The sequence below is a fragment of the Harpegnathos saltator genome, unplaced genomic scaffold (assembly GCF_003227715.2).
Source record: "Harpegnathos saltator strain DR-91 unplaced genomic scaffold, Hsal_v8.6 scaffold410, whole genome shotgun sequence".
In the NCBI taxonomy this organism is placed as follows: Eukaryota; Metazoa; Arthropoda; class Insecta; order Hymenoptera; family Formicidae; genus Harpegnathos; species Harpegnathos saltator.
Window position 1 is genome coordinate 37501 of NW_020230218.1, and position 112860 is coordinate 150360.

The window sequence follows — 112860 nt, forward strand, 5'->3', positions numbered from 1 at the left end:
TATATTTCTAAGATCACAATTATAGTTCGATGCGTCACTACGTATTATACAGACTTGCATCATCGTGATCGAGCAGATCGAAAGCCATAAGATTTGTTGGAAATCGAAGATTTGTTTAAATCTCCGGCCATTTCCCGCCGAAAGTATCGCCGAGTTCACGTCGGATTGACGCAATGTCACCGAATCGTTGACCGAAGACGAGACAAGCGTAAGCGAGGAGAGGACGATATGAAGAGAGCGAGATGAAGGAAGAGCACGTAGCTCGCGTATTGCACAAACGACACGGACACATACATATATACCGATATATGCAGGAAGGATCGCGAGAAGAGCGCGGGAAGTCTCGCGTATTGACCTCACTTTCTAGAACGCTTCGAGAGACGCTACATGGCGCCTTCGATTCGCGAGTTTCATTCAACTTATTCGCGCATTATCGATGAACGAGCGCCGCTTTGCCGTGCTTGGGCGAGCACGCGACGTCGTGTCTCTCCGCTAACCGAGATACCCCGAGTGGTCTGCGAGCGAGTTGTTCACGAATAACAGATGGGTTTACCGTCAAACGAGTTCACCGGATCTCCTAAAGTAGCACACTGTCTCTCGCGATTCGTACTCACGGAAGCTGTCGACTAAATTTGCGTTTCGTCTGTTGATTCTCACATTTACAAATGCACACACATTTCTCAGACTTATAAAATTAAAAACGGACGAGGAAGAAACGGGCTGCGCGCTTTCTTTTCATAAATTATAAATCGGAAGATGAAAATATAACGACTGATGTTTTCTTGACGTAGATCTGGCGCAGATACGAGCGTTGGTCGAGTCGACGGGGATGCTGGGCGGTTCCACTTGTCCGTCATGCGAGATGCCGTTCGACAAGGGCAAGAAACGTCGTCTGATCGACTCCTGCGGACACGAACGTTGCTACTCCTGCCTCTTTCGCAGCGAAGCCTGTCCGCTCTGTCTGCGCGGTACTGATTTCAACAACGACGACGACGACGACGACGACGACGGACTTGAGGAGCCTCTCGGGGACGAGTTCGCTGCTTCCACGGCTCCTCCGTTGTCCATTTTTGCGCCTACGGATGGCTGGCTTGACGAGTCATCAACGGTCAACTCTCTCTGCGGCAGCCCCAGGCCACGCACTAAAGTCACCACTAGGGCTAATCTGCCATTGCGAATTACACACGTAAGTATATTTTATTGCAACCGTCAGGGAAGGAAACGACACGACACGAATCTTTGATTTTTTTTCTCCTAAACACTTGCCAAAGCTTGTTATTGTTACGACAAGATATGATGTTACTTTTTTTTCTTTGAAACGCGTCAATCTGACATTGAATGTTTTTTAAACGTTGACAATCATTTAAAAATATAAACTTTTTCCTCAACCGCATAAGTAATAGTTTGCAACTATGACCATTAGATGTATTCCTAACTTTACTGGAAAATTGTGTCTAAACTGTTCTGAAGCTGAGTATGTATTTGGTTTCAAAACGGATTCAACACTTTTCCTTTGAATGCAATTTGGAATGCAGTCGACAATCCAATGAGAGGATTTATTATTCTTGATTAATTTTCAAAAGTTGAATTCTCTCATTGGATAGCTGCGTTCCAAACAGCATCGAAAAAAGGTATACAAATTATTGGAACTAAATATATCATTATTATTCGATGATTCTCTCTCTCTCTCTCTCTCTCTCTCTCATCTCTAGAGAGAGAGAGAGAGAGAGAGAGAGAGAGAGAGAGAGAGAGCGTGTGTGTGTATGTGTGGTAGAAAAAGAGCGGGAAGGCGAAGGTAGAAAAAAGTAAGCAAATTTTCAGCCATTATTTTTGAGTTTGTTTGAATAAATAATCATTTATCTCTTATTTGCTATTTTATTTTCAGCAATTGGACGGGGAAGAAAATCTTTCATCGACGGCAATGGCTAAGAGCACGAAATACAAACAACCAACATTTTTAGATTCTTCCATCTTTCAAGCTCGGCAGAAACTTCAAATGACACAAAGTATGTCGAAGGGTGTAACTAATTCTTAACCCATTTTTCGTTGCCGCTTGCTCACTATATCATTAAAATACATGCTTGTGTGTGTCGATTGCTTCAAAGCATGTCTATTTTATTATTTTGAAGAAAATATTTGTTGTAAATAACGTAAAAAATCAATGCTGCGCAGGTTGCCCTACACCACCGAATCAACGGAAAAGATTCTTTCTCAATGCAAAAGTGCTGAAAAGTTCCTTCGCTCCACAGAGATCTTCAAGACGTACGACCTCGCCCGAACCAATTACAAATGATATGAATCCTTCCGCATTATCAGGTACAAATTGTTTTTATTGAATGCCGACGCTTCCATATTTTTCTTTTTAAATTAACTTATAAAATCACGCTTGACTCCGCTAAAAAATTATGTCCTCGGCTCGAGTCGCGTGAAATATTTTTATAACGCCAAAACCAGCTACACACAGTTTTGGACATACAGTTTGGATGACTACTTCGTGGGAGGGAAAAGCGAGATGGCCTGGCGTTGTCTTAGGGAAAATCAAGTCCCTGTGGAACAGCAGTCAAGGCACAGCTAACGACGGGCTGAATCAGCTTATCGGCTCGTCGAGTAAAGTTACAGGCAGGGAGACTCCTTAGAATTTAATGTGTATTACGAGATTTATGAGCTATTACGAGATGTATGAAACGCTTGATTTTATATATTTACGAATGAATGCAAGGGAGTCTTAAATAAGATATAACCTTTAAGGTTTAAACCTTTCGACTCGCTGCATTCACTCATGCGAGAGAATACCTTTCCTTTCGATAACATTTCTCGTAGCATCTTAGAGTATTTTAGAGCATGACAAACATACACCTATATTCTGCCCATCGATTGTCCATCATTACGACTGCCACCTATGTCACCACTTGTGCTAAAATCAATGTATAACTTTATTTTCTTTTCATTAAGTTTAACGATGCTGACTGATATATTCCATGCACGCGCGCGTGTGTGTGTACACATATATCTCTTAAATTTATTCTACTTAGTCAGTCCTAATTTTTCGTATATGCAAAATCCTTTCAGTAACTCTTACAAACAATATTATGCACACCTGCATCGCACACATTCAAATATACATTTGATTCAAACAGCAGTTGCGAAAACCCACTGAACGATTCGTTCACATTACATGCATTCAAATATGCACATGTATGAATGCTGCGAGTGCGACCTGAGAGACAAAGGCGCTTTGAGTATGTGCGTGTATATATGTGTGTGAGAACTGGAAAAAACTGGAGAATCAACTTTTTCTTTCAACGATTTCGATGGATAACATCTAAAAGACCTTTGACTCTGCACCACAATTTTAATATAAATCGTCTCAGTCTCAATCAAATTTACATCGATATTACATGATGAAAATGTTGTTATTTTTTCATGTTACGCCTTCAATTTGTGAAGCACCTTAAGCTAAAGTTTGACTAACGTGAAAACTCGGAATAAGTCGGTTAAGGTGGTACCGTGAAATTTATCATCACAAACGTAATCACATTCTATTCATCATCAGTCTGTCAATCTGTCAGTTTTTCATATACTTGATGTCGTGGCACTACCGTGTCGCTTGATCCATAATCGCATGTTCAAACGCCTGAGTGTAGAGTAGTACATTTCGATTGCCACATATGTCGTGGCGTATGTCGCATCGTCGCATCGAAATATTTAGACCAATGACGTTTGAATGGACGAAATTGGTCAATTTGGACGAAATAACCAAGGATAAGTGTGAAGTGTGTGATTTTCATTTTCTTTTTTTTAGTTTACTTAAATTTTCAATCTTTGAATGTAGCATAAAGTATTTGTCGAAGCAGCATACAGCATCTTTTTTGAATTTTTGGATTTCTCCTTAGATTGGATTTTAGTTTAGTGGCCGAGTTAGTTTGTTTGTCCTTTCTCCCTCTTTGTTCTTTTGGATTCACTTGTCTTATATACGCTGCACGTTTTCCGACTTATTTTCAATCTCTGCTCCCACACAGATGACGAGGGCGGTTGCGTAAAGCCGCTTCCTTCAAAGGCCAGGAAGTCGTCACAGTCGGACCTATATATGAGATTAGGTCTACTACTGGGGTCCGGGCGAGCGAACTCGAACACAAATGCGGAACCAGACACGTGTTCTACGCGAGTCCCGGTGCAAGGACACGACAGTTCCGCGGCTTCCTTCAGCAGCCTGACCAGCTTCGAGACGCAGACATTGGCCTCGACGAACACGAGCCCGGTGTCTACGTTGACAGGCACTTCGAGCGAAGCAGAGGCCGCGGCGGCGCTGCGATGTCCTATCAAGCCAAAAGTCAAGGCAAAGGGAAAAGTCAAATCCAGAGACTGCGACAGCGCCGGTAGCTTGGCTTCCATTTCTACGTCGTTATCTGCGTCTACGTCGATGTCCATGTCTATGTCAGTGTCGGTCTCGGGCTTGTCAAATGGTAGTTGTAGCCCACTCGCATCCAGAAGACATTCCGTTAATACTGCGCAAGCAGATCAAGCAGACGAGCTCAGCCAATTCAAGAACAGACGATCCTGCATGAGGAGGTCAACGAGGACTAGTAACCTCAAAGGACCAATAGACACTAGACGTAATTTCTTGTGTGTCTCCTAATGTTTTACATTCGAGCGTACAGCGAGCGTATAACGAGGTCCCGATGTTAATTTCAGTACGCTTCGCCCAACATCACGCTACGCAGTTAACATTGAAGCCGTTGTTCTTCGAAGTGCCGTTATTGGAAGAGGACCCGCTCTTTGCGGGACGACAGTGGCTTTTACACGAATTAGAATCCATGGTCAACGGCTCCAGTCCTGGTATATTGATATCCGGTTCGCCCGGCACGGGAAAGACTGCGCTCGTTCTGCAGTTAGTTGAACATAGTTGCTTCGGCAGAAGAAAGGAGCAGCCGAGGCCCTCGCAAGTAGGCGAAGAATGTGACGAGAAGGAGAAGCAGAGTAACAGTACGACTTTGCGGGCTAACATTCGGCATACAAACGAAAAGGTGCAACATATCGGCGCACATTTCTTTTTACCGTTTAACGTTGTTTTCTATCTTCGGGGAAATAATGCGAAATCGCAATCATGTCCAACCGTAGGTCCGCGAATTAGCTTCGCATGTCGTGGCTTATCACTTTTGCCAAGCCGATAACAACAGTACCTGCGTAGTGCCAGATTTAATTCACTCGCTAGCGGCTCAACTCTGCCAGGCTCCTCAATTGATCTCGTACAGAGAGTACCTCCTGTCCGAGCCTCATCTTCAAGGCTCACTGTCGCAAAGGGAATGCACCGTCGATCCAGATCTCGCCCTCTCCAGGGGAATTATCGAGCCGCTCTCGACTCTGAAGAAAGCGAACAGATTACCAACCTCGAATATGGTAAAGCAAAGTATCACGAAATCACGTTACTTTAGTAGAATAAATCCTTTTCTCGTTCACAGTGAAATACCGCTCATCCGTGCTTTCATCCTGTTTCTTTTCTTTTTCTTCAGGTAATATTGGTCGACGCTGTTTGCGAGGCCGAATATCATCGGCCGGACAGAGGCGATACTATAGCTTCTTTCCTGACCAGACACGCACCTAACATTCCTAGTTGGCTAAAGATCGTCTGTACAGTCAGGACGCAACTGTTGGACTGTACAAAGCAGCTACCATACACAAGGATCTCGTTAGACAAGACTACGAACGATGTTGTTGGTAACGGCATCGCAAGGGACTTGTCCGATTATATCAACTATAGGCTCGTGCAGAGTCCCTCTATACAGGCGAACGTAACCGCATCGGTAAACGGCAAGGCGGAATTGTCGTGCAGTGCGAGTCAGATGAGATTCGCTTCGCATTTGCTCGCGTTGGCCAAAGGAAGCTTTCTCTTCGCTAAGCTGACCCTCGACCTCATCGAAAGCGGCCATTTAGTCGCTAAATCCGCGAGTTACAAGGTATGCATACACAAGTACAAAACATGTAGGAGAGGTTTGAAAGATGTAAACTTTTCAAACTTTCATGAGGAAGGAACGCTGTGTATGCTGTAAATATAACTGGAATTAGACACAGTACATCTCGTTTTGCAAATCTTAAATCTTAATCATAAACGACTACGGAGTAATCCGCTTTGTAATTTAAACAAGACGAAATTGAACGACGTTTTATTAACAAACATTATTTGGTCTTTCAGGTCCTACCGGTCTCTCTCGCGCAAATCTTTCAGTTGCATTTCAATTTGAGATTCCCCACGGCAGCTTCGTTCGACAGGGTACAACCGCTTCTGGCTGTCTGCCTGGCGGCTTTGTATCCACTGACCCTATCTGAAATTTTCTACTCCGTAAATTCTCTGCATACGAATCATTTTATTTCGTGGGGAGATTTTTTGCAGAGATTCAAAGTAAGTATATCGAGTAATCTTGATGGGTGATCTTGAAGCGGAATACTTATGCGGATATATTATCACAATTTTTACACAAGTGTCGCTTTCTAATAAATAACATTGTATAATTTTTCTTCATCCGCCGACGCAACTATGTGAAAACAACGTAAGTCGCAGTAATTCTATAATAATAAAAATACCACGGAATTTGTCAGTGAATCAGTATTCCATTGTGTATATACGTCTACAATCACTTTTTCCGATGCGAGCACGCTTACAGCTCTCGACTATGCCGCGCAAACACCGTGTCAGCTATCGCAACTATCGAGTATCCGCGAGTACGTTTAACGAGACGGCACTCTCCTCTTATCAGATGCTCTCCGGCTTCCTTGTGAAACGCTTGGACGACACGTACATGTTTTTCCATCCATCGTTCAGAGAATGGCTGATGAGGAGGGATGAGGGGGAATCGACAAAGTTCCTGTGCGACTATAGACTCGGGCACGCGGCGATAGCATTTAGACTGTCCCGCCTTCAAACGCCGTTGGACGGCGACAAGACCTTGGAACTAGGTCATCACGTGCTGAAGGCGCATGTTTACAGAGGCGTAGCTCCATGCTTGCCATCGCGCGATTTGCAAGTAAGTATTCTAACGCGACAGATAGCGAACGCGACAGCGGTATTATTACGCTATATCAATGACGCGATGTTAAGAGGAGCGTAATCATATCCGGTTGTTTACAGGCAATCTGGCTAACTTCGTCGAGCGAGTGCGTCTCCTCGGCGCTGTGTATGCTTCGGAACATCTATAGTCCAAACGTAAAGGTATCGCGATTGCTCCTGCTGGCGGGTGCATCTCCGAACCACATCACCGAGTATCTGGGCAGTGCACCGGCTTTATGCATGTACGCGCATGAAGGTTCCGTCGAGATGGTGTCACTTCTCCTCGAGTTCGGCGCCGATGTCGAACTGACCAACAGCCAGGGTTGTACTGCGCTTTCACTTGCGGCTGCCCGCGGTCACTGTGACGTCGTCCGAAGGTTTATATATCGTTATACTTATTTCAACTGAATAGAAGGAAACTCGCTTCGCGCATAGAAGGACACAGGCACATTGTTACATACTTCGCAGACTGGCTGCCGCTGGAGCGTCATTGGGACACGCGGACATGGCCGGCCAGTGTCCGTTGGTGCATGCAGCCAGACACGGAAGGTTGTCCGTAGTCGGATACCTGCTCGCCTGTGACTGGGTGGTGCCTGCCAGCGAAGCACAAGGGCACAAGGGCGCGGAAGGTCGTCCTGTGGAAACAGGCAGAGAGGAAGCCGCTCAACAGGCTGTCGTTGCAGCTGCGTCACAGGGCCACGAAGCCGTTGTAGAATATCTTCTGGATATGGCCGAGGTTATCGTGGATCGTCCTGATACGTTGATAGGCGAGACCGCTTTGACAATCGCTGCTGCGAACGGCTCAACCGCGACAGTCTCTGCCCTCTCAGCCCGCGGTGCTAATCCGACAGTTGTCAACGCGAAAGGCCTTTCCCCATTGATGCTTGCCGCTAGGGAAGGACACTGGGGCACCGCCGAACGGCTCTTGCAAGGTTCGCGTGTCTCTTCCTTCCTCTTCGGACATCGTTCGAGATCGTCAAGACTTGCTTGACGATCGGCGTCATTAATTAATCCTTCATGTTTCGCAGGAGTTTTGTCCGTCAGCAAAGACATAGTGTCGGACGATGCTTCATCGCTTTTGGAACAACGCGACCTCGCTGGCCGTACCGCGTTGATGTTCGCCGCCTCGGAAGGTCATACCAATCTGATCGAGTTACTCCTCGATAAGGGATCGATCTTGGAAACGAGGGACAAGGATGGACTCACCGCTCTCTGTTGGGCTTGTGTCAGAGGACGTATAGCCGCCGTGCAAATTTTGCTGGACCGTGGCGCCGATGTCAGTACCAACGACAACACCGGTAGAACTCCTTTGGATTTGGCCGCATTCCAGGTAGACTTTGACTCTCTTTCTCACTCCACAATTTACGACGAATTAAGATTGAGATTGATGATTTAATATCTTTGGAATTTAATGTCTGTGTGTGATATCCGGGAACGTACACAGGGTAATCCAAAGCTGGTACAGCTTTTACTCGAGAAGGGCGCCGCAGTGGAGCATGTTGATCTCCATGGTATGCGGCCTCTGGATCGAGCTATTGGTTGTCGCAATATACCGGTGGTGCAATGCTTCTTGCGCCGTGGCGCTAAACTGGGTCCCGCCACATGGGCCATGGCGGCTGGGAAACCGGATGTTTTGATAATTTTGCTGAATAAACTCTTGGAGGATGGCAATGTATTGTATCGGAAGAACCGATTGAAGGAAGCGTCACATAGATACGCGTACGCTCTCAAGAAATTCCCAATTTCGCCAGAGGAGGATTGTCAAGGACAGGAGCAGAGTCACATGATGTTGCAGCTTCAAACTTTCACGCAGCTTCGTTTGAACTTCTTTCTGAATCTTAGCCGATGCAAACGGAAAATGAACGTTAGTAATCCCGTCCTTCCTTACCTGTTAAATCTTGTTCGTTTGTACGTCTGCTTGTTACTCACGGTATAACGCGATTCTTGGACAGGAATGCACCGAGGCGATCGAACTCGCTGACGAAGCCCTCAACGTTCGATCGGTGTCTTACGAGGCATTCTATGCCAGAGCTAAAGCGCGCGTGGACTTGGGCCTGCTCGACGACGCACTGTCGGATGTTCAGGAAGCTCTACGAAACACACCAGCTCACAACAAACAAGATCGTAGAGTACTTACGAGCTTGAGAGAAGAGATCGTCTCTCGGATCGATGGTGCTGGGTCTAGTAAGGGATACGACGACGGCATTGCCAGATCTCGTTTGCGGGCGTCGGTAGACACTCTCACGGAATTGTAACGACACTTGTACAACACGGTTATAACGACGCGGATAAATTAAGACTATCGCTACGTATCGCTTCGTTGATTCAAGTGTTGATTATAATATACTTCAGATATGTCAAAATTCTCCAGGATATGACTTTGAATTCAGGATCGGATTTAGGGAATGATTGAATGAATTTTATCCCATTTCTCTGTCTCCTATAAGAGACATCCTTAACGAGCGTCCTTAACGTAACTCGCGCCGTATATATATACACACGTTATGATTACTATTATGAGTAATTTATTATTTAGATATTTAAACTTTTTTTGATCGTCCAAGCGAATATCTAACACGAAAGTAGCTGATTCGATGAAATTTAACTGTGCACGTTCTTAGTGCGTACTTGAAAATATCTCTCGATACTCTTACAATATCTACATGTCCTGCCGAATAAAAGTATTCTTAAACGACACGTTTAAAGTAACAACAATTGCTCGATTCGGACAGAAGTGTACCGATTATGTAGTGCATTTTCTGTCTGATAAGATGCGGCGGTCGAAATACTGCGACAATCACAGAAACCATCATATGCATGGCATTATATGGCATTATCTTACACTTTGCAACATTTGTCTGTCGTACATTTTTTTTCTTTCAAAATATATACTTTTCAAGATATCCAACCATCCTGGCATATTTCGTACACTCTGTATAAAGCTTTTATCTGTATAAGATATCCTTATATCTGAACGTCAACTTGTTTGAAGCAAATACGGCTTTTGTAGCGAAAGAGTTACTTAATACGACACTCAGATATCGATTGATTGTTACTTTAATACAGCATATTTGGCAACTATATTGTTGACAGTCGTGCTTGCACGTTAGCAATAAACCACCAAGTTATTTGTTTGAAGGTGATTGCAGAAATACGAAAGACATCCTGCATCTGTTCTATTACACGAGCATATAACATTATTTATTGATAATTTTCGAATCAATTGCGAATTGAATAAAAATTTATATACACGGACGCGCGTGTACATTTATATGTAATTGTAAATTATACCGATATAATAATTAGCTTTTCGGAAAGCGTCATTCTAATGAAAAAAGATACGAAAGAAAATCTATTTAATTGTCTTTTTTTTCTAATGTCTTTTATGTAATAGTCATAAATAGCCGTAGTGTAACAATTGTCATTGATTCAAACATGGAACACATAATTCCGAATTATATGTGACATATCTTAAATTTCAGCTATGTGTATATAGAATAGTTATGGAAGTCTCAAGTCCGGACAGGAATAATGTTAACCCTGTTACCGATAGCACGAGGAAAGGCCGACGCTTTAACCTCGCAGCAATATTTATGATGCTTATATCTTGCCAAACGTATACATTCGTATATTAAGGTTCGTATTCGCAGAACTATGGAGTTAACGGAAACCATAGACTGCTCAAGCAATTTGTTTAAATATTTTCATAAATCGTATTTACAAGCGTAACGGAGCGCCGTTCTTTCTTTTCTCTCTCTTTTTTATAATTCTCTCAACATAAAGATAAAAGATATAACGACTGTTATTGACTCTGTCGTAAGGAGGAAAGGTATCAAATAAACCAACTTTTCATTCAAATGGGAATCTCTTTACTTCCATATCTCGACATATCTCTGGAAGATGATTACATACAATTTAAAGTAGCCTTAATACAATAAATATCCAAGTTTATTAGTTGATTGCGTGAAAATCAACATTTCTTTCCGTTTCCCTTATTGTTCGCACCTCACGTTTCGAATCGCATTTATAATCGAAAAATTTGTAAAATTTTGTTGAATTCACACAATTTTGTTGAATTTTATTCAAAATTATCATCGCTCAGTTTTAATATATAACATTTGGAAATGATTCACGAAATAAATCTCGGTCGCGCTAATGTTCTACGTAAATATAATGCATGAGCGTGCGTTTGTATCTGCGTACATGCGTGCGTGCGCGCGCGAACACACACATGTACGATCGCCGATACCTAAAATTTTTAATACAAAATTTGGTCTCAAATATATGCCAGAATGCAATTGCGTTGGCGATTAAAGTTACGATAAGTACACTTTATTCAATTATGTAAATATGTATAATATATTTAATCTACATAAATATTATTTAAAAATAATGGCGTTAAAGAATATCACGCCATACATTTCGTGTACCTGAAACATTGTCAACAAACAGTGATGTTTCAACGTGATGGATTAATATTTGTTACATAGAAAATTATGATTTTTCGACATGTACATAATAGAAAATAATGTATCCAATTCGTTGAATAATATTTTGCTATTTTCACGATATTGATATTTGCAATATTATCTTATATAACGAATAATTTTCTTTTTAATATTTATTACATTTTTTAGAAAAAAGAAACATCTATATATATATAAATATGCAGGTAAAAATATCCAAAGGTTAAGTATGACTAGTTCTTCTGTTGAAGAGATTTGCACATTTTATATGCAAAAGCTATATACGTAGCTTGAACCATAGAAAATCATGAATTTTTAAATTTAGTGCAAGAATTTTAACACATCATTTTACTTTATCCATGTCACACCAACTAATAAATTAACAATAATGACCATTATTAATAGTGACATTACATCAGTGTAACAATCTTATGTAACAATGTAAATGCAGTATAACATATGTAGTATGTAAAACTAGCGTCACATGATGCACGATTTCATGCATTCTGACATATGCATGCTGCTTGGTATGTTATAAAGAATGCTCAATTCACTACATATATCATTACTACATTGAATATATATTGTAACTGACCATTGTAACTGAAAAAAAAATAAATAAATTGTCGATGAAAATATTGTTACGATGAACATTTATATATAATAAACTAATTATGAATTACAGCGCGGCTTGCGTGTCAAAATACATGAAATGATGCATCGTCTGATGCTAGCTTAACAACTATATTGTTAAGTGAAAAGTTTTAACATTGATGTTATGTTGCTGTTAATTAGTGTTTACTAACAAGGGACATTCGGCAACGCGGAAATTCAAAAAAATCTGAAACTTTGCATAATTGTAGAGCAGATATACCTAATAACAAAACAATTTTTCGTTGGTGCCCAAAAACGGTTTTAAGGGTGGAAACAACCCCTTGAACAAAGTTGATTTTTGTCTTTCTAAGCGAATATTATCGAAACTATTAAAGATATGAAAAAATGTTTTAGACAAAAGTTTTATGGTTTTAAAAGTACTTTATTATGCTATATTTAGATTTTTTTAAGATGTAAAATTGTGTATAAAATACCCCCCTCCTCTTTTTTCAAATTGTTAAAATCAATTGTCCAACCAAAATAAAGTTTATTTTATGACAAATTCAACCATATATAATAACATTATGTTTGGAAAAGGCAATATTGAAAAAAAAATTAAACATGCTCTTATATGTATGCTACGCGTACCAAACTTAAGGATTCGCTACTTGACGATGGCATTTCTTTCTTCCTCAAATCTTCCTCATAATTGCAAACTGTAAAAGATAAGGAAGGAAGAAAATAGAAAATCTAAAAAAGCAATAAAGTTGATGTTAAGAAGTAAGTAGGAGAAAAATAGCATGATAAGGATACAGTCACTAATATTTAAAAATGTTATAAATTATAAAATTTCACGTAATAGACGTTTATTTTGCCAACATTGCGGCTACCTTTTTCATTAATTTAAACGACACGCGTAAATATAAATAAATATGTGTGTGTGTGTATGTGTGTTTTTGTACGTGCGCACGTGTGTGTACATCATGGCAACATGCAAAACACTTGTCACAAGTTTTATGACTGTGCGACCAAAATAGCACTCTTTATCAAGTACAGTGCAATCAAGGTTCATTATATTGACATGTTATCTTCATTCATTTGCATATAAAAGCTGTCCATTTTGGAATACATTTCAGTGTTATTGAAGCAGTTATTGAAGCAGCACGTATATTAATATTGCTGTGAGAAATGTTTAATTAAAATATCCTTAAGATTTGTATCATAATGTCAGTAATAAATCCAGCTAATGTTATTAATTTGTTAATTGCGACATTTCATTTCACAAATATTGCAATAACTCCTGTTAATCATCAAGAGGTGGAACTCCATGTTACAATTACTGATTTAATAAAGAGTGCTATACATCACGATATTACGATCGAACATGAGTGGGGACTTGATTTTGACGATCCATCAGAACCGCATGACGTACAATTTGTAGATGTGTACGATATTGATGCTGAAGAAGATAATTATGGAAATGAAGTTTGCACTGTGGATGATGAAGGTGGAAATGTAAACTTAAATTATAAGAAAAAGGCAATCGAATTTTGGAAGAGTGGAAAGAAAGGACATTTATCTCTTACTTCTGTACAACATCGTTTTAGAAAAGTAAAGTTTAATTAAAAAATAAGAAGAATAATATATAGTAAAATACTTGAGGCTTTTACGGTGTACAGTGACCGGCAGTGATTCGTTCCGCACAGAGAGAACTCTATTTCCCCTCTCGCGGAACGCATCATTGTCGGTCATTGTACATACAGCTTTGACTATAAGTATAAAGCATCCCAAAAAATTTATTTAAATTGTGTAACAAAAACATACTATATGAATATATGGAGAACATAATATAGTATACGAGTATATGGAAAAATAATATAATAAAAAAATATAATATAAGAATATGTGGAAAATAATATTTATTTTACAATATTTATTGTAATATAATATAATATTAATATAATATAAATTATAATATAAATATAATATACATAAATATAATATACACATTATATTATAAAATATTAATATAATATTTATTGTAAAGAGATTATATATTTACTATGAGTATATGCATTGATTTCTAGGAAAATACAATGAGTTAGAGATGCTTTATACTTATGACCAAAGCTGTAAATTATATAGTTAGAGTCGTGTTGTTTTTTATTTTAAGTTTTACAATTTGATGTTTCGTGAACATTTAATTCGTATATAACTTCTTTTATTTTTGAATTCGAATTGTTTAATATTGAGATTTGTTTTCTTCTAGGTAAAATCTATTCAACAATTGCACAGATGGCAAGAACATGTAATGCGTGGGGGTTCAAATACAGACAAACTTGTAGTTATTGCTGAATATGTTCTTATAAAATTCCAAGAAGCTGTTAATAGAGGACTTATTATTCATGATATAAATCTGCGAAAATGGGCACTAGAAGCAAAGGAACAAGTGGATTTTTCTTCATTTAAAGCAGGAAATTGGTGGACATGGAATTTTAAAAAGGCACATCGTATTACATCACGTAAAATAACTGCATTTAAAACGCGGTCTTCTCATTTAACTGATCTAACTATACGTCAAAACGCTGAGGAATTTGTAAATACAGTAAAGCCACATATTAATGTAATCGGTGCTGAATCAACTTATAATGCGGACGAAAGTGGCTTTAATTTAGAAATACATGCAGGAAGAACATTAGCTAATGTAGGAGTGAAGACAGTTGGAGCTACTATCCAATCTTTATCTGCTATGACTCATAGCTACACCATTATGCCTATTATATCTGCAGATGGACATCTCCTTTCGCCTTTGTATATAGTATTAAAAGAATCTACTGGTGTTTTTGGACCACAAGTAGAACAAACTCTTTTTAGACCAGTGAATATTTACATTGCGGCTTCAAAATCAGGGAAATTGACAACTGAACATTTCAAAAATTGGTTCCAAGAAGTGTATCTACCAAACACTGGAGAGAAAAGTATACTACTGCTTGATTCATGGACAAGACATTACCCGAACCAATTGGAAGAACTTGTACCAAAAGATAAACATGTAAATATTCTAACAATACCAAAAAAAACAACTGCTTTTATACAGCCATTAGATGTTTTTGGTTTCAGAATCTGGAAAAATTTTGTTCGAAGCTTTTCTGATAGTGTTATTATAAATAATTATGACATAAATTTACATTTACGTAATAACATAATAAAATTACAATCTTTAACACACAATCAACTGTCTTCTCCAAGATTTCGAAATTTATTTAGATATAGCTGGTATAAAAGTGGTTATTTATCAACACGGCCTGAAAAATTTCATAATCCAATCGATTATTGTTATTTTAAAGAAGAAAAACGTATACCAAAATGTAGCATTTGTGGTAAAATGGCTTTTATACGTTGTGCATGGTGCAAGCAATATTTTTGTTTGAACATTTCTTTGAGCAATATCATTATTGTAATAATTATATAGAATAAATAATATTTTACTGTCCTCAATTCCTGTAAAATTTGTATATATTATAATCCATACCAAAATATAAGATATCTTTCACTCGAATATCTATATCGACTACTTAATTAATAAAACCTATATACTGAATGAAGCAAAACACATACACACAAATGTACACTGAATAAATTTATAAATTATATTTTTCATTATTAAATCCGTGTGTGTTCTCCTTTTTTCTTCATATCATTCATTTCCTTATTTGTTCTTTACAATTGAATTTAAAAGATTATCTATATTAGGGTTATATACGCTCTCTCTGCGTCCTCCTTATCATGCTGTTCTTCTTCAACTTACTTCTTAACATCAACTTTATTCTTTTCTTAGATTACCTGTTTTTATTCCTTCCTTACCTTTTACAGTCAGTAATTATGAGGGAGAAAGAAATGCCATCGTCAAGCAGCGAACCCATAAGTTTGGTACGCGTAGCATATATATAAGAGCATTTTTAATTTTTTTTTCAATATTGCCTTTTCCAAACATAATGTTATTATATATGGTTGAATTTGTCATAAAATAAGCTTTATTTTGGTTGGACAATTGATTTTAACAATTTGAAAAAAGAGAAGGAGGGGGGGTATTTTATACACAATTTTACATTTTAAAAAAATCTAAATATAGCATAATAAAGTACTTTTAAAACCATAAAACTTTTGTCTAAAACATTTTTTCATATCTTTAATAGTTTCGATAATATTCGCTTAAAAAGACAAAAATCAACTTTGTTCAAGGGGTTGTTTCCACCCTTAAAACCGTTTTTGGGCACCAACGAAAAATTGTTTTGTTATTAGGTATATCTGCTCTACAATTATGCAGAGTTTCAGATTTTTTTGAATTTCCGCGTTGCCGAATGTCTCTTGTAAGATACGATTGTGTGTCTACAACGGCAAGTTATACTTTATTATGTATATTATTTAAAATTGATATATTTACTTTTATATCATATTAATATTAATAATAATTTACTCTTTATATCATATTAATATATTCACACTTTATATACTTAAAATTGATTGTATATATTTTTCTTCTCATTAAATTATGTACTTTCTACAGAGTTTATCTTCGATAGATTATGCAACCGAAAATTATATGACATAATATGAATGAGCTTAAATGCCACACACACACACACACACACACACACACACACACACACACACACATACACAATATAATAAGCTTAAGTAGATGTATTATGTGCTTAGTTAACGTCGTTGAAGTTTGGAGCGTTCTTGGAGCGAAAATTGAAAATAGCTTTTATTTAACAAAAAACCACTTAAAAATAAATGTAAATACATATAAAAGATAAATTTGTGTTAAATATGACATGACATTATAAGAAAGTTGTAATTCCCGAAAATTACGCACATATAATCATTCATACAGATTATAATTATTTCCGGCACTCACAGCGCTCTGTGCCAAAAACTGACAATGCTTTCTCACTCTCTGGCATGTGAGAAAAAAGAAAAAAGTTAGTTTAATAGCAATATCGTCCCGGACCACTTTCGTTCTCCACGAATATGATATGCATACCACCACACTCAGGCAGATTGTAATTATTTCCGGTAGTCACAAAGCTCGGTGCCAAAAACTGACAACGCATTTTCACTCTCTGGCATGCGGGAAAATAGAAAAAAATTAGTTTAACAGCAATATCGTCCCGGAACACTTTCGTTCTCCACAAATATGATATGCATACCCCCACACTCAGGCAGATTATAATTATTTCCGGTAGTTACAACGCTCTGTGCCAAAAACTGACAACGCATTTTCATTCTCTGGCATGTGGGAAAATAGAAAAAAATTAGTTTAACAGCAATATCGTCCCGGAACACTTTCGTTCTCCCTGAAAATGTTGTGCATACCACCACACTCAGGCAGATTATAATTATTTCCGGCACTCACAGCGCTCTGTGCCAAAAACTGACAATGCTTTCTCATTCTATGGCATGTGGGAAAATATAAAAAATTTAGTTTAACAGCAATATCGTCCCGGAACACTTTTGTTCTCCCCGAGAATTGTATGCATACCACCACACTCAGATAGATTGTAATTATTTCCGGCACTCACAGCGCTCTGTGCCAAAAACTGACAATGCTTTCTCACTCTCTGGCATGTGGGAAAAAAGAAAAAAGTTAGTTTAATAGCAATATCGTCCCGGAATACTTTCGTTCTCCCCGAAAATGGTGAGCATACCACCACATTCAGACAGATTGTAATTATTTCCGGCAGTCACAACGCTCTGTGCCAACAACTGGAAATTTATCTTCACTCTTTGGCATGTGGGATAATAGAAAAAAGTTAGTTTAACAGCAATATCGTTCCGGAACACTTTCGTTCTCCCCGAGAATTGTGTGCATACCACCACACTCAGATAGATTATAATTATTTCCGGCCGTGACAGCGCTCTGTGCCAAAAACTGACAATGCATTCTCACTCTCTGGAATGTGGGAAAGTAGAAAAAAATTAGTTTAACAGCAATATAGTCCCGGAACACTTTCGTTCTCCCCGAATATTGTGTGTATACCACCACACTCAGACAGATTGTCATTATTTCCGGCAGTCACAGTGTTCTGTGCCAAAAACTGACAATGCATTTTCATTCTCTGGCATGTGGAAAAATAGAAAAAGTCAGTTTAATAGCAATTTCGTCCCGGAACATTTTCATTCTCGTCGTATTCCGGAACAAAAGAGTTCCGGGACGCGATTGCTGTTAAACAATTTTTATTCTCTTTTCCTACATGCCAGAGAATGAAAATGCATTATCAGTTTTTGGCACAGAGTGCTATGACTGCTGAAAGTAATTATAATCTGTCTGAGTTTGATGGTACGCACACCATTTTCGGAGAGAGCGAAAGTATTCGGGGACGATATTGCTATTAAATTAATTTTTTTCTATTTTCCCTCATGCCAGAGAGTCAAAATATGTTTTCAGTTTTTGGCACAGCGCTGTGACTGCCGGAAATAATTATAATCTGTCTGAGTGTGGTGATATGCACACAATTCTCGGGGAGAACGAAAGTGTTCCGGGACGATATTGCTATTGAACTAATTTTTTTCTATTTTCCCACATGCCAGAGAGTGAAAATGCGTTGTCAGTTTTTGGCACAAAGCGCTGTGACTGCCGAAAATAATTATAATCTGTCTGAGTGTGGCGGAATGCACACAATTCTCGGGGAGAACGAAAGTGTTCGGGGACGATATTGCTATTAAATTAATTTTTTTCTATTTTCCCTCATGCCAGAGAGTCAAAATATGTTGTCAGTTTTTGGCACAGCGCTGTGACTGCCGGAAATAATTATAATCTGAGTGTGGTGGTATGCACACAATTCTCGGGGAGAACGAAAGTGTTCCGGGACGATATTACTGTTGAACTAATTTTTTTCTATTTTCCCACATGCCAGAGAGTGAAAATGCGTTGTCAGTTTTTGGCACAGAGCGCTGTGACTGCCGAAAATAATTATAATCTGTCTGAGTGTGGCGGAATGCACACAATTCTCGGGGAGAACGAAAGTGTTCCGGGACGATAATGCTGTTAAACTAATTTTTTTCTATTTTCCCACATGCCAGAGTGTGAAAATGCGTTGTCAGTTTTTGGCACAGAGCGCTGTGACTGCCGAAAATAATTATAATCTGTCTGAGTGTGGTGGTATGCACACCATTTTCGTGGAGAACGAAAGTGTTCCGGGACGATAATGCTGTTAAACTAATTTTTTTCTATTTTCCCACATGCCAGAGTGTGAAAATGCGTTGTCAGTTTTTGGCACAGAGCGCTGTGACTGCCGAAAATAATTATAATCTGTCTGAGTGTGGTGGTATGCACACCATTTTCGTGGAGAACGAAAGTGTTCCGGGACGATATTGCTGTTAAACTAATTTTTTCCTTTTTCCCACATGCCAGAGAGTGAGAAAGCATTGTCAGTTTTTGGCACAGAGCGCTGAGAGTGCCGGAACTAATTATAATCTATATGAATGATTATATGTGCGTAATTTTCGGGAATTACAACTTTCTTATAATGTCATGTCATATTTAACACATTTATCTTTTATATGTATTTACATTTATATTAAGTGGTTTTTTGTTAAATAAAAGCTATTTTCAATTTTCGCTCCAAGAACGCTCCAAACTTCAACGACGTCTTAGTTATACCGCTACTCCCAAATATCACGCTAACAAAAAGTATAAACATTTAAACAAACACAAACGTAATATTCGTATCGCTGAGTGACGACCAAGACGAGAGAATACTGAATAATATCTTGCAGTGATCTTTTCTATTCACATATATTGCGAAAGAGTATATTGAGAAAGAAACTACATTGGAGATTTACATTGAGATTTATGTAGGCAGTCTGAAAATTTCTCAGCCTAACAATGAAAGAAAACTTTTTTTGCCGTGAAATATGTTTTATTTTTCAATATAATCTCCTGAAACTTCAATACATTTATTCCAACGTTTTTCCAATAATTCATTATTGGATATTCATTATTAGATTATTAATAATACCATTATTAAAGTATGATTCCGGAAGGTCTGCAAAATATACATCCACGGCTGCAATAGCTTCGTCATTTGATGTAAAACGCTTTCCAACCAGAATTTTTCAGATTTTTTTCAGATTTGGAAACAGATAATAGTCAGAGGGAGTCAAATCTGATGAATACGCTGGATGTTCAAGCAATTCGTACTTTAATTCGTTGAATTTTGCCATTGTCAAAACACTTGTATGAACACGTGCATTGTCTTGATGGAAAACGATTCTTTTCTTCTTTAAAGCAGGTCTTTTCTCACGAGTTTTTGCATCCAATAGATCCAAAAAGTTACAATAATATTCAGAGTTAATTGTTTTACCTTCCTGAAGATAATCAATCAACAAAACACCTTTGTAATCCAAAAAACTGTTGCCATAACCTTTCCTGCTGATGGAACCGTCTTTGCCTTCTTTGGTGCCTTCCACTGGCTTCAATCCATTGTTTCGACTGCTCTTTTCGCTTTAGTGTATAGTGGTGGATCCAAGTTTTATCAACAGTTATGAAATGACGCTTGAAATCTATTTTATTTTGCTTAAAACGATACAAACACGCTTAAGAAATACGCATTCGAATGCGTTTTTGGTCAATTGTTAGCAAATGCGGCACCCATCTTGCACAAAGCTTTTTCATATGTAATTCTTCATGCAAAATATTTCCAATTCGTTCTTTTGAGATGCCTATGACCTCAGCTATTTCATGCATTTTCACTCGTCGATCATTTAACACCATATCATGGACTTGTTGAATGTTTTGTGGTGTTGTAACAGTTGTTGTAACAGTTTTTGGACGACCTCCGCGTGGATCATCTTCGAGGCTTGTACGACCAAATTTAAAAAGAGCAGCCCATTTTTTCACAGTGGAAAATAAAGGTGATGCATCCTTATATACTTTTAACAATTTCGGATGAATTTCTGTTGATGTTAAACCATTCGAAACAAAGAATTTAATCACTGCACGATATTCAATTTTTTCCACTTTAAAAAAGACAATGACATGTCAATATTAAACTGGTGCTACTACTCGAATGACCAGATCGAAATAAAATTTTACATGGGTTTATATCAGGAATGCCACTTTCCAATGCAATTATAATTTGACAGTTTCTAATACCATTTATGTGTCAGGCCAAGAAGTTTTCAGACTGCCCTCGTACATTGTCGCGCTTTCGACAAAAGAAAGACGTCTTCTGAAACTGAACTGCTTCAAAGCATCGTCCGTTTTATAAATACTTCTGTGAGAAATCATTTTTTGGATTTTAACATTCTAATGATGATTAATCAACTAATAACGTAAGCAATATGATAGAAGCCGCGGTGACAAGTGAAACTAGTCGCTCGAATAAGTCGATTATTAGCAAGAGTGACTTTTCATTCAGGCCTTGCGTCGAAAAAGTCGCCGATGTAAAAAATGAAATATGGATATCAAGATCGAAAATTGTATAGTCTAGACACGTTTCAAATAAACGTAAATCAATCAATTGTTTTAATTTTTGAAACGTCTGTCAGATCGCTGATGACGTTGTAAAATTCAAATTCTTATGACGAACAGCTCGACTTACTTATCAACCATCTCGTCGGATGTGTGCTAGTGAGCCTTGCTGTACGTGTCTTTATTTTGGTAGCCTTGAACGTATCCAGACTGATCTGATACATCCTTGCGTCCTGATATGCCCTTACCCTTTCCCGTTCCGTCGAAACGTTGTTTGTGAGAGCCGGTATACTTGCTGACATCGGTCAATCTGTCAACTGTCGACGCCGCTTTCCCAGCCTGTAAATTTTAGAAAACACGAGTGACGGATTATAGTGAAACTTATAATGATTCATATTGTGCGAGAAACATACGCAATCAAATATGGCATGCATCATATGCAGCAAACGGCAGCGGCACAATAATGCCGCAATGGAGTTTTCACGTCAAACAAACAAATTGGATTAAAATACTTCGCAGACTAATTGCATAATTAAAGATGTAATAGCATTTTTATTGTGTAATATTGGTGCAAGCATTTCATTGCGACCATTTCTCTATTAAGATTTATGCAGTCAGTCTTGAAATCTTTTGATGTCATCCGATGGCGAAAAAACTGATTTTCCAATTATCAGTTTTCAATTTTCAATACTCGTGTACATATGCACACATTCAAAACCCGTCTTTATCCCTCAGGATGCATTCGCAGCTCTCACATTCTGCGTACATATTTGAATGTGTGTGACGTGGATGTGAAATATGGATTTCCCAACAAATCTTTCGGCAAGTCCACAATTGATATCTGATGCATATGTTTGAATGTGTGCGATGTAGGTGTGCGTAATATTTTGTAAAAGAGCTATTGAAAACACACTGGTGGAAATATTTTGCTAATATGGTGAAATTACTAGGTGCGCAACTAAGTTTCCGGGTTTCACACATGGATGGCACTAACGACACATATAGTCGACATACATGTCTCAAGTTGCGTTTTTTTATAGCTTGGACATCCGTTAACAATAATCAGTCGTAATACCAACACATATCGCAACGCAAAAATATTTTTTCTAACAACGAAGATGTTGAGTTTTGTGCCAAATAAACAGCATTTGCGGGAAGCTTTGCTTTTCTGCTTTAACTTGAAAAAAATTGCAGCTGAAGCACGTCGTTTGCTTGAAGAGGCATACGGCGAACATGCACCATCGAAAACTACCTGTGAAGATTGGTTTAAACGCTTCAGAAGTGGCGATTTCGACACTGAGGACAAGGAGCGCTCCGGAAGACCAAAAACAATTGAGGACGCCGATCTGCAAGCGTTATTGGATGAAGATGATACGCAAACATAAGATCAACTTGCGGAGGCATTAAACATGACTCGCCAAGGTATTTCCAAACGTTTACATGCCATGGGAAAAATTCAAAAGGAAGGAAAATGAGTGCCGTATGAGTTGACTGAGAGACAGATGGAAAATCGAAGAGCCACTTCCGAAATTTTGCTTTTGCGGCATGAAAGAAAGAGTTTCCTGCATCGAATTGTTACTGGCAATGAGAACTGGATATATTTCGAGAATCCCAAACACAAAAAATCGTGGCTTTCACCTGGCGAAGCATCAACATCGACGGCACAGCCAAATCGCTTCGGAAAGAAGACAATGCTCTGCGTTTGGTGGGACCAGAAAGGAATCGTGTACTATGTATGAGTTGCTGAAACCGGGCGAAACTGTCAATGGGCATCGCTACCGACAACAACTGATCAATTTGAACCATGCATTGCTCGAAAAACGGCCAGAATGGGACACGAGTGATATTGCAACACGACAACGCTCTGTGCCATCGCACTTCCATCGTCCAGAACATCATCAAAACACTGAAATGGGATTTGCTACCGCACCCGCCGTATTCGCCAGACCTGGCCCCTTCCGATTATCACTTGTTCCGGTCTATGGCGCATGGCTTGGCTGGGCAACACTTGGCCAATTTCGAAGAAGTGGTTGGACGAATGGTTTCGGTCCAAAGACACGTCGTTTTATCGTCGCGGTATTCATGTATTGCCAGAGAGATGGCAAAAATGTGTAGCTAGCGAAGGACGATACTTTGAATAAACCATTTTTTGTATTTCTCTTGAAATTTTCCATTTTTCATTAATCAAAAAACCCGGAAACTTAGTTGCGCACCTAGTATATTGAAATGCCTCCCTCCTCTCTCCCCTCTCTCGAAAGTCTTTATATCAATTGACCCCATGTCAATATCACATTTCACTAAAATTTCTATAAAAACTATAAAATAAAACTCAGCCAAATTTATTATAAAACTCAGCCAAATTTATTATAAATATTAAATTTGTTCAACAATCTTTTGAAAAAATTACATAAAATTATATAAGCCTTAAAATTTTTCTGAAAGATTAAACGATAGATTAAATATAAATTTCAAATCTTTTGGGAAACTCAAAGTTTAAAGGAAAAAAGGTAGAAAATAGATCTTTAGGAGAATTATTTTTTCTACGGTTAGCACTCGAGTACGTTTAGTGCTCGAGTATTGTATAAACCTTGTGGCACCAAGACATAAAATTGACCAAGACACTGAAATTTTGTACTTACCCCGCTCACGCCAGCAGTGACTCCAGGTGGTCCGCAATTGGCCATTTTCTTTTTGATTTCTGCCAACTCCATTTTTTTACTTTTGGCCAATTCTTCAAGAAACGTTTTGTATTGCTCTAGATTGAGTTTCATTGATCTATTGTTGGAAACAAAATATCGATATATTTTCATCTAAATAAGTAAACGATATCGATTCTAGAAATAATTACACCAAACTTAAGTCAAAAGCAAGATAACTAAGATCGATTAGAATATAAATACGATGAAGAAATGTATCATAATTGTATGTTACAATGTCATAACGTTTGTACGAAGGATCGCGTATGTACTTGTGCTTCTTAAAATAAATTCCCGTATCTGTGGTGGTAATCTTCTTTCCGTCGATCACCTTCGCCTGCTTCATCCATTTGTCGCTTTGACTCAACGTAATCAGTTTGCCGTCGCTTTTTGGATCGCCGAATTTGGAAAACGCTTTGAAGCTCGTTAAAAAGCTACCTAGCTGCGTACTGCCGGGACTACTCGGCGTTGAACTTGCTGAGCTGTCTTCGATCTTCAAATTTGTTACTTCGTTCGTGATTGACACCGTCGTGACATCGTTGGCAGTCTCATTTTTGTCAATATCGGCGTCACTCTTATCCGTTTGCATCATAATTGCTGAAATATGAACAAATTTGTCAATCGCAGTCAACATAAAGAAAACTGTTATAATTGCTACAATATTTTCTATGATTAAAAGTATAATATTCAGGTGTCCAATCGAAATTTTATATTGTGGTTACCGCTTACTTTCTCCCACTCCCACAGAAGGATCAGCAAGGGGAGGGATCAGTATTAACTCGATAATGACATCAACGTCATATATCCTATATTCACTGAATCATATACGTTGTTGTCAAATCACAAGAAAAAAGAAATTGAATTAACTCGTTGATCGCTCTGCGCAGCAAGTTTTATATGCTTTATCGTCTATGACGGCTATTACGATAAAATTTTTATTATCACCGGCATAAAACGTGATACATTATCGTACATAATAATGTATCTCATTGAAGTGAGTGGTCACCAGTGACCAACATGCTCAATCAACGTGTTTACATTCCGAAACACTTGCGACGTTTCTTCGAACAGGGAGTAGTTTTAATTATACACAAGAATTTGTATTATTTCTTTTATCTGTGTGTCGGGGGGATGACGACTGAAATCGTCCGCGCCTATCGCCAACTGTTGCGTCTTCATCCGTAATATATAATTTTCTCTATAGACATGTATTCAGACAATACTAGCAACGACGCACTGTTGATCGATAGATGTGACATCGAGCGAAGATAGTCTTTGCTATAATTATAGCTATAACTATAGCGATAATCCTTGCTATAACTGTAGAAACTGTAGAACTTTGATATTTCTTGCGAAAGCCGTCGCGATAAAATCTGATACGTATGATAAATTTATTAACTTTATCTACGACTCTGTATCAACTCCCTTCCCCTTTCCTTCTTACCACCAACTTCTTCTTACCACTAACAAACACACACACATACACGCGCGCGCGCAATACTATTGTTTATTCGATATACATATCGTAAGCTTAATTAAAAAAATTAATTAGTGAAATTCACGCATGTCAGATATCGATAATATACTAGACCGAAGGCCAAATCGACAGCATATCTCTTGGTTTTGATGCGGCAGAGGCAACCGGCGGCAACGCCAAGTCTGATTGTTACTTATTTCTACAAACTGTTATTTATCATTATTTTTCTATTCCTCGCAACGATTAAATTTGTACGATCGACGCTAAAATTAAACGATTGTAAAAAGAAAAATAAACGAATGTCAAAATTGTAATTACAGATTTAAAATACGCATCGATATTCGATATATTTTAATTTTAATTTTAATTGATCAAGTAAATATCTGTGACAGATTTGTCAATTTCAATAAGGAATATCGTTTGATTTTTAGCAACAACGAGAAGTAACGAAACAAGCGAAAACGAAGAATAAATGATTATTTAAAAAGCATTGTATTATTGGAAATTTTGACATCATTTTGTCAGTACACAATTTATATTGCATTATAAACTTTTAGATATGCTCCAATATAAATTTTTTCTCGAGGTACTCGATAAATCTCTTATCGTATCCAATAGTAATTATCGGTGTGCTTTCTTCACTGCGGTATATCTCATCGATCTTCAAATGTCTGCTCAACGATAAATACGAAAAAAGTTTATACGCGTTTACGTCCTCGAAAGTACCGTCTATATTTAATACGCACGCGCGCGCGCATATTCGCGAACGTATAGGCGTACGTCAATGTGCGTTAAAAGTGTCAAAAGACACGGTGCGCAGGAAACGCCGCGGGCATAACGTTATTTCACGCCTATAAATAGAGATTACGAGCGTCGCGTGCACGCGTTAACGTAATTAGCATCATCGGCTGGCTAGGAAGTGCGATGGTCCGATCGAGTCATCAGCCATCATAATCGGATGTCAAACCGAAGGAAACGTGTCCTTTGAAGCTCACATCCTCGAATTCTGTACGTGTGACGGTTACGTTAATTTTATTTAGTCTTGTTTACATTTATACTTTCGCAAATATTATTTCAATGAACCAAGCCAAGGGAATCAACTCACCAAACTGCCAGTTAGCCGGGGGGGGCAACGACGGCGATAAGCCCTACGGAGCTTTAGCGTTTCTAGGTCACTATGCGGGGTAGGTGGGTAAGTAGGAATTAATTCTGGTGCGGTGGCTGACGTTTCGTCAATGCCAAGCTCGAGGAGGGACTGTTGACGTGTGTCGCGCGAACGTGTCGCGAGATACGACCCGATGACTCGTGTTGCGAAAGCGCGCGTGTCGATAATGCTCACTTTCACGTCACTGCGAAACGAGAAACGCACAAATCTGCGAATAAACGCTCACACGTACGTACGTGTGCAACAGCTCGCGTTATGTCGCGTTGCGTTTCGGAAGACCACTTGTGCGCGTCGCTACGCGGCCAAACGCGCATGTATTCTATCGATCTTCTTGTCCCAGGAAGTACGCAGTCATCCTCCCGTATCTTTGAAACTGCGTTTCAAAAAGACGGCTGCTTTCTGCTGCCGGGGATGGAAAGTAAAGTACATACTATAGGTGTCATCTCCCCGCTTCAACATAGCGTTCATCTTTCTCGCCAAGTATTCAACTAAACCAATTCGCTCGTATGGTCGGTTTATTTATATTACCATATCGTAAACAGAGTGTTGTATGATTTATTCGGGTCTATTTACGTCGCCGTACATGCGTGAATGTGAATGCTGTGAGAGTCAAATACGAATACGACAAACAGAAAATTTCGCAACGCCGTTTACAATCGCAACAGGATCTTGACACATACAGTACAAATATAAGAATTAAAATTTTTTCTACCAAAATCTAATCACCTTTGTCACCTTGTCTTTGCGATAACGAAGCAATATTTACCTGTTTAATTTCTCACCAACTGTCATTTATATGTAATTTATATGGCACTCACCTCCCTTATAAATGGAACGTTTATTTAAATCTCTAAATTTTTCCCAAGTCCAATGCGAATCCCGTTCATACTCGCGACTCCATCTAGAATGAGGCCAACAACGAAACTACGCCACCGCTCATCATCACGAATAGTATATCCCCCTCCCCCGCAGCTCTACGATAAGTATATATCTTCAAGTTTCAGCTTCAGAATGTGCGAAGGATATTTCAAAATTGTTACCACTTTTATTTGTGAATTATTACATAATTTGTTCGAGACAAAATTTTTTAGTTATTTTTCCGAATTTTCATAATATCCATATTTTCCGAGTTAAACACGCAAATTGAAAAAAAATATAAAAATAATAAATAAGACTTAAAAATAAAAGAACTGTATACAATCAAACAAATCCTAATATCTTTAGAAAGTTCTAAATAAATTCATATGTTTTTCTTTTGAGTCTTTACTTATGTTTATACAAGTTTCTTTCGCGCCTATATAAGTCAAGTGTAAAACTCTCCAGCTAATGGATGACGTCAGCTATTTGGAGCATCACTGTCGATTAATAGAAATATTCAGATACTATGCGTCTAGTTAGAAATTGTTGATACCATTTGGTCTGTTCTTTTCTTCTGCACCGCTGCACTGGTGCAATAAGTTAAAGTGAAACTAATATATACTTGTCTCACTCGAACTTATTGCACTAGTGCAGCAGTGCAGAGGAAAAGAACAGACCTATTATGTTTAGGGAATAAGATTACATTAAGGATTTACATTAAGGAGGCATTGCTGTAAATTCGTGAGATAAGTACATTTCTCGTTTCTTTTTCTTTTCTTTTTTTTAATTATAATACAGAAAACAGCTTCACAGGAAATTATATTTGAAATCAAGAGAATTCTTTGTTGCATACTAAAAGATAATTTTTGGATTTTACTCTCTTGGAAAAAGGATCGAAATAAAAATCGATTAAGAAACTGTGAGAGTGAGCGTTCCAATGAAAAGTGCAGCACAAGTTTATATCTTCATTTATTATGTATTATTAAGGATCTAATTACAAACTTGGTCTCTTTAGCATCTTTGCTCATCACTGACACAAGGGAGATGCCTAAAAAATATTGACTACACAAAGGCCCGTATCCCACTGCAGGTTGCGGACTTGGTTGAGGTTAACAGTAATGAATTAGCCGATCATACTGCACGTTAAACAGTCAACCTACATGTGATATTCTCTCGCAACCTTATTAAATGATTTTACAACAAACGAGTCAGAAATAGACTTGGTCTAGATTATAACTCGCAATCTAGCCGGTGAATTACTTCGCTCTGATTGATAGATTTCCAACATCCAGCCGCAACCTCAATCGCAATCAAGCCTGCAACCTAGTAATGGAATATGGTCTTAATGCAACGTCTGAAAAATGACAAATATGATAAAATGCAGATAGCACAGAAAGTATAGCCCGGTTGCGCTTTATAACCAACTTGATCCATCTTTCTTGTTCTTGCACGTCCGTATGGGCAATGCATTAAAGGCTCGTCTACATTAGCTGTAAGAATAAGGCTGTAAGGTTGCAAGACACGAAATGAAATATTTTCATTCGCTGACAGCTTACGTTACAGCCTTACAGCCTTACTCTTACAGCTAATGTAGACGAGCCTTAACAGAGAGAAGGAAATATCTGCATAAACGTCCACATGAACTACGTAGCAGAAAGAAACTTGAAAGTCGCCGCGTCGACGTTTTGGCCGACATCGACTTTTCATGGTTTGATATGCCATCTGTATACGTACCTTGAAATATCAGCTGAAACTATATCGCTACCATAGACATAATAAGAATAGACTGCGTGTGAGGGCCAAAACTTGAAGATCAAGTAGAAAGAGACGGACAATAGGTGCCGAGTATCTTTCTCTCTCACACAAGGAAAGGAATGGGGAGCGAAAAAGAGTAGTGAAACAGCTGTATGCGGTTGAAAAGAGGTGCGTAGTCGGTTCCCAGTTTATTTACTGCACGATTCAGGAGATGCTCTGCTTTATTTATTTAAAGTTAGTATCAACGTATTGTTACGCGCTTAATTTCCCTGCGATCACACGCGCATGTCGGTCATAGCTGGATTAAGGGTAGCGTGAAGGTTAGAATCACATTGGAAGATCTTCTCTAACTGCTCTGTCCGCGTTTCTCTGCAGCTTTATTTCTCTACTTTCCTTCTAATGCCTCGGACATTCGTTTCGCATTTTCATTTAAGAAAAACTGATTACTCTGTCAGTGTTGTGTCAGTGCTGGTGTGTTGCTAAAAGTTTTTGTTGACTACAGTTAATCGAATCCGTCGACGCACCATAGCATATACATATTCACGGAGAAAACAAGGAATAAAATAATTTAAAAAATAGTTACTACGTGCTGTATTTGTGGTGTGGAAGAAAACCCTCTTTATCCACGATCATTTCATAAGTAATTTAAAAAATATTTGTATTCAATATGAATGTAAACATATCGTAATTAATAATATATATACACATATATATAAGTGAAAATATATATGTAAAAAATTTACAGAATTCCAAAAAATGAAGAAATGCGAAAAAAATGGTTTCACGTTATTGGCCGTGATGTATCTTACAAAGGAGTAAAAATATGCAGTGACCACTTTACAAAAAATGACTATCATGAAATGAATGAATATAAACAAAATAAAATATTGAGAAAGACTGCAGTTCCATTAATTTTCGTGGAAGAAAATTGGTGAGAATGTTAAATTATAAATAAGAACATACATGTAATAATCTTACAGGAAGATGCAATAGATCCATTACATTGAAATATTTTATTTTGTAGTAAACATGTGGAGAAGGATACAGATACCAATTTAAGCACAGATATAAATACAAATACAGCAGAAAATAATGACATAGACAATGAAAGAAATAGGTAAAAAACACTAAAGATACACTAAGATATACACCAAAAGGGAAAATAAAGTTATCGTAATATATAAGATAAAACATTAATGTATGTGAATATTTTTTGTTTTATAGTCAAAATACGAGTAAGAATTCCATTACGGACACAGATGCAGATATACGTACACATGTAGCAGAAGATGTTAATAACATAAATATCCATAGCAACCACAGTAATAATCACAGTAGAAAAAAGTGAGATATCTAAAGATTTAAATAATTTTTCCTATCGAGTATTATTCCAACAAATTATAAATTATCAAAATTTTATTTTCAGGAAATTGTCGCAAGAGAATTTTAGAAACTCAAAAATTAAAAAAATATTTGTAAACACTTCTAAACATGCTACAAAATGCTTCCGTAAAACAGATTTTGTGTCTGATGCAAAATGGGAGCAGTTTGTAAGATATATGTCATATATTCGAAATGAAACAAAAAATATGTGGCAAAAGAAAAACCGTATGCAGAAAAAAGTTTTAACTTATAAAGATTTGCTTCAGGACCTGAAAAGTAAAAACTTTATAACAAATAATGGTATAGATGCAGTCAAAGTAAGTTGAGTTTAGCTATTTTCCATTCGCAGAAAGATTTGAAATTCACATTGTCCACAATGTTTATTCTTTTATAAAAAAGTTCATGATAACTCTCCAATCACAATGTGACTTCATCATAATATTGACTCTTATAGAAAGGTCCATGCTAATGAAGCAAATGATAGAACAATACTTGATTTCTACATCATGTTAAAAATATGATATAACAAATGTTGTGCGTATACATATACCCTCTCAATCTACAAATCTACAAATGCACTAATGATGTTATATCTTCGTTCTAAATAAGTTATTATGTATATGTCTATGCGTACAACCATTTGTCTCCTTGATTTCTTCTGTTTTTACATCTATATTTTGTACTTCCTTTTTCTTTATTTAGGATATATTGTCACCTGTTATGCAACAGTTGCTACTTACAATGTTAAATAAGAAGCGAAAAAAGTCGTTCCCCGAAAGTTTAAAAAGTTTTGCATGCACGTTACATTTTCATTCGCCTGCAGCATATTTGTATGTAAGAAAAATGTTTTTAAAAAGTTTACCTCACCCCAGTACACTGCGCATGTGGACGCAGACAATTCGTAGCAATTTCGGTATATCTGAACAATCGTTTAAAACTAAACTCGATAAGGTGCAAAATGCTAGAGAGAAAGGAAAACACTTAGTTTTCAATATAACTTTTGATGAAATGAATATTAAGAAAAAAGTTGATTGGGACGGCAAAGAATTACACGATTTTATTGAAACGGGTATTAAAGATAGTAAGTCTGATAGTCTGCCACTTGCTACCCATATCCTTCTTTTTATGTTAGTGTGCATAAATGATCATTTTAAAATCCCAATTGCATTTTATGTTATCGAGGCATTAAATGGTAAGGAAAAAGCAAATTTGTTAAATAACATTTTAAGTATTCTCCATGAAAAAGCAATTTACGTTGTTAGTATTACATTTGATGGAGCAACTTCTAATATTGCAATGTGCGAGATACTAGGCGCACAGTTAAAACACGTCAATTTTGAACATATTGTTCCGTATTTTAAGTATCCTATTGACAAATCTAAAAATATTTATATTTTTTATGATGCATGTCACATGTTGAAGCTTGTGAGGAATGCAATAGTAAAGGGGTTATTAAAGATAAAGACAAAAATGTGATAAGTTGGAACTTTCTGAAAGAATTAGTAAATGTGCAAACTGTGGAAAAATTACATGTTGCCAATAAAATGCGAAAAAGGCATACACAGTTTTTTAATGAAAAGATGAAAGTTAATCTAGCAGCACAAACATTAAGTAATTCTGTGGCTGATGCATTGACGTTTTTAGAATATGAATTAAAAGAACCAAGATTTATAGGAGCTTCAACTACTGCAACATTTTGTAAAACTTTCAATGACATATTTGATATCTTAAATTCACGTAACATATACAATAAAACTGAAAATAAACATGCAATAACAAGAAATACATTATGTACTATTAAAGATAAAGCTAAAACTTTTATGCATTACATTGCTTCCTTAACAATAAATGATGTTCCCGTATTACAAAGCATCCTCAAAACAGGTTTCATTGGATTTATAATTAATTTGCAGAACGTTATTGCATTAGCAGAAGAATTATTTAATGTAAATGCAATAAACTTTCTTCTTACTTATAAATTATCACAGGACCATATCGAAACTTTTTTTTCATTGATTAGAAGAATGCATGGTTGGAATAATAATCCTAGCGTAAAGCAATTTAAGGTGTCATATAGAAAGATATTGCATTTAGCGAATGTGTCAGTCTCATTGAATGCTAATTGCATTCCACAAGATGATACTGTATTGCTAACACTTTCACATGAATCTACGAATGATATACAGACAATTAACGAACATGTAGAACAAAACAAAGATACTATTTTAGAAGAAAGATCTTTAGAAGACGAACCTTCAGATCTTATCTTTATTGAACATAATTATGTATTACATGATAAAAAAGTTAATGAATATGCTGAAGAAATCATTGCTTACATATCAGGATATGTTGCTAAAACTATTATGAAAAGAATTAATTGTTCAGAATGCAAGCAATTACTTTCAAATAATACATATAAACAGTTGAATATAGAGCGTACCAGTAAACTTATACAGATAAAGGATCGAGGCAACCTATGTGAAGCATCAAATGATGTGATTACGATATGTAAGATAGCATATAAAATAGTACGATGTAATCAACATAGACTATTTACAAATAAAAATATTCTTGCACATCTCATATGTGAGGCTGTACGCTCCATTCCTGTGCATATATTTGACTATAATAATCATATATTCGATCAAAGTCCACTTTTTGATCACCGAAACCAAATAATTAAATTAATTTTGAAAACATTTTTTAATTTAATTTTAAAACATGAAAGTACATCATTCGCAGATTCGATACAACGAATTCGGATGAAAAATAATAAAATAACCTTGTTCAAAAATCAATAAATAAACAACAACTTATATAAAAATATATATATATTTTTTTAATAAAGATTATATTACTTTGTAATATTGATATTTTTATTACAACTTTTCCACACATATTCATGTATAAAATATTTAATCGTTTCAACATAAATGTTTACACGTAGTTTATAATAGTTGAAACACATTTATCTCTAAATTTTAAACGGTTTTATTTAACATTACACAACTTTTCTTAACCTAACATCATGTATATAACACGTTATATATTACTACGCATCACTGTGCATGCGTGAGCAGAGAAAGAAAGATACTCGGCACTTGCTTTCTGTCTCTTTCTACCTGATCTTCAGTCCTCACAAGAGTACACGCGCAGTCTATTCTTACTACGTCTATGATCGCTACACTCATTTTCTAGAGCTACCGATAAAACAGCTATTTCCCATTTAGCTAATCTTATGATCACGATATAGGCTGCGTTCCGAAATTCACTGCCTGTACTGAAAATCTATAGTATACGTGACACAATCTATGTATTTTCAGTACTGGCAGTGAATTTCGGAACGCAGCCTTAGCCGACTTTCAGATACTTCATAGCCAATGAAATTATTTGTATGGCATCTGAAGATAAATTTAAGACAGTCTTAAATGTAAGATCCGACTATGAATACTGGCCCTAAAGCCTGCGGCACATGGTGCTTGTTTTCCTGCTGGATTGCTTGCTGAATGAAAATACTGCGTTCTGATTGGTGCATTTCCATCCATTTTCGGAAGTGCACCAATCAGAATGCAGTATTTTCATCCAGCAAGCAATCCAACACGAAAACAAACACCGTGTGCCGCTGGCTTAATTTTAGTTTGTACGGTCGCGAACATAAAGGTTGTCACTTTTTTTTTTAACGACTTTCGGGACGCATCCCGACTCGAGAAAGATGAGAGCTGCTGCTCCGCCTGCGGAGCACGCCTGCGCAGTAACTCACAACGAAATGCGAGAAATGAAATATACGTGGTATGATACAAGTATGTCAACAATAATTGCGTTTAGCGGAGAAAACCGCTCAATGAGCGATTAGTGACTATTGGTCCTTACTGTTAGATCCTTACATTCAGACCAATAACGTTACAAATTATTCAACAGTTGCTCAACCGTTGAGTTTCGTGAACGCACCCAATTCTTACATTTTGAAAAATCAGCAGTGGAGGGATAGATACATAGTGCAAGTCACTCAAATGGGAATGCGTCTTTTGCAAGGTCTTAAACAGGTATGTATATTAAATTTTAAGTGAAATCGTATTTTTTTAGTCACTAATCATTCACTGAGCGGTTTTCTCCGCTGAACGCGATGATTGTTGACGTACTTATGTCATACCACATATATTTAATTTCTCGCATTTCGTTGTGAGTTACTGCGCAGGCGTGCTCCGCAGGCGGAGCAGTAGCTCTCATCTTTCTCGAGTCGGGATGCGTCCCGAAAGTCATTACAAAAAAAGTGACAACCTTTATGTCCGCGACCGTACACACATATATTCGGTACATATTTCGCTGATGAAACGCACCACTCTCTTGGTCTGTTCTTTGTAGCTGCACTGTTGAACCGGTGCAATAAGTTAAAGTGAGACAAATATAGGTTTTCTCACATTAGCTTATTGCACCAGTTCAGCAGTGCAGCTACAAAGAACAGACCATCTGATTCTCAAGTCTCTACCTGATGAAACATAACTCTCGACGTGACATAACTTTTAAACACATGTACATTCATTCAATGCAAAGTATTGTAGTGTTTACATCACATGACAAAGTACTTATATAAAGTATTAAAATATTCACGACGTACTCGCCTAGGTAAATTTCTTACACTATGGAACTTCTACAAACAAGTTCTATGGCGTATATTATGGTTATTTTTTTAAATGCTGTTATTATTTTTAAATGCTGAATCCATTTTTGAAATAGGTCCTATATATTATGTTACACTCTCTGCGTGTATATATATAAATGAATAAATATTATTTGTGTGCATGTGTGTATACACAGTGTATATATATGTTTTTGTTTTAGCTTTAATTCATACGAAAAGTATGGAGGATCAACAATGTGCCAAGAAAGTCAAACTTGACGAAACTCCTGTTATAAGTGAAGGAAAAGCACTAATATTAATCACAACCCGGAATGTATTTTACAATCCAGTTCAAGAATTCAATCGAGATCTTAGTATAGCTGTATTAACGATATTTGCAAAAGACAGATGGAATGAGGCATTACAGAAGAATAAATCAGAAAGAGAAAGAAACAATGAAACTAATACATTATACAATGTAAAAATAAATATGGAGAGACAGAAAGGTATCACTATATTAGAAGCTCTATCCGCAACTGGTTTGCGGAGTATACGATATGCCAAGGAGATAGAGAATATTCAACAGATTGTAGCTAATGACATTTCTGCAAAGGCAGTAGAAACTATCAGACAAAACGTTTTACATAACAAAGTTGAAAATTTGGTAACACCTTCTCACGAGGATGCCATGTTATTGATGTATCAACACAAACGAGATCGTTTCGACGCGGTCGACCTCGATCCGTATGGTTGTCCTTCTATATACCTGGATGGAGCAGTACAGTGTGTATCCGATGGTGGTATATTGTTGATAACAGCTACTGACTTGGCTGTATTAGCTGGCAATGTTCCAGAAACTTGTTATTACAAGTATGGAGCAATATCCATAAAATCGAAATCTTGTCATGAAATAGCATTAAGGATATTGCTGCAATGCATTGCGTCTTATGCAGGACGCTACGGACGATATATAGTACCATTATTATCTGTAAGCGTTGATTTTTATATAAGAGTATTTGTCAAGATCTTCACGAGCCATGATAAATGCAAGGAAAACTCTACCAAGATAGGAATGTTTTATCAGTGTACAGGATGTGAGAGTATTAAGTTTCAAAGCTTAGTAACAAAGAAGCCTTCCAGTAATTACAAATTACCGTGTGCACCTGTAGTGGACCAACTGTGTGAACATTGTCATCACTGGCAGCACATGGGAGGTCCGATATGGTTAGGTCCTTTGCACGATCAAGCATTTGTATCGCGAATATTATGCAATCTCGATAGTACGGAGCTGACTACATTGAAAAGAATTGAAGGTGTTTTGACCATGATACATGAGGAACTGGATGTTCCTTTGTATTACAGTCTAGATCGCTTGATGTCTATAGTTAAATGCCATGTTCCACCAATGTTGTTGTTCAGATCAGCGTTATTAAACGCAGGATATAAAGTGTCATATTCACATGCAAGTAAAGTCTCGATCAAGACAGATGCACCGAACAACGTAATATGGGATATCGTACGTGCTTGGGAAAAGAAGCATCCCGTGAAAAGAGAGAAGCTAGTTGCAAATAGCCCGGCCGAACGAATACTCAACGAACCATCTACAATGGACATTTCACTCGATATACATCCTCTCGCGAATCCAATTTCCCGGCAAAAACATCTGTCTCGCTTCCAACGAAATCCTACTGTAAATTGGGGACCTGGTGCTCGTGCCAAAATTAGAGTGGATCTCGAAAATAAAATGGAAGATTCGAAGAAAATAAGAAATCAAAACAAAAATAGTAAAAATAAATCTGCTGCATCCAAGCAGCAAGTGGCATTGAATGACTGAAGTGACTGAATACTGAACTTGAACGACAATCAGTTCAGCAAATTTTCTAGGATTTGTATATTCATGTATAGCAATATATGATACAAGACAAATAGGATTGTTAATATTAGAATTATTAATATTTGGACAGCAATCGTACATTACACCACACATGTCAAATGTAGAAAAAAAATTACTATATTAAGCGCAGAAATTTGTAAAAAGTAGGTTAACTCTACATTGATATATTCAGTAAATGCACGTCACTTGCGTACATATATACCGTCTCATTAAATTGTAAATGACTGGTGCAAATATAAAATGTATCTCTATTATCTACAATAAGATGTCTTATACATTTTCTAATGTTGCTTATGCACACTTTTTAAGGAAAAATGCAGGAAAATATTTTTATAAAATTCTTCCGCGAAGATTTGCGAAATAAACAAAGGCATCTTTCATTTTTTCCGCCTACCACGACTGTTTGCACACAGGACGCGGCATGTTTGTCGCATGGCAGAAGCTGGCTAAAGCAATAATCTCACTAGCGATTACCGATTGAATTGCAATTGCGATTGGCGATTTACTTCCCAACCAAGACAATCAGGGCAACACAAGCGTCGATTGAGAGATTGATGATTGTCGTTTAGACAATATTCTATTTTAATTGCCAATCGCAATCGTAATCCAATCGGCAATCACTAGTGTGATTACGGCTTTAAAAATACTTCGGTAGTCCTCATTCGGCTTCTTAAGCCAGCGGCACACGGTGCTTGTTTTCGTGCTGGATTGCTTGCTGGATGAAAATACTGCGTTCTGATTAGTGCATTTCCATCCATCTTCAGAAATGTACCAATCAGAATGCAGTATTTTCATCCAACAAGCAATCCAGCTCGAAAACAAGCACCGTGTGTCGCTGGCTTTAGTTAAACACCATGTGCCGGTGCTGTTATGGAGGATTCACATTACGTCCGATGTCCAACGTACGACGTACGACGTTCGATATCCAATAGGAGGACAGCTTTCTAATGGAGAATTTAATTCTCCATTAGAAAGCTGTCCTCCTATTGGATATCGAACGTCGTACGTCGGACATCGGATGTAGTGTGAATCCTCCATAAGAAAACAAGCACCATGAGAAAACAAGCACCATGTACGGTCGCGAGCATAAAGGTCTGTGATCTTTTTTTTGCAACTTTCGGAACGCATCCCGACTCGAGAAGAATGAGAATCACTGCTCCGCCTGTGGAACACGTCTGCGCAGTAACTCACGACGAAAGGCGAGAAATGAAATATACGCGATGGGACATATAATAATACAGACTCAGATGAAATGAATACTCCAGCATTAAATGGAAATGAGGGAACACAGAACAGACAAGAATCATCCGATGTAAGTCTTATACTCCGGGGGACATCCGAAAACGGTAGAGATAAATAAACATGTTTATGTTTTTAAAACAATACGAACTTAATCAAGAGAATTAACCCATACAGCACAGAAAGATTGCAGCAACATTGCAGTAATTTTGTTTTGCAACATTGTATCATTGCAACATCATTGCAAAATGTTGCTGCAATGGTGCAGCAATATTGCAGCAACATTAAAATGTCCGCTTGCAGTAATATTGCGTTGCAATGATGCAGCAATATTGCATTATAATAGCGCAGCAATATCCCAGTAAGCAAAATGCTAGCAGAATGCGCGCAGATTGACGCCAATTTCGATCAGATCTCCACATCAAAACCATAACCATCTGTGTCCTCATTAGGCTCGTGTTTTGTCGACAGGACCTGTGTGACAGGCCGTGCGAGCAGATTGTCGGCAGAAACCGCGCAGGTCCTGCTGCCAAACTACGTGTAGAATCTGCGCGCTGAGTTTGCTCGGTTTCTGCCGCTAATCTGCCGTCAAATTACTGCAAGTCTTGCGCGGTTTTTGCTACAAATCTGCTGTCAAATATCCGATAGCAGGATCTGGCGCATATTTGACCGCAGATTGGCGGTATAATTTGATATAACAGATACTGCGTTAAATTTGTTGCCTATTTGTCATCAAACTATGATAGCAGGCTTTGTTCGAAATCTGCTCGCGCAGGTTTGGCTATCTGGGATTGTACTGCAATACTGCAGCAATATTATACTGCAATAATACAGCAACATTCTGTTATAATATTGCAATAACAATGTTATATAATATATATGCAATAAAGTTACAGCTATTATGCCTATATATATACATGTGCGTGCGTGCGTGCGTGCGTATAAAGTGGCGTAATATTATATAGCTCTAACAATAGCTCTAATATATGCAACTAAACCATTCTAAAACACATGTATTCAACATTTTGTAATTATACAATTCCATATAACATAATTATGTGTTAATCTTTTTTCCACAGATACCAGCAGATGGCAAAATTGTCAGTATAACATTATTGTGATATTAAAATTCCGCTTTTTATTACATCTAAAACGAAATATAACAATTACGTCAATGTTATATTTTGTTATAAAAATGTAATAAAAAGCGGATATTTGAATATTGTCATAATATACTGAAGTATTTTTGTCATTTGATATCCACAAGATATCTGAGATATCTAGATATCACAATACATCTAGAGATTAGCAAACAGCTGTATTACGTAGGATATCATAATTGCAAGTTATTAGTTAGACTCACATACTTTTTTTTTTTTGATAACGCAGGGGAAACCCATCATGGGTACCCTCCACCCCCTGGGAGGGGCGGAGGGTTATGTGAGACTCTTATTCACTAAACCCCTGCGGGGTGTCTACCAATCGGACCGAGATGGGGGGAGTCAGGGGAACTGCGCCAACATTCCCTCCCCGACAAGACTCACATACTATAGTATAGATATTGTGTTAAACAGCAATCGCAGTAGTATTGTAACTATTAATAAGTCAAAATTGTAACACATATATATATATATTTATTTATAATAGTATGTTGCAACAATTAATATTAAATACAAATTTGCTTCTTTAATTAATATACTAAATGGTGCACATACATAATGGTATTCGTAACAAAATATAAACTATGTATATAAAACATTAATAAAGTGTTTTATCTACTTTGATAGTAAAAAATAAACGAAAAACATCAAAGAACTATCAAAAATTATGAACACATATATATAAAAGGAACACATAAATGAAAAATATTATATTAATACTATTAATAAAACTATTAATAAAAATACTATATTAAATGATAATATCATTATTAATCATGAGCCACCGTTTCTCCAATTTTTTGCCTTGAAATCCGTACAGCTTGTGCAAGTCATTTCGATACATATTCCGCACAGTCGTCTGTCATTGCGCTGTGGGATATACGAACAGCTTCTGAAATATATATCATTACCATATTATTATTATTTTTATAAAATTTAAATAATAATTAAATAGCAACTTGAATCTAAATAATACCGTTATTTGCAATATTGATCAAAATCATATTGCTTTACGGAGTAGAATAACACTTTTTTCTTTAAAATTCGTTCATTTTGTGTAAAAGCGAATCGAAATAGCTTATAGTCTAATCAATTTTCAAAGTGAAATCCGGGAAACCAAATAAATACCCAAGAGATATATAGTCTTATCTGTATGCATTGCTTACAACATCTGTTGTAGGGTGTAGTCTACGTATATACTTATATAGGTCGACAAAATACAATTTCTGAGTACGGTGGTTCCAATGAGGTCTTTCAGAAAGGTTATAAGGCTCCGTCAGTTTCTCAACACACACATTTGTGTCATCTGCAACTTGACTAAATAAAATATAAAGGGACGAATTGTAACCCAGTTAGCCAAGTGTGCCAAAAGCACGTTTTACAAATTGAATTCTGCACAATAAGACAGCAAGATGCTGGTAAAATTTCTTCAGATTTTGTTATTTTAAAATATATTAGCAGAAATATAGCAAAAACTAAAAATGACATGCGACATGACGTGATAGCAAAAATGCAACAAAATTTGAATAGAGATATCCAGTATAAAAAAGGCAAAACGAAATTACAGTATGTTAGCAAAATATATCGATAGAAACTAAGCAGATATTAAATATAATTTGCAATAATATTTGTTTAGGATTCGATTATAATTTGAACGGGGAGTCGTTCGGTTTAATTCGACAAAACCTGGAACGACCTGCCTGTGTCTCGTGTAATGAGTTCTGTTATTATACTTGAACTGTTCTATCATAAATTCGTGCCATTAGGTCATTGGCGGTCGTCTCCCCACTCGATAAAGAAAAACGAAGATATATTTCACACGCTGCGCGGAACGCTCTCGATCTCTTTCGATCGTTATCCGTATTTCGTTGGTTACGTTTTGGAGTCCGTCTCTTGCCTGTGTTCTCTTCGCCGCTTATGGAAAAGATCTATAGGCTTCCGATATACATCTCGATGTCGATCTTGGCGGACTATTCCCGGGCTCATCCAGTGGGCACTGACCTCGTCTAAACTCTTTCTGGAGGCTTGCTAATCAGGAACGAATGTCTTAGAGTTGCGTACGCTCGTAACCACCATCGGAGGCCTGGTCACCCATCTGCCTGCGGAGATCCACGTCCCCGACTACGGAAAGTAACGTAATACTTAATTTCATCGATCTTGGATAACCATACTGTAAGGCGAGACTTCCCTGGCCGTACGTCTAGCCGGGCAATTGCATCGCGTGCAATTCGAACGATTCGCATCTGTTAAGAGTTCATTATTGTTATATTTGCGTCCGTTTTGAAGACTCAGAACCGTTGAGTAGCGATTCGAACATTATGTTTGTTTAATATATATCTGTATTTAGGATATTTCTTTTGCTACTCGACTTCCTTTCCCGGCTCCATTCGATCATATCATCTCAGCGATATAAGCGCGGTTCTCCTTCCGGTGACAAAGAAACGACAACACTCTAGTTCGGTCTGTTGTCTAATTCCTAGATCGACTTTCTGACTCTCTCTGAGTCATACCGGCATCTCGCGTTTACCTGACGATCATTCGGTCGCTCGTAAACAATATTGAAATAGCAAAAAGTCGTTAGATATAGAGCTGATCTGTGATCAAATTACAATGACAAAAGCGCAGTAAAACTCGAGCACGTCGTGCCGTCACGATGTGAAAGCAGAAAGGAGGCAAAACCGAGCATATCGCGCAGTTTCAACATGTCAGGAAAAACGGGACAAAACTAGAGCATACTATCCCGTCATGACGTGACAACAAAATTGCGATAGAAATATATTAATGCATGCCACGTTTTCTGTAATGATATGGTAGGGTTATTAACCGTGTTTTCTTAAATATTGAATAAAGAAAATAAACATGAAAAGTAGTACAATTTAATGTCATTAATTTTAACGTTTATTTTCTTTATTCAATATCTTGGAAAACGCGGAAAATAAAATTGAATAATTGGATAAGCCTGTATTTATTAAAAAAATTTATTTAGTTACATTTGCGTTATTCTATTAATTGTATTACATGCTTGTGCGTTATAAATTGTAACGACACATACCGGCACATGTGTTGTTACGCTGACTGCCGCTGAACATCACGCGGCAGTCAGCTGAGCGCATACCCCCCCCGACCCGCGCTGTCACAGCGCCTTTCAACGCGCTCACCCGAGGCTGGCCGAAGACCCGGCAGCAACGCTCGGGAATGATCGGCCACCGAGCCGAACTCGCGACGCCGCCAAAACGATTCTCGGCGAACGTCGCATACTCACGATTAATCTCGATCAAATTCGGATTAATAAACGAAAGAAACCGAAGACAGAAAATGACGGATATATAAACCCGACAGTTCTTGTCTTTGGGGAGTGGAGTCTTGGGGACAAGCTCAAGCAGTCTTTGAGGAGTCTTCGAAGCAGCCCGCAGAAAGCATCCAGGAAAATCGAGAGTGCGAGACTCAGAGCACGTAAGAACGCAAGGGCAGAGAGAGTCGTCGCCCACACCTACCGACTGTCCGGCGCGGCCGCCGGCCCGGAGTAACCCCATCAGAAAAACGCTTCGCACCGACCAAAAATCGATCGACGACCGCGGCGAATAAAACCGGGGATCAAGCCCGATAGGCATCGCGAATCTCTCCCGTCGTCAATAACGCGAAGAAACAAAGCGAATAATTACGGCGTGTCGAAAAACAAGCGTGAGCCTTACGCCCGACGCCCGGCATAACTATTGTGCGCGCACTACAAAGCGATAACGCGGCTCGACGCGACGCGTTTTTGCGCACTTTCTTCTATACACCGACAGTCAGACGAGACGAAGACTCGGCCTTTAAAAGCCGACTAAAGGCTGCGACGACGCCCGCACAGAATCTCTATTTCTGCCGACGCCCGGACCCTCCGACAGCGAATTTTTCTTTTTTTTTCTCTTGTCCATTACCTGTAAATCCTATGTATTAAAATAATTACTGCTGATACGTTGAGAATCACGCATTAGACAAAACCACCGTCACGTAAACACGACCGCTCCCAGAGACGGCGAGCATAAGCGAAGAAACAAAGCCGCGCGTCGAGACGGCACCCAAACAGTGGGAACCTCGCGCAATAACACGCGGTCATTACATGCTGAAGCAATAAAATAAAGCGTCACTGTCTACAAACACCGACCGACTTCAATTATTCACCAAGATCACCTTCTCCTAATAAAATTTCTGCGCGCGATTCGCTGCCAACGGTCGCAACGTAGGGCTGGATCGATAAAGAAAATCGAACCGCGGAGGCACCGGCGTTACAAAATGATATATGTCATAAAAAAAGTAAGTAGCAAAATTGGTTTACAGGATATGTTATTACCAGATATGCGAACTTTGCGTCGCTTAGGGCTTTCACACACGAATCGCCACAACTGGTGAATGTAAGACGTGAATTTAAGTTAATGAGCCAATCAAGATTGTTCTAAATTTGTATATTCTAAAGGAAGATAGAAGTAACCGTGCGAGTGCGATTTAGACTAAAAAAGTAGCATTTTAACCAAACGGATTCTATAGAATCCGTTTGGTTAAAATGGTAAAATGGTTTTACTGTCACGTCGTGGCGGCACGACGTGCTCAAGTTTTGCTGCGCTTTTGCTGTCACGTTGTGGCAGCACGACGTGCTCGAGTTTTGCTGCCCTTTTGCTGTCATATAATGATTGCACATCATGTTCAACTTTTGATGCGGTTTTGCTATCTCCAGGGTTGGGAAGTAACGCGTTATTTGTAACGCCGTTACTGTATCGTTACTTTTTTGAGTAACGATTAGATAACGCCGTTACTTTTTGGTGTCAGTAACGAAAAAGTAACGGCGATATATTTTTTTTGTAACGAGTAACAAAACGTCCGTTACTTTAATCGTTAGTTTTTAATTTTTATAAAATTAAACTTAATTGTATTTAATTTCTATGCATTTTTTGTTTTATGCTGAATTTAATGAGAACCAATAAAGATGGACTCACATATTGTCATCCATTGGCCTTAGCTATACAGAAAGGTTTAAAAGAAAGGTAAGTTGGTGTAATTTGGTTAATACATATGTTCATCAAACAACATTCATCTGATCAAAAAGAAAAATCAATATGTTCATATTTAATTTTATTGATTCAACTTTAGGTTTTGTACTACATTCGAAAAAGAAGAATTGATAATTGCCAGCTGTTTGCATCCCAAATTGAGTTGGTTAGCTGAAGATAAGTGAAAACTTGCGCAAACGTATTTAGAAGATTTATAAGGAATTCCTTCAATTAAAAATTTTTTGATGTCTGATAAGCACAATAATAACGATGACTTTTTTAATTTTAAATAGCAAACATCAAATGAGAAATCTGCCTATGATGAATGGCAAAGATTTTTAAAGTCAACAGGCACTAATGTCCAAATATTAAATTCATATCCACTAATTAAGAAACTTTTTATTAAATACAATACTTAATAACATAAAATAATAAAAATATTTAAATATATATATATATATATATATATATAGTTCTAATCGTCTTATGTCCGATTTATATCTTATCTTAGCACCTTTCTTATAATCCTGGATTTACAACAAAAAAAAGTAACGGAAAGTAACGAAATAAAATATCGTTACTTTCAAGTAACGGTAACGCGTTATTTTTTAAGATCAGTAACGAGTAACGGTAACGAGTTACTTTTTACCGAAAGTAATGGTAACGGTAACGAGTTACTTTTAAAAAGTAACTTTCCCAACCCTGGCTATCTCATTATGACAATAACATATGATTCAATTTTTGTGTATTCTTATCGGCATACTATGTTAGCCGGTCCTGTTATCATAAACTAAGCTCAGTGCGGAATCGTTTGTACCTGTTTGTACCACTTTGCATTTCGTTTATACCTCGACCGGTTCGGAGATACAGAATTTTTCAATTTTTCAAATAACGCTAAAATGGTACTTCCGCTATTTTTTAAGATATCTTAAAACGGACAACCGGGTTCGATAGAGAATCGTTTGTACCCGTTTGTACCACTTTGCATTTCGTTTGTACCTCAACCGTTTCGGAAATACAGCAAGTTTCAATTTCTGTCATATAACTCTAAAATGGTACTTCCGCTATTTTTTATGATATTTTAAAACGGACAACTGGATTCGATAGAGATCGTTTGTACCCGTTTGTACCACTTTGCATTTCGTTTATACCTCGACCGGTTCAGAAATACAGTATTTTTCAATTTTTCAAATAACGCTAAAATGGTACTTGGCGCCCCATAGAGGCGCCAATAGCGGAAAGGGTTAGTGTTGCCATCTGATGTAAGCAACATACCCGGCAATATTAGAAATAATAACCGCGCGACCTCTGTGAGGTATATATATATATTCGGAGACGAGAGTAGACGATGATTATTGGATTCAGCAGTATTTCAGTATTCGAGCTCTTTAGCTTTTCGGTTTATAGCCTTATCTTTTCAATCGTGGTGCTCTTTCGGCTTTTGGCAATTATTGATTCGTTTCTGCCTTTGTCTTCTGCGCTCTTCGTTTATTGGAGTTTATATTGTAATCGTGAGCTTCGAGGCTTTTGGAGTATTCAAAGTCTGTACTTCCGGACGTTGGTCATCGCCAGGCGAGTGCCTAGGTATCCTATTGACGGACGTGGTTCTGACACGGCCTGAGGAGATTGCCGTGTCGTAGAATGTAACGAGGTACAGAAGAATAAATTTCTACGCACTATTGTTAATAAATCATTTTATCAGTCTCTCTTCCAAGCGGCAATCATTCTGACAAGTAAAAGTATCATTTTGATATAAATAAGAGATCTAATAACAGTTACGCATATCCTATAGCTGTATATTTAGAGCCCCTTTTATTCAGAAGTGGGATAACAATCTGCTCAAATATAGAATTTTTAACGTTTTCTTCGGAGATATGGAATACTAAGACAATAGCTAACCAGTATCGATATATGCGATTTGTTGTATCAAAGGTCGTATGTAACGGCTCATGTACGTGGATGTGTTAACACAGACAATAAGAGACAATAGAATTTGAAGGAGACAAGTGTATATGTTTCGAGACACGGGATGTACACGTGAGCATAAGGTGTTAGAGAGAACTCGAGGTTACATTCGAAGATCTGTTTATTAAAAAGAAAAACAATTTCGAACGGTTGTACAGAGTTAATATACGGAACCGTTGTAGTCGCATTACATATTTTAAAATCGTGCTTAAATACTAAATAGAGCGAGTCATGGATCGCGAAGCGTTGGACAGTATGACTATGGAAGAGTTAAGAGAAGTAGCCCGTACATATAATATGAGAGGCACGGATAATCGCGAGACACTTATCGATCGCATAGTGAATCGATGGGAGACCGATCGGGTGAGAAGCGAGTCCCAAACTTATCCGATGGCCGCAGAAACGAGCGGAATCCCACGAATACGATCGCAATCTGAAGCACAAGCAGGTTCAGCATCTGATACAGAAGGGCATATCAGAATGAGCAATCAGACGAACATGGAGGATATGTTCGCACATATGATGAGTGGTCACAACCTGTATGCAACAACAGCAGCAGTTCATGCAGAATCAACAGGCAGCAATGCAACGTCAGCAAGATACTCTGCTGCAATTAGTAGCAAGTGTCAATCGGGGAGCCCCCGCTGCCCCTGCTTCTTCCGAGGGCAACAGCCTACCTACTAGCGATGGCAATCGATTCGGTGGAAGATCCACGAACGAATCGGCGACAGTGTCTTCGTCTAATATGATGTCATTGCTAGTGTCGCAAATTCCAGAATTCGGTGGTACGGAGGAAGAGAACATCCAGTTGTGGATCCAGAGGGTCAATCAGGTGGCAGGAATACATAATGTCAAGGACAGCTTAATATTGTTGGCGGCTTCCAGTAAGCTGGTAAAGGATGTCCGCAGGTGGTATAACTTCCAGACCGGCACGGTCTTAGAGTCTTGGGAAGGTTTGAATGATCGTTTAGTTCAAATGTTCAATAAACAGGTACCTTTCCATGTCAAAATGCAGAAAGTCGAGGCACGTAAATGGTTACATGAAACGTAAATGGTTACGGGAAAGAGACGTTTGATCAATATGCTATTGATAAATTAGCATTAATACATCGTTTAAATTTACCTACCGAAGATGTTATTAATTTATTAATCGGAGGAATAACAATTAATTCATTGAGCGCGACAGCTTTAACCCTTCCGGTAGAGTCGGTGGATCGATTCTTAGCGAAAATGCGAGTCATTTCGAGAGGAATGACACGAGTCGATAGAAATTCAAATATGCCGAATAAAAGTTTTGCGGATAGAAAGGGTAGAGATGGTAATAAAAAAGATCATTTCGCTAAAAATAGTAACAATTTCAGTGAGGTGAGCTGTACTTATTGTAAGGCTAAAGGACATTTAAAACAGGACTATTACAAATTAAAGAGAAAGGAACAGACATTGTTTACTCGCACGGGATCGGCAAGCACGCCGGAGCATATAGCCGTTCCGTCAACCTCTGCGGAAGCAACACAGAGGATAGGAGCTGTTATTGGTGAGCGACAAAATAGAACGCAAATAGAAACACACAATCCTTATGTCCGAGTCTTACAAATTAATCAGATTAATTGTCTATTACATGCGATGATTGATACAGGAAGTCCGGTATCATTCATTTCCAAAAAGTTGTATAAGCGGTTTTTCGAACGATCGGGAAATAAATTGTATCCGGCACATGAAAACTTTAAATCGCTGAACGGTAAAGCAATTTCCGTTTTAGGATCACTCAGAACGACCGTTAGATTAGAGAGTTTTGGTGATCGGGAAATACAGACACTACTTTATGTAGTTGATATCGAGTTTCGGTTCGGATTTGATAATTGGCCGAGATTTCTTAGCAAAAGAAAGAGTCGACTTTCATTTCCATTCTCCTCATAATTCGAAAAAGGTGAATAGGATGTTTTGCAAAGAGCTAACGCAGTTACCAATTATACCTAATGAGGTTGATATTGAGGAGGCAATTACAGAGTCATCCTTATATCTAAGTCCGGATATTCGGAACAAATTAATTACACTGCTTAGGGAAACTGAGAATAGCTCTAACGAACCGATAGATGATAATTATGAGGTTCGGGTTAATCTAAAGGATTTTACTACCTATGCATATGCGCCCCGTAAATTTGAGCTTGTCGAGAGACAGGAGATCCGTAAGATTGTAGAGGATCTGTTAGAACGGGGTATAATTAAGCCTAGTGTTTCGCTTTATTGTGCGCGAGTCGTGCCAATTCGAAAGAAAAACAATACGTTACGTTTGTGTGTCGACCTTCGTCCGCTGAATTCCCGGGTTTTAAAGCAAAAGTATCCGTTTCCGTTGATAGAGGACTGTTTGGCTAAACTGGCGGATAAATCGGTTTTTACCTTATTGGATTTGAAAGACGGTTTTCATCAGATTAAGGTACATGCCGATCACACTAAATATTTTTCGTTTGCCACTCCGGATGGGCAATACGAGTATACCAGATTACCATTTGGTTTTTGTGAAGCTCCCGCTGAGTTTCAGAAGTGTATTGTACAGGTATTACAACCATTAATACATCAGGATAAAATAATCGTATATATTGACGACATTTTGATACTGTCAGATTCTATTGAGTCGAATTTGCAAATACTTCGAGAAACTTTGCTTCTGCTAAAATAGTATGGTTTCGAGTTAAATTATGCAAAGTGTCAAGTTTTAAAACCAGAAATAGAATTTTTGGGTTATATTATTTCCTCAGAAGGAATAAAACCATGAGCAAGCGTTACACGAAGCGATTAATTCGTTCCCTGTACCGAAAAACGTTTATGATTTACAGCGTTTTTAGGGCTCACAAATTATTTTCGAAAATTTATTCACAATTATGCGATAACAGCGAAGCCTTTGACTAAATTATTAAGAAAGGCAGTCTCGTTTGATTTCAACGATGATTGTCAGCGTTCTTTCAATCATCTTAAACAGGAATTAGTGTCATATCCAGTATTACAACACTTTAATCCGAAAGCGGAAACCGAGTTGCATACGGATGCCTGTTCGCAAGGTCTTGGTGCTATTCTGTTATAAAAGCAATCCTCCGGGCACTGGGCGCCTATAGTCTATTTTAGTCAAACGACCAATCAGGCTGAGGCTAACTACCACAGCTTTGAGCTGGAAATGTTGGCAATAGTTAAAGCAGTACAGCGCTTCCATATTTATTTGTATGGAGTTACTTTCAGAATTATTACGGATTGTAATGCCATCGTTTACGCTGTCAATAAAGCTAACCTAAATCCGCGCATTGCCCGATGGACTTTGCAACTGCAAAATTATTCATTTGAGATAGCACATCAACCAGGCACTCGTATGGCACACGTAGACGCTCTGAGCCGGAAAGTGTGTTATACGGAATCCTATCCATTAGAACGAGATCTCGAATATAAACAGCTACAGGACAGCAATCTTAAATCGATTGCCAAGCAATTGGAATGGTCACATAATGATAAGTTTGAAATGATTGACGGTCTAGTTTACCGCAAAGCTGAAGATCGTTCGAGATTCGTTGTTCCGGATTCCATAATAAGCAACTTGATTCGCATACACCATGATCAGCTGGCTCACTCCGGGGTTGAAAAAGTATTTCAAAGTTTGTATAAATCGTATTGGTTCCCGTCGATGCGGAAAAAAATTCGGGATTACGTAGAGAATTGTATTACTTGCTTGTTAGCGAACTCCTCCGCTCATAGCAGGGAAGGAGAGATGAATATCGCTCAGGTAGCTACTGCTCCATTGGAAATTCTCCACGTGGATCATTTTGGGCCTTTACAGGAAACCGAAGATGGTTTCAAGCACATATTAGTGCTCGTAGATGAGTTCACGCATTTCACATGGCTAATGCCTACTCGTTCCACGGGAACACAGGAAACCTGCAAAATATTGCGGACCATTTTTGATACGTTTGGAGCACCGAAGCTTTTAGTTTCGGATAGAGGAACATGCTTTACCTCTTTAGAATTTGTTAAATTCGTTGAAACGTATAAGGTAAATCATCAAAAGGTTGCAGTCGCGTCACCTTGGGCAAACGGCATAGCTGAACACGTTAACCGATTTTTAAAATCTTCTTTGGCCAAGATTGTGGAGAAGGCTGCAGAATGGGAAAGTCATTTGAACGGGGTTCAGTACATTATTAATAATACACATCATTCTGCTATCAAGGCCACGCCTAGTAAGGTGTTACTCGGTTACGATCAAAAGAACCACCGAGATCGCGATTTGAGTAATTTCGTTAATATGCTTAGGCATATAGATTAAGATATCGAGAAAGAAAGACAGTCCACCCGAGACATGGCCTTGGAAGCAACCAACAAATTAAAAGAGTATAACAAGTCCTGTTATGATGCTCGTCACAGAAAGCCTACGACGTACAAAACCGGCGATTTCGTACTTATTCGAGATGGTCATTCAAAGATCGGAGGTAGCAAAAAGCTGAAGTCAAAATATAAGGGATCATATCAAGTTACTAAAATATTAAATAACAATCGTTACGTGGTCACCGATATTTCGGGATTTAATGTGACTTCTAAACCGTATAATTCCATCTTATCCTTGGATAAAATTAAACCTTAGATTAAACCGATCTTACCGCTTGACAGTCTCGGAGAAGGAAAGTTGCAGTGAATTACATTGCTTTTCTGTTGGTGTGAAAAAAAATTTGCATTTTTGGTCACACCACTCGTTACGCTCTTATTCATTCATATATGTATAGATATACTTACCTTCAATGTTTTCTTTTTCTTTTGAGGCTAACTTGTTTAACCGTTAGCCAATTTGGCGGTGATGCACTGCATGATTAAAAAAAAAATATATATATATCTTGCAACCCATTCGAGACGAATGGATCTGTCAGAATGGTCGAGTTGTAAGATATCAGACCGCGGGAAAGGGTTAGTGTTGCCATCTGATGTAAGCAACATACCCGGCAATATTAGAAATAATAACCGCGCGACCTCTGTGAGGTATATATATATATATATTCGGAGACGAGAGTAGACGATGATTATTGGGTTCAGCAATATTTCAGTATTCGAGCTCTTTAGCTTTTCGGCTTATAGCCTTATCTTTTCAATCGTGGTTCAATCAATGGTGCTCTTTCGGCTTTTGGCAATTATTGATTCGTTTCTGCCTTCGTCTTCTGCGCTCTTCGTTTATTGGAGTTTATATTGTAATCCGTGAGCTTCGAGGCTTTTGGAGTATTCAAAGTCTGTACTTCCGAACATTGGTCATCGCCAGGCGAGTGCCTAGGTATCCTATTGACGGACGTAGTTCTGACACGGCCTGAGGAGATTGCCGTGTCGTAGAATGTAACGAGGTACAGAAGAATAAATTTCTACGCACTATTGTTAATAAATCATTTTATCAGTCTCTCTTCCAAGCGGCAATCATTCTGACAAGTAAAAGTATCATTTTGATATAAATAAGAGATCTAATAACAGCTACGCATATCCTACACATATTTCAATTACGACTTTATTATTTAATTTTACGAATAGATAACGTGCATATTGTTGCTCAACGGAAACCGCGAGAAAATGGTGATCTCCGTCAAAAAATAAATGCAAACTTTTTAATAATATAATAATTTTTTTACGTAAGTGTTTGTTTTTATAGTATAACCTGTTGAATTTTATTAATTATTAATTCAGCATGTTATAGTATAAAAAATATATTTTAATATAAAAATTAATGTAATATTAATTGTTTGCATTTGCAAGAAATATGGATAGAACAGGATAGGTTGCAATGATACATAGGAAGAAAAAAGATAGATGGATAAATAGATAGATAGATAGATAGATATAGAGATAGATATAGATGGATAAATAGATAAACAGATAGATAGATAGATGGATAGATAGATATAGAGAAATAGATAGATAGATAGTTAGATAGTATAGAAAAAAAGATAAATAGAAATATAATTATCATTATTATTATTATTAATGTTTTCAGTTTCAAGAGAACATTCGCTTAAACGTAAGTCTTACTTACAAGGAGATGACGCAACCTGTTTCATCGATTTCAACACGAGTCATAGCACACTCGATAGCTATGATGCCGTGTATAAACACCCTAACATAATATGCGTGAATGCGTCTTTGTTTACGAGTAATTTGCAGTTAAAGTTTGGCTCGCGGAGCCGTGCCACACATAGGGCACAAGTTACGACACTCTTTCACGAAGCTGGCGTGGCTGAGCAGACAGAGGCTCCCAGACAGACAGACCCAGAGGCCGCAAACACTTTTGCGCCGCCGACGGCGTTCGAGTCCCGCCGACGACTGGATCGTTTTTTTTCGTATGTAAAGACGTGTAATAAATATTTTTATATTGTTCTTATGTATAATTCCTTTTTTTGTTTCTACGCTATTAATCAAGGCTAATTAGGAGAGTCAGGTCTTTCAGAAATGAACACAACTTTTTTATTAATTACAATAAAATATTTTTTTCGTGTAAATCTATTTCGCATAAATATTTCGTATGGTATGGGAAAGAAATGGCCAGACAGTGATTATTTTGTGTGAGAGAAACCCGAGTTAGAACCGTTACAAGTGGAAAGGAACCCTCTTCCCTTTCCCCTTCTCGCAGAGGGATTCTCGTGTTTTGTGACGTGCTCGCTTCATTCTCTGGGCAGTCTTCGTAACGTGAACAGTGAAAAACTCGTGTTAAAAATGGAAACCACGTTTGTAGATGTAGCAACGATCAGCTATGTGCAAAATCTAGCAAAATGTGATATTACGAAAGAAGAGTTGATGGACGCAATAGAATATCTTCGAGGTAAATATATTGAATGTGTGAGCAATGGAAAGATATATTTGTACGTATTGTTATTGGCCTTGTATACAATATCAATTATATTGAATTCATATTTGCAGATGTCCTGATACAATTTCCGTCCAGTTTTGTTGACAGTCGCGAGGTATTTTACAACGTCAATCAAATATGTTTTCCACCAACTATACATAGTCAAAAGTGTATTTGTGCAAAAAATTATGCGGTCATTGCGTGCAGTTGGTGCAAAAAACTATTATGTTTTACATGCTTTTATACGGCATTCCATCCGCAGAGTTGCGACAGCATGACCACATTTTATAATACGTAACTTTGATTTGTGTGCCTTATATTTGTCTTATGTATGTGTGTGTATGTGTTTTGATACGGACAAAAACATTTTATTGTAATTAATAAAAAAGTTGTGTTCATATTTGAAAGACCTGACTCTCCTAATTAGCTTTGATTAATAGCGTAGAAACAAAAAAAGGAATTATACATAAGAACAATATAAAAATATTTATTACACGTCTTTACATACGAAAAAAAACGAACCCAGTCGTCGGCGGGACTCGAACGCCGTCGGCGGCGCAAAAGTGTTCGCAGCCTCTGGGTCTGTCTGTCTGGGAGCCTCTGTCTGCTCAGCCACGCCAGCTTCGTGAAAGAGTGTCGTAACTTGTGCCCTATGTGTGGCACGGCTCCGCGAGCCAAACTTTAACTGTAAATTACTCGTAAACAAAGATGCATTCACGCATATTATGTTAGGGCGTTTATACACGGCATCATAGCTATAGAGTGTGCTATGACTCGTGTTGAAATCGATGAAACAGGTTGCGTCATCTCCTTGTTAGGTCCAGTTACGAGTGTTAACACTCGTAAAGTCAGCCGAATTTTAAACATCTCGTAGAAACAAGTGCTTCAACTCATCAATATAAATGTAGAGGAAAGTAACCGAAACAGCCAAAAACCTCCTACAGAAAGGAAGAGATTTGAGCAGAAATTCATATTCAGTAGCTTTGAGACATTAAGTCAATTAGACATTCCATGTTAATGTAAGTTGCATATTAAATAATAATCATTCATTGTTAATCTCTTCTCTGCTTCGCATTTATTTTCGAGCTTTTTGCATTATGTTTCAAATCAGCATGTTAATCTTTGACTTGTGAAAGGAATTGTTCAATTAACAATTGAAACTTAGAGAATGTAATGAAAGGCCATATATCATTGATAATTGATATGAGCAATTTCAATCGGTTCGAAGAGCGTTCCATTGTGTAGGTTACAATTGGTTATATAGATGATATTTATAATCGTAACATCGTGAAAGATGCCGATGATTGAAAAACGCTAAGATTTAGTTTCATAATTTATTTTAACCGGAGTTTAAGACTTATTGAGACAAACTTGCATAGTCATATTGTTCATATGCTTAACTGAAGTAGAACAAATAATTATATAAAAGTGAAGATGATGTCAAAATTAAGTTAAAATAATTTTGACGTTATCTTGACCTTTGATGATTATTTGTTCTAGAGAAGGAAACAGATTAATTAAATGTAAAATATGTCTAATATGAAAGGCACGCTTGTACGGATTATGATTGGTTGATTTCCTTGTGCATATCAATGATGCGATTATGTAATTTTGTTGAGATAGGCTTTTGAAGAGTTGTCTTATTGAACCCGACAAAAGATACGTATATTTCGTTAATTTTTTTTGCGGAAGCGAAAAAGATCACATGATTAAAAGATTACGGGTTTTGAGAGTTTGCTTAATGATGTTTGAAGAATATATATACATTTTTCTACAAGTATGTAAGGTTAAAAATATATAAAATATTACAGTAAAAGCAAAGAGGTTGCAAATAGACGATTCCAAGGAATTTCTAAATGTGTGTGATTTAATTTTACACAATTATTTAAAGTAGCTTTTTATTTTCTATAAGTATAGCTATTGTCTGAACTACAATCGGAACACAAATAATAAAATAGTAGCATTTAGAACAAAAATCGTCTATTTCTGGCTTCTCGGTGAAGTTTAATAACAAATATTAATTATTAATGAATTTGGTTAATTGTAGTTAAAACGGTAAAGAGAAGTCTATTTTATAATGCTGCCAAGTTGCAAGTCGATTGGTCAAATAGTTATTGAGATATCGTGCGCACCGTGGAACCTCCTTGCTTTCACTGCAATATTTTTCATATTTTTAATCTTATATGTAGAAATTTATATACATTCTTTACAAACATCACATTAAACAAACCCTCAAAACAAAAATCCTGTAATCTTAAAGAAACAGGATATTAATCTAAAAAATAGAAACGATCAGAAATAACCGCCCGGTACTTCTAATATTAACGAATTATATTCCGGTTAAAATAATATAAATCATATAATATATTCCGGTTAATATAATATAAGTCGTATAATATATTCCGGTTAATATAATATAAGTCGTGAAACTGGACCTAAGTAAGACTTATGTTTAAGCGAATGTTCTCTTGAAACTGAAAACATTAATAATAATAATAATGATAATTATATTTCTATTTATCTTTTTTTCTATACTATCTAACTATCTATCTATCTATTTCTCTATATCTATCTATCCATCTATCTATCTATCTGTCTATCTATTTATCCATCTATATCTATCTCTATATCTATCTATCTATCTATCTATCTATTTATCCATCTATCATTTTTCTTCCTATGTATCATTGCAACCTATCCTGCCCTATCCATATTTCTTGCAAATGCAAACAATTAATATTACATTAATTTTTATATTAAAATATATTTTTTATACTATAACATGCTGAATTAATAATTAATAAAATTCAACAGGTCATACTATAAAAACAAACACTTACGTAAAAAAATTATTATATTATTAAAAAGTTTGCATTTATTTTTTGACGGAGATCACCATTTTCTCGCGGTTTCCGTTGAGCAACAATATGCACGTTATCTATTCGTAAAATTAAATAATAAAGTCGTAATTGAAATATGATAATAAAACTAATTTCTTTTTTTACTAGACTAAATTTATTTTTGCTACGAAAAGAAAAATGTAACAATGGAATATCTTTTACAAAACAAATAACATTTCATTTAATTTTTAATTTAAATTTATTAGCATAAATAAATTATCCTGTCATATACTTTAATAACAAATCATTTTTAAAAGATGTATATATTGGCTAAGAGTGGATTTCTATTAACTTTTCGTCTCTCATTATAATTCTCTCTTCTTTATTTGTGCATTAATACTAAATATTCTTTATATACATATACACTATATATGTGTCATTTATTTATATATATATTGTCATGTAATTAATATATTTAATCAAGCCGTAAGAACACGAAAGAAAGGAAGAGCGAGCAAGTGCGCGAGAGAAGAAAGAACGAGCGAGAGAGAGAAAGAGCGAGGTATAAGAGTAGCGAGAAAAATCTCGCGGCTCACGCAGTCAATAAGCTAGACGGGAAAGAAATAGAATATATCGACGCTCGTCTAGTCTCCCATGTGCTACCTCGCGTGCGTGAAAAATAATTCCTCGCTTCGCACGTTCCCTTGACACGAGACGCTACCGCGTCTTTTGATGTCTCTGGAGCGTGAAAGATGAAAGAAAAGCGGAGAGATGTTCGCTTAGCGATAAGATCGCCGCTACCTCGCCTCGTGTTTACTGCCGCGCGCCGCTCAGTAGTGAGACAAAGACGGAACGATTGTCTGTCGTCTGTCTTTTTCTAATCTACTATCCATTGCATGGAAGTAGTACGGACACGAACCTAAGCGCATTTTACTTTTATCACCGCGAAAGTGCGCCTAGCGGATGTAGTTTAGGCGCATTTTGGTCAGATGGCGTATCTAAAATGCGCCTGGCCGTATCCCCCGAAATACGGCCGGTGGCCGCTCTCATTCTTCTCTCTGATCGTATGCTCAATCAACTCAGTGCGCTTGCGTAGAAAACGGGTCCGTCCCGTCTAACAATATTGTGTTGGATGCTATTCCTATCGTGTTCTTTTTGCAGTTATCAATAAATCATCACCACGTCTTTCCAATTTTCACCTTTTGGGTAAGTATGTTATTAGTTGTGCAGTTTGTATAGATATATCAGTGTAATGTTTAGGCTGAAAATGGGTCAATTTACATATTTATATGAATAAATATGTCTTGATTTGTTCGGTTCATAGGCATCATATTGATTTTTATATGCTATTCTTCTTACAAGGTATTGATATATTACATGAAAGATAGGAACACTTTATATTAATAATTTGTAATGTATACATGTATTCTACTTAGAATTATCATTATTACATCAATCTTCTGATATATAATTTGTACATAATCTATATTATTTTATGATGTGATCTATTTATAAACAAAAGTTTTCTTAACTGATAATGTCTGTTGGTTTGCTTTTTACATTTAACATAAAAGTTGGTTCAGTTTCATTTTATATAAGTTATTTTAAAATGTATTACTGTTAACTGTTAAGTATGTTTTATACAAGTTAAATATAATTTGTCAATATTACAACTATTGTGGGTTTCTTATGATATAGAACAAGGAAAATAATGTCTAACATTTTTCTTCTTTTCTTTAAGCATCAATAATCTGGTTTTGTATCTTAGTCACAAGCACAAGATAGTCTTTTTGTTTAAATATCTTTCATATAAATTATTTCATACAAATTTAACATATGATCCAAAAATTAATATCAATGTGAAACTATCATTATTGCATCGAATAATTAACTTTTAATTTAAAAAACTTGATTTAATTTTGGCTTCACTTTAATTAAATTATTGTTTCTATATCCAAATAATCTAATTTGGCTAAGTTAATTTTATAGGTCCTTTAACCTCAATTTGATTGAAAATAGTATGTTAATTTATTCAACTCTATATATGTGTTAATATTTGTCATTGTAGAAATAATATGGTGCGAGGAGGTCGTGGAGGAATGATCAGAGGTGGTCGGGGTGGCATGGGACGTGGAATGGGATTCCCAAGAAAGCAATTCTTACCTCGCCACCCATTTGATTACACACTATGCGAAGCTGCTTTCCCACGTGTTAAGCCTGTTCCGGATGAGTCAGACTTTCAAACAGCTCTCTTAAAGAAAAATACTGATATGTGTCCTACGCCGAAAGAACAAACTTCAATTTTGAATCTTGTGACCAAGTTACAAAGTGTACTTGACAATCTGATTGTCGCACCTGGAACTTTTGAGGCTTGCGTAAGTACATGTTGTATTTCATTACGCAAATATATTAGCTATTATCAGGCATAGAAGGGATATTCTCATTTTATATTTTTAAATCTAAGACTTTTCCATAAATTGCAATGTAATAATTTGCTAGAAAATTCTATAATTTTTCTTGTACATCTTTCTTTAATTCTTCTATATTATATCCTAGATATTGTATTATAAATGAAGAAATATATGTTATAAATTTTATGTCTATACTTACACATGCACATACACTCACACATATATACATCTGAATTACATATATACACACTCAACAGCAATTAGAAGAAGTAAGACAAGTTGGTAGTTTCAAAAAGGGAACAATGATAAAAGGTCACAATATCGCTGATATCGTCGTTATTCTTAAAACTCTACCGACTAAAACGGCAGTGGAGGCTCTCGGAAACAAGGTCAACAATGATTTGAAAACTGTAAATCCTAAGGAGATATTTAGAGTAATTCAAACGGAGCATGGATTCGATATTGCTAATAATGAAGCTACTGTGCGTGTATTAATAACCACGCTGCATCAAAACCTACGCAAGCTAGAGTCTGATCAACACTTGGACGTTAAAATTTGCCAAGGTGGAGTGAAACTTTAGCTGCACATTCCTGGACATTTGATTGATTTCAACAGGTGTAAAAAATGTAAAAGTATTTTTCTTTTTGTAGGACATCTTGCCGCTATCAGACATTCTCGTTGGTTTGAAGAGAACGCCCATCATTCTAGCATCAAAGTTCTAATTCGACTACTTCGCGATCTTAGAAGCAGATATGAGGGCTTGGAGCCGTTATCCCCATGGATGCTGGATCTATTGGCACATAATGCTATAATGAACAATCCCAGCAGACAAGCGTTGCCAATAAACCAGGCATACAAGAGAGTACTGCAGTTACTCGCTTCCGGATTGTTCCTTCCAGGATCCGCAGGTATTCTATTTATTATATTCGCTCGAATTAACAATTTAGAAGGTACAACAGATCAATGTTTGTTTTGAACTTGTGAAACTTTTATTTTGCTTCCTATTTAAGAAATTTTTGTCAAATGTACGATATTGAGTAAATGTAATGGTACGTTAAGTGAATTAAATATTTTGTAAGATTAATTCTATATGTCATATAGAAACGATGGGTTCTGCGAAATTATACTGTACACAAAGAAACTTATTCATTCTAAAGTAAAATTTGAATTAAATAGATGGTACATGTTCTTAGGAATTTCGGATCCGTGCGAAGGTGGCAATATACGTGTGCACACCGCTATGACGTTGGAACAACAAGATCTCGTGTGTCTCACCGCGCAGACCTTGCTACGTGTGTTAGCTCATGGAGGTTATAGACCATTGTTGGAAGGTTCTAATAAATTAGCGGTGGAAATGAGCGTATGGGCGGGTGGTGTTGTAGCAAGTCCATTGGACAAAGCATACGAGCCACCTACGGAGCAAGAGCAGCAAGAAGATATGGATGAAAGTAACGAGGAGATGATTACTGAGAGCGTGTAGATTTACGAACCGACGCATTTCTTGTGAAAAGTAAGAGGAAATTTTCCTGTTTTTCATAACGGGGTATTATTCTCCAGCTATTTCTTGAAAATATATAATGTATTGAATATTTGCACATAAGATTTAATGGGAAACAAGTTGCCGTGGCTAATTTGGTACTAGATATTTGCATGCTGTTGATGTTGACACAGTATATAATTCGAATGTGAAATTAAAGATGCGTCGTACATGATATTTAAAACTTGCTATATGTTAGTAATAAATCTTGCATATTCGTAAATATAAAGGATAGATTGTCTATACCCCATATACTCCATATAGACCAAAGATTATACTCCATATAGATCAAAGATTATAACTTGTCGTATTTCTAAACATTTTTTTTTCTTTTTCTTTTTTTTTCCATTTATACGAGACTTCGCATCAAAGTTATTTAACTTCCGAACAGCTTCGCTTTGCGTTTTGTCCTTTTTTATATTATATACAAGAGAAAATTCAGAGACCGATTGTGTTAGATAGTGTCTTACATGTACCTTGATGTTTATACGAACAGAAAGATTAACCATAGAATGAATGCAAATAGATACATTATTCGTTAAGAATCAAAATCTTTGAGCAAAGTAAAATATGTTGGATATTCGGCGCTTTTGATCACGAATTAAGTTTTTTTTCTCTCTAATAAAGTAAGATTAAGTTTGTGCTTGTTTGTATATCAGTATCTGCTGGTATTAAACGTCAAAATGTAATCATATTTGATAAAAGTACAGAGCATACAAAGAGCAAGCACACAGTGAATAAAAATGAAAACCTAAAGCATGAGCTATCGTGACTGACATATGAGTCATTTTTGTCTTTTGCTAAGAATGCTTTCACATTTATTTTAATTGAGGAATTACTAGAAAACGCTCTTATGAGAGCGCGTGCGCGCTTACCGGTAATATTAATTATCTCTTTTAGTTTGCATCTTTAAACGTGTTTATTTAAAAAGATTCTTTGGATTGCATTTCATTTTAATATTTTCAGAAAACATGCAAGAAGGCCATCATTAGCCACCCTTTCCTTTTAGAATGAACTCGATAATTTTTAATTCTTTTCCGATAAGGGGGACATGATACTCTAGAGACATAGTACTAGAGACATACACGAGTGGTTTAGTGAAGAGTGAAATTGTAAAATAAAGTTGTTTTATATGAATTGATACACAGGTTCTTATATAGAACTCTACACTTACATAAACTATCTTTTCGTCAAAAGACATGTTTGCTTTTCTTAAATATTAACAAATTAATATGTGACCGATACTCTGTGGAAATCGACTTTCTCCATGTACCTCGAGAAAGTATTATTTATAATGTTCTCTCTAGTAACGATAAGTATATTAGATTGCGAGTGTCCGCACTTCAAGTGTACGGTGTGCGGTTTCTTTGTTTTCCCTTCTTTTCTTATCTTTTCTTTTTGGCAGTGATGCGTAGTATCATTTAAGTCCGTAACAGTAAAGTCTCGCGTATAGGAAACATCAGTTTTCATCAATCTAATGCAGACAAGGATCATTCTCCGGGGTTCGAACGACTCGTGCACAATTGATCATGCGGGAACCAGTGCCCGGCCGGACGGGTACCTTGAAGAGCTTGCCTTGCGGCATACACACGCAGACTTTGTATTGTTCGTGGCTCGTAGCGGGATTCTGCAGAAACATAGGCGCTACAGGGATGTTCTCCACGTCTATGGAAACGCCGTCCTTAGCATCTAGCATGATGCTGCCGTTGACACTCTTGAGAAAGACATCCACATCGGCGCTCCAGACGATGTCTTTGCTTTCCATCCGCACACCCTCCGCCCCGTGCAAGGAGATCTGATTGTCGGAGTTAATTGTCAGGCTTTCGTTAACCGGCGATGTAATTCGATGTGTCTCTGCGATTTTGACGTCGATCTTTTTGACGCCGCTCGGCAAGCCAAAATTAGGAAAATCGGTGGTAAAGTAAGTCACACCGGTTCGCGGATCCTTCACTTCGAATGATTCCACCTGTGACATTGTCGTGCCGTTCGGTAGGACACCCAATTTGGACCGCGGATGTTCGTGGGTGCGTCGACTTTTTACGTCGACGCGCACGCCGGCCTCATCGCCGGATATTTCCATCGATTCATCGCCATAACTCTGACAAATACCAGATTGTAACGATACCTGAGAACATGGGAGATATAATGGGAAGAAACATTACATATCAGATCGACGCCGATGCCGAAATACAACCGATATAATCAGTCAATCAGGGATTGGAAAAGGTACGTTGTTTCAAACATTCTTGAGAGTTCTTTGCTTGTATATAAAGTATATAGCGTAATGCTTTGCAAAATCCGGCATTATCAGGATATACAGGACATTTTTCGTTCAGTTTAATGAGTCCTATCTGCACGCGAACGAATGTACAAGTTATGTCAGACACTTCACACTACACACGGGACTGGGGACCGGGGACCAGGGATCGGGAGCACTGGGGACACCATGTACTTAATACTATACCTTGTCCAAATCAGTTCTTCCGTAGAACTTGACGAGATTTTCATCTGGAATTACTTCCATAGCCTCCATTCCTTGACTGATGCGTAGAACTGCGATGACAGTGATATTCAAGAAAAGGTTGCAGACACCAATTATTGCTAAGATCAGAGTCAATGTCCACAAGCAGTAACGTCTCTTCGTGATTTTTTCACTCGTTGAAGACATGCCGTGCGACGAACCAATTGTCCTATATTAATAGCGTTGATATTAGAAATTATATATTTATCTATTAATAAATAATTAATTATCTTAATTCGATTCAGTCAAGATTACAACAGATTGGATTTGATTAATTCCAACCAGCGGTCAACTATTGCTTTGTGGAAAGCGAGAGGGGCAGAATAATAATAACACAAGTACCGTTCTTAAACATTTATCTATTTTGTAAAATTATTAGTTAATGAAGATAGCCATTTGATTTATTCGCGTTATTCCTTAAATTTGATAACGATCACTAATGTTAATTTTTGTTAATAATTACTTGATAACATATAACGAAATAACGCCATCGGTACCTCATACGTACGCTACTGCGACTATTTTGACGAATAAAACCCTTAATCAAAGGCCCGTCACTATTGGACAGATTGTCTTCAGCTTTCGATATCGATGGCGAACCGGTATCATTTCCACATACATCTAGAAGGGCTGACATTGAACTTTCCTTTACGTTCGCTTATCTATTCAAAGCGAAGAAACATTGTCAAATTACCATAAAGTTGCGACGAAAGAATAAATATTAGTTGAAGAAAGATTATTATTCATCTTCATATAGCAATGAACAAACATTTATACCGTCAACGATTCATATCTTCAATAATTAAATATATAATAAATAATTAAATATCAAAGGTACGAATCTGCGTCGCGTTTCGTCACAACAATCTCATAAATTTTCTTAAAGAATCTTACATCGCAGGCGGCCCAAACGTCGGACTGAATTCTTCTATCTGATGACTACAAACACCTCGTGGAATTAGAAGTTGGATCGTTTCGCGAATGAAGTGATCCCTTACCTCGACTGGCACCAGTCCTACCAGCGTGAAGTAGCTCTGTCCGGATAAACGAAAATAGACGACCGCGTTACTTGGTTCGCTGTACGAACGGATTCACCGATGACCGATAGAAGTAGGTGAGATTCGTAAAGGTCGGCGCTTGCGCGTCCAAGGATCGATGCCCCGAATATCCTCGGGAATTCATCCCTAATCGCGTGCATCCGCTTCCTTTTTTCAAAAGTTTATACCGACTACTATACTATCAATACTACTATATATCGATGCGTTCTTTCATTTCTTTCCTGACTATCTCCTCCGAAATGTTTCCCCAAATTTTTGGCCCAAATGAAAGAGTAGGACTTTTTTTATTAGCAATATTTCTCGTCTTTATGTTTTATTTTAACTTGTATAATTTATCCATTAAATCCATGAGATTTTTGAAAGTTGTATTGAAATTCATGAACGAACATTCTTGCATATAACTCAAATAGCTGAAAACGTCCTTAAGAGCTTCCTATAAGTACTGTTTGCTATTATCTAGATGAAATTATACGGATAATTATGTAGATAAAATTCTGTCAACAATTTATTTTTACCTAGATAATATAAATATACATGAATGTAATATAAATATATAAACAATGAATATATAAACAATATATATATGAAAAGGAACACGCACTTACATATACACATATGTATTACCTTTATTTGTATCTTAAATAGAAGTGTTATTTTTACAAAATTATCCAAAATATCGTTCACAGAAAGCTTAGTTTATGCATTGCTGCAGATGTGTAAAATATTGAAATATATGTTTTTACATCGTAGACATTTGCATTAACACTACATGTCAAATGGCCATTGAATTTTCCAGGACAAAATGCTAAGATGAATTTACATATTTTATCTTCTCTCTCTCTCTCTCATCCAACTAATTGTTGAATCATCTAAATAAAAAATACTGGTTATAGTACTACTACTCTTTTACTAATCGAAGGTAAAATCACTCGACGTGATTCTGATATATTCGCGAGAAAAATAAATTTAAAATTTCCCATGTTCCACCTATGTATAGGATAAGATCGAATTTATAAGATCAGATTACTCGCTGAGATGGTCACCAATGAGAGCATAAGACACGATTGACTATTGTGGTAGAACACTTTGTTGTTGCAGGCTTAAACCTTATCTTTTCAACTTTTTTTTTTTTAATCTGCATTCACACATGATTGTGCAATATCTTTTTTAACAAGAACATTGTTATTTCCGTGGATATATTCGCTATGTATATTTCCACTGAAATAAATATAGAGAAATGCAAAGGTAAAGCTAATAAAAACAATATTTTTTTAATTATTCTCTTTTTCTACTTTTGCCAAGCATTTTATTCCTATATAGAGTTCTGCTTGTCTTTGGAGTCTTCAGGAGGCTTGAAGTTTGAGATAATAGTTATCTCAGATTGTCACGTCCGCTGTGGATTTATTTCCGACGTTTCGTGAACATTTCAGTTCACTTTTTTAGGGAGAGCAACGACCTGAAACTCCTGATATTTTGCAAAGGAAGGATTAAAAATATTTTAAACTAAGTAACAGAAGATATGAAATATACAATTTATTGAAACTTGTTGCAATGAAACCATACATTGTCTTTTGGGATTTTGCTTTTTTTCGGAATTTCTTATCATTGAAAAAGTATGAGAAGTTAGCTTTTGGTGTTCGTGTATAAAACATTGCATATATATTTGACACGTTCCCGCCTACCTCTTTTTTCTCTTTTGCTTCCAATTGGTAGTTCAATATTTTAATATCGCTAGTTTTGCAGGATTTTTATTATTAACATTTGGTTGTTAACTTTCTTATTTCATTTTCTTATTTTGTTCTTTTCTTCTTTTGTAGGAAATACAAGTTTAAAGGATGTATTTTACTTTAACATATTGATTTATATATATATATATATACGTGAGATATATATATATATATACACACACATATATATATATACACACATACCCATAGGAATGTAGCTTTTGTTTAATATATGCCTAAAAGTGTAGCTTTGGTGTTTATTGTGTATAAAATAAAGTATGTCTTATGGTACTTATATATAAACATACAAGAATTATTATTATTGTCAAGAAGAATGGGCAGCGTACAAAATATGTTCTAAAACAAAACAAATACTTTTATTTTAACACTTTAAATAATCCAATTGAAAAGTTACGTAAAATCGACACAGCACAAAATATATTCACTTGGGCTTTAGTTTACTAATTACTCCGCACATTCAAGTAGAGTAAGAGTTGGTTTGATATCATCGCGATATTAAATATTATTATACTGGATATCGATAATGTCGAGCTGGGATTTGCAACTGAATTATATAGCGATAATCAAATTATTAAAACGTTGCTACAAAGTCGTAGCAGACATTTATATGTTCATCAACGTTGATAAACGTCGTTCTAAGCCGTATTTATATAGACTATTTAATATAATCCTCTCCGTACTAGGCACGATTCATCTACGTGTTTAATATGTATAGTTATATACATACTTTTCTGTGTTAAAAACACGCACGCACGCACGCACGCACGCACGCACGCACGCATACAAATCTACGAAGTATGTTATCTTCGTAAATCCTAACACAGTGCCTGTAAAAATTGTATAAGTGTACGGGTTGGGCGGCCAGTCATTCCAGCTGATATATACGGCAATTCATCGTAAGCGGGACCCATGACGCTTGCTATATCAAGATGCATCCACGGTATATCCTTGCCGACGAATTCTCTCAAAAAAGCAGCAGCAGTGCAAGAGCCACCGCCCTTGCTCTTAGCGACGTTATTTAAATCAGCACCCTTGACTTTCTCTGAAAATTATTGTAACTTACAGTAGTAGGACAAAAATGATGATAGAAATAAAAATATTTCATAGTTCTCCTAATAAATATTAGTCTTTCAATCTTTATATTTATTAACGTACGTAGCTCCATTTTTTAAGAACTATTGTGATTTCGTGTAAATAATACGAAGAATAATTTGCAGACTGAACGTTAATATTCAGATAATTCCAGACGATTCCAGCACCACTTTATCACACAAATCCAAAAAATAGTGAACTTTATTGGGAAGGCAAGAAGTAATTTTATTCGTGACTATATTATTACGGTAAATTTAACAGCACGAGTAGTCAAGGATTGAAAAATATCTCTTACTCGTTACTTCATCGGTGAAATGTTGCCACAGAGGAAGTTTCCATACTCGATCGCCAGTTATCGTACCGGCGTTTCTCAAAGTTTCATAAAGATTACTGTCGTTGGTGAATACTCCAGTTGCGGCGTTTGATAGTGTAACTCTTATAGCACCAGTCAGCGTAGCAATATCCAAGATAAATCTATTTGTTTGGAAAATCATTAGTTTATAAAATCTAGGGCAATCCACCAACTAACTTATGTCTACATTAATAATATACACACAATAACAATATAATGCTTTAAAACTTTTAATCCTTAGAGTGAACGTATGAGGAAAGTTTTCATCATGAGCAGGCAACGCCTAATGGCGCCTGACGCGTCGAACGTTCATCGTTGTCTGTGAATAATTTTTTCATTATTATATTAACATCATAACGTGCGGAAAAACCACCATAGCATCGTAACAACTAGATCCGCGCTGCACACAGTGATCGTATTGCTTTCGAGCATCTCGCTCTCTAACAGTTAATACGATTTATATTTTGACTCTTATTCGTCAAGTATATAGGGTATCCGGTAATTAGCTGCCAAGCCGAAGTATGAAGATAGATTGGATTTAAGACAAACATAAAAGTCCCATACTGTTTTGCGAGATTCGCAATAATTATTGAGTTATTAATTACAGAAATCTGACAAATGAGCGCGCGCTGAGATGGATAATTGGAGAAGCCTCTCAGGTTACAACGCGGCCCAGTCGACCCAGCAACTGTTGACGGCATGATGTAGGTGCGGCGAGATAAAACAACGAATAGTGGCGCGTTGTCCTTTCCCACGCCGGGCACCGACAACAGTTTCTGGATCGACTGGGCCGCGCTATGGCCTAAGCAGCCGCAATGTTTCTCCAATCATCATGTCGGCGCGCTCCCACTTCAGATTTCTGTAATTAATAACTCGATAATTATTGCGAATCTCGCCAAACGGTACGGGACTTTAATGTTTGTCTTAATCCAATCTACCTTCACACTTCGGCTTGGCAGCTAATTACCGGACACCCTGTATAAGAGAAAAATTGGCAAATTTATAAAGATTCCATCAGAAAATTCAAACAAGTGTGTGTTCGATCAATGTGAAATGTGCTTATTATACCAGTCTAGTCCCAATGTCGTTTTATTCGTCTTTAGTATAAGCGCTATATTGTATGATATGCGAGTTGTGTGTGCAGGTACCTTGGATTAAACTCTTGAGCGTAGCAAAGTGCGTCAGCGAGAATCAGTCTACCTTCTGCGTCAGTATTGTCCACGATGATGGTCTTGCCGTTCATTGCCTGTACGAGGTCGCCCGGCTTCGTAGCATGTCCCGATGGTAAATTTTCCGTGAGCGGTATCAGCCCGATAATATTTTTTTTCAATTTCAACTCCGCCGCAGCTCGAATGGTGGCGACTACGCAAGCGGCACCGCTCATGTCGGCACGCATTTCGTCCATCTCCGATGGCGGCTATAATTGATTACTCGATTGCTCAGTCGAGTTTCTTCTCCTTTTTATATATCGTTAAAAGATGACGAGACTTACCTTGAGGCTAATACCACCGGCGTCGAAAGTGACTCCCTTGCCGACAAACGTCACCGGAGCTTCGTTTGGATTTTCGGCGCCCTTGTAGCTGATTTCGAGAAATTTGGGCGATTCACAGCTTCCTCGTGCGACACTGAGGAATGAACCCATTTTTTTCTGCTCGGCCCACTTTTTATCGTGCATCTGAACGTCGACCCCGAGATGCGTTAGTACTTCCAAGACTTGTTGTGAGAATATTGTAGGTGTCATCAGATTCGCAGGCGTGTCCGCGAGTTGGCGAGCCCAGTTTTGTGCCTGAGCTTTGATGATACCCACTCGCCATTCTATCCTTTATATCGATATAATCGAAATAATTGACTCAATTTCATACAACTATTCTTGCATTTTCGCTGGAGGAGGATATAAAGAAGGTACTCACTCTCCTTCCTCTCCGTATAAAGAGATCTTTGGTAACTTCTTCTTTTTCTCCTCATTTTTGCATCCTTGATAAAGCCACGTACAAAGACCAGCTCCCTCAGCGGCAGCTTCTGCATCGCCTAATGTCTCTAGTTTGATGTCTTTTATATCGACGTCATCTAAAGCACGACAACCCGCTGCAATAATAATATTCTACAATAAGACACAGCGTTTTATGTAATAATGAAATCATGATCGTTATATATACGTATGTGTTTGTATGTGAGTGTATGTATGCGTGCGCGCGTTTGTGTGTGTGTATCTATACGTATAATTGATTACAATTGTTAGAATTTTATAACGAGAAATCAAATTGTTTCTTCCTTCTTACTTTTTTTCTGAATTCGTTAGTCAGCATCTTAATCGGTAAGAATTACCTGCTGCAGCAGAGCGCACGTTCTCCTTTCCTTCGTGAATTTCTTCCAGTTCATTGATACCAAGACCCTGCTTCCCCAGGCCGACTACCGCGACTCCACTGTAATTTGTTTCATCTAAGCCCCAAAACACTCTGGCTCGGCCTTTAGGAATCTTTGGACCTGCTCTGTGATTTAAAATTAATGAAAAAAACCGGTCGTAACAAATAATTGATTTATTTATTTTTACGAGAAGGCGCATGCGATGGTGTGTTATATCTAATAGATAAATTTTGACACAAATTCGTAAATTTATTAATTGTAATAGAATCTAGGTATTTCTATTTCTCTCCATCCTTTTTTCGTTTTTAACATTCATTATAAACGTGTAATAATTCGCAATTTCAAAATACACTTTAAAAATATACTATTTTTTTATTCTAGAATATTTTTCTCTCCCTCCAATTACATCTGATACATGACTACATTTACAATTATTCTTTTCGTGAATTATAACTAGACATTAATTCACAACTGTCGTTTTTTAATCTACAGCAGAGTTCGCTTTGTACCAGCATCAATACATTATAGATAGCTGTTCAACACTCAATTCTCATTAACAAGTGAAATTTGCGAGCATATTACAACTTATTTAGTAGTGTTTTATTATACATAATACAATTTGTGTTAAAAAAAAGTTTACTATTAGCTTCGTGTTGCTTACGCGTGTTAAGTTTACTGTTGTATTTTATAATGTGATTTTATTATAAAGTTCAGTTGACGTAATTATATGCAATATTAAATGCAAATTTATGATGACAAGTAGTACGTTATATTAACGAAGCAACGAGATACGATTATCTCACTCATGATACATGTTGTCAAGATCATCATTCTCAATAACACTCAAAAGATGTTAACTGTCGCATTAGTGTCAAAAATAAAAGTGTTATTAATAAAAACGGTTTCTTGCTATATTGCTATATAATCAAAATTGTGACCTTTCAGAACATTGTTTTATTTTTCAAGTTCTGTGACTTTTGATTTTTCGTGATTATGCATGTCTGCTCAATGTTAGCTGCTTAAGAAATAATTGTCGTTAATAAGTTTTCTAACAAATAAGAATAAGTGACGACCACCATTTTTTTGAATGTTATTCAAAAATGATGACCTTGATAACATGTGTCAAAGTTACAATCGTATTTCGTTGTTTCGTTAGTTAGTACAGCACTTATCAAATTTGTATATTTCTTAAAAAATAATTATATATTTCTCAAAAATAATAAATTTACGTGTCTCATGAAAGCTCCTGACTATTCGTAGCAGATCTCTTAACTGATGACGTCATAAGTGAGAAAAATACAAGGTGTGCAAACTATTTTAGTTGAGCCGCTTGATAGATTGCATTATTTTGTAAGTATATCTATTTATTTTAACATGTTTTGCAAAAATCTTTATAGTATATTTTCTCATTTCTGATGTAATTAAGCTAGATGGTCGCAGCGAAAAGCCAAGAACTTTAGTGCTTGATACTTGCGACAAAAATATAACTTGAATTTATAAAAACGAATTAAATGTATCCACGTTTTACTATTTCTGCAGTTCAAAAATCTATAGAGTTGTCTTTAATGCAGCATTCACTTTTGCATTTGCCTTTTGTACATTTTGGCACATCAGGATTTGTATGTGTGGGCTCGCGTATTCTATCTCACACACACACACACACACACACACACACACACGCACGCACGCACGCACGCACGCATGCACAGATTAATAAACTTTATATTGCTTATAGAATAAATAATTTATAATGAATATTTCAATCCCTTGATTATCTCGTTCACACACAATGAAGCTAATATATCATACCACAATAATTACCGTTTTATAATAAAGCTTTTATATGCGGTAATAAAACGTTGAGCTACGTAACTTATTATGTACTTGGCAAAGTATTTAAACTACACTATGTGCTATTTATAGATACAGTCATTGCTCTGCAGAAAAATAATAAAATTCCATATAATAATTTATATATATTGACTGCGCTTTATTAAATTTTCTAATAAATTGTCCTTAATAAAATCATGCAGTCATGAGATTATATTTTTTCAGAAAGTAAGCAATAAATGCAGTCACTCGTTAAAGTTCTGGGATATTCATCGCAATTGCTGGCGTCATAAAAGTGAAAAGTTTTATCTAATTATTTCAATTTCATTTCATAAGTGAAGAGCAATTTAAAAAATTGGAAATTTTATATTAAATATTAACTTATTAAAGAGGACATAAATAAAAATATTTATGACTTGCGACATTCTAAAAATGGACATTTGCACCTACACACATGCACAAGGTGTTAAGTATTAACAATCAAATATAATACAATGTAGAATGACCTTAATTCGTAAATCATTGCATGCAAGAATAATTACTATTACGCAAAGAAGACGAGATTTTGTCCGATTTAATAAATTCTGTTAAATCAAATGAAATTTTTTTACTTATAGGAATAGTTAAAAAAAAACCAATGTCTCACTCAATAAATACAGTTGCTTGATTTAATTTTATTTTTTAGTCTAAATAAATTATTGTTTGGTTTAAAATAGAAAATCATTTTACTAAACTTTCTCATTTTACTAACAAAATTCAATCATTTTATTTAAAGAAAGTTTTGTTCAAGAAACTTAATATTTTATTTTCCGCATCACTTGACGGTTTTTTATCACTTCATCACATATATGCAATATCTCTTCCCCATGATTTTGTATATTAGTAAACCGGTAACACCATGATTACTCTTAGAGTTTTAACTAAAAATATTATATTGGTTAATACAAATAATACATTAAAATAGAAAACAAAATGTATAAAATAACAGTTTTTATTTAATTATATAACATAATTTAATCTAATAAAACAAAATGAGACATATAAGCAAATGATAGATTATTTAATTAAAAAGATGATTTTATTTTTTTTTAATAATGTTCTCTTTTTTATAAAACACATGTTTCAATCTAACGAAACAACAAATGATTTTTTAAAACAATATGATATTAGGTTACATTGGAATTAAACAAATAAGAAAACCTAATCCAAAGGAACCACATCTACACCTACACCTACATTTATACTCACACTCATACCCGCACCTACACACATGCACAATTGTGTATCATTTTTTAATTATTAGTACTTCTATCATCTTCAGCAAAATAAAATAAGCTAAAGCAGAAGAAACAGTCTGTTCAAATCTCTCAAGTTAGTAATCTCTTCTACTCTGATATAACTAGCACCTAGTACTTATATTTTTTGTCCTCATTTCATCAGCTTCTTTATGCTATCTCGCAGTTTGTGTCTCACATCACTTACTATCATGCGTGTACCATATCATTCTTAAATGAGGACACATTTGATATGTTGATGATTTTAGGCCACAAAAATTATTCTGCAGTTGAACAACTTTACAACGAAAAGTACCATGATCATCCTACACAGCTACAAAAGATTTCTAAAAGAATCTTAGCGAAACGTGTTAGTAAAACTGAGTAGCTAATCAAGCTAATCTAATAATAAAATAAGTAGCGTTCAAGCTAATCCAAGTTATAAAGGAAAGCGCACTAGTTACTCGATAAGAAATGTTCTGATGTGCTAGCAATTTTATTGATAAATCCGCATGATTCTATTTAATATTTATCGAAATTTTAGAATAGGAAATAGGAATATTGATATCGTTTACGCTAATACTTTCACGATCATAAACTTGTTCTTTTTGTCCCAGATTACGCAAAGAGCTTCATGGCGACAACTTCCAGGATAAGATAATCTTTTGTATGAGGGCTCAACGAGACTCAAATGACAGCATAACTGATAATGATTGCTCTGCTTTTGACTAGATATAAATGAATCTGAACTTTGACGCAAGTTCTTATTTCCCTTATTAGGTGTAAGAACTTTATCCCAGTCTTTCCTTTGACCGAATGAAACCGCTTCGTTTAAAGAAACCGTTAGATGTTTCGTTTACTAGATATGACTAATTAATAGGCTTACATACTTCAATAAAGTGAAAATATGATTCTTGGTGCAACCGTCACTTAACAAAATAAAGAATAAATAACTAGAGTTAAATAACCAAAGATAAAAAACCAGAGTAAGTACATCCAGAGTTGCGTAAATCAGTAAGCCGGTGTAAAAGAAACTTTAAAATGAGAAGAAAAGACTGCTGAAGTTATCATTCAACCCGATCTCAACCATGAGCAATATGAGTCTTTAGAATTTGCAATATCTGATTGTTTTAAAAAGGCCTTTACAAAAGCTGTGTTCTTCAAACAGACTTAAAGCCCCCTTTTGAAACCTCTCTCGAAGAAAAGTCACAAAAATGTGAATTTTGTAAGATTTGCTGATAAAATGAGGTGTCGCTTGAAGAGGGTTGTAAATTCAGATTGTCAGGAAGACCCCTCAGAACCTTTCTTTAAACTATTATTTTTGGGAACAAAGAATTTTCGGGAGAGGGGGATCTTTGAAATAGTCTTCCCTCAAAATAACAATGCCTCACTCAACCATCTTTATCGAAAGTTTTTGAGATAATACACGGACTAGCTCCTCCTTTTTATGACTGGAATTTGTGTGTTCGTTATTCTTTTTTATTTTTACTACTAATTTATTAATTGTGCGTGCAAATTTCATGAGACTTTCCGTAATCATTAAAGGGACTTTATCACCAAAATATATAATTGGAAAATTTGAAAAAATGTCGAAAAAGCTCCAAGAGTAAAAGTCTTATGTTTCTATCTTCTATCCGAATCTAAAGTCAAAATATACTTTTGCCAAAAAAATTAAAAAGAAACACTTACCCTCAGGAAACTTTGCGAGAGATAATCGAGGGAGAGGAAAAAGCTTAAAAATATTCTTTTTAATTTCAGCGGGATTTTTTAATATAGAGGGTTGGAGAACGTGGATATTTTTTTTTACCAATTTCAAAACAATACGCATAAAATTCTCGTGGAAAAGCGCTCGTAGATATGGGCATTCTGTGCGCGCGCGCGCGCGCCCACACACACATACACACACGCGCGCGCGCGCGCGTGTACGCAACATGTATATCAGTCATTCTTTATTCAATAAAATTTCAATTTCTTTCATTTCCTACTACGCAAAACATGCTATAAAGAACAAAGATTTAACGTGTATTTTGTTGCATATTAAAAATCATGCAAACTTTCTTTATTAATATTTCCAGCGACTATAAGATTACGAGAGAGATATTTGTCCAAATATTTATATAACTAAACACCCCCTCCCCCCGCCCCTCTCTGTGTGTGTATGCGCGCGCGCGTGCGTGTGTTATACGTATGTAAAACATACAATATATAGAGGAGATACTCGTGCTCCTCAGTATATTGAGTACAAAATAAATCAGCAGAGATCACCGCTTGCATAATATTTACTGATCATATTACCTTCTTTTACTATCGGGATACGATATTTGTATCACTCAGTGCCTGACAATTTTCAGATTATCTATTACATAAAAAATTCCTCTTATGTACCATTGAAAAAAAAAAGTATTATGCTATTTAGAATGATTCCATCATTTCTCTTGTTGCTTATCTTTGCATTAAACGTAAAATATAAATAGCAGGAAATGGAAAGGGTCCAAGAGTAAAATAAGAAAGAAAATAAAGGAAACAATAAGGAGAAAAGAAAAAAATTATGGCGTTATATATAATGTTTTAAATATCATCAAATCAGGCCAAATATCAAAGTTGGACCTCCCTTTCTCTGTTAAATATTTAATTCTTATTCAATTCTTTCTCTTTCCCGTAAAATTATTAATTCTTATTAAATTCTTTAATGTTGCATAAATAACACTCCACGCATATATTACATCGTTCGGTTCGTCTTTTTATTTTTGCAATGGTCATTCAGACCATTTTTAATCAAAAGTAGTCGAGCTTCCTTCAGTCACTTGTTCGACCAATTCTTCCTAATTGTCTCAAACAAGTTCTAATATTTTGATAATTCCCTGGGAATTAGCGGCTACCACAACATTGGACATTTGCCTCCAGCAGACTGCGGACACGAATTCATTCAGGTCCTCTTCCCGTCTGTCTTGTAACTCCAATATGCTTCGCACTGCGTCAAATTTGTACGAGAACAGTTGCTTCGTCAATCCTTTGTAATATACATAGAGCGCATTATTCTCCGATCCACAAGCGACATAATCACCGTCCGTAGCAAGACCAACGAAGTTCTTCTCGTTGACATGTCCCACAAAGGAACGCAGACAAAGTGGATTGTTAATGTTCCACATTTTCAACTGCGAGTCCGTACTGGCAGACACGATTTCTTCCTTGTTGATGAATTTAACGTAAGACACAGCCTTACGGTGACCCTTGAATATGCATAGCGCTTCCTTCATGTTGCGCAGATCGTAATAGTGCACACAATGGTCTGCGGAACCAAAGGCCAAGTGACACGAACTGCGCGGATTGAACTTTACACAACAGACATTGGCTTTTGCTTCCAATGACGCCACGGAGTAATCCGTATTCAGTGCCCATAATTTGACGCGAGCATCGTCAGAGCCGGATGCAATCAACTTGGTGTCCACATCGTTAAAGTCCACAGACCAGCACCGCTTTTCGTGTTCCTGAAATGCCTTGGTGCGCTGACCCGTTGTGGCGTCCCACACAGTCACCGTGCCCTCATAATCCGAAGAGGCCAACATTCCCTTGTGGAAGGAGTTCCACGAAACACATGAGATCTTTGAACTCGAGACCATTTCGACGCACGGATAGTGAATATCTACAGTGTCTCGTATAACGGCTCCGTAATCGAATACCTTGATGCGCTTAGTGACACCGGCAATCGCGAAGAACTCGTTGTCTTTGTCAAACTCGATGCTAGATACAATGGTGGAATTGTTAAAGATATCCGACGAGTAATTTAGCGTAGCCAGCGACCGCAGGGAATTATACCGCGAGAATTTGACAAGATTCTCACGAAACACATCCAAGCCAGAACTCGTACTGTGCGCACCGCCGTGCTGCGCTTGCGCTTCATTTTGCGATAACTGCGATTTCTGGCCGAGCAGTAGCTCTTTACCGCGCGAATCGAAATAGCATTGCACAAAATCGTCGAAGTGCGCGTGCAACCTTTTCCGTCGTATGGCCAAGGTCGAACCACCCGGATGATATTCGTTCTGTTTCTGAGCGGACCCGCCCGGATGATTCGCGAAGAAAGTGTCGGTCATGCCGACCGCCTTATCGCTAGGTTTCACCATATTTGAGTCTATTATATCTATAAGGCCGAGCATCTCTTTTCTAATAGCGGACACCTGCGCAGTTTCATGCTCGCTGACTTTCTTCAGATCCTCTACTCGCGGACATTTGTTCTGAACGTCCTTCAAAATGTTCTCCACTTCTTCCATGTCTCTCTTGATCAGCGCTACCTCCTTTTGCAACTGATTCTTCTGTTCCTCCTTCTGTTGCAGCAAATGTTTCAGAAATTCGTGCAGCAGTTTATTCTGCGCCGTACAGGTCTCCGCTTCAAGCAGATGCTTCCGTTGAGTCAACACCTCTAACATTACATTCACGTCGGGTAGAGTGAGATTAGCACTTTCCGCAGCCACGATGTTTCTCAAACCGTCACACGCAGATGACAGCGAATCGGTACCTGCTGATTTGCGTCTACCATCCGTTGCGTAAGAGCCTATCTGCGAGAGACCTTTGCTTCTTATTTTATACTTTAATATTAGCTCGTGCAATAGGAAATTCGGGAAAATATCCTGTTTGCTCAACGTGAAACTACATTTTGGGCAACGGTCTTTGGTTTCTAATGACTTCACGATACAACTGTAACAAAATGTATGTCCGCAACGTGTGATATGTGCCTCGTCGATAAGGTCGAAACAAATCGGACACAAGTAATCATTACTCTTATCCTCCAATATACCGGTGATTCTTTGTAACATATTTGCCGGTTGTTGTTGCTGTTTGCTTGTCTTACCGCTACCTTCGCCTAATCCACCACTGCTCCCTGCGCTGCTATCGTTCCCCATGTTACCGTCGCCAAGAGCCGACATTACTAATATATCTTATTTGATTTTAGTTAGTTTCTTGAAGTAAAATAATATAATTAAATCAACATAAAAGTATAAGTTCACTGTAGCACTTTCAATTCAAACATGGGAATATCCCTAATGAGCGCATTCGAGTCGTCAAGCGAGAAAAAATATTTATCATAGAATAGGCAGTATTATATTTTCACTTATAATGTGCAGCGTGTTTCTAGGAAATCCTTGTGCCGAGCAATTTGTGCTTCATATCATGTGTACAATACCGTCTCTCAGTCTAGTCACTCCTGAAACAATCAAAATAATGCCAGTGAGCTCGCATAAGATATAAAATATCGCTCAAAAATTCAAAATTTTCAAAAACAAAAAATACTTTATATATGAATTTTAAAATAACAAAGAAAAAGCACTTTTAAATGTGTCAGATAAAGCTCAGGCAGCATTATAACAATTGTTTCAGGCTGGAAATATGAATAAAATATTTAATAAACATATCATTATATTATTGTATAATAAAAAAAGTGAAAGGGAGCATAATGTGCGATAAAGCGCGATACTAAGTAGACTCTTTATAATAGACTGTAAAAGCTTTCTTGAATATATATAGTTCCATATTTCTCTCTCTCTCTCTCCCCCTCTTCCTGCCACCCTCTCTATACATACACTTATTAGAAACAATTGCATCCAGGAATTGGGTCATTATGAATTGTTGCAGACTTTTGTACAAATGTAATATTTTGTTAGTATTTGGGTATGTTGCAAATTAATTCAGTTAATTGTCTACATGTTGAAGACCCTAGCATATTAATTATATCTTATGAAACCAACTGATATTTAGAATGGTACCTTTTTATAACAAAACATTTTTATATGTGTAAGGATCTCTATAGCTATCTCTATAGCTATCAGATGTACAAAAGAGCATTAACTGATAGCAAGAACAGCTTAATACAGAGAAGAGAATGATTCTTTAGTTTTTAATTCATTTATATATTTAAATATAGATGAACTTTTGTCTTGGTATATTCTAAAACAGCATACTAGGATAATGTTAGAAAGTAATGTACACTGTAATGCAATATCTAAATGTAACATCTAAAATCACATAAAAATAGAAAAATATCATTAAGTACTAATAGTAAGTAATAATAATGACTGTAACTTACAGCAGGATGTATTTCCACAATTGGCCTTTAACAAGCTCATTATATTTGGCTGCTGTCGAAGTGAGTGCAACTTTGTTCTCGTCATCAGTCTCGTACACACCAAGCACCAATCCCTTCTGTAAAAGAATGCAAAAATCCAAATGTTCAAATACAATCTGAGAGAGTTTCCTTATGTAAGTATTTATCTTCCTCAGATTATATTTCCAACAAATTAGCACCTCTAATAATTTGAAACAAATATTGACGTTAATTCAGTAAAGGACAATTGCTATTTGCAAGAAATTGCGTTAACGTATTACACTCGTGCTCAGAATGATGCAGATACGGACACAGAAATTGGATGTATCGATATTCATTGTAATACTAGACTTTTCCCAAAACTCAGCGAAAATTTTGCGTTTTGTCGTTTCGTAAAGCAAACATGCCGAATTAATCAGTAAAAGAAATGCGAGCAAGTTCTCACGATTACCTTCATGGTCGATATGCTAGCGAAGAAACGTGAATGCGAATTTCCGTGCAGTGCCTTAGCTCTGACAAGAGACAATGCCATAATTCGTTCTCGAGCACATTTAGGTGAGAAATATATACATCGTCAGTAGATACAATTACGAAACCAAGCGCATAAACAACCCAGAGCGGCAACTCTGATAAGTTTTTAAGATATACATGAGGGACTATAGAGACCTCTTATGGAGAGGCGTAATATATTCCGACCACTGAACTCATGTTTATATATATGTATATATATATATACAAAAGCGGCTTTTTCAAACGTTCGGTGTGGCGCGTAAGCAATAATATCGACAAGACACTAATAAAGACTAAGGTCCGTAAATAGAGACAGAACGAAATCAGGTCCTCTCATTTTGAAGGGCCGCCATTTTGGAGCTAGAGAATCTGTCAGTGTACGTAATACTATGTATGTGTAGTATTATAGTTTAATTGTGTGAGTGGTTAATCAGCTGAGCCACGGTCGCCGCCATTTTCGAGCCAAACCGTGTGAAGTGGATGAGAGGACCTGATTCTCCGTCTCTCTATATTTACGGACCTCGGCACCGACGAGATACTAGGGAGTTTTTGCAATACTATCTAGAGAGAAAAAAGAGAGGTGTTATGGGCATAGACTTTTATAGTATAACCAGAGAGAAGAAGGAGAGAGGTCACGGGCCGCTTTTAGCCAAACCTAGAATCCCTATAGTAAGAGTCTGGCCAATGTTTGTGTAGTCCAATTTTTGATTGGCTGGATACGAAATGGCGCCACCAATTAGTGATAGCAAAGTATGCGGGATATTTGAATAGCAGTAACAGGAAAAGGAAAATTAAAATACATTTTTGCAATTTTTTTATTATTAAATTTTGATATTACATAAAGTTAAAAAAATATTACATATGTAATAACATGATTATTAAATTTTATCTAATAACGGAATGCATAGCCATGGTTTTACTATTAAAAACAGGTTTTTCTAATTTTCCAGTATGACAACTTTTTCTTATTTTAAAATTAATGAAACGAATTTTAATTTTGTAGGATAAATTGTGACATGTTTTTAATGCAGTACATTCAATATCTTTCATTTTTTTAATAAGGGAATTAACAATGTTATAATTGCTTTGCTTAATATAAGGCAAATAATGTACAATTACATAATTCATTTCTAAGAAATAATTAAACGTCGTATCGTTAACAAAAAATAATGTTTTTACGCGATAACATTTTAATAATAATATTTATTAATAATAATTTAATTATTTTCATTGTTGTTTTTATTATATTTTAACTTCTTTATTTTTCCATCGAAAGATTCCGACATTACTTTTGTATGAGGAAAACTTATTGGCATTGCTTGTGTTTTTAATTTTTTGGAACCATCCTGTTGCGGTTTTTCCCACATTTCTTTAGTAAAATGAACCTACAAATACAATTAGATGAGAAACATGTTTTGTTTATTATTTAATATAATTACACGCTTACCTCACAAATTGCTGAATATTGTTTCAGTTTCCAGTTTTCTCTTCCAATTTGTTTCAACCATATAATTTTTTGTTTTTTATTTATTGGAAAATGTTTCATATAGAAGCCATTTTCGCTTCTATTTCTGCATCCCGGTATGCAACAACTAATCATTTTTTAAATATTTTTATAAATATTTTTATATATAGTCCTCTTATTGTGTTGGAAGTTTTTTCCAAGATGAAATGATGTTATGTTATCATTTGCATGTGCACGCGTAAAAACCGAGATTACAGTAGGTGCAGTACAGGTGTAGTAGCCATTTTGTATCCAACTAAAACATTGGCCAGACTCTTACTATAGGGATTCTAGCCGAGCCCAGAGTGAGGCGCCCTCTGCACAACCGTGCACATGAACTGCGATGCCAATATCCACGACTCTTTTCTGATTTCTCCCACCACGCACGCACACATAGCCGGCTCAGTCTATCCGTGTGGACCACTCGGCAATCGTCGGCGCGCTGAGCGACAGAAAGATATCATTTCCTCCTTCTCACTCTGGTGTTCGCTCAACGACGCGAGCGAGAATATTTTTCCCTCTTTCTCGCTCTCGTTCTCGCTCAGTGACGCCGAGGCTAAGGGCAAGAGCACAGGCTTTTGCATAACACATAATACATAACACATAAGAAAATAAACCAATTAGTTTTCTTCATTTCCCTCCTCAGGACAGAAATGAAGAACTCTGATTGGTTGATTCTCTTATGCGTTGTGTATTATACGTTATGCAGAAGTCTGTGCTTTGGCCCTAATTCTTTCTGGGCTATAATCTGATAAGGGCTGCTGCCAAACTTGGGGTCACTGATTTTGGTGAGCTTTGGCAGAAATGTAGTATAGGTCCAGCAAAAGCTACTGTTAACCGGAGACGATGCAACACTCTGTTACGTCGTGAATCGTGAATGTATATGTGTTAGTCCTTTTTGAGGTCAATAGATTTAACTAATTTATCTCGGGACGGACTAGTTTGTGTGAATTATATTTTAAATCGGAATGAAGAAGGATATTTAGGACTTAATCTGAGGAGACGAATGTTTAAATATCGAATCTTTAATTTTTACCTTTTTGCAGTTGAGTGTCAATTGATCAGAGTGTTAAGAATGTTTTTTCTGTGTGTGGACACATTTTAAGAAATTGAGTTGTGAAATGATTTTATGATAATGAGTCCGTGAAATGATTTGATGCAAAAATGAGTCGCTCCACTGGTTTGCGCGTCGCCTTTTATAGGCAGGTGGCGAGATATCCCAGTGCGAGTTTTTACCACCTTATTAGTAGTAGGGGAAAGATGTTTCTCATGATAAGAGTGATAATCAATAATCGTGGTCATGGTATTTATTATCTATCTATTGTTCTTTTAATTTTCTCCGATGAAGAAGCATTCGGTGTCGTATTTATTACGTTTAGATTGAGGATCAAGTGGCCAAAAATCCGATCTAAACGTTATTGTTGAATTAATTTTATGATCGAATTTAGAAATGTTGTTTAAAGTTACGTGGACATAACAACTCAAGCATTTAGGAGAAATTACAAATTGAAATTTCACGATTTTAAGTATGCTCCATTATTCTAACATATTTGCAGAGTTATTTCCAAATGACGCAGGGCAGTAAACTGGGCACGGTGCTAGTACTTACCAGCGATTATTTACACATTCCATATGTACGAGTTAACCCAATAAACAACAAGTATCATTTACATACATTCTATGTTAGAACGTGCTCTCTGTTAGAATAAACTCTCAATCATGTAAATGCTACATAATACCATGTGTTATATAGAATATCATGTATTTATATGATTGAATGTGTGACATTCTAAAATAGATAATACGTAACTGATACTTGATGTTTAGTAAGAAGTTGGCAGAGAAAGGCAAATTTATGCGTTAAATCTCGCTTTCCACTGTGTGAAAGATTTTTCATTAAAATATTGTGCAAATGCATGCATTATTGCAACTGTAAATACTGTAGCTGTAATTGCTTTTGTATATTTTAATATCACATTTTCTCTTTTGTTTGTTTTGTTTCTGCTTTGTTTAACGCTTGCACGATATTATGCACGATATTCCCTTTATATTTGCTTCTTCCTTTCCTTACATCCTATCATTCCTTATTAGGAAATATAAACCAATATCAAATAATTCCATTTTATAAGTGACTTATTCGACATTTGTTTATCATTTTCTCCTGATGGAAGAAACCACGACCTTTTCGCGGTTTCCTTCGAGTAGTAATGTGGGCTTACATATTCTTTTTTAGTAAAACCATTTATATACACGACACAGTACATCTGTTTAAGCTCTGATTAGTTATTTAATTACTAATAATTACTTCATTAATCATTTTTCATTTTTCATGCATGTAGAATACCACTGCACTACATGCATAATGCATTTGCTGCATACTTTGCTATCACCGCATAAATCGGCAAGAAGAAAGTTTACTCTTTCTCCAATTTGATTCTATCCACGTTGCTGGCAAAGAATGGATTTCCTAAACTGTACGCTATAACTGTACACTGTTTTTTCGTCCATTTACGGTGATTTTTCACAAAGCATTCGTTAAACTTCGTGTCATTTTAATACAAACGTAGTATTGTTATATTTTTATTGAGTGGTGCACTCAACAACTCAGAGCGCTACCAATGGTCCACCTATTTCTTTTAAAGATTCATTGAATTAATAGTTGCGCTGTTCATCGAAACTGCATCGAAAATACATGGGAAAACCATTTTGCAAACAAGTGAGTACATTCGAAGATATTATAATAAGCAAATAAATTACCTGTTCAGCACACCGTCAAATAATTTACAGTCATTCTATATAAATATTTCAATAATGCATCTAACCAGAAAGAAATTTTAAAATATTGTGTGAGAGAATGAGACAGTGCTAATGGAATTTGTTGTACACTTCAAATAGAAAATAAAAAATAAATTGCAGAGAAAATGCTTTTATTGTTTGAAAATGATTGAATCAGAATGAAAAAATAAGTTTTCCTCATCATTTTGACGTCATTTTGATGTCATCATGATTTTCTGTTCTGCCTGGGATATGTATATATGTGTATGTATGTGTGTCTATATAGGGTATCTCATAATTGTAATACACCAACTCCATAGGAGCGTAGAGCTAAACGATAGGAACGAAAAAGTCCTGTTCCATTTAGTGACATCTCGTATAGTTTTTTAGTAATAATCGCGTAAAGTTTGGCAGTAGTAAAACAAGGCGAGTTCTAACCCACTTTTTAAAATGAATTTTCAAAAACTTTTTTTAATGAAATCTTTTTGAACCTGACCTTTTTAATGAAATCTTTTTGAACCTGACCTTTTTAATGAAATCTTTTTGAACTTGACCTTTTTAATGAAATCTTTTCGAACCTGACCTTTTTAATGAAATATTATAATTAATACCCCCCCTATTTATTGATATCCTATATCCCTATTGATGATACCCCCTCTTTATTGATACCCTCCCTCCTCCCCATAATTGTTTGATTCTATGGGCAAGATGGCGGGCGGCCGTGACGTCACGCGCATGTCCGGAGAAAAACGTGCCGGGATGTAGGTAGGCTCGAACCTGGGCCCCGCGGTTGCTATCCGAATGCTCGAACCTTCTAGACCACCGTCGCCTATTGCTAGTAGACGTCACGTTTACGGGTAAGATGGCGGCCGTGACGTCACGCACATGTCCAGAGAAAAACGGGCCGGGTGTTGCTAGACTCGAACCTGGGTCTTGCGGCTATTACCGAACGCTCCAATCTCTAAGGGCCGTATTCATAGTCCGGTCTTATATTTAAGATCGTCTTAAGTTCATCTTCCGATGTAGTATAGATCATTTCATTGGCTACAGAATATCTGAACGTGAACTCAAGACGGTCTTAAATATAAGATCCGACTATGAATACGGCCCTAGACCACCTATCGCCTATTGTTAGTAGACGTCTCGTTTACGGGTAAGATAGTGACCGTGACGTCACGCACATGTCCAGAGAGAGAAACGTGCCGGGATGTAGGTAGGATCAAACCTGGGCCCCGCGATTACTATTGAACCTGGACCCCGCGATTACTATCGAACGTCTATCGAACGTCTCTCGGACGTCTCTCGAACGTCTATTGGACGTCTCTCGAACGTCTCTCGAACATCTATCGGACGTCTATCGAACGTCTATCGAACGTGTCTCGAACGTCTAACAATCATCATACCGCAAATAAAGAACTGTATTTTTATCAAACACAATTATCATATAAAATCCTAAGAGGTGAAAGGGGATAAGCGTGTTGGAAGAAACATCTGTATATTTGAAATAATGTTTTATTAAGCGTCGTACAATTCTCTCCAAGACCACCAATTGAAAATGTTTAGTACGTTCTGTAAGGCCCAATTTTTCACATGATTATTACATCGAAAAGTATTATTCAATTTTTGCAGAGAAGGCATATCATCGCAATCGGTGTCCACGGTCCTAATGATCACGTTGCTTCTCACATTGTCATCCAGAAGGTGTAACAACCATTCCCACTTCTCATGCCCCTTTACATACACAAGTTGAGATGCGACATCTTCAAGCTCGCCATACATATCACCCACCACAGCTGTAGTAATAAAATGTTCAGCTCTGCAGTATTTGACGGTTCCATCTTCCCATCGTAATCCATGATGATTAGCCGTTAACTAGTAGGCTCTCGATTTGTTTGATCTTGTGAGCAGATGCCATGGCATCGGACATGTGAAGATGTAATGTGAAAGAATAGTTCCATTCTTCAGTACCGCCGCTTCTTTTACAATAAATCTCTTTCCAACTATGTACCCTTGTAAATCCACAAAAGTCGGCACATCCATGGTGAAATATTCTTCGACACGTCCGGGAGAGAAATGTTGTTTATAGCACTTTGTTGCATGTATTATTCTTTTCTCGTACATACTTTCTGATGTTAGTTAATTTATACATAACTTTGTTTTCTAGAATATAATTTATTTGTCCTCACCGCGGAGGTACATATACTCGGAACGATGTGGTAATGGTTTTTTAGCGCGTCCCTTGGCAGGGATGCAAGGTATAGGCGGAAGAAGAATATAATTTATTTGTTCATGGCTTCATACATAATATTTTTTATCGCGCACGCTAACAATTCACAATCAATGAGCGACTCGCGGTCAAAGTCGCTGCTTTCTTGTATTGTTTTTGTTGTAGTATGTATTGTACGATACACCGATCGTTACTAATCGGGCCGCGCGAAATGCATGTCGACCACGGGTCATGCACCCTGCGCAGGATGCAAGCGAGCGGACGAATTGGCAAGCGAGCGAAAAGAACCGCGAGCGAGCGAGAGAAACAAAGGAGCGAGCGAGCACGCGGCACGCGCGTGGAGGCAAGGACCGCCTCGGCGCGCGCGGCATGCGGCCGTCACGTGCATTTCGTGCCACGGGATACTGAGGGGGAACGATCCGGAGTCGTACGGGCGGCCGATATAAGGCGCCGTGCGACTCACGAGAGACACCTTTCCTTCTGACGTCTCGTCGGAGATAGACGAGACGCCGACCAGCCCGAGAGTTCTCCGGCAGTATAGCGAGTGTACTCGTGGGTTTCCTTGGGCGAGAATCCTCGCCGCACCTGACACGAGCGTACTCGTGATTTCCCAGGGCGAGAGTTCTCGCCGCACCTGACACGAGCGTACTCGTGGTTTCCCGGGGCGAGAGTCCTCGCCGCACCTGACACGAGCGTACTCGTGGTTTCCCGGGGCGAGAGTCCTCGCCGCACCTGACACGAGCGTACTCGTGATCTACCGGGGCGAGAGTCCTCGCCGCACGAGCAAGACTGACCTTCGGGGCGGAAACCCCGGAGACTGAAAGACTCCGCACGCGCGCCGATTTTGGGGCGTCACGGGAGCACGGCGCCGGAATCACGATAGGCACGACGTCCGCCTGAGCGAAGAGACGCGAACAGCGAGCGAGCGATCCCCGAACGGACGCGACCGCCGTGTCGTCACGGAGGGAAATCGTGCGACCATGGTCAAGCGACCCAGTTTGCGAACCCACTTACCGCTGCCGTCTCGGCCGACCTCGGCGTGTTATAATTTACTAGCTACCTTATTTTATTTAATAAAGTATTATTTACACACACGCACGAACGTCCATTGAGCACGATCCCTTCCCGCCCTGGGGTTCCGACGGGTCGGATCTCGGCGGAGCCCTATCCAACGCCGTACGCGGGAAGGACTTGCACGGACGCACGCCAGGCGTCACAGTATATTAGTAATATAATTCTTCTTTTCAGGAAGAATATTTACAAAACTTTTGAATTTTACACTAACTATACAGATATTTTCTGATAACCATCCATACATGTGATTGATGCAATTTTCAAATGTAAATAATACATTTAACGTATCTGATGTTACATATAAGCTATTATTAAAAATTGTGAGTTTCACAATTTGTAAGTTGTACATCTTACATGACGTTATTGTTAATTCTTCTATACGCATCGGGGGAGACGATGACTTATAAAAATTGGCCTGCAGAAATCTATGGATGTCAGCACGTTGCCCCATTAGCGCATTTCAAATTTGGATCGGCAGTTGTTTGCTACGATTATCATCAATGACTATGTCTATGATTGGCTCAGCTCCTACGCTGATTCCGATATTCAAATATTTATAAGCAGTTGCAGTCAAAGCGTACCGGCGTCCTAAGATATGCATAGCAGGAGGTCATGGAACGCTGAAAAGATATAGAAAATTTACATGTCTGAATCTCGGAAAAATTCCTACGGATAAACTAAAAGAAACAGCGTTATGACACTCACCTCTCGCACATTTTCTTGCTCGGTGAAGCCTCGTCCTCATGTTGAACAGGCATGTAATAATTGCTTGTTTAGCGTTCATTTCAGCACCGGCAGCATACATTTTTACTATGTAGACACACCCAAACTTTACTATGTAGACACACAACCGATGAATCTCGCGTTCACAGAGCGACTGACAAGTAACACTACCCAACTGATACTCACTGATTTGAATGAAACTTAACATACTTATTAAACACCGAAAAATATTAAATATGTGTTTTTCTGTTTCGGCTAAATACGCTTTTTAGGGGTAGAAAGCACCCCTCAACTCCTGGAGGTGAAAACAGTTATGGCTAATTATTTCTGAAACGATAGATTTTCTGAAAAAAGTGCTTAAGACCAAAGTTGTAGAGTTCAAAGTGATGCACTTGATGACGACCTTGAAATCGACCTTGAGGTCGATTTTCAAGGTCAATTAAATTTGGAAATAATTAGCCGTTGCCGGACTTTGACCACATCCTATATCTATAATCAGTAATTTTATGCGTTAACTAAATCTGTCTTCAGAATTGATTTGTTACGTTATTTTCCTAAAAAAGAAAAAAACCTGACGTAATGGGAAAATAAGCGCAAATTTATAGAAAAAATAAGAAGGAGAAAAAAGTTTTGCAAGTAACTTCAGAATAGAAATAAAGATAAGAAAACATAAAATGTCACTCTAATTGTAAATTAAACATTACCTTCGTGCTATATTAGAAATTTTCAAATTTTTTTAAATTTTTATTGCTACTCTGGAGTTATCCACAATACATTTTATTCTTTATTTTGTATTAGGATTTCATTCGGACATGATCAATTATTATTTTTTCGACTGTCGTTGAGCAAGCATTTCCCAAAATTACTTCTTGATCACTTATTTGCCATGAGCTATCTTGCTCGTGAATTTCGTTCGAATATACCATCAACCATCATTTTCACATCTGTACTTGGGCGAGTGTTCATTGTTTATAGTTTTACGCCAATTGTTCTTATGACTGCTGTTTCTTGTGAATGTTTTCAAAATTCTTTCGGAAAATATTTACTGCAAGTACTTTTCCATCATTTGTTCCTACGACTATTTTTTGTGTTAATTTCATTTAGGCTTGTATAATCATAAACTCTGCTTTCTATGAATTTACTTTGAATCTCTGTTATAATATTATTAAAGCATTGTTAATCTGTAAAATTTCATAATGTCATTAAACCCAAAAAATATTTTAAAGTTATGCCTCACTTTCGAAGACCCAGTGTACAATATAGAATCTAGAATAACAGATGAAGAAAGATCAATCGCTTCTCAACTTGCAGATTTGATAAAAGACGCTATCAATTTTGATATATTTAAAGAGACTTATGATACTTTGAACTGCACTGATGCTAATGTGATTCCTGATGCTATTTTAGTTGAAGACAATTCAGAAGATGTTTCGGAAGTTGTGCAAGACGATACAAAATTCAGAGAAATTGTAGACATTGATTATAAGAAGAGAGTAATTATTTCCAAATTTAATTGACCTTGAAAATCGACCTCAAGATCGATTTCAAGGTCGCCATCAAGTGCATCACTTTGAACTCTACAACTTTGGTCCTAAGCAGTTTTTTCAGAAAATGTGTCGTTTCAGAAATAATTAGCCATAACTGTTTCCACCTCCAGGAGTTGAGAGGTGCTTTCTACCCCTAAAAAGCGTATTTAGTCGAAACAAAAAACACGTATTTAATATTTTTCGGTATTTAATAAATACGTTAAGTTTTATTCAAATCGGTGAGTATCAGTTGGGTAGTGTTACTTGTGAGAGACAGAAGTTTTTTTCCGAAGCCTAATATTATAGTTACTATAGGGCATCCCCTCCTCTTACTCTTCGGAGTTGTAGCGCATGCGCAGATACATTCTTCAAACCGAGAAACGAGATGTGGCTATCTTTGTTTTAGACCCCACCCCATTTGATTTAGGCGTGTCCAAACCTGTTCTAATCTATCCAAACCTTTTCTAATGAAAAGAATATAAGGTAGAGCATTCTAGAGTGCAGAGCTATTCTCAACAGTTAATGAAGATATGGAAGACTTCGATCAAACCGAACGAGAACTGTTGGCGCAATCCACTCGTTTGAATTCGCGATGGGCATACGACGCGTGGGTGCAAAAGTATGACAAGTGTATCAGATGTTTGGAGGAACAAAGTCGAGCAAAACGACCGCGATTGTTGATTGGCGCCGCGCAATCAGTGGTGGCTCGACTGTGGTGGTATTGCACGACTCGAAGGACTGAAAATTTCTGTGCAACAACGCTTCATACATGTGGGTGCTGGACACGCATCAAAAGATGCAGAATTGGTATGGAAAGAAATTGATACGGCGTTCGAAAGCCGCATATCAACCGGCGCAGTTATTAACGTGAACCATATCGAACCTCTTCGATTTCTCCAAGATGCGAAGAGTACGGTGCTCGAGCATGTGCGAAGTGCTATGGAAAGACACAACAATCTTAAGGTGAGCAACGCGTCATCGAACCTACCTTGGCGTCTTTGGAGGAATTTCAAAAACGTGATAGTGGATGGGCATTGCTGCGCATATTTGATCTCACAGTCAATGTGAACAAATACAATCCACTGCATACAGGGTGCAACATTGAGTTGCCGCGCGAAATAAAATTAAAGAAAGCAGTGATAAACGTACGAACTAAAGACAACGCATGTTTTGCATGGTCTGTAGTTGCGGCATTATATCCAGCTGAAAGACATGGAGACCGGAAATCTTCGTACCCACATTACACCAAAATATTCAATCTTCAGGATATTGAATTTCCAATGACGATTAAACAAATTACCAAGTTTGAACAGCTAAACAACATATCCATCAACGTATATATCATTCAAGATAAAAAGAAACAGAAAGAAGCATGTACGATCATTCCAATACGTCTCGCCAGTAAGAAGGAAAATCATGTAAATTTGTTATATGTGCAAGATCCACGAGAGTACAAGATGGGACATTTCGTGTGGATCAAGAATTTGTCACGTCTTGTGAGCTGGCAACTAAGTAAGAAAAAATCCAAGAAATATATATGTGATCAGTAAGAATATTCTCTATGAATACAATATAACAAATATGATATAAAAGAAAAACTCGTAATATCCATTTCTTTTCAGTTGCTTGCATTATTTTCATTCCAACGAAAAACTGGAGAATCATATCATAGATAGCAACAAGTTGAATGACTGTGCAGTCATCCTGCCAACAGAGGACAAGTGGCTCAGTTTTACCAATTACAACAGAAGGGAACGGATTCCATTCGTGGTGTACGCTGACATGAAATGCATTCTAGAGAAGACGCCAAACGACGAAAAAAAATCGTATGTGTGTCAGCATCATAAAGTACATAGTATAGCTTATTACGTACGATGTTCCTACGATGAATCATTATCCGCGTATCAGTGTCGTCGCGATCCGAATTGCATTTCGTGGTTCGTCGAGGAACTTAAACAATTCGCGCATCGTATAAAAGTTATTTTGTATAATAATACCCCTATGGAAATTTTATTACAAGAACAGTGTGCAGCATTTTATAGCGCAACGCACTGTCATATATGCGAAAAATCATTCGCGGTGGGGGATATACGCGTACGCGATCATTGCCATTTAACCGGGCAATACAGGGGTCCTGCACATTCCAATTGTAATTTAAATTCTACAAATTCCTATTACATTCCGATAGTTTTTCATAACTTATCAGGTTATGACGCTCATTTTATTATCAAGGAAGTAGCCACCGCGTTCGAAGGCCACGTCGATGTACTACCAATAACGAAAGAAAAATATATTTCATTTATCAAACATATTAAAGATACAACAAGTAAAACATCAGACTGGCGAAATCATATTAAATTGCGGTTCATCGATTCGTACAAATTTCTCAGTACCAGTCTCGATAAATTAGCATCGTTTCTCACTGGAGATAAATTAAAAATTCTTCAATCCGAATTTAAAAACTTATCCAACAAAGATTTTGATTTATTAACGCGAAAAAGTGTCTTTCCGTACGAATATGTGGATTGTAATGACAAGTTGCAGGATCAATGTTTGCCACTGCGCGAGTTATTCTACAGTTCGCTGACAGGTGATACAGTATCTGAGAGCGATTACACGCACGCACAGTGGGCCAGGAAGACAGAAAATGTGGCCAAAAACCAACTTTTAAATTTAATCACATTGATAATATTATTATGCTCTAGATATCTTAAAGTAGTTAAAACTTAAGTTCCATAGTGTTTCATCAGATATTGTTGATTTGGGAGCACTGTGAAATTGTGCAATATGCACTGAGAGAAAAGTATATGATATTTGGAACTATAATGATATAGTAACTAAATTATAGTCCGAAATATCATATTTATAGTAAGTATTACCGTAATATCGGTAATAATTACGATATAGGTATAGTATAACCAACCATATAATATTTTTACTAAGAATTATAGTAAGTTAAACTAAAATTATTGTATGGATACAAATATAAAATGGTAGATAAAGTAACTCTTTTATATAGTCAATATTACCAGAATATTTGCTAAATGCCGACAGATGTAACTATATGAATATTAAATCTCACTATATTTGTGAATGAGAAATTACCATATATGTGGTAAAAGTAACTAAACAATTATTTCAGACAATCATTGACTATATATTTGTGTTTATTGTACTATATTTTGCAGGTTCCACAAACTATAAAAATATGGTTGACGTCAAAATGAACTATAAAATATAGTGAGATTATAATTAATTCAATTATATTTTTCTATCAATGTGATATTACAATCGTCGTGATGACTTTACATAAATGTCAAAAATAATTAAAATTGTATACATTTCACGGCTACATTCTCAATTTTTTAATAGACAAGAATTGTGCGATTATATATATATTTAGAGTTAATATGTAAATTCAAAAATATGTATAATATTTGCAACATTTCTTCTATATTACTTAATTTTTTGGAGCAGCGCTATCTTTCGATTAGCTATAACTGGGCATAACACGTCATATAAATAAGAACAAATTATGAATGTATTCTACATGTTATATACTATAACGAAAATGTGCCCATTTTTGCCCCTTTTTATATACGTTCAAGTAAATAGCTTATATACAGGGTAAAGAAAAAACCCCTGGACCCCTGAAAATTTCGAAAAATATACACTTTATAAAAAAATGTTTCAGACAAAAGTTGTAGCGTTGAAAAAGACCTATGTACCGATCTTAACAATTTGACCTTGGGTAGCGTCATCAAGGTCAGGACAAGGTCACCTCGGAGTTTTTAAATGGAACTCTCAATTTTTTATTGCATATTCTTATAGCCCTTCTTCAGACCTTTTCAAAGCACTATGGTTTTATCCAATTTGAATAAGCTGTTCCGAAGTTATAGAGTTTTTTAAAGTAAGATATCTAGCCAACTAAGGCAAGATCGGAGGATGATCCGGCCAACTAAGGCAAGGTCGTAGGATGATCCGGCCAACTAAGGCAAGTTCGGAGGATGATCCAGCCAACTAAGGCAAGGTCGGAGTGATCGAGCCAACTAAGACAAGATCGGAGGATGATCCAGCCAACTCGTAAAAATAATTGCGCGACTAACTTCCAGGCGTTGGCTCCTATTGGCTTGTCTTAATTTCGTTAATTGATTTATTTCAGTTATTTATTTATTTGAACTATTCTGCTGTTCGATATTTATTTCTTCCATTTACTCATTTAATACTCATTACAGTTTAGTGAATCGCAAACTCGACGGAAATTCCTCTATTTTTTTGAAAATTATTAAGAAATAGTTTGAAGCTAATTGTAAGCTGATTTAATTGCACTTCATTCCGTGCTCATTATTATTCTTCAGCACTGTCTTTAGAATAACTTTGAATTGATCCAAATATTAATTTGGTCGAGTAGACTAAATCTTACCACTTCTGCTTGTCAATATGGCAAGTCTTTCAGAACGAGAACGCATATTTTTTTTGATGATGAGAGGATGGGATGATCGACTAAGGTCGTACAATGATGTGAGGTGGCTTTTTAATGAAACTTTTCGTAATCAGGGTAATGTCATTTCAAAATCTCCCGTTGAAAGAACGATAAGGCGTTTTCAGGAAACTGGAAGTGTGAAAAATCGTGCAATACCAGGTAGGCCAGTATCAGCAACAAGTGTAGAAAAATCATTAGATGTTCTACAATCCTTTATCGAAAATCCGCATGATTCGACCCGCAAAGTAGGACAGCAACATGAAATAGATCAAATGTCTGTGCTTAAAATATTGAAAATGAATAAATTTCATCCTTATAAGATCCATCTTGTACAAGAGCTAAATGAAGATGATTTTGATAGGCGCATTGAATTTTGTGATTTGATGATGGAAAAAATAGCCGAAGATCCTAACTATCTATCAAATGTAGTATTTTCAGATGAGGCAACATTTCAGTTAAATGGCCACGTTAATCGACACAATTGTAGATTTTGGTCAGATACAAATCCTCACTGGATTGAAGAAACACACACGCAGTATCCACAAAAAGTGAATGTTTGGGTAGGCATTTTGAATAATGTTCTCATAGGTCCACTCTTTATTGACGGAAATCTAACAGTGATAAAATATGAGAATATGCTAAGAAACGAAATAGTTCCAGTAGAATAAATGGCCGGTTCTAACCCAGGAGTGCTGAGGGGGATGCGGGGAAGCGGGGAACTCAGGGCGCGGGGGTATGACATCGCGCGGGGAAGGGGAATTCATGGTGGGACGTCACGCAAGATGGCGACCGTGACGTCACGACAAGAAATGTACTGGGATGCTACTAGACTCGAACCCGGGCCCTCGTGGTTACTACCCAATGTTCCAAAGCTCCTATACCACCGTCGTTTGTTGCTAGTAGACGTCTAGTGAAGGTACTTAGAGTGGGCATGATGACGTCACGAGAGGAAAAATAAGTCGAAACTAGGTCAGACTTAAACCCTAGGCCAGAGCTGCCAGATTCGCTACATTGCCACCCAGCCCGCGCACATGGAGGGGGAACGTACGCACGTGTTGAGCCGTGTCCGTGTGCGCTCGGCGTTCGGTAAGCTTCGGGTAGTAGAGAAGGAAAGCGCTATCTGCGCGATCTCTTTCTTTCCTATAGTATAGCTATAGCTATAACACACCGCTAGCTTCAAGATACGCGTTGACTCGCCGACGATATTTTCGCGCGGGCGAGAGAAAGAGAGAGAGAGAGAGCAATAATTTGAACAATTCACTCTTGGCCAGCATGTACGTTTTTATCGCAAAAGAATAATGTTGTGTTACGGAAAAATAACTTATGTTAATTTAAGAGATAATTTATTATTAGCACACAAGAAATATAAAAGTAAATTATGTAATTTAATATTTAAATTATGCTAACACTGCAATCTGTAACGTGCTAAACAAATAAATATAATGAAATAGAGCAAAATTTTGCGATTATATGCATTAACCTAATGCACATTTATTTTGTAAATAATAACGTACATATTGTTGCTCAACGGAAACCGCGAGAAGGTGGTGGTCTCTTCCGTCAATAAGAAAATGTTAATGTATGTTCCATCAATGATAAATGAAAAAAATGTTTTCTCTATTATAACTATTTCATATATAAAATAATTTTGATATATATACACATATTAAAAAAAAATATACTTTTTTACATTTTCTAAGAATATAGATATACAAGAGAATAGATAGAAAGGATAGACAAAATAAATACAAAAGGATAGGTGTAAAATATAGAAAACTAATGGACAGAGAACAAAAGGCAGAGGACAGAATAAAGGATAGAGAAAGGAACATAGAAAAAGAAAAAGACACTAGAAATACCAAATAATTTTTGACCGTTTTGATATTTTAATTAATATTCTCCTTAATAGTAGATTCTGTTAAAGGTGGAACAAATAGAATAAATTTTTGTATCACAATAAAGAAACAGCACACACAAGTCGTGTGTTAACAACTCAGAGAATTTCAAAGTTATACTTTTACCATACAAAAACAATATACTACATTAAAACATCGAAACGGTCAAATATAACTCGGTATTTCTACAGATTAACCGGAAAAAAGCGTACACATGTTTTACGTAATATAATATTAAAAATAATACATATATTTATGATAAAATCCTTTTTGCAATATACTGAATAGAAATGAATTATTTTTAACGGCAATTATAGCTAATTTCTAAAATTAGCTGAACTAATATAAATATTAATAGTGTATAATTAATTTTCAACAGAAATAAAACTTAATTTATATCACATTATATATCACATATGATTACACGTGTGATTAAAAGAATGTATATATATGTATATGTATATATACAGGGTGTTTGATAGCTGATCATGCAGACGAAAGTTAGAGATAGATTGGGTGTAGCCGAGAAAAAAAGTCATGTACCATAATGTCAAATTGACAATAGTTATCGAGTTATTAATTAAAACATGTGGGCCAACGAGCGCGTAGAGAACGGAGGGCGACCGCAGTAAGCACATAGACATTTGATACAGGCGGAGTCAGCGAGTGACGGTAGGCGAGCGCGCGCGGCGAGGAGCAACGTAAACAACAAGAGGCGAACGCGCGCGACGAGGAGCGAGCGAGCGCGAACGACAAAGAGCGAGCGAGCGCGAACGACGAGGAGCGAGCGAGCGCAAGCGACAAGAGGCGGGCGAGCGCGACGAAGAGCGAGCGAGCGCGAACGACGAGGAGCGAGCGAGCTATAAGGAAAAAGCTATTGTAAGATTACGTAGCTATTGCTAGATCTCTTATTTATATCAAAATGATACTTTTTCTTGTCAGAATGATTGCCGCTTGGAAAAGAGACTGATAAAATGATTTATTAACAATAGTGCGTAGAAATTTATTCTTCTGTACCTCGTTACATTCTACGACACGGCAATCTCCTCAGGCCGTGTCAGAACCACGTCCGTCAATAGGATACCTAGGCACTCGCCTGGCGATGACCAATGTCCGGAAGTACAGACTTTGAATACTCCAAAAGTCTCGAAGCTCACGGATTACAATATAAACTCCAATAAACGAAGAGCGCAGAAGACGAAGGCAGAAACGAATCAATAATTGCCAAAGGCCGAAAGAGCACCACGATTGAAAAGATAAGGCTATAAGCCGAAAAGCTAAAGAGCTCGAATTACTGAAATACTACTCAATCCAATCTTCTATAATCAATCCTCGTCTACTCTCGTCTCCGAATATATATATATACCTCACAGAGGTCGCGCGGTTATTATTTCTAATATTGCCGGGTATGTTGCTTACATCAAATGGCAACACTAACCCTTTCCCGCGGTCTGATATCTTAGCTATAAAGAAAAAGCTTGCTTGCTCCTCGTCGCGCGCGATTGCCTTTTGTCGCTTACGTTGCCCCTCGCCACGCGCGCTTGCCTACCGCCACTCACTGACTCCGCCTGTATCAAATGTCTACATGCTTACTGCGACCGCCCTCCGCTCTCTACGCGCTCGTTGGCTCACATGTTTTAATTAATAACTCGGCAGCTATTGCCAATTTGACATTATGGTACATGACTTTTCTTCTTGGCTACACCCAATCCATCTCCAACTTTCGTCTGCATGATCAGCTATCAAATACTCTGTATATATGTATATATATATGTATATACAGGGTGTTTGATAGCTGATCATGCAGACGAAAGTTGGAGATAGATTGGGTGTAGCCGAGAAGAAAAGTCATGTACCATAATGTCAAATTGGCAATAGTTACCGAGTTATTAATTAAAACATGTGAGCCAACGAGCGCGTAGAGAGCGGAGGGCGGCCGCAGTAAGCACGTAGACATTTGATACAGGCGGAGTCAGCGAGTGTCGATAGGCAAGCGCACGCGGCGAGGAGCAACGTAAGAGATAAGAGGCGATCGCGCGCGACGAGGAGCGAGCGAGCTTTTTCTTTATAGCTTTTTCCTTATAGCTCGCTCGCTCCTCGTCGTTCGTACTCGCTCGCTCTTCGTCGCGCTCGCTCGCCTCTTGTCGCTTGCGCTCGCTCGCTCCTCGTCGTTCGCGCTCGCTCGCTCCTCGTCGCGCGCGCTCGCCTCTTGTCGTTTACGTTGCCCCTCGCCGCGCGCGCTTGCCTATCGACACTCGCTGACTCCGCCTGTATCAAATGTCTACGTGCTTACTGCGGTCGCCCTCCGCTCTCTACGCGCTCGTTGGCTCACATGTTTTAATTAATAACTCGATAACTATTGGCAATTTGACATTATGGTACATGACTTTTCTTCTCGGCTACACCCAATCTATCCCCAACTTTCGTCTGCATGATCAGCTATCAAACATCCTGTATATATATACATATAAATGTTATTTATACATACATACAAACAACATACATACAAATGTATTAATTAAAAAATGCATGCAATAAATACTAATTATACAGGGTGTCCCATTTTAATCCGGCCGGCTGAATAAAATTCGAGGATGATATTTTCCAGAAAAAAATGTCAGACAAATGTTGCTCAGTTCTAAGGGGGACATTCGATACTATCAACAATTTTGACCTCGGGTGAAGGGTTCAAGGTCATTCAAGGTCAACTTTTTTTTCTTAAATGGGAACCCCTATTTTTCACATTGGCAATTGGTTCTACGTAAAAGAAAATGAAACTTTTGTCTGAAGCATTTTTTTTATAACGCAAACTAATTTCACTTATTCAGCCTCCAAAATTGAAATTTTCAAACTTTCTGAATTTTTTACTCGAGAATGGTGGGGTTTGGGGGGAAATTGCAGAAGACAAAAAGTTCTTGGAATGCTGCAAGGAATTCACTCGAATTTTCGCATAGTTGATCGTGCACTTTTTCCCGCCAATGTTCTACCTGTCAGGAAGTACCTCGAAAAAAGTGCACGATCAACTATGCGAAAATTCGAGTGAATTCCTTGCAGCATTCCAAGAACTTTTTGTCTTCTGCAATTTCCTCCCAAACTCCACCATTCTCCAGTAAAAAATTCAGAAAGTTTGAAAATTTCAATTTTGGAGGCTGAATAAGTGAAATTAGTTTGCGTTATAAAAAAAATGCTTCAGACAAAAGTTTCATTTTCTTTTACGTAGAACCAATTGCCAATGTGAAAAATAGGGGTTCCCATTTAAGAAAAAAAAGTTGACCTTGAATGACCTTGAACCCTTCACCCGAGGTCAAAATTGTTGATAGTATCGAATGTCCCCCTTAGAACTGAGCAACATTTGTTTGACATTTTTTTCTGGAAAATATCATCCTCGAATTTTATTCAGCCGGCCGGATTAAAATGGGACACCCTGTATATAGGGTGTCTTATAACTAATCTGGCAGAGCTCGTGGAAACATAGAGCGGGTTAAGACAAATATAAAAGTTCCATATCGTTTTGTGAGATTCGCAGTAATTATCGAGTTATTAATGACAGAAATCTGAGGAATGAGTGCACGTCGAGACGTTATGGGAGGAGCATCTAGCCGCTCAGGCTAAAGAGCACTGCCCAGTCGACAAAGGAACTGTTGCCGGCGCGCGGCGAGAGGAAGGACGACGCGCCAATGTTTATGTCCTTACCTCGCCGCTCCTACATCCCGCCGTACCGCGTCTAAGCTCGCGCCGATATGGCCGCTGAATATTCGCGATTACAATTATGAGATTATTTTATGAGGTACCACAGATAGCTCATATTGAATTGTAAAGTTCAAGATTCAAAAGTTCTTTGATCAAGGAAAACATCGAAAAGGAGAAAGCGATAGAGAGCGATGAGATCTACAAAGATTCTCATCGTTTTGTAAGATCTCTTTAGGATTCTATAGGTCGAACAAGAACTCTATCCAGGAAAGGGGTGTCAGGCTGTCCCTTTCTAGAAGGTTCTCGATGCTCAAGGATTGGTATCAGGATTCTCGTATGAAATAAACGTAGCAGCGTGTAGCGTACGGCAAAAAGAGTCCAACAAGGAAATGTATTAGATAGCCTAGCTTTTCTTCAATAAAGTATATTTAAACACGAACACAATTTCTTATATTTAATCACAATTTCGACAGCTTTATTAAATCGACTAGCTCTATTCGCTATTTCTCGACAATACTCTTTATACAACTTAACCCTTCGACGTTTGTCTCCAGACTCTCCGCTCTCTCTCTGTCTCTCCGTCTTCTCCTCTTTTCGGCGAGCTCGTTCTCTCACGAGGATCGACACATGCGCAATATCTTGATTCTAACGCTCGTAGCCAATAGTCGGCTCTATATCCAGTACAGTTACGAACCTACACCTTACAGTTTTCTCGCAATCTATCGTTTTGCTGCATCGGATCCGAAAGAAATGATATCGCGTAAAGATAGAATACGATGAACACTTTTCATCGTACTCTATTGTACTCTATCGTTAGGAGAATATTTAATTGTTAGAGTATGATAGAATTCGCGTAGAGACTCATCGTGTCTTATCGTCTTGTTCAAGTCTACACGGAAAATATGTTTGGTTGAATGAACTCATTTCTGACGAAATGAGAGAGAGAAAGAGAGAGAGAGAGAGAGAGAGCGAGAGAGAACGATTAAGAAATTTTGATTGAAAAAAGTACAATTTTTTTTAAGTTAACCATAAACCTTGATGAATTAGATTCAGTGTTAATATTTTCAGTTAATATTTCTCTGTATCGTTCATATTTCATTTGCAAGCTGTATCATGGACCAAACATTTTTACCATATATCATGCATAAATTGTCTTATATCGTAATTCTTGTCAGTGGTATATTAACGACAGAAGGAACTGAAAGTTCTGTATCGTACAATTGCGAAAAGAGGACCATCGTTGTCAATGGTGCACCAACGATACTCGGCATAAAATTGATTCCTAGATATAATCGCGATACAACGCAAATCCGAGTGTGTTATTTTGACACGTTATTTTTATGCGTCAATACATTGACAGCTAGAGCCATCTATGGGCAAATCCCGGTTTCATATTTACAAACTTGGTAAACAGTTATGAAATCAATTTTAAATTGAATAGATTCTCTTTTGTGATTATGCAATGTTGACATATAGCTATCAAAAAGAACATAGTTTGGCGAAAGGCCCAACATAACCTTCAAAAGTATTCAGTTCAATACAGTCGAAAATGGCAACAGATAAGGTGCATATCCGACACTGCATTCTTTACGAATTCCAACAAGAAAAAAATGCTACAAAAGCGTACGAATCGATTTGTTCCTTTCTCGGCGAAGGTGTTGTATCGTACGATGTGTGCGCATTTTTGTTTAAGCGGTTTAAAAGCAATAATTTCAGTCTAATCGACAAACAACGCCCTGGAGGCTCTCCGACGCGATAATGATGTTTTGGAACAACTGCTCGCTGAGAATTCGGCACAAACACAAAAAGAGCTTGCAGAGCAGTTGGGAGTAACGCAGCAAACGATTTCCAAACGCCTACATGAGATAGGAAAGATCCAGAAAGAAGGAAAATGGGTTCCGCATGAACTCACTGAAACCAACAAAAATCAACGAGTGACAAGGCCGACCCTTGAAAGCCGGTTCCCTTATTGTAAGCATGTGGATAGCCGAAGCGAACAAAAAGTTTCTTTGATCCTATGGCAAATTTTGTCTAAGGGTTGACCGTTGCGGCCGGCGCAGGTATAAAACGTTAAAATGTACACGTGAACTACCCAGAAAACAACGAGGTCTTGTAGATGTCTAAAAGATATCTTATGAAAGATTTCTTTAAGATATTTCTAAAAGATATCTACAAGTTGTCTATAAGATATCTAAATAGATGTAGTGGAAGATATCTTTGTAGAATTTATAAAAGATATCTATAGACATCTGAAAGATATCTTAAAAGATATCTTCAATATATTTGTAATAGATATCTAAATGATATCTTTTAGAAGATATCTTTAAGAGCCGATTGTTTCAACTTCTTGGTAAGTTAAATAATAGTTTAATCATAATTTATCTGTCTAATTTAAGGAAGGAATAAAAATAGACAAATTAACTAATTACTTTAAACTTGGAACAACCGGCCCTAAGGCCGGTATTCTATAAGAAATTGTTCTCCTATGGGATATATCGTATCATCCGATCTCGTGTGAATCTTCAATTATATTTAAGACATTCTGAAGTTCATCTTGGCTGCATTCCCTAATTCACGGCCAATACTGAAAATCTGTAGTTCATGTAACGTATATAGAATTTCAGTGCTGTCAGTGAATTACAGAACGCAACCCTTGAGATACTTCGTAGCCAATAAAATAATCCGTGCAACATAACAACAAACAACAGACAAATAACAACAAAGAACAGCCCAGATAGCAAAATGTGCGCAAACATGTCTTTTAGACTTCTAAAAGATGTCTAAAAGACGTCCTACTTCTTTTAGAAGTTTTTAAACATCTTTGTAGACATTGTGCTATCTGGGAGGTAAACAAAAACAGATCGATTGCGTATCTTGAAACGTGGTGAATTCTAGTAAATTCACTCACTTTTGTCATTCACTTGTTTCAATACACGCAATCGACTCCCAGACCTCGTGACTTCCTACCGAAAAGAAACCGTGCGGTTCAAGGATCCGATATTTATCAAAGGTAATCCTCGAAATCCTTCAAATTTACAATTGTATCTGTCTTTATACTTAAATCCTTTTGCCATTCAATGTTTAATATTTTCTGTGCGATTTGTATAACTAAGAATATTTTAATATAATTTACTCTATCCTAACCTTATGTTTTGCTGGAAAATTAATGTTAGTAATAAATGTGCTACATTTTGTACTTCAATGAACATTAGGATTTTAATCAATCACATTTTATGTTTAGGTTTACAACGGAATTGACACAATATTCGGACTGTACCAGTAGTATTTGGTTGTTTTCCTCCGTCTTCACACAATTATCGCCATAGAAATTATCTAATTTAATGAATTACTTGCTGATAAATTCCTCGATAAGGTATTCAAGTAATGATTACGATTCTTTGAAAAATTGAAAATTAGAAATAACATAACAAGCAAATAACCAAACCTGTGCGAGCAATCTATTAGCAGTATTTGTGACACAATCCTCCATTACATTTAAGACCTTCTGAAGCTTATCTTGGCTACATTCCCTAATTCACTGCCAGTACTGAAAATCTATAGTTCATGTAACGTATACTATAGCATTTCAATGCTGTCAGTGAATTACAGAACGCAGCCCTTGAGACACTTCGTAGCCAATGAAATAATCCGTGCAACATTTGATTAGATAGTTCAGCAGTGCAATTCCAAACAACAGACCTCATGACTTCCCACCGAAAAGAAACGTGCGGTTCAAGGATCCGATATTTATCAAAGGTAATCCTTCGAAATCCTTCAAATTTACAATTGTATCTGTCTTTATACTTAAATCCTTTTGCCATTCAATGTTTAATATTTTCTGTGCGATTTGTATAACTAAGAATATTTTAATATAATTTACTCTATCCTAACCTTATGTTTTGCTGGAAAATTATAATGTTAGTAATAAATGTGCTACATCTTGTACTTCAATGAACATTAGGATTTTAATCAATCACATTTTATGTTTAGGTTTACAACGGAATTGACACAATATTCGGACTGTACCAGTAGTACTTGGTTGTTGTCTTCCGTCTTCACACAATTATCGCCATAGAAATTATCTAATTTTATGAATTACTTGCTGGTAAACTCCTCGATAAGGTATGTTCAAGTAATGATTACGATTCTTTGAAAAATTGAAAACTAGAAATAATATAATAAGCAAATAACCAAACCTGTGCGAGCAATCTCTTAGCAGCATTTGTAACACAAAGGCAATAGATTGCACACAGTATGTATTAATTAGGTTTTTATGGCAGATTCGTGGTATATTGCGTGCAGAGCCTGCTAATAGACGTTAGCAAGATCTGCATTCTGCCATCAAGCTGCTGTCAGAGCTGTCATAGATTGTGTTAGCATACTCTGCCGGCAGTCTAACAGCAGATTGTGGACACAGATGTCTGTGGATCTGTCGCCAATCTGACGTTAGTATGTGCACTGATTGTTTCAGATTTGAGGGTTTCATGGTCGGTGAATTTCTTCATTGTAATAGTTTCCGGTTGAGTACCGCGTCCTGAAACAGTTTTATGTCGACGTTTCGCTAACATTGCAGTTTGCATCTTCAAGGCTGAGGAGTCCTGATATTGAATTTTCCTCTTTCGTGAGTGTGCTTAGGTATCCCTTTCCTTGTGTTGAAGAAAGAAGAGGAGAGAATAATTAATATCAAAGCTCTCAGCTCTTAAGATGCAAACTGCAACGTTTCTGAAACGTCGATATAAAGCTGTTCCAGGACGCAGTACTCATCTGGACGCTACTACAAAGAAGAAATAGGATATGATGTTTCTTTTTTAATCTACACGAAATATCTTTGTAATAAAATCATTGATATTCATTCAAAGATAAAATTAAAAAATATAATAGTTTAAAAGATATTTCATACTCTGGCATAATTAATATAATAATATTAAATATTAAATATCTGGAATAATTTCACTTTTTCATATATTCGATATTCGATTTTCGTATTTTTATATGTGGAAGAACTACATATTATTTATTAAATATTTTGCCTTTATATCATGAAATTTTCATCATTTGTATGTAGGTTTCAAACGACATATAATAAAAAAATTAATAATGCCGAAAAGAAAAAGATATAACGATTTGAGTCGGTCTCAACAATGGCGTCGGCGACAAAATATTGATTGTGCAGTACATACTATTGATACAGGCGATACATATAATATTAATTTAGACATTGAGATTCCTCATGAAATGTCTAATGACAATATTCTTATTGAAGAGAATAGTAACAATTATTTGAATAATAATAATATATATATGTATGGAGATGTCGAAGAATGCAATCAAAGAATTGATTCTTATTCAAATTGTAGTTATTCAGAATCTGATATGGAATTGATTGCCGAATGCAATAATCAATGTTATAAAGATTTGAGTTTTAATGTACAGAAAGAACTTGCATTATACAAATTTCTTCGGACATGGAGTCTTGAGTATAATATTACTCATGTGGCTCTAACAAAATTGCTTCAAGGTCTCAAAATCAATGGATATGAAAAGCTTCCTTGTAATGCGAGAACTTTATTGGGAACTCCGAGAACAACATCAATAATTAAGAATCATTCTGGTACTTTTTATTATCATGGATTGCAGACAGCATTGAAGAATCATTTACGATATAATAAACCTCTCCATGAACGTTGTGAAAATGAAATTAAAATCAACTTAAGCATTGACGGACTACCATTGGCAAAGAGTTCTAAATCGCAATTTTGGCCACTTTTAGGGCAAATTGTCCACGTTCATTATAGAGAAAAACCTTTTGTCATTGGAGTATTCCACGGATATTGTAAGCCGAAGAAACCGAATGAGATTATTCATCAATTTATTGAAGAATATAGTGAAATTCAAAATAAAGGATTCCAATATCGAGGAAAAAAATACAAAGTTTTAATAAATGCTATAATATGCGACGCCCCGGCAAAAGCATTCATGAAATGTATTAAAAGTCATACAGGATATTATGGATGCGATAAATGTGAAGAGGAAGGTGAATGGAGGAACAATCGAATGTTATTCCTTAATGAAAATGCTCCATTACGCACAGATGCAAAATTTTTATTACGACATAATGAAGATCATCATGTGGATAATTCACCTTTTGAAAACATTGGATTGAAAATGGTAACACAGTTCCCATTAGATTATATGCATCTTGTTTGTCTCGGTGTCATGAAAAGACTTATAAATATGTGGATCCGAGGAATAAAGGGCATTAAACTGCGTGCTTCTCAAATTGATCAATTATCTATAGATTTAAAGCAGTTAATAACATACATACCTAGAGAATTTTCTAGGAAACCAAGAGGTTTAGATGAATTAGATCGCTGGAAAGCGACAGAATTTAGACTGTTTCTCTTATATACTAGTCTATCAATTTTATGGTCATATTTGCCAAATGATTATTTGAGACATTTTTATGTTCTACATTGTGCAATTTATATTCTTTGTAATCCTGCCGATTGCGAATACAATAACGAATATGCACATGAATTATTAGTACATTTTGTACAAACATTTAAAATGTTATATTCTGAGAACTACGTTACATACAATGTACATAACTTGGTTCATTTACATGTTGATGTTAAGAATCATGGGTGTCTGGACATGTTCAGTGCTTTTCCATTCGAAAATTATTTTCAAGAAATGAAACGAATGCTACGAAAAAATGCACAACCGTTACAACAATTGCACAGACGATTAATGGAAAAATGTCAAACTGTAAGAAATATTGGGTATAAACCTGAAGAATATCCCATTCTTCAAAATGCCAAGAACGAAGAATTATTGTTTGGATGTACACAATCTCATAAAGAAATAATATTTGAAAAATTTACACTATCCTGCATCAAAGAAGCCGATTCTTATTGTTATATGAATAACAGAAATGTTCTCATGATTGAATATATTGGAAAAAAGAATGGAGAAACAGTAATACTTGGAAAAAAGTTAAAAAATTTCGATAATATATCTTCATATCCATGTGATTCGCGAAATTTGAAAATCTATGTCGGAAATGAATGGTCTGAAATTGGAATGTATCCAATAAGTCAAATAAGCGCAAAAGCAATGCGACTTCCTTACAAAGATACATTTTGTATAATTCCTATTCTACATACTAATGATTGAAGTGAGTTGTTATTTTTTATAAAAACAACTGTAATAATTTATAAATAAAACTAGTAATTTATAAATTGTATTATATCATACATAAATATATTATATTATACAAATAATATTGTTTAATCCAATTTGTAATTATGATAGATATTTATATAAATAATAAGTTTTATATATATAAATATTTTTTAACAATAAATTATGACAAGTTTGAACCATAATTTGGATGCTTTAGGATAGAAAATCATAATAATTATGAGTGAAATTATTTTCATTTATTCTCTTAAATACTTCATCATTACTTAATCAGTATTTATTGTTACAGATGTATTACGTCGTATTTTGGGACGAATACTGCCAAGTCGTTCCCGATTCTTGGGTAAACTTTAATGCAAAAACATTTACGTTTCCATTGTCTAAAAAAAATATTACCAATACAATAAAGAAGAAGATAAATCCTGGAAATGATTGGAACATCAGTCATTTTCATAAAATTTTAGGACCTTACAATACATTTGATAAGGCTCGGGAAGCAGAAAAATCTTGTATTGATATATCCACTTCGGATGATATTCAATTTGCTTCTTTAAATGAACCAATCCAAACATTGCCTCTGAAACGTTTGATAACGAAAAAAAAATTTTATGACGATGAATCGAATAATTACGTGAATAATTGTAAGTTTCAAATTCTATTACAGCAAATTACAAAATATAATATGATAAAACGTAAAGTAGCACATTGAAAATGAGTAACAAAACTAATTTACTAATATAATTATATACTATATATAAGTATATAATTATAAAGATAAGTATATAATTATAAAGATAAGTCGTAAATCGTTGAAAAAACTAATTTTCTATAAAATATAGGTAATATTTCCAAGAAATATAAATCAAATCAACATCCCCCATCAAATTATAAAATACACGAAGGGATTGGAGCTACATCTACAAATGTTGAACTTGAGAAAAATTCATTACATTTTAGATCAGTGAGTTCGGAATATAACGTGCAGAAGCGGGTGAGTACTACAAATATTAATGATTAATATATAGAGAAAAATAGCGCTAATTAGGACGTGCTTTTATTCAGACATCGATTATTTTTTAATAATTTATAATTGGAATAATCGTAACTATCAATACATAGCTGCAAAAATAGACATTTCACACGCATTTCTATGTTGTTCAGTGAAACAAAATAGTAGCATTTGATAAAACCATTTATATATTTATTACAATACGTGAATAATTATTACTTAATTAATAGTATTTATATTTTTATTTAATATGTAAATATAGATGAGAGTTGAATAAATTCGGACAAAAATCGTTATTTAATTTATAAATACATACATAAATATATATTGTACACACACACGTATATGTTAGATTTACACACACATACAATTTGTATATTAATATACTTTGAATTCCAGGAGGAAGATAAAATTTTATCCGTCAAAAATAATCCATCTAATTGCAATGTCCCTTCACCTTTAAATGAACACCAATTTTCAATTCAAGTTTTTCATGAGGATGAGCAAGATGATAAGAGATGACGGATGATACTAATTCTCGTGATTATGATCGGAACATCGATAATAAGGAAAATGAGATAATTGGTAATAATGACAAATTATATAGCGGTATACTTTTTGTCATGGCATATATTATATAAAGTTAGTTGAATAAGTAAATTCAATAATCTGTGAACCTATTTCTATTATTTATTTAGCGATGAAGGCTCTCCCAATTACAGAAATGAATGTAGACGAGGATATACATTAATTATAAGTAAAATACATTTTTCTTTCATATAGATGAATACTTTCTTTCATATAGATGAATACTAATTGATTGATCATACTAATGAATACTAAACAGTGAAAATAGTAAATCATTTCTAAAAATTTGTAAATTTTAGTAATGTATTGTTTTAGTATTGTCATCATATATAATATAGTTATTATTATATTCCAAAATACTTTTATCGTATATTGTAGTGTACAAAGTTATTAATAACATTAAAAAATTAGTCTCTGAAGATGCTTACAGTAAAATATGAATGATGAAATATAAATAGTTCTTCTTGCAGGTTCTTTATATGAAAAAGTAGATACTTTACATCAAGACTTTCAACAATTCAAAACAGAGATAAAACACGAAGCAGCTAAAAATAACACAAAATTGAAAGAAATAGTTGCTATTTTAAGAGAAAGTTTCCAAAGAAATGAAGAAAATGAAGCAATAACTATGGATTTAATGCCTGAATTTTCAATGACATCCGTCGAGGAATACGTTTTTACGTACAATTTAATGAAACATTGAAAAATGATGAAGCAATTCGTAAATGTTTTGTAAGTATATTTTGAATAATGTGCAATTCAATCAGTGATTCATTGACTGATATGAAGAAAGTATTTATATTCATATGTGTGTGTGATATATATATATATATATATCACACACACATATGAATATATTGAATAATAAATATTTTCTTCATATCAGTCAATGAATCACTAATTGAATTGCACATTATATATATATATGTGTGTGTGTGTCTGTGTGTGTGTGTGTGTGTATGTGTGTGTGTGTGTGGTGTGTATACAGAGTATTTGTTAACTAAAGGATCATATTCAATGGAGGCATAGAGCTGATTAAGATAAACAAAAGTCAAATATCTTTTTGCAAAAATCATAAAAAATTACTGAGTAATGCATGAATAAAAATCGTGCATCGCAGCGGTAGTAAGAGGTGCGTTTGGTCGCTGAAGCTCGCATATCGAATCAAGTCGTCTAGCAATAGTTATCGGGCGCGCGGCAAGAAGAAGAAAGGATTATTTCTGCACATTTTCCCTTCTGCTTGTCACGTGCCGGTAAGTATCGTTAGATGATTTAACTCGATCTGCGAGCTGCAGAGACCGAACGTGAGTTCTACAACCAATTTTTGTTCATGCATAAATCGGCTTTTTTTTTATTTTACTACATGATATTTGACTTTCTTGTTTATCTTAATCAGTTCTATGCCTCCATTGAATATGATCCCTAAACAAACACTCTATATATTCATACATATGTGTATGTGTACAAATACTTTCTTCGTATCCATCAATATATAATTTTATGCCCAATCGAAAACATTGTCGCATATGTGAAAATAGTTTGGTAGCAGGATTTCATATATCTTGCATCAATTTATTGTTTACTTGCGATCTACTGTTGATGATATTAGATTGCACTCGAAATCTGCTCACATAGATTTGGCCATATGTATATAGTAATATCGAAATACGAATAATAATAAATAATAAAAGAAAAAAAGTCACGTATACGAACATTAACGTCTATATTAACATTATTCTTTGCAGGAAAAGAAAATAAAGTGTATTGGTGGTGACTCTACACAAAAAATGATCTCCAATATACTCACATATTGCATAACATTTGATGTAGGACACAAGTTGACTTGGACTGGTGCAAAAAATACTATCGCAATCGAAAATACAACTTTTGCAAACATTATAGTTAGTACGTATATTTTAACAATTACAAATAAACTATATATATATATATGTCTCTTAATTTTTCCAAATGTTAAATTCTCTTTTATATCATTTTCAAATATAGATACAAAAAATACTTTTAAACATTAGTGATATGTAAGGACTATAACTTGTCATAATGTTTAGAGTACTATTATTTTTGTTTATATAAATAGATATGAATTTTTTCCAACCAGATATATCTACTAGTACTAAAAAACATATAAATACTATCCACAGGTACTGTCAATCGTACAAAAGGAAATGGACCTGACTGTACCATTACATTGATTGTCAAGCATGTAAAAAACTGGCTGCAACATGCAGGTGATAAAATGAGATATCGAAACAAAAAAGTGCAACAATAAATTACTCTGTAATTAGTATACAGAGTGCCCGATAATTCCGCTAAAAACCGCGATATGAAAATAGATTAAGTGAAACTGAAAAAACAATTCCTCTATGATTTTGCGAAGAACGACGTAAAATTGTGTTATTAATTAAAGAAATTAGCTAATGATCAATTAATTAATAATTCTATATTTTATGTGGTTCTTCGCAAAATGATATAGGAATTTTTTCTTCAGTTTCACCTAATCTACCTGTACATCGTGTTTCTAAAGCGAGTTACCGCACAGCCTGTATACTTAATAATAAGAAATTAATTAATTATATCTTGCATGGGCGTTGCCAGGAGGAGGCAGAGGAAGACGGTCCCCTAAACGTAGAAAAAAATTTATTTTTTTATACGAAGGCGCTGAAGTTTTTTTTTTATTTTTTACCGGCAATAAAGTGATAAAATTTATATAATTTTTTTGCATTGAATGCTTAAATTGAAAGAGGTGGCTTGTGTATGGTCTGCCTGAAAAAAAATTCTGGCTACGCCCATATCTTAACAAGCAAGTAACGTTTTAACGCAAACAATGTTGTTACGTTATATAATTTATATGAAAACATATTTTATTATAAAACAGTCAAATATAAAGTGTAATAATTATAATATTTAATATATAATTAATAATTATATATTAATAATTAATATATAATTTAATATAATTTTTATATAATAATTATAAATATAATAATATATATTTATAAATAAAAAATATATACACAATATATATATGTATGTGTGTGTGTGTGTTGTAATGTTAATATAATCGTCAATAAATATAATATTAACGCAATGCTATTATTTGTTATTTCATTTCTCAATATTTTATGTTTTTTAAAATATATTGAAGACTTCTAAAAGATATTTGTTAGACATCTTTGAGATATGTGTAAAAGAAATCTTTTAGATGTCTTTTACATTTCTGGCAAGATGTTTTTTTAAGACATCTTTTAGATATTTAGAAGATATATAAAAGAAATCTTATAGAGATCTTTTAATACTCTATAAGATGTCTTTTTACATTTCTGCAAGATGTCTTTAAGACTTCTTCAGGATTACTTAAGGATATCTTCAAGACATCTTTAGATATCTAAAAGATATCTCAAAATGTTGCGTAAGACATCTTTTAGATCCCTAAAAGAAATCTTTTGGGGAAAAAAGTAAGATATCTCAAGACATGGCGAGATATCTTTTAGAAATCTAAAAGACATCTTTTTGGCTATTTGGGTAGTTGCATTGACTGATTTCTTTAAAGTTTGTATGTATTTTTTTCTTTTAAAATAAAGAAACATTAGTACATTACGTACATATCGTATAAATTAATTGCACCGCCTATTGCATGCAAAAATATATTTTTTTATATTACATACTGCAAGCAAAATGTCCGACGAAGCCACCTATTTCGTGCGCATTATTACATATTAACTGCAATACTTCATTACTGTAAAAAAAAGTAAAAAAAATTGGAAATCAGGCTGGACACGAACAGGCGACCTGCAGCTCCGTAGCGCTTCGCCTAGTATGCTTCGCCACCGCCGCTGCTTGGTCGCCCCTGGTCGCCCCACTACTGTAGCGGCACTTATTACCGCGCAAAACTTTGAAGCGTTTTTTCTCAAAAACGCTTGAGAAGCGCACTCTATCCATTTAGCGTTTTTCATTGTTCCATGAGTACTACTTACCTGCGCAAGTACGGCGAAATCCGTTTCCCCATGAGTTTATATAGCCCTTGTTAGCTGGCTATGGTGCGTGCATGGTGGGGAAATCAGAAAAGAGTTGTGGACATCGTAGTTCATGTGCACGGTTGTGCAGAGGGCGCCTCACACTGGGCACGGCTAAAAACGGCCCGTGACACCTCTTCTTCTTCTCTCTGGTATTATCAGAGAGAAACCTGAGACGAAAGCACATGTCTGTCCTGATACGCCCCCTGAGAAAATAGACGTCAACTAACTCAATGTCTCGGTAACGATACGAGGTTTATGTCTATGATTTGAGTCTGGTTAATGTCCGAGCTACTAAAACAGATTATAGTGAAAATGATATATATATATATATATTGTATATATATGTATATATAATATATAAAGAGAAGGATAACAATTGAATTGTTTTGACTTTGTCTCACCACTAGTGAACAGACACGCGACACAGGCACAAGTAATGCTGGAAATTCTTAGGCGAACGGTAGAGGCTTACCCCACCACTCGGTTTTCTCTGTCTTCTCACGCGCTTGGCACACTGAGCGAGATTGAAATAGCCCGTTCATGCTCGCCTTGTCGCACTCTGAGCGAAACAGCTTACTAGCGGCTCCGCGACTCACGGTGGAAGGGAAAACGCGCAACGAAAGCCGCATACATGTGGCACATGTATTGGGTGAGTGCAAAAGTTTGTGCGGAGTTTGTGAGTAAAAGTCACACAGTGATTAGGCAAACAAAAATCTTTATTCAATCAATGATATATTCTCCATCGTTTTCTATAATCTTTTCCCAACGTTCTGGCAGCATACGGATGCCTCGATCATAAAAACTTGCGCGGTTTAGATTCGAAG

At 36.4% G+C, this 112860-nt stretch overlaps 11 protein-coding genes across 28 annotated transcripts in view; 7 read left to right on the forward strand and 4 right to left on the reverse strand.

The window, feature by feature from the left end:
• rols (zinc-RING finger and ankyrin repeat domain-containing protein rolling pebbles) overlaps positions 1–10900 on the forward strand; it is a 32233-nt gene extending 21333 nt beyond the window's left edge. For 6 of the 8 annotated variants that reach the window (XM_025301349.1, XM_025301350.1, XM_025301351.1 and 3 more), the window contains 15 exons: positions 792–1186; positions 1886–2006; positions 2173–2316; positions 2455–2619; positions 4020–4613; positions 4693–5024; positions 5119–5397; positions 5511–5954; positions 6191–6397; positions 6753–7019; positions 7124–7419; positions 7511–7974; positions 8071–8372; positions 8487–8906; positions 8995–10900. In XM_025301349.1, coding sequence (XP_025157134.1) covers positions 792–1186; positions 1886–2006; positions 2173–2316; positions 2455–2619; positions 4020–4613; positions 4693–5024; positions 5119–5397; positions 5511–5954; positions 6191–6397; positions 6753–7019; positions 7124–7419; positions 7511–7974; positions 8071–8372; positions 8487–8906; positions 8995–9297 — 4733 coding nt within the window. In that variant the 3' untranslated portion in view covers positions 9298–10900. The remainder of the gene's footprint in view (positions 1–791; positions 1187–1885; positions 2007–2172; positions 2317–2454; positions 2620–4019; positions 4614–4692; positions 5025–5118; positions 5398–5510; positions 5955–6190; positions 6398–6752; positions 7020–7123; positions 7420–7510; positions 7975–8070; positions 8373–8486; positions 8907–8994) is intronic. The other 2 variants (XM_011137427.3, XM_011137431.3) reach the window with 2 other exon arrangements.
• A 10284-nt stretch (positions 10901–21184) lies between these two features.
• On the reverse strand, positions 21185–27234 carry ringer (tubulin polymerization-promoting protein ringmaker). Of its 2 annotated transcripts, XM_019842881.2 has the most exons (6): positions 26862–27234; positions 26625–26762; positions 24552–24876; positions 24223–24358; positions 21714–21922; positions 21185–21386 (listed from the first exon to the last, which is right to left on the reverse strand). In XM_019842881.2, the coding sequence occupies exons 2-5, from the start codon at positions 26659–26661 to the stop codon at positions 21740–21742; spliced, it is 681 nt and encodes a 226-aa protein (XP_019698440.1). In that variant the 5' UTR covers positions 26662–26762; positions 26862–27234; the 3' UTR covers positions 21185–21386; positions 21714–21739. The 2 variants fall into 2 exon arrangements, with proteins under 2 accessions (XP_019698440.1, XP_011144800.1); XM_011146498.2 differs by having other exon boundaries at positions 21185–21922.
• A 2118-nt stretch (positions 27235–29352) lies between these two features.
• LOC105186365 (tRNA methyltransferase 1) lies at positions 29353–37742 on the forward strand. Of its 4 annotated transcripts, none has more exons than XM_025301337.1 (2): positions 29353–29702; positions 35757–37742. In XM_025301337.1, exons 1-2 carry the CDS (start codon positions 29687–29689, stop codon positions 37367–37369), a joined length of 1629 nt encoding a protein of 542 aa, XP_025157122.1. In that variant the 5' UTR covers positions 29353–29686; the 3' UTR covers positions 37370–37742. The 4 variants fall into 4 exon arrangements, with proteins under 4 accessions (XP_025157122.1, XP_025157124.1, XP_025157123.1 ...); XM_025301339.1 differs by lacking the exon at positions 29353–29702 and adding an exon at positions 31213–31234 and having other exon boundaries at positions 35757–37740; XM_025301338.1 differs by lacking the exon at positions 29353–29702 and adding an exon at positions 34865–34960 and having other exon boundaries at positions 35757–37740.
• On the forward strand, positions 29691–32745 carry LOC112589157 (putative uncharacterized protein DDB_G0289041). Of its 3 annotated transcripts, none has more exons than XM_025301343.1 (6): positions 29691–29854; positions 30037–30174; positions 30280–30465; positions 30559–30651; positions 30759–30878; positions 30961–32745. In XM_025301343.1, exons 3-6 carry the CDS (start codon positions 30299–30301, stop codon positions 31241–31243), a joined length of 663 nt encoding a protein of 220 aa, XP_025157128.1. In that variant the 5' UTR covers positions 29691–29854; positions 30037–30174; positions 30280–30298; the 3' UTR covers positions 31244–32745. The 3 variants fall into 3 exon arrangements, with proteins under 3 accessions (XP_025157128.1, XP_025157127.1, XP_025157126.1); XM_025301342.1 differs by having other exon boundaries at positions 29695–29768; XM_025301341.1 differs by lacking the exon at positions 30037–30174 and having other exon boundaries at positions 29731–29768.
• A 15729-nt stretch (positions 37743–53471) lies between the features above and the next one.
• Positions 53472–53974, forward strand: LOC112589159 (uncharacterized). The gene is made up of 2 exons (XM_025301348.1): positions 53472–53643; positions 53742–53974. Exons 1-2 carry the CDS (start codon positions 53538–53540, stop codon positions 53966–53968), a joined length of 333 nt encoding a protein of 110 aa, XP_025157133.1. The 5' UTR covers positions 53472–53537; the 3' UTR covers positions 53969–53974.
• Positions 53975–57551: 3577 nt separating this feature from the next.
• Positions 57552–60682, forward strand: LOC105192555 (interleukin enhancer-binding factor 2). The gene is made up of 5 exons (XM_011156767.3): positions 57552–57716; positions 58579–58885; positions 59179–59485; positions 59573–59830; positions 60116–60682. Exons 2-5 carry the CDS (start codon positions 58586–58588, stop codon positions 60400–60402), a joined length of 1152 nt encoding a protein of 383 aa, XP_011155069.1. The 5' UTR covers positions 57552–57716; positions 58579–58585; the 3' UTR covers positions 60403–60682.
• Scgbeta (sarcoglycan beta) lies at positions 60431–64306 on the reverse strand. Of its 3 annotated transcripts, XM_025301335.1 has the most exons (5): positions 63979–64306; positions 63875–63919; positions 63478–63642; positions 62924–63149; positions 60431–62584 (listed from the first exon to the last, which is right to left on the reverse strand). In XM_025301335.1, the coding sequence occupies exons 3-5, from the start codon at positions 63615–63617 to the stop codon at positions 61934–61936; spliced, it is 1017 nt and encodes a 338-aa protein (XP_025157120.1). In that variant the 5' UTR covers positions 63618–63642; positions 63875–63919; positions 63979–64306; the 3' UTR covers positions 60431–61933. The 3 variants fall into 3 exon arrangements, with proteins under 3 accessions (XP_025157120.1, XP_011155068.1, XP_025157121.1); XM_011156766.3 differs by having other exon boundaries at positions 63875–64306; XM_025301336.1 differs by lacking the exons at positions 63875–63919; positions 63979–64306 and having other exon boundaries at positions 63489–63638.
• Positions 64307–66316: 2010 nt separating this feature from the next.
• LOC105192552 (cytosol aminopeptidase) lies at positions 66317–79411 on the reverse strand. The gene is made up of 8 exons (XM_011156765.3): positions 79247–79411; positions 78778–78893; positions 69556–69719; positions 69141–69315; positions 68723–69050; positions 68379–68647; positions 67174–67352; positions 66317–66828 (listed from the first exon to the last, which is right to left on the reverse strand). Exons 1-8 carry the CDS (start codon positions 79325–79327, stop codon positions 66602–66604), a joined length of 1539 nt encoding a protein of 512 aa, XP_011155067.1. The 5' UTR covers positions 79328–79411; the 3' UTR covers positions 66317–66601.
• On the reverse strand, positions 75230–77892 carry LOC105192551 (E3 ubiquitin-protein ligase COP1). Its single transcript, XM_011156764.2, has one exon. It carries the CDS (start codon positions 77618–77620, stop codon positions 75530–75532), a length of 2091 nt encoding a protein of 696 aa, XP_011155066.1. The 5' UTR covers positions 77621–77892; the 3' UTR covers positions 75230–75529.
• A 23171-nt stretch (positions 79412–102582) lies between the features above and the next one.
• LOC112589160 (uncharacterized) lies at positions 102583–107936 on the forward strand. Its single transcript, XM_025301355.1, has 5 exons — positions 102583–102958; positions 103193–103324; positions 106695–107046; positions 107245–107396; positions 107814–107936. The coding sequence occupies exons 3-5, from the start codon at positions 106695–106697 to the stop codon at positions 107934–107936; spliced, it is 627 nt and encodes a 208-aa protein (XP_025157140.1). The 5' UTR covers positions 102583–102958; positions 103193–103324.
• Positions 107937–108431: 495 nt separating this feature from the next.
• LOC112589158 (uncharacterized) lies at positions 108432–110893 on the forward strand. 3 transcript variants are annotated; one of them, XM_025301345.1, is made up of 3 exons: positions 108432–108723; positions 109748–109903; positions 110162–110893. In XM_025301345.1, the coding sequence occupies exons 1-3, from the start codon at positions 108709–108711 to the stop codon at positions 110210–110212; spliced, it is 222 nt and encodes a 73-aa protein (XP_025157130.1). In that variant the 5' UTR covers positions 108432–108708; the 3' UTR covers positions 110213–110893. The 3 variants fall into 3 exon arrangements, 2 of the variants coding, with proteins under 2 accessions (XP_025157130.1, XP_025157129.1); XR_003113325.1 differs by having other exon boundaries at positions 108444–108734; positions 109748–109907; XM_025301344.1 differs by having other exon boundaries at positions 108694–108723; positions 109748–109907.
• The last annotated feature ends 1967 nt before the right edge of the window (positions 110894–112860 follow it).

What these genes read in the sequence shown, in the direction of transcription:
- ringer (XM_019842881.2), bottom strand. Translation starts at nt 26,661, where the DNA reads ATGATGCTAATTACGTTAACGCGTGCACGCGACGCTC. An exon ending in AACGCGTGCACGCGACGCTC is followed by an intron (nt 24,877 to 26,624) that starts GTAATCTCTATT and finishes TTCATATTTCAG; the next exon opens with CAATTATGATGCAAACGGAT. An exon ending in ATTTATTTTAAGAAGCACAA is followed by an intron (nt 24,359 to 24,551) that starts GTACATACGCGA and finishes TTCCAACAATAG; the next exon opens with ATCAATGAAACTCAATCTAG.
- LOC105192555 (XM_011156767.3), top strand. Translation starts at nt 58,586, where the DNA reads ATGGTGCGAGGAGGTCGTGGAGGAATGATCAGAGGTGGTCGGGGTGGC. An exon ending in GGACGTTAAAATTTGCCAAG is followed by an intron (nt 59,486 to 59,572) that starts GTGGAGTGAAAC and finishes TTCTTTTTGTAG; the next exon opens with GACATCTTGCCGCTATCAGA. An exon ending in GTTCCTTCCAGGATCCGCAG is followed by an intron (nt 59,831 to 60,115) that starts GTATTCTATTTA and finishes ACATGTTCTTAG; the next exon opens with GAATTTCGGATCCGTGCGAA.
- LOC112589160 (XM_025301355.1), top strand. Translation starts at nt 106,695, where the DNA reads ATGTATTACGTCGTATTTTGGGACGAATACTGCCAAGTCGTTCCCGAT. An exon ending in GAATAATTACGTGAATAATT is followed by an intron (nt 107,047 to 107,244) that starts GTAAGTTTCAAA and finishes TATAAAATATAG; the next exon opens with GTAATATTTCCAAGAAATAT. An exon ending in AATATAACGTGCAGAAGCGG is followed by an intron (nt 107,397 to 107,813) that starts GTGAGTACTACA and finishes TTTGAATTCCAG; the next exon opens with GAGGAAGATAAAATTTTATC.
- LOC105192552 (XM_011156765.3), bottom strand. Translation starts at nt 79,327, where the DNA reads ATGGCATTGTCTCTTGTCAGAGCTAAGGCACTGCACGGAAATTCGCAT. An exon ending in CGTGCGCTCTGCTGCAGCAG is followed by an intron (nt 69,316 to 69,555) that starts GTAATTCTTACC and finishes TTATTATTGCAG; the next exon opens with CGGGTTGTCGTGCTTTAGAT. An exon ending in GCTCAAGAGTTTAATCCAAG is followed by an intron (nt 67,353 to 68,378) that starts GTACCTGCACAC and finishes CCAAACAAATAG; the next exon opens with ATTTATCTTGGATATTGCTA.
- LOC112589157 (XM_025301341.1), top strand. Translation starts at nt 29,746, where the DNA reads ATGCTCTGCTTTATTTATTTAAA. An exon ending in CTCTGCTTTATTTATTTAAA is followed by an intron (nt 29,769 to 30,279) that starts GTTAGTATCAAC and finishes AAAAATTTACAG; the next exon opens with AATTCCAAAAAATGAAGAAA. An exon ending in ATAGACAATGAAAGAAATAG is followed by an intron (nt 30,652 to 30,758) that starts GTAAAAAACACT and finishes TTTGTTTTATAG; the next exon opens with TCAAAATACGAGTAAGAATT.
- LOC105186365 (XM_011146494.3), top strand. Translation starts at nt 35,489, where the DNA reads ATGACAAAGTACTTATATAAAGTATTAAAATATTCACGACGTACTCGC. An exon ending in TTCACGACGTACTCGCCTAG is followed by an intron (nt 35,541 to 35,756) that starts GTAAATTTCTTA and finishes TTTTTGTTTTAG; the next exon opens with CTTTAATTCATACGAAAAGT.
- Scgbeta (XM_025301335.1), bottom strand. Translation starts at nt 63,617, where the DNA reads ATGTCAGCCCTTCTAGATGTATGTGGAAATGATACCGGTTCGCCATCG. An exon ending in CGCAGTAGCGTACGTATGAG is followed by an intron (nt 63,150 to 63,477) that starts GTACCGATGGCG and finishes CTATTAATATAG; the next exon opens with GACAATTGGTTCGTCGCACG. An exon ending in GAAGAACTGATTTGGACAAG is followed by an intron (nt 62,585 to 62,923) that starts GTATAGTATTAA and finishes CCATGTTCTCAG; the next exon opens with GTATCGTTACAATCTGGTAT.
- LOC105192551 (XM_011156764.2), bottom strand. Translation starts at nt 77,620, where the DNA reads ATGTCGGCTCTTGGCGACGGTAACATGGGGAACGATAGCAGCGCAGGG.
- LOC112589159 (XM_025301348.1), top strand. Translation starts at nt 53,538, where the DNA reads ATGGAAACCACGTTTGTAGATGTAGCAACGATCAGCTATGTGCAAAAT. An exon ending in CGCAATAGAATATCTTCGAG is followed by an intron (nt 53,644 to 53,741) that starts GTAAATATATTG and finishes TCATATTTGCAG; the next exon opens with ATGTCCTGATACAATTTCCG.
- LOC112589158 (XM_025301344.1), top strand. An exon ending in TTTTGCAAACATTATAGTTA is followed by an intron (nt 109,908 to 110,161) that starts GTACGTATATTT and finishes TACTATCCACAG; the next exon opens with GTACTGTCAATCGTACAAAA.